The sequence below is a fragment of the Mytilus edulis genome, chromosome 13, assembly GCF_963676685.1.
Source record: "Mytilus edulis chromosome 13, xbMytEdul2.2, whole genome shotgun sequence".
Taxonomy (NCBI): domain Eukaryota; kingdom Metazoa; phylum Mollusca; class Bivalvia; order Mytilida; family Mytilidae; genus Mytilus; species Mytilus edulis.
In genome coordinates, this window is record NC_092356.1 from 33,641,524 (window position 1) to 33,770,420 (window position 128,897).

Here is a 128,897-nt window from a genome sequence, read left to right on the forward strand (position 1 = left end):
TCAGGTCATTAAAGATTGCATATTTTGGCTTTAACATTGATTCACTGATAGGGTCTTTGCATCGGAACTAAACACATTTATTTCTAAAAAAACAGTTGTTGGCATGACACGGGTTATGTTCTTCTCATATATTTTATGATAGTATGATACTAAACCCCTAACGGGAGGGATTGTACCTGATATTCATATGATGAAGACATAATCTTTCAATCAGTTTAATTGAGGTCTGGAGCTGGCATGTCAGTTAACTGCTAGTAGTCTGTTGTTATTTATGTATTATTGTCATTTTATTTATTTTCTTTTGTTACATCTTTTGACATCAGACTCGGACTTCTCTTGAACTGAATTTTAATATGCGTATTGTTATTGTTTTACTTTTCTACATTGGCTAGAGGTATAGGGGGAGGGTTGAGATCTCATAAACATGTTTAACCCCGCCGCAATTTTGCGCCTGTCCCAAGTCAGGAGCCTCTGGCCTTTGTTAGTCTTGTATGATTTTAAATTTTAGTTTCTTGTGTATAATTCGGAGTTTAGTATGACGTCCATTATCACTGTACTATTATGCATATTTTAGGGGCCAGCTGAAGGACACCTACGGGTGCGGGAATTCTCGCTACATTGAAGACCCATTGGTTGCCTTCGGCTGTTGTTTGCTCTATGGTCGGGTGGTTGTCGCTTTGACATATTCACCATTTCCTTTCTCAATTTTATTCTGATGTTGAAGATAAGTTGCCAATTGAAAGGAAACAATAAGTAACCAGACACTGTCAAGTGTAACTGGATAAAAAAGAACAATGACTGCAATGTATTTGTTTTCTGTGGTGATATATCTGAAGATCTCCATGATACATCGACATTTTCAAATCAACAAAAATAGGACATGACTGTGCACTTTTACTACAAGACATATTCCCCTAGCCAAAGTAAGACCTGGAGATGTCAAATCACTAGTATCATGCTTGATGATTGATGAAACTTGACAACATAGGAAATGGGCAGAATAAAAGACACAGAAAGAAAGCCAGGAATCTTTTACCCTTGGAATTGTGCTTTCCTAAATAATGAAATACATTGATGGCACACGGTCTGGAAAAGTATTGTACCAATCTCCAAGCTTGCAGATCACGCCAAATTGTACAGTAAACGCCTGGAAGATCTTAGAGTTATCATGGAAGGAAGAACTAAAACAACGAAGTTAACAAAATTTGAATGTAGCTGCCATAGGATATCTATAAGCATAAAAGCAAGATAAATTAGTGCTCTTGATTTTCAACAAATGTAATTGTGAAGCTCTGAAACAGACCTAATAAATAAAGGGTAAAAATGAAGGCATCACCATAGCAATAGCAGGCAAAATATATATACTTGATACTAAGAACAACTTTCCAGGGACACTCAATAACAGCTGTTGACACGAATCAGGTTAACAGACATACGTTTCCTTACTAAGAGTGATACAGGATAGCCAAACATCAAGACACAGTCAAGAAATATCGTTGAGTGGTAGACAAGACTTACTATTTCTCAGCTATAATAGTTCAATTGTGCAAATCATTGTTGAAAGGATACTACTGCAACTTTTCAGTCCTCGGATAGAGAGTAAGATGTATCAAAGATTTTGGAACTGATTCATTTGGAAAGCCTACATTGAATTTCCCTATAAACCTTTTTATAGTAACAAGCTTAACTCTTCAAACTATTCTAGTTACTTTGACTATGAAGAGGCCTTCATCATCACGACTAAAAGACATGGCCTGTTTCAGAACTTCCCCATCATATTCGTTGAGAATCCGGAGAAAGACGTAACCTTTCATGTATGCTTGCATATCATCTATGTCAGCTAGAATTCCATTTTTTAGAAGTGTTGTATTAATCATTCCTTCCATGACAACTCATATTTACTAAGAACGTTTACTGTACAATTTACCAATATCATCAATTTCAAATATTAAAACAATATATGTTTCAGAGTGTGTGCGTTAGCCATCGCTGTTTTCTATCAATTAGTCGAGCCCCATTCCATGGATAACAGATTCCTAAAAAAAAATTTGTGTCACGAATTCTGTCTAATTGCCCTGTCGCGCAGTTTTAACAAACATTTAGCATGATATCTGCTCCTGAAATATTAATCTCCAGCACTGAGTCTTGCTAAAAGAACAATGGTTAGTAGTTCAAGTGACAGTCACATACTCTATTGTCGATCATAATTGTCGAGGCTTCATGATAGTCAGATACCTCATCACAATGAAAGGAAAAAATCCCTGTAATCTTTTTGTTCCTGTTAATTCATCACAACCGTGGCTGGTTATTTTACTGGTATTTTCAATCCGTGACTCATCTTAGACTTTTTTCGTTTTTCCTAACAAAATATATTTTGATCTTAAGTTTTGCTTTGACAGGATAAGATCTTTTTGCCCTGTAATTCTCCCATTACATGGCCTTCATCAACTTGGAACAGTTGTATGCGTACAAAAAATGACTGATTACAATCTCAAATGTCTATGTCTGCTCTTTTTGTATTTGATTGGCATTGTAAATCCTCATGTGACCTCTCTTGGCGTTACGGAATTCTTTCCAGTCTATTTATTATTTTTTCAGCTCCATTGACGTAAGACCTATTTATTATTCCTTTTCAACATACAGTGGTCTTAACTTATAGTGTATATACACATTTTTTGGTGGTAAAAAAGTAACTAAGCCCTACATGCTAAACTGCAATTAAAAGAATTTACGCGTATTTTAAAAAAAAAACATTTATTTGTTAACATATCCATACCTTATTTGAGCACTTGGTGAATATAACCTATATGAAAAGCAACAGTCATATGAATAATGATAAGAAAAACTAGTTGTAAATGCATATAAAACTTAGTATTAATTCAAAAAACAATTTTTGAAAATTTCCAAAATGGCCACCATTCAAGATGGCCACCTAATACTTAAATAGTCCTCAGTTGATACTATTTGTCATAAGATATACGAAAGTTTATCAAAATTGGTAAAGTAATTTATTTTTCTTATTTTTTTAATAATTTTTATTAATTTTTTGGACATGATTTCAAAATGGCCGCCCAGAGCCGCCATTTTGATTTTCTGAATTGGGTCCATAGCTATAAATGTTAGTTATGACCTCAACTAACACTCTGCAAAATTTTATGCTTTTACCACAATCTGAGCAATTGTTTCACAAATCGACTGGACTATAGTTCTCTTTTGGTGTTTTTGTAATTATCATTTAATGTCTTTTGTCAGTTACTTGTATCTTTGTCTTCTTACTATTGAACATTGAGCTGTTCTTGCATTGTTATATTCTAAACGGTTGTTTCTTATTATTTATCCATAAAAATGTACAGACTACTGATTTTATTTGAACATGATAATTTGTACGAAAGACCAAATAAGGAGATTGATACACAATCGTAAAGTGTCGTAAAAAGACACACTGTTAATTGTATTTAGTTTACACAAATCTCATACCGTATTTCATGACGACACATTCGATTTCGGATGAGTATACCCTCTGATAAGTCGAATACTTTAGTCCGGTCCCTTCGATTTCGACACAACGAGGCTTTTCTACCTCGGGAATTGTTTACCTTATATAATTAGCTGTATTTGGTAAAACATTTAGACGTTTTTGGTCCTCAATGCTCTTCAAATTCGTAGTTTATTATTCATTTAGACTGTTTTCACTTTTTTTATTCGACCGTCACTTTTGTAGACGAAATGCGCGTCTGGCGCAAATACAAAATTTCAAACCCTAGTATATATGATGAGTTCATTTACAACCACTAGGTCGATGCAACTGTTGGTGATGGTATCACCAGCCCAGTAGTCAGCACTTCTATGTTGACAAGAAATTAGCATGGATATGGTTATGATTATAAATCAACTGTTAGCACTTTTGTAACAATAAGGCTTTTCTACTTCAGGAATATATTATGTTAGCTGTATTTGGCAACCTTTTTCAGGAATTTATGATTCTGAAGGATCTTTAACGTCGTGATTTTTTTGCCGTTTTAACTTTTGTTGTTGGAGCGTCACTGATGTGTCTTTTGTAGACGAAACACGCATATTGCGTGAATACAAAATTTCAATTCTGGTATCTATGTTGAGTTTACTTAAACCAGGTTATATAATTAGCAGAAACTTTCACTTGTCTGACAGCTTACGGCATGGTTACTTGTTGGTAACGATGACTATGGTTAATCTGGATTTTGAAAATGTGAAAACAACAATAAAGAAAGTGTTACAATGCAAACCTCAAATAACGATAAGGTATATTAGTGGTGTAGTTAAATTATATTCGAAAAAAAAAACATTGAATAAAGTAATCAATTCCCTCTATGATACTTCTAAATTACATATATATCAATAATTATTTATCTGTATTTTTCTTAAGGCGTTTTACCTAACAATTCATATAAATATATAACTTTCAGTTTTTAAGTGGCAATATTCACATTTTCGGCCGACAAACACTTATTTAGAGTATATGTTGCCAGAAATACTTGACAAATTGTACAGCTCTGCTAGGCTGCATTACAATTTTAATACACAAGTAAACATTACATGAGCGGTTTAACTACATACTTTAGTAAATATATGGATTATGTAATGGCTTGTTTGTTTTAACAACTTGAAGCTAAATTTTCTGAATATTTGATGCATCAAACATGTCTATATTTATCGAGTGATTTAATACATGAAATCATTTGGCCTTAACAGAGTAAAACATCCAAAATACTCCGAGGAAAATTCAAAACAAAAAGGCAAAATCAAAAGATCAAACAAATCAAACAACTGTCAAATGTTTGACTACCATGTTGTCCTGACGCAAAGATAGAAGGTAAAAAAAATATTAAAAGAAAGAAAATTATAATTAACTCTTCTGGTTAAATTAAAGTTTTTTGCCTATGATTTTACATGAACTGAGTGAATTGCAAACTCGTCAACTTGTATTGGTAATTTATGATAACAAATTAAACAGATGGTGTATTTCAGAAGTAAACACTTGAAACCCTTAGACCTTTAGAGTTTTTAGAATATAGACGCTATGAAAAAAGTATTTAATAGTCTCTGCGTGTCCTTTTATTTTTTTTTCACAAATCTTTTTTCTAAAGGAAAAAAATATATACAAATGTGATGCAAATTTTCTATATTTCGATTTCGTGTTTCATATATCGATATATTTTATTTGGATTTCCCTATAACAGTTATTGTTTTCTTTTCTTAAAAAAATTCGTTGATACTATAAGTGTTGGCATTGGATTCTTATGTATTTGAGAGAGGATTTTCATCATCGTGTTTACAAAATGTAGGCATTATTCACGAATTAAAAGTAACTTCGTTTCCCTATCTGTTCTACTGCTATGAATAACATTTTAACTAACACCAGTTTTCAGTAGTAGTTTCAGATCCCTGACTAATCTTTTCAATCAGCCGTAATCATCTTCAGTTTACATTGTAGATGTAACATAAATAAACTTTGATTTGATATAAATTATTACAACTACAGAAATCATTTACGGTTTTTTGAGTCTAGATAAAGAAATAAGTATACATACGTGTAACCTGTGGCGACATGTCACGTGCCAATTGTGCAAAAAGATGATATATGGATCATGTAATTCTAAATGTGTTCAATAAATTCATTAATTTTCTTTTCCATATCTTTATCGATGAATAATGAAATTCGCTTTGATATTCTATAAACACTCTGCTTGATATAGATTTATTTTTATGTTAACATTTTAGCAGTAAGGTAGTAAACTAAAATGTATAAGAGATTCTTTTGAGATTATAGACTATTGCCTATATAGAATTCATGCTCTCTCAATATTGCAATGGAATAGTTCAAACAAACATTTGTAGAAATTTTTCTCTTCTACTTTATCCCATAGATTATTTTCTCGACTTGTTATTAGTTCCTTTTCACCTTTTAAGTTAAGACTGTCTTGGACGTCTGCAGACGTGGCTCCATTGTTGGAGCCATAACTTCTTACTTCTTTTGTTGTGGTCTTCTTCCAACCACTACATTACAACCTTTGCAAACTGGGGCATCTGTTTAGCTGTAAATACGAAGCAAATTCCATAGACATCAAGGACGACCCCTTATAAAGGACCTAACTACTAATATTGTATGTAATGTTAATTAGTTTTCATCTAGAACATACATAAGTATTTGCCACTGGATGTTAGGCAAACAATCTATCAATCAATCAATCAATCAATCAATATTAACTGACGCTGTATTCTTTACTTGCAGGCAGATCTCGTATATCAATGTATGCCTCGAGATTGGATGAATTTTCTAATTTGCTGTATTTCTCTATTTTTTCGATGTTTTTATTACTTTCGAGATATGATTTTAAACGAGAAAGAGCGGAGTATAGACGTAATAATTTCCAAAATACTCCGACTTTATCAAACAAAATGTAGTATTTTCTAAAAATTATCTACCCTGAATATTGTTGTTAAGATATGATATCATGTGACGAATTTACTTCCTGTTTTGGGATACCCTGTAGAACTGAGAATACTTCAAGTTTCCTTTGCATTGTAAGTATGAAATGATAATAATAATTTCGTGTGTATATAAAAACAAAGATAATAGAAAATACAAATCAACTCTTAGTCGAATAAGGAAAAGAAAGAAAACACATTTTCAAACAGACAAAAATGACAAATAAAAGACCATAAATCATTGTTAGTCAGGTCAAGATTAATTAGTAAAACAACATACATACACTCACACATAAAACATAAGTGACCTCACACTCCGTCAAAACTGTTTAATAAGCTTGGTATTGTTTTGGGCAAAATAAATATCAACAAAGTATTTATTTATAGATAATGAAAGTAGAAGATAAATGTGTGAGGATCTGAATGAGGTTTACAGAATAAGAATATTGAATAAAAAGTGTAGAATAAAAAAGCCCAAACCATTAAGAATAAGGACAATTTGGTAGAGAATAATGGGCTGCTGAAGTAAACTAAAACAGAGAATAATGGTCAAAAAAAATAAAGGTTATGATAGCAAACTGACAGTCTCAGCAGACAGTAGTTATATATTTAGCATTAGGTAAAACTATAACGAGAAATAAGTTTATCTATATAAGAATTTCATATCATTATTTTTCAACTACAATCTACTGTTTTTGCATTAATATTAAGTAATTACTTGGTTAATTTTTCAGTTCTCAAAAGATGTATTTGTGATCTACCCATAAACGTTTACTATCCTTTAATTCACACAGCTTGTCATAATGGATCACAAGTTATGTTCCGTCTGTAACAAACGTCATATCTCAAAACCCAGTAAAGAATGGTGTTCTGAATGTAATCAAGACTTTTGTACAGAATGTAAGGAATACCATAGCTTAATGAGTCTATCTGAGAACCATATGACCATACCAATTGATAGGTACGTTGAACTCCGGACATCGATTTTATCTTTTGATAACATATGTGAGAACCATAAAGAGAAGTACGAACTGTTCTGTCAAACTCATGACAAGCTTCTTTGTCTCACGTGCATTGAAGAGCATTCCGAATGCAAAGATATCAAATCAGTAAATAAGATCGCGAAAAACATCAAGAACTCCGAATTTTTCAATGAAGTACGCATGTCTTTAGAAGATATGGACACAAACATTAACAAAATGATATCAGAAATTAAATTTAATAAGAACAGTACAGAAGACTGCCGTGGTATCATTATACAACGCATGTGCGAGGTTCGGGAAAAAGTCAACAAACATCTGGATACTCTAGAGGTACGTCTGAAAGAGGAACTTTCTACGCTTGAAACAAAAGTCGAAAATGACATACAGCTCACACTCAAACATCTAGAAGAGAAGAAGTTACAAAATGCCACAAAGCAGAAACAATTGAAAGATTTAACGACGTACACGTCTAATCTTCAAACGTTTTTAGGTCTGAGACATTTATCTTCTGGAGTTATCACAGATGAAGCTTTCCTACGGTCTTTAGTAGAAAATAGAAGTTTGGATGAAGTTAAAATTGAATTTGAAGTGGATGAAAATATAATTAGTTTGTGTAATAATATCAACAAATTTGGATCGGTTAAGCTGCGGAACACTGCGAGTAATCTCCGTCTTGAAAGTCAAAAAGGTAAGCAGGCACAGACTATAGAAAAAAGAAATTCTATTGAAAACACTGTCGTCAAATTTGTTAATACTTTTCAAGTCAATACAACAGCAGATTCAATCTATGGATGTGATGTCTTACCAGATGGAAAAATGGTTTTTTGTAACTACTCATCAGAATCAAATAAAGATTTTATAGCTGTATTTTCTTCGAATAGCAGGCATTTATACAATATATCACTAGAACAGAATTATGCATTTGATGTAGTAAGTTTGGATGATAACACTGTTGTCGTTACATCTCCAAAACCCGGTAAGTGTTGTTTAATGTCTGTAGATCTATATAGAACGAACTTTACAACAACTAAAACGCAATTCAGATGTTTTAATATAACATTAAGTGAGGGAAAACTTATATCTAATGCTCATGGAAGGGGCTTAATATCAATCGATGCAACAAGTGGAAATTTTTTGTCCACAATCAAACGAAATGTACCTAGTGATGTATCACTTACATCATTTGAATCTAAAATTTATTTTTGTGACCCCGGAAAAAAAACTATAACCTGCTGTGATATGGAAGGTAAATCAATTTGGACTTTTAAAGATGACACTGTGATACGGAATCCTAGTGGTATAACTGTTGATGGAAATGGAAATGTGTATGTTTCAAACCAAGGTCTCAATAATGTAATAGTGATTTCTGCCGATGGAACTAGAAGTAAGCAGCTGCTCTCTGAATCAGATGGTTTGAAAAAACCAAAGGCAATACAATACGACAGAAAACGAAATCGTCTTTTAGTAGCAAATTTGAAAGAGAAAGCTTTCTTATTTGACATTTCAAACTAAAACAAAGGCAAACTTTGGGTTGGAATACTAGTTTATTTTGAGTTTTTCTCATTTGACGAAATTTTTTATTATGTTGATTTATTGATTTAATAAAGTAAATAGTTAACCTGAATAAGTAAATAGCAACAAAAGTAATTCTTGCTTAGTGCTAATTCACGGAAATGTTCTAAAGACGAAAATGTGTCCACGATTTCAACAAACATCCATAGCAAGTGTACTCCATGCTGGTAAAAATATTGAAAATGTTCATGTATACCAACAGGGCATTCAAACCCATAGTTTGAAGAATGACACTCAAAACCTAAGTCAAAAGATAAAAAAACTAGGCAAACAAAGAGAGATAAAAAAAAATCTATATTTCATGCTTGGTTACTGCTTGTTTGTTCATGAAACGATGCCTATAATTGAATATTTTTTCTAGAAATATTTTTCCGAACCTTGAAAGTTGTCTATAAATGCTACTGAATTTTAATGTGCGTATTGTTATGCGTTTACTTTTCTATATTGGCTAGAGGTATAGGGGGAGGGTTGATATCTCACAAAAATGTTTAACCCCGCCGCATTTTTGCGCCTGTCCCAAGTCAGGAGCCTCTGGCCTTTGTTAGTCTTGTATTATTTTAATTTTAGTTTCTTGTGTACAATTTGGAAATTAGTATGGCGTTCATTATCACTGAACAAGTATATATTTGTTTAGGGGCCTGTTGAAGGACGCCTCCGGGTGCGGGAATTTCTCGCTACATTGAAGACCTGTTGATGACCTTCTGCTGGTTTTTTTTCTATGGTCGGGTTGTTGTCTCTTTGGCACATTTCCCATTTCTATTCTCAATTTTATTAAAATTGCAGTGTGGTTTGACTACCCTTCAGTTTTACTGTTGTATACGTTTAAAAACATACGCAAACGATCTTGAAATCTGACAAATAAACACTTATTTACAATTACCCTGTGTGATAAGTACATTGTATCAACAATTGTTAACTTGCACTTTTGTTATTGTTCACTACAATTGCAAAATAGCACGACAGAGCCATCTTAAAAAAAACATAGACAGTAATACTGATACTTCCAACTACCAACACACAACTGACCCGATCAAATAGAATAAAGACAACAAACAACGAACACTTCACATAGTCTATGTAGCTTGTTGGTTGATCTGACAACGTTAAACGATGATGATTTGTTCTTAAACTCTTGACTGTTAATTATACTGTGTCTAGTGTATTTACTATCATCAAAACTTCAGTTTATAAATACATTAAAAAAAGAAAGGCATATATTTTAAATAACTATAAGTAAAAAAAAATGTTTTGTGCATTTTTCCTTTGATCTTTTTTTTGTAATTCAAAGTGTTAAAATCAGTTTAAAATTCAAATCAAACATAAATCAACTTTGCTTCCATATGTATTTGAACAAATGCAGAAATCGTAAAAAGCTTTGTTAAATTGATAAAGAAACATTTTCTAGATTAATTCTGTAAGATAATTTATTTTTCCTCTTCATTGTAAGTTTTATTTAATTTTCAATAAAAATTCTAAGATATTCTTTTTTTGTTAACTGGAAAGTGTCTATTTATCTTTTACATTTCTACAAAAGGAACACTAAATATACGGTTAACAGTAATAGTCCTTCATATTATAATTAAAAAGTAAAATCACAAATATATTGAATTCCGAGGAAAATTCAAAACGAAAAGTCCCTAATCAAATGGCAAAATCAAAAGCTCAAATACATCAAACGAATGGATAACAACTGTCATATTCCTGACTTGGTACAGGCATTTTCTTTCTTTTCTCAGGATTGAACCTGGTTTTAAAACTAGCTTAACCTCTCACCTGTATGACAGTCGAATCAAATTCCACATATAAACCACAGAAGATATCCACAGACAATGTAGAAAATTGGTTACTTCGAACATTATTTTTTTGTTGAAATAGCCTTGTGATGAGGCTTTCTTTTTTGGATATCTGAATAATTAGGGTCCGTTGTCAAATGAGTGTGTTGACTTGTGATTCTTCTTTCGTTTCTGAATGTCTGTAATGTTATGAGGACTGCTGTTAGTATTATCCTCCTTTTTCATTTTGGATATTTTCTTGTCAAGTATTTTTTCTCAATAAAAAAATTTCATTACCCTTTTGGTACCTGTCATCTCGTTCGTTTCAACATCATGAACACCAACTAAATTGGTAAAACAACCCAAAGATAACAATCGGTAAGTTTGTCATAGTTAGGGTGCATATTCAAGCCAATGTACGTATGTGCAGAACTCTTGCAAGTTCTATTTTCGTTTAATTAAAACAAATATAGCAGCAACGTGACAATCTTCAGGGTGAAATCAACACATCGGCAGTCTAATATAAAAAAAAACAAAAGTCAATATAACTTACGCCTATAATATGTAGGTGTACGCGATGGGTGTCATAAGAGAGAACACTTAGTGCTAAATAAAATTTTCTTTAATACATTAGTTCAACCCCAAGTACCCAAAGGTTTGCTGAGGTTCGTGTTGATGAGCTGTTAGTTTTTTTAGGCAAAAAAGGAAGAATGCATTTTACTAACCTTTTAACATGTGAGGCAAACATACCTTTTTCTTTCATTTTTATCAAAATATATATAAGATATCTATAACTGAATGATGGTTAAGGCAAACCCGTGTCCGTACTAAAAAATATCGATTTGGTTTTTTGTGCAGATAAATAAAAACCATGATATAGTCTACTAAGTGTCTTTTATCACAAGATTTTTTTTTAAATTTCAAGATAATTTGAACATAAACACAATTCAGTAAACATGTGTTGGGATGCTTTGTTCAATGTTAGATGTTTTCAGACTTCGTCAGGCGTCTACATTCAATTTGTGTGTTGTGTACCGATTGATACTTTAGAAGGGGAGAACATATTCCATTTACTGGATGTAGTTGGCTTTGAACTAGCTTTTAGTTAATGCATTTATATCGGACCCTGGTGTCTATTAATTTGATAATAGTAAGTTTTGTGTCTCGATCTACCTCTCAATACCGGTATATTGCCAAAAGCAGTCCTCTATGACGAGTTTGTATGCATTCTCTGATATCGTGTATCGGTATTTCAATATCAATTATTACTTAGACAGGTACTTTTTTTATGTGAAAAAGCATTAAAATAACATAGTTCTTAACGCGGAGTTCTAAATCGATCGCCGATAACCTTATGCCACAATATCTAACATTTCTATTACCTACCTTGAAGTGTAGTTAGGATATTGTGTTATGTGAGGATTTAATTCCCTGTTGTATGAGACAGTTTTTTTTTTACGCCCCTCTATTTTGAATAAGGTTGCTAAATACTTCAAATTCCTAGTGCATTGTAAGTATGTGACAATCATTGCAAATGTGTATTTTATACAATTAAGTGATTATATTTAAAAAAAACAAATCATAAGTCGAAAAGGAAAAGAAGTACAACGACGTTTTCAAAAGAAAAAATACAAACAAACAAAAACACAACACAATATATTGAGCAACAGGAATGAATACAAATTAGCTAGTAAAGTGAGACACAGCTAAACCCGTAAACAATCCATTCTCGTATTGTGTATATTCGAGCTAATATCAATAATTAACTTATTAATAGATTTCGAAAGTAGGTACTTCACATTATCTACATGTATTCGAATAGAAATGCGATCTTTTATGTTTTATCAACTACATATTATATTCTCAGAGAAAATACATTTTCTTGGTTAATATCTTTAAAGAGATGAACCTCTATTCCTAGTTTGAGTCCTCCAATATAAAAACGGAGGATCATATCTGTACAAAACAAAACATAACATGTAGAGAAAATTAACAAACAAAATGAGTCATCTGAAAAATGTATACTGATGTTCATAAACCAATTTGGCTACCTTAAATCCCGGTATACGAGTAAATGAGCGATCAATCTAAAAAGGGATGTCTAGATTACTGTTAGTTGAATATGGTAGATGTGCAAAACTGAACTTGTAAACATAGCTAAATTCTACGTCATATGGTCTCTGGTGGAGATTTGTTTCATTGCTTATCATACCACAACATTTGTCATCATGATCAATGGCTATTTACGCTCACTTTCTTTAACTAAAAATAACTTCTCTTGGCTCACATTAGATTGGTAAAAGCAATTGAAATGACTTCCTTGAGCACAAAATATGTTTCTTAAAGTGCATAAAACTCTAGATACCATTGATTTTGATTATATAGGAATGTTACAATTACAATCCAGGTTTTTTCTTAGTCTAGCAGAGTATATGTACCTTTATGGACACTCGGTGTTTAGTTAGAATCGTGTTGCGCAATCTTTAGTTTTCTACAAAATATTTTCCAAAGGATCGAATTGGTTCGTTGTCCAAAGGATCAAATAGGTCCGTTTTCCAATGACCTTCTCTTCTAAAACTAAAACTTGCAAGAAATGTCTCAAATTAGGTCCTCAAAAAGTGTTGGTATTTGAAGTAGGTGGTGAATTGCAACTGATGAACTTACATTTGGCTCCTACTTGTAAAAAACAGGCGAAGGGAAATTAATCAAAAACCCGTAGACTTTCCCTATAAAAGCACTTACCATCTGTTGCTAGTATGGTTCATTCTGATAAAAAGTCAAGTAATATATTTCATGGAAATATTCGGGTCAAATTTGTTCTATCAACGGAAAAAAGAAACAAACTAAAATGAGCGCAATATTCTTATGAAGAATGTTTCAAAAGTGTTGACACTCTGATGCTAATTGATAAAATGGCAACCAGTTGTGGTTATAGTTGACATTAAAATTCTTAAAGGTATTGGACTTTGCTTAACTTTTCGAGATAAGATGAAGTGAGACGAAAATAGCGCATGCATAAATGTTCATATTCATCAAGTGTTGCCTTTACATTTTTTTCCTGATATCAAATATAGTTTCTATGTACAAAAAAAAATGGTAATTTGGTCTTGTACGGTATCGTTTTCAAATTCATTTTTCTTAAACGGACAAGCAAACCATGCTGAAATCAAACTTTATTTCAGATATGATCCATATGTTATTGATTTTTAGTTCTTGTGAAAATATAAATTCAACCACAGCAACAAGTGTGCGGCATTTTTCTCAGATCGATCAAGAAATGTGAAAATAGCACAGAAATTAGAGAAATCAGTTTCTACTATTATGGTAGTTTCTAAATCTTTATATAGTAATAGGTTTGATGAACCTTAAGTTTTTGATAAACGGCTTTTGCTGGCATGCAGCTTATATCTAGATCAAAATCGTAATTAATCATTTGTTTTACGTGGTAATCTTGTTTATAGGCTCTACAAGGTTGTAAAAAATTACAAAACCTTCAATATAATGAGACTTTTTTTTCCTCAGGTAAAACTGACATGCATGTCTTCGACTGTTCCTTATACATCCTATTCAACATCGTTTGCTCTAAATGTCTCCTTTTTCATTTGTTTTAAAATATGCTTAAAATGTAGTCAAACGTACTTTTGTCATAATTTTAAAAATATGTTTTATCATTTTACTGATAAAATAGTTAAATTATAGTATGTTATCATAGTACAACTCACAGAAGAAAATGATTCGTACTACTGTAATGAGTGATAAGTGCATCTGATGATCTATAATTGAATTACATATCATTATTTGATATATGCAATTCAACCTTGTTGCAATGATATTAAGTAATAACTTTGGTTCGATTACCCCTTTTCAAAAGATATATGCTGAATCTATACATGAGCAACGACAATCCAAGAGCTTTAGAGCCTGTTATAATGGATTCAAATCATAAGGTATGTTCAATTTGTAACAAACGTCATGTTTCAAAATCGAGTATAGAATGGTGTTTAAAGTGTAACCAAGCCTTCTGTACAGAATGCAAGGTTACCATAGTTTGATGAGCACAACTGCGAATCATATGACCATACCAACAGGAAGCTATGATGAGCTCTGGACATCGATTACAAGTGTGAGGACCACAATGAGCCGTACCACCTTTATTGTCAAACTCATGACAAACTTCTTTTTCTCACGTACATTGAAGATCATTCCGAATGTAAGGATATCAAATCAATAATAAGATCACGAAAAATATCAAGACTTCAGAATTATACAATGAAGTACGCATGTATTTGGCAGGTATGGACAGAAACATTGATAAAATGATATTAGAAATTCAAACAAATAAAACCCGTATAAAAGATTACCCGGGATCATTGCACAACAGATGTGCGAGATTGCAGAAAAATTAAACAAACACTTAGTTACTCTGGAAATACAACTCAAAGAGGAAATTTCTAAACATAAAAATGTAGCTGAAAATGACATGCAACTAACACTCAAATATACTCATAATAGATACCAGGATTAAAATTTATATTAACGCCAAACGCGCGTTTCGTCTCTAAAAGACTCATCAGTGGCGCTCGAATCAAAAATGTTTATAGGGCCAAATAAAGGGAAGTTTGGATACAGTTGAAATTGTGTTTGAGTAGGATGAAAATATAACTAGTTTTTGTAATACTATCAACACATTCGGCTCGGTTCAGATGGAAAAAAAATCGAGTAGACTCTGTCTTGAAAATAAAAAAAGATAAACAGGCTCAAACCATCGAAAAACTGAATACTATTGAAGACAGTTCAACTTCAAAAAGCATCATAACGCACACCGAATTACACCAACTCTATATCAAAAACTAATACATCATCAAGAAATTGGTCAGAGGTACTTTATATTATTTACAAAACATTGACAGTAGAACACACGCCATCCTCCCCAGATCATTTGGCATCTTTCAAGACCTTAGTGTATTATCTCATGATTTCATAATGAAAGAAAGAGAAAGAGAGAGAAAAACACCAAAGGAATATTAAATATTTAAACTCTTAGGACGAAAACAAACCGACGATGCCGTGGCAAAAATGAAAAACGACGAACATATAAAGAAAAGTTCACATAACACAACATAAAAAGCTACACTGAGCAACAAAGAGTCAACAAAAAAATGGGAATGATATGATGTGCACCGGAAGAGCAAGCAGGTCTTGCTCTACATGTGACACGCGTTGTGATGCTAACGCAAGCACAATCCTGTGATAAGTCAAGTACTGTAGGTTACATTCGAATAAAAGAGGACAGGAATATGGTTACGACAGTATATCCGTCGTCATCTGTGAAACAGATATTCTACAACAGTGAATCAACTCATACTTGGCTTCCTTAAAATTTTAAACATGATGATTTCAACTTTGGAACTCCTGGTTCAAAAGCTTTCTTGTAAGCAGCAAGAGACCAAGATGACAATCAAAACTCTAAATGATCACAGAATTCTAAAGTGTGAGCAACACAAAATCAAGGGATACTCATGTGATCCAGCAGGATTCGAAGTTTTGTTTCCACTTTACTTCCGTCGTATCTTTCATGTCACGTGTAAATGATATCATAGTCATAGTTAGCCTTTGGTGACAATTCACTCTTTGCGAAAGGTTTTAACCAGAAACCAGAACAAAGTTAAAATGTTTAAAACATCATAATATTAAAAAAACAAGGAATAATTTCATTATAATTTTTGAGTTTAAAAAAAAATACGACTACTTAAAACATTTGTGTCAATCCTGTATGGATAACAGTATTTTTTTCGTTTAAGAAAAAAATGTCAATGTTTTGAATTTAAATAGGTAAAATTATGTATAGAAAGATAATATCATGTAAAAACACGCTACGTGTCAACAGCGTAAAGATGAATAGATTCGTCGTAGATTTTGTCTACACGTGTGACCATCTCTATCATAATGACCCCGATGACATTTATTAATGTATACTTAAATCTAATGACATTTCAATTGATTCTAAATAGCATTTAACTTCAATAATATATCTTTATTTTTCGAATAGAATTCACTTTAATAGCAGTAGAAAAAGACTGACGTGGTAAATTAACTTGAAATATGCCCTTGAAATGACCCGCCGTTTTGAAATTGATTTGACTGTTCGATCTTTTATGATCTGACTGTTTTTTTGGTCTTTTATGATTTAACTGTTTTGTGTATTGTTAGTTGACTGTTCGGTCTTTCATGATTTTACTGTTCAATCTTTTATTGTGTGACTGTTCTGCTCTGCATTATTTGACTGTTCTGTCTTTTATGATTTTACTGTTCAATCTTTTATTGTTTGACTGTTCTGCTCTGCATTATTTGACTGTTCTGTCTTTTATGATTTTACTGTTCAATCTTTTATTGTTTGACTGTTCTGCTCTGCATTATTTGACTGTTCTGTCTTTTATAATTTGACTGTTCAGTCATTTACGATTTTATTGTTCTGTCTTATGGTTTCACTGTTTAGTCTTTTATATTTTACTGTTTGGTCTTTAATAATGACTGTTCGGTCTTTTATGATTTGACTGTTCTGTCTTTTATGGTTTGACTGTTCGGTCATTTATGATTTGACTTTGAAAAAAAAGTTAAATGATAAATTATTTGCTTCTATATTCCTAATACACTTCCGTATTGTACAGATGCACAGTTTATTGTGTAGTTTTTTTCGATGTTATAACTTGAAAGTACTGAAATGTACCTAGCTAATTTTCCTTTATGTAGTTGTTGTACAAATGATTTTAGTACCATATTACAATACTAGATTTGATCTAATAATTCTCATTACCGGTTTTGTTATACAACTGTATTGTACTTTCAAGGTATAATTTTCCATACACATATGCAGAGATGTCTCATTGGCACTCAAAGTCATACCACATCTTTTTATATCTATATAATGATGTTTAAATATATCAACTGAGTGAAAGAAATGTACTTGTAAATTTAAGTATTTGTTTCCAAATATTAACTACAAATTGGAGAAAAAATGGAATTAGACAGCAGGTACGGGGCGCCGAATTGTAATCAAAATCATTTTGTGTACACAAAAATTCAATTCTGTCGTAACAAAATCAATTAAATTTAAATTTGTAGTATGCTACAAACATTGTTGATCAAAACTCACTTTTGTCCGTATAAAATTGAATTTCGAGTACAAACCCACAGGAGTCCCCTTCGGCGCCCCGTAGCAGTCAACCTATGTAATTTCTAGAAATATGTGATCCTGGGTCGTGTTCAATATCGTAGCAGCTACGTACAATGTAGCTGGTCGCGTTCAATATCGTAGCTGCTACGTAGTGTTATGTAGATTTTGACTATTGAGACGTTACGCACGATATTGCGTCTCAAATGGTAACCTCAAATTTTTAAGTTTTACGGCGATGGATGATTATTGGGAATATTTTTTTTATTTCGCTTGCAATTTCTGTTTTGAACATCAATATGGATACTTCTTAATGTTTGGTTGTACTAAATATGCATGAAATATTTCCCACTGAAAGTAATGTAAGCAACAAACAACAAAATATATTGTATTAATTATTTTGATAATGCATAAATCTATATGAAATAAGAAGATATATATATATATATATATATATATATATATATACAACTCGTCTAAACATCAACCCAACAATGTTAGATCTGTAAATTTGCTTTCGCAAATTTTTGGTTCTTCCCTCGCCGGGATTCGAACATATATATATATATATATATATATATATATATGTATACAACTCGTCTAAACATCAACCCAACAATGTAAGATCTGTAAATTTGCTTTCGCAAATTTTTGGTTCTTCCCTCGCCGGGATTCTATGCTACTGTGATATCGTGATACCAAATCGCCTGCACTGCAGCCGTCCCGCTAGACCACACGACCACCTGGGCTCTACAAAATAATAGAGCTTTCGCTGGCCGTGTGTTCCTCGTCAGTTTTAATCTAGCGGCGTACTACAGTACATGATATTTGGTGTCACGATATCACAGTAGCATGGGTTCGAATCCCGGCGAGGGAAGAACCAAAAATTTGTGAAAGCAAATTTACAGATCTAACATTGTTGGGTTGATGTTTAAACGAGTTGTATATACATGATGTACATAGCCATGTATCACCACCATTGATGGCGATCCGATGGATGCATCTGTTGTAGAGTTGTCACTGACTCAGACGTACTTATATTTATACGGTATGATGGGTGTCAATGATACAACCCTCTACCAGAGACCAATTGACATAAAACGTAAAACAATGCAATGTTTCCCCATGTAGATCCGAACAAGAAGAAGACATATATTGTGCTATAATTAAAAAAGTTTGTCGGGAATTACAAGTTAAACGGGTCTTGCTTATAAAATTCACCTTACTTTCTTTAATAACGGAACAATTATATTAAGAAATGAAACGATTGTCAGAGAAAAAAAGATAATTAAAATGTATATTCATCTGATATGTTTACAAGCTTTGTATGATATGGTGAGGTTTATAGCCAAGCTTCAGGCCCAATTTTATTTTCACTTTCATGTTCTATACATATAAATCATATTGCAGAGAAATAGTTAAAAAAAAATCTCAGTTTTACACTTTCAAAATTTGCGAAAATTTGAAAAAGACGATATTTTTTATCCTCTAGTAATACACAACTTTTTGACAACTTAAGAACCTCATCTAAACGACCAAACCCAGTCATCGGATTATTTTCATGCTTTGTGGTCTTGTTGATAGCATCTGACAATCAAGAAAATTCTACATGAGGAAATATATACAGATGTTCTACCATAAGTAGCATCCCGAATCGACAACGTTGAAAACGTATGAAAATCGCCCAGTGGACAAACTTGCAAGACATTTCATTTCTTTGAAAACGAATCCGTTTTGACTACACCAATTATCAAAAAGTCTGTAGCTGTTTTGTTGATTTAAAGTACAATTACGGAAAAGCACTATTTAGTTTGTTACAAATCTAAATTTTCAATAAATAACGTCGCAAATGACAGTTTATTTGTAAAAGCGGCGAAATCAGACATTAGACATCTTACAAGACATTTGCTAAAAGCCGTTTCATTTTTATATATGGTGTAAGTGCTGCAAAAATTCTATTTTGATATGGTCTTTCTATGTTCTTTTGTGAGCATAATTTACTGAAACGAAATTTCATATTATCTTATTTATATTAAAACCTTTGAATTTTGATAACTTAACATTTTCCTCAATCTGATCATAATGAACACTTTTTGTTTCTGCCAAAAAATAGCGTTGGTCGTTACAGAAACGCATATTTAGTAATATTGTAATACTTTATATATAAAGCATAACATGCATTCGAATTTTCGCGGATATAACACTGTTTTGAAAACACAAAAACCCCTGCAAAAGTTATAATGCGTATAGTCTGACACGCATATTTTTTACGTTTTGTCATTATGCTGTCCTTATTTTAGACTATTGTAAAATATAATTAAACAATTTGTTGTCTTTTCGGAATAGTATTTACCTGTCTAGTCTATGGATATAAATTTCATATAACTGAACTGTTATGATTGTATAGCAAAAGCTGTTTATTAGTGTGGACTGGTTGATTACACGATATTGACTCAATAACGTGCGTAACGTCTGAACGTGTAGCTATAGACTAGCTGCTACGTGGATATTGATAGCAGCTACGTAGCCGCTACGATATTGAACTCAACCCTTCTATCAATATATATGTAGAAACTAGGCTAGCTACACGTTCAATGGTCATAAAATCTACGTAGCAATACGTAGCCGCTACGATATTGAACGCAACCCTGGACAAGCGTTGATACCGTGTAGTACACTTCAAGTTATGGAATCGTATAAGTTGTGTACTATAAGGTTATAGGGATAATCTACAGCATCGATATTTTTATCGATATGTTGATGATGACTGCGTTATTGTGTAGAAATTCACCAAAAATAAACTTTAAAAAGTCTCATCCTTCCTCGCGTCGTTGAAAAGAAAAGAGAATCCATTAAATGCTATTTCATTGTGTTGTTATTACAAAGAATGTTATTTAATAAGAAGAAGTGTAAGAAAAGTACAGTAGTTCAAAATTTAAAAGAACCATATTATGTTCAACAAAAACGACGGCCGTGTGTTCCTCGTCAGTTTTAATCTAGCGGCGTACTACAGTACATGATATTTGGTGTCACGATATCACAGTAGCATGGGTTCGAATCCCGGCGAGGGAAGAACCAAAAATTTGTGAAAGCAAATTTACAGATCTAACATTGTTGGGTTGATGTTTAAACGAGTTGTATATACATGATGTACATAGCCATGTATCACCACCATTGATGGCGATCCGATGGATGCATCTGTTGTAGAGTTGTCACTGACTCAGACGTACTTATATTTATACGGTATGATGGGTGCCAATGATACAACCCTCTACCAGAGACCAATTGACATAAAACGTAAAACAATGCAATGTTTCCCCATGTAGATCCGAACAAGAAGAAGACATATATTGTGCTTTAATTAAAAAAGTTTGTCGGGAATTACAAGTTAACCGGGTCTTGCTTATAAAATTCACCTTACTTTCTTTAATAACGGAACAATTATATTAAGAAATGAAACGATTGTCAGAGAAAAAAAGATAATTAAAATGTATATTCATCTGATATGTTTACAAGCTTTGTATGATATGGTGAGGTTTATAGCCAAGCTTCAGGCCCAATTTTATTTTCACTTTCATGTTCTATACATATGAATCATATTGCAGAGAAATAGTTAAAAAAAAATCTCAGTTTTACACTTTCAAAATTTGCGAAAATTTGAAAAAGACGATATTTTTTATCCTCTAGTAATACACAACTTTTTGACAACTTAAGAACCTCATCTAAACGACCAAACCCAGTCATCGGATTATTTTCATGCTTTGTGGTCTTGTTGATAGCATCTGACAATCAAGAAAATTCTACATGAGGAAATATATACAGATGTTCCACCATAAGTAGCATCCCGAATCGACAACGTTGAAAACGTATGAAAATCGCCCAGTGGACAAACTTGCAAGACATTTCATTTCTTTGAAAACGAATCCGTTTTGACTACACAAATTATCAAAAAGTCTGTAGCTGTTTTGTTGAGTTAAAGTACAATTACGGAAAAGCACTATTTAGTTTGTTACAAATCTAAATTTTCAATAAATAACGTCGCAAATGACAGTTTATTTGTAAAAGCGGCGAAATCAGACATTAGACATCTTACAAGACATTTGCTAAAAGCCGTTTCATTTTTATATATGGTGTAAGTGCTGCAAAAATTCTATTTTGATATGGTCTTTCTATGTTCTTTTGTGAGCATAATTTACTGAAACGAAATTTTATATTATCTTATTTATATTAAAACCTTTGAATTTTGATAACTTAACATTTTCCTAAATCTGACCATAATGAACACTTTTTGTTTCTGCCAAAAAATTGCGTTGGTCGTTACAGAAACGCATATTTAGTAATATTGTAATACTTTATATATAAAGCATAACATGCATTCGAATTTTCGCGGATATAACACTGTTTTGAAAACACAAAAACCCCTGCAAGTTATAATGCGTATAGTCTGTCACGTCTGACACGCATATTTTTTACGTTTTGTCAATATGCTGTCCTTATTTTAGACTATTGTAAAATATAATTAAACAATTTGTTGTCTTTTCGGAATAGTATTTACCTGTCTAGTCTATGGATATAAATTTCATATAACTGAACTGTTATGATTGTATAGCAAAAGCTGTTTATTAGTGTGGACTGGTTGATTACACGATATTGACTCAATAACGTGCGTAACGTCTGAACGTGTAGCTATAGACTAGCTGCTACGTGGATATTGATAGCAGCTACGTAGCCGCTACGATATTGAACTCAACCCTTCTATCAATATATATGTAGAAACTAGGCTAGCTACACGTTCAATGGTCATAAAATCTACGTAGCAATACGTAGCCGCTACGATATTGAACGCAACCCTGGACAAGCGTTGATACCGTGTAGTACACTTCAAGTTATGGAATCGTATAAGTTGTGTACTATAGGGTTATAGGGATAATCTACAGCATCGATATTTTTATCGATATGTTGATGATGACTGCGTTATTGTGTAGAAATTCACCAAAGATAAACTTTAAAAAGTCTCATCCTTCCTCACGTCGTTGAAAAGAAAAGAGAATCCATTAAATGCTATTTCATTGTGTTGTTATTACAAAGAATGTTATTTAATAAGAAGAAGTGTAAGAAAAGTACAGTAGTTCAAAATTTTAAAGAACCATATTATGTTCAACAAAAACGACGGGACAAAACTTTACGTAAAAATTTTAAAAATTGTAGTCAGTGCATTTGTTTTTGTGGGTAGGATACTGAATGACACAGAGACACTATCTATTTAATTCGAAATTAAAGAAGACCCACCTTCATTCATTAAAGTAAAGTAGAAATCGATATGTTGGGAAAATTTGTATTCAAATTTTTGGATTGTAACGGTAACCGCATATACAAAGGGGAGCATACTTTATTGATATATCGTGAAATAATATACAGTTACAAGTTCTGTTAAAAAGACGTTTTCAATCCTAAGGTTTTATAATTAATCAGATAATATTGTTATTGTTTTATAGGCTACACCTATTGACTGTAATTGTATTAGAAGAAACCTTGTCATGACCATGATCAAACAAATTTTAAATAGACAGCAGACGACAATGACGTAGCGTGACACTGTGGTACGACGGTGCATTCGATTGATAATCTTTTGTTTTTGATCTTTCTACTTTGACACCTTAGAATATAGAATATCTATGAATCTTCATACCTCTATTCAAAAATGGAATTTTCCCACGTTGTCACTTTTTGAAGCATTTAAAAACTTGAATGATAATTCTGATCATCAAACCAAGATAATTTAAAAGATAGAATAGATATTTAACAGTTAATTCAAGTCAATAACTGAAATTGATCAGTTAGCATGTGTTGTATGGACACTTATTAAATTTTGGGTTGATATGAACTTGGAAGACGTTTTATAGATGATGTTACATTTCTGTATCAGTTGATAGCCTTTATAGAATGTTAACATAAAATGATAATTTGTCAAGATACTAAAGTAAGCATTTATAGAAGATTATGTATAGCATGTATCATCAATTGGACTTAATAGACATCGCTTTAAACATGTTTAGATCGGAGGTCCTTCATTCCTTAATTTTTTTCATACTATTTTCCTCTTTCATTTGTCTATTTTGATCATTATACTCAATTCTTTATATTTTAGCATCCAATAATTTTCTATTCTTACATATAATATTTTGACCTTTTTTTCCATTTTAGTTATTTTGCTCTTTATTTTGAACTTTTTGTCCATTATTCTCTAATCTGTAAACCCCATTTAAAACCTCGGATTTAACATGTATGGCCGTGGACCGCATAAGGAGATTTGACGGGGGGAAATGTTTCAAAATCATAATTGCCCTAGCTTTAGCACGATTTGAAGCAAGAAAAAAACCTGGTTTACTTCCGTCGGTTATCAACTGTTAAATGTTAATGCTTCAACATTTTATATGTAGGAATATACAAAGAGAGATAACTGAGATATTATTTTTTGTACAAATTTTTAACGATTAAATGGTGAAAGAGTATTTAAAAATGTCCTACATCTCCTTAATTTCCAAATCGAATATACGTAATTAAAGCTTATGATCATCTTTACTCGTATCTCATCGTTACAAAAAATAAAGATGACAAAGAATAGAAAAATAGTCTATACATTGGAATAAAAAATTCAGGTAAATTTCATACTTTGTAAACAACAATAAAAGATGGGCCGGCCATTTTTTTGAAATGGAAAACAACACTTTACATTTCATGTGTATTTTCTTGATTTACCTTAACCAGGAACGTTCACGGCCTTAACTTAATTTGAAAGCAATTGATATATAAAAATAACCTGAAACAGTACAATGAGCAGTATCACCAAAACAGCACCTGAAATAAATAGCTATAAAAAATTCTAAAGTCAACTATTGCCGTAGGAAAAAGTAAAATCACAAAAATACTGAACTTAGAGGAAAATCTATTCGGAAAGTCCATAATCACATGGCAAAATCAAATAACAAAAGTTTTTTTTAAATAGTTTATAATTTATCAATTAATAAAAAGTAAAATCACAAAAATACTGAACTCCGAGGAAAATTCACAACGAAAAGTCTCTTATCAAATGGCAAAATAAAATGATAAAACACATCAAAGAAATGGACACTTTGAGGAAGATTTGTTATAAATGTTTTCAGTACCGAAAGTTACTAAATACTAAGCAAATACTATCCTCTAGCTTTGATGGTCAACCAGCAGCGATATCGACCCAATGTATTTCATCAATGAAATATCATCAAGTAATCGAGAGAGAAGAAAACTATTATTTATTTTTGCACAAAACGTTTGTTGTGAAGCTAATTAAAAGAAATACAATAAAATCTGTTACGCAAAAACTTTTATTGAGAGGTGACTGACATACAGTAATTGTTAGGTTTTTTTTTATTTCAACGGCCATTGACAAACACGATTACGTTCGAATACCAACGTCTCTTTTCAAGAAAAATATTTAGATTAAAAATACTCTTAAAACTAGCACATATTTCAGTATAACTCACGATCAAATTTAATCGTGAAAGTGTCTCTACATCCACGCTGTTATGAATTCAATTCCTAATTGAAATTCTTGTTTTATGATCTATTTGAAATTGACTTTTTATTTTTTTTTCTTTTTGTTCCTGAATTTATCATTGACCACTAAAATGTAAAATTTCTATGTGGACACAAGCATTTATTTCAACAGTGTTCATAAATTATACAAGAGCTAACACAAATGTTGTGAAACTGCTATATATGATACGTTGTGATGTGTTATTTGTGTTGTCAAAAGTATCAGTTGTTTAGGTATTTGGAAAATATTGCGGTTTTTGTTGCTACGTGTACAATCGCAGTAATATAAAATCTGTATTTGACGGAACATTTAATGACAGTATACATTAAGAAAAAATTAAAAAAAAACACCTTATGTTCCAGTTTAACAAAACTGCGTGTTTTCGTAAACCTAAAGATTCTTTGTTCTTTTTCGTTTGTTTAATTCGTGTCGAAATATCATAATATATTAAAGATATATACACACCGAGATAACTGGGATATTATTTTACAATTTTTCAACGGTTATATGATGATAAATTTTTTACAATTGTCATCTCCTTAATTAATTTTCAAATCAAATACACTTAAAATAAGATATATTATTATCTTTGTGTGTATCTCATCAATCACAAAAAAGGATAAAAAGTAGAAAAATATTCAATGCTTTGGAATAATAATACATGTCAATACCATCTATAATACTAAAATTACGAGGTCCAATTTGTCAGCCGTCATCACGTAAAAACGACGAATCACAGAATTCAACTTTATATATAACTAATATAGTACAACGGTGTAGATTAAAAATTACACCACTCCAGGCCCTTTTGTTTTCCACGTAATTAATATTGCCAATAATTAAGAAGTTCCGGGTCGAGTCCGCTACCGATACCAATAGTATATTCACCTGTTGTAAACCTATTACCTTATCTGTACGTTCCGCATCTGACAGGCGCACCACCAAACGTTGTATTCAGGATTAATATGCTATATACACGGGTCATAACCACAGGGTTGACACAACTAAATTGTCAAATTGTTACCTATTGTAGTATTTTAATCGGTAAGACTTTCTAAGATAACAATACGAATACTAAAAATCTGGACTAAAAATAAGGCGTATAGGTACAGTTTTCAATTTGTTAGTGGGCATGACGTAAAACAGCGAAGCAAAGAATTCAACTTTATTTATAACTTATATAGGACAATGCAGTTGATTAAAAAATACTCCATTCCAGGACCTTTTGTTTTCCAAATAATTAATATTATTGTTTCAGTTCGACGGGTTCAAGCAGAAAGACTTGAAAGCAGAGAAAAACTGTGTATCTTATAATCGGCATGACTTTATCAGATGACAATACTAATACTAAAATAAGGCTTGCGCATAGTTATATACTTTAATTCAGTCACGGACCTGTGATATCACGGGTGTGTTCTAGTACTATTTTAAAAAAACTATAAAAGATTTGTCGGCCATCTTTTCAAAAATGGAAAACAACACTTTATAACTTTCATACATATTTTCTATATTTAGCTTGACAAGGAATGTTCAAAGCCTTAAATTTGAAAGCCAATGATGTACAAGAACCGAAACAGTTAAAGAGCAATATCACCGAAAATGCACCTAAAATTAGTAGCTAATTACATGACGTAGGGAGTTTCTAAATCAATTTAAGGAATAAACGGACACTTTGAGAAAGGTTTGTTATAAATCATGATAGTTAATTCCGAAGTGCTGACTACTTAGCTGATGATATCGTCTTGATTTGAAAATACATCAGCAGTGGTATCGACCCAATGTTGTTCTTAAACAGAAACGAAAAAAACACTTTTAAAATATCCTGCGTCCCAAGCATTGTTTGTGCTTTCATTGGGAACGCTCAAAGCCGAATTCTTGAGGGTCACGGTTTCATAAATTGATCACCGTAGATAATGTATGGTGAGCAATTATAATGAAAATAAGATGGATATTCACACTTTAAAATGTTCAAAAACAACTACAATCAATTTGTGTTTTCCAATCTTTTATTGAGAGTCGAAAGTTTGTGGAAATTGAATATCATTTTTGACCATTTGAATGTAAAACTCGAGTACTTATTTACGCTCTTCATTTTGAGCAATAAAAACATTTGAAAATTTGATAATGGTCTCTGTACCCGAAACGAATGTAATCTTAATTGACCAAAATAGCCAGCTTTCCCGCCGAATGTATGTTGTTCTGACCGGGCTTTCTGACTTCCTCCACCAATAAATTCTGGTCGGTTAAACATAGATTATCAATTGATCAATCATAATGAAAATAATATGTGCATATCACAACTTTATATAAACACGATATGTTTGCAGTGAATGTTTTTTTCTTCAGAAAAGGGTACACTTTTTGTGCTGACATGAATTATCATTGATATGGTTATATTTATAAATTAACTGTTTACAAAATTTAATAGAATTTTTGAAATACTAAGGCTTTTCTACCTCAAGAATAGATTATATTAGCTGTATTTGGCAAAACCTTTAGGAATTTTGGTCCTTAATGCTCTTCAACTTCGTACTTTATTTGGCCTTTTTTCACTTTTTGGGATTCGAGCGTCACTGATGAGTCTTTTGTAGACGAAACGCGCGTCTGGCGTATATACAAAATTTAGTCCTGATATCTATGATGAGTTTATTTCAAACTCTCATAAAATATGGTTTTGTTATAGAATGTATTGAGGAATCGATGACATTTTAATGTATTTATTGGAAGTCAGATTTAAAATATATAATATTTAAATCAAAATCTCATTCTTATGTGACACTAAAATAATCTTAAGAGAACAATGTTTAAAGAAAAATGCGGTAATTTTAATGAAAGTTACCTCCCACCATGGTATTATGGTCACAAATGTCAATATATTACTTACATGCTCCCACCAAACTTGGAGTTGTATGTCCGTAGAGATGTATTCTCATTGTATAGACTTCGCTGTTTTGTAAATCAAAAGAAACAGTTTAAGGAAGTTCGCTTGCCCTGTTTTTGAGATTTTTGTCAGATTTTCGGAATCCTCTGGTTTTATCCATTTGAATGCCTTAAAAAATGTTGCCCATTGACCCCCTATTTTCTTTTTATATATCTTTTACATGTGTAATAATAAGCTTTTTAATAGTTTTTGAGAACTTAAACTTGTCAATGATAAAGGAGGGTTTGGATGGGGTTAAATGATTAGAGAATAATGCCCTTAAAAAATGAAGATTAGAGAATAACGGACCAAAAAAATAAAGATTAGAGAAATGCGTGGCCTAAAAATATAATGATTATTGAATAATTAATAACAGAAAACGCTAAAAATTAAGTGTTTACAGAATTTTCCCTTCTTGAAATTTAAAGAAAATTATCAAAATTATTGTAAAAATATAAAAGTGAAAACAAACTTGGTAAACCTTTTTTGGTTTCGTGATAACAGACTATAGGATTCAGTCAATGTGAACTGGTTTCCGATACTTCTACTCGGATTTCGGATCTTTTCGGTTCATACTTCTACTCGGGTTATTTCGAATGTTATCGTCTATCTTTAAAGATGTCAGAGGTCATAGCAGACGAATTTGATGAAAATTCTGTTGTTCCATGTGTGTTTAGCTTTTATTCAAATGAAAAATCTGTGAAGGAGAGATTCCGCACTAGAATACCAATATGCTTCAAGAAGCACACCACTTTGAATGGATTTAAACAAAATTTAATAGACTTTGCTGGCATCAAAGAACACGCAGCCTCCATACTGTATTGTTAGTTTTCTCGCTTGAATTGTTTTACATTTGTCATTTGGGAGCCTTTTTATAGCTGACTATGCGGTATTGGCTTCGCTCATGGTTGAATGCCGTACAGTGACCTATAGTTGTTAATTTCTGTGTCATTTGGTCTCTTTTAAAGAGTTGTCTCATTGACAATTACACCACATCTTCTTTTTTATATGTAGTCAAAATCACTGGAAATAACTGATGAGAACTTGGACTTGTTACTTCAAGGAACTAGCATTTAAATCATGCAGAACAATACACATCAACAAGTCATTGTTGAGAAACAAATGAAAACCTTGCTGTTGTTTGGAAATCACCGTTCTCATTCATTTAAAAGAATGTTTTTTACTCTTTTTTTTAAAGATTAAAGAAAACTGGGGAAAAAATTAGAGAATAATGCGTAAAAAATCACTTTTAAAGAATATACTTATTTTTTGAAGATTAGAGAAAAAAGGGGTGAAAATTAAATGTTTACAGAATAACAGACCCCCCCCCCCCCCCATCCAGACCCTCATAAAGCTATGAAACGTCAAGAGAAAACATTTTCCCGCAAAAATTGCTAATATCTCGAAAACAAGCACATTGACCAATATATTTTTTTGTTCTTTTGATTCCTTTATTAATCCCAAGCACATTGACCAATATATTTTTTGTTTGCTCTTTTGATTCCTTTATTAATCCCCTATCAATATAAACTAGTGTTTCGAAAAGCTAATAATTTTGCAACTGAGAAGCGAACTCCCTTAAAGCTGGGGTCACACATTCACGATTTTTACTGCCGTCCTTGACAGGACCATTCCCGATTAAAATTTGTCAAAAGTCTGATTAAGATCCTGTGAATCGTGGATGGAAATTCGATTTGTATCTTTCGCCAGGTAAAATTCGACCGAGTCTGTCACGACTGCGTCCCGATTCTACCGAATGTAATCCGACAGAGATCAGATAGTGACAAGACAGTGAACCGACGCTGACGGAAGTTATCCGTTCAAAAACTGTCGGCATAATCGGGATGATCAGGTACTGTCGGAACGTAATCCTATCACGGTCCGCTCTATCGCATTGCAAACGGCTTTGTCTGGTCTCAGTCGTATTGTATTCTGTTATTGTCGGGACTTCTCCAGATCATTCCCGTTCCACGGGACACCGTCCCGAATACACAGAACATTGTTAGGAATTCGATCCGATACAGCAGAATCTGTCACGACATAGGCACGATTGTAATCCGACTAGACAAAATCGGCTGAGTTTCCCCGAATGTTACGGGACGCACCTAACTGTCGGGGTGCTTTGCCGAACTATTCGGACCATTCCCGATTAGTAGGAATCTGTTACGAACTAAAACGACTGCGTTCAGACAATAATAGGACATTCCAGATAATTGAGGATACTAATCCGACTTTTTCACTTTTCGTGTCGTATCGCTGTCTGATCTCAAACGGGAGCAATAATCGGCAATGTGTGAACCCCGCATTAGTTTCCATCAATGTAATAATGAGGAATAGGTAGATCGATATACCGGTATGTTTATTATGATTACATTCTAAAATCTAGGATGTTTAATAGAAAAGAAATCAAAACAGCGCACTCATAAACACTACATAAGTTAAGATAAGATATTTCATTGGATTAAAATCAAAAACTATTGGATTGTTACCAAGACTATAAACATTGGCTATACATACATATTATATATAATATTATCTGTCCTCGTTTATAGTCATTATATATGTATATCCCTTCTATTTTAATTCCAACATGTTGAAAGAAAACATTATTACAATAAAATCTGTATCTAATCTCAAAGAGGAGGTTGTACCAGATGTGATCGTGTGTGTCAATGACTGCCGAGAACAAAGACTTCATGTAAAAACAGAATGTCAGGGACCTTTCAAATCAAAACTCATTATTACCTTATTTACACATTTCAGAGGTGATAACATCAAGTAATTAAGAACAAAAAATGTTTATTATTGTATTGCTTTTTGCACAAGACTTTTGTTATGTGGCTAATGAAAAAAAAATACGATAAAATATATTACGCAAAAACTTTTACTGAGAGGTCACTTACATACTGTAGTTGGTAAAATCTGTGTCGTAGGCAGCCAGAGACACACACGATTACGTTGAAATATATATGTATATATATATACAAGCGGCTCCCACAAGAGGGGGGGGGGAGCAAAAAATATTGAAGGTTATTGAGCTCCTTTTTGAGATATTTATTTTTTCTTAAATGACGGGAAAAGGCTGCCTCACACTTTTACCTTATATTTGATTGTATTCTTTGGGTCTCAAATGGAAAGATAAAAAATAAAAATCTGCTAAAATTTAGGTATAATACTTCTTATGAGCTATTGTAGTCTTATATGAAAAGAAAAAATGATGTTATGGGGGAAAACATTTTTACCCTGTAACGTAGGGATTTCCAAGGAGTCCGAACATCTGACAAAAATTCCTCAACCTGACCCAAGTACATCCTTAAATTATACAAAATACAGTATAACTGACGATGAATTTTCAGGTTTCTACATCGAATCTGTTATAAATTCTAATCCTTATCAAAAGTATTATCTTATGATCAATTTGAAATTGACTTGTCTTGATTTTTAACATTTGTGTCTGTATTCTTTATTGTGGCCACTAAAATCAAAATTTATTTGTGGATACAAAGATTTATTTCAAGGTTATGCATGAAAATTACTAGTCTAAGAGCAAAATAAGAAATTTTGAAACTACTATATATAAGGTAAGATTTGGTGTTTGAATATCAATTGTTTCGGTATTAGGAAAACAAAGTGGTTTGTGCTGCAACATTTCCAATCGCAACTATTATGTTTGGTAATATAAATAGTATTTCATCGAATATTGAAAAACGGTATACAGTCCGTGGAATGTGAAAAATGTATATTACAGTTTAACAAAACTGGGTTTTTTTCAAACACCCTTCGGAAATAAGAAACATTGACAGATTGTTGTTTATCAAAAGGGTACAAAATTATTCAAGAAAAAAGGCACCGTTATCGAAAAATCGAATCTCATTGACATTTCTAAGGTTTTGATTCCAAAATGTTGGTATATATATATATATTATAATATGAGAATATATATTCAACCGTGCTTTTCATATAATTATTTCTGTGACTCCATCCTACATGTATTGGTAAGATCCTCTACGATATCCTTTGTTCAACTTTGAAGTTCCAAATTTTGTCGTATTACAGAATGTAATGAAGACCAGAAACCCATTAAAAAAAAAGAATGAAGTCAGGTTTTGCAGATGGTAACACAATTCCTGGTGTGAACAAATACCTAGTATAGCCTACTATACGTTATGGGTTTTGCTCGTATGCCGTACGGTAACCTAACTTCTACGTCATTGAAATGGTCTCTATAAATTAAGATACAATCATAACTTTTCATATTTATATAAAACGTAATCGCATTTTGGAAAAGAATTGAACTAATCCTAGCTTATGAGATGAATATAAAAAGTTTGTTAATTTAGTATTAATTTCTGTACATATGCTTGCTTAGCTAACTCAGTATATATATATTATTGTATAAGATGATATATTCATACGAACTAATAATATAATTATTTCTGTGATTGCATTCTGCATTAATTTGTAAGATCCTCTACGATAGATAATTCGACTGATCTGTAATAGTCCATCTTCATGTCTTATATAGCATGTACTGTGTTACTACGCTAGATAAAATCTGACGAGGAAAGGTAACACCCGGCCACCTAGTTGATTTTTGTCGAGCCTAGGTCGTCGAGTGGTATCGCGCCGGGCATAGTACAAGGCGATTTGCTGCCACAATTTCTTAGTAGCATGAGTTCGAATCCCGACTAGGGAAGAACAAAAATTTGCTTCCGCAAATTTACAGATCTAACATTGTTGAGTTGTTAAATAGACGAATTATATATATAAAGAATGTGTTTTCAGCTTTGCATTACCATCACTGGTGATTCGATGGATAAAATCTGTTGTAGATTTGTCACTGGTTCAAACGTACTTATAATATAATTATTTCTGTGACTGCATCCTACATTAATTTGTAAGATCGTCTACGATAGATAATTCAGCCTATCTGTAATATTCCATCTTCATGCCTAATGCGGGGTTCCCACATTGCCGATTATTGCTCCCGTTTGAGATCAGACAGCGATACGACACGAAAAGTGAAAAAGTCGGATTAGTATCCTCAATTATCTGGAATGTCCTATTATTGTCTGAACGCAGTCGTTTTAGTTCGTAACAGATTCCTACTGGTCGGGAAGGGTCCGAATAGTTCGGCAAAGCACACCGACAGTTAGGTGCTTCCCGTAACATTCGGAGAAACTCAGCCGATTTTGTCTAGTCGGATTACAATCGTGCCTATGTCGTGACAGATTCTGCTGTATCGGATCGAATTCCTAACAATGTTCTGTGAATTCGGGACGGTGTCCTGTGGAACGGGAATGATTTGGAGAAATTTTTCATTGCTGTTTTTCTGCCGATTGAGTCCAGATTGCATCCAGATCTTGTCGATTGCGAACCGTTTTTGCCGAAACCGTTCCGAAACAGTCCCGTTATTAATTCTAAATTCGTCAATGATACCCACGTCAGAATCCCGACAATTACAGAATACAATACGACTGAGACCAGACAAAGCCGTTTGCAATGCGATAGAGCGGACCGTGATAGGATTACGTTCCGACAGTACCTGATCATCCCGAGTATGCCGACAGTTTTCGAACGGATAACTTCCGTCAGCGTCGGTTCTCTGTCTTGTCACTATCTGATCTCTGTCGGTTTACATTCGGTAGAATCGGGAAGCAGTCGTGACAGATTCGGTCGACTTTTACCTGGCGAAAGATACAAATCGGATTAGAAGCGGATTTAGAACGGGATTGTCGGGATAAATTCGCTTGGAAACGGTTGAATATCGACGCTTCCTGAACAATATCTGATTGTTGTCGTGATTAAATTTTTTTTTTTTACAAATTTTAATTAAAGTTTGAATTTCCATCCACGATTCATATGATCTTGATCAGACTTTTAATAAATTTTAATCGGGAATGGTCCTGTCAAGGACGGCTGTAAAAATCGTAAAATTCGACCGAGTCTGTCACGACTGCGTCCCGATTCTACCGAATGTAATCCGACAGAGATCAGATAGTCGACAAGACAGTGAACCGACGCTGACGGAAGTTATCCGTTCGAAAACTGTCGGCATACTCGGGATGATCAGGTACTGTCGGAACGTAATCCTATCACGGTCCGCTCTATCGCATTGCAAACGGCTTTTTCTGGTCACAGTCGTATTGTATTCTGTAATTGTCGGGACTCTGACGTGGGTATCATTGACGAATTTAAAATTAATAACGGGACTGTTTCGGAACGGTTTCGGCAAAAACGGTTCGCAATCGACAAGATCTGGATGCAATCTTGACTCAATCGGCAGAAAAACAGCAATGAAAATTTTCTCCAGATCATTCCCGTTCCACAGGACACCGTCCCGAATACACAGAACATTGTTAGGAATCCGATACAGCAGAATCTGTCACGACATAGGCACGATTGTAATCCGACTAGACAAAATCGGCTGAGTTTCTCCGAATGTTACGGGACGTACCTAACTGTCGGGGTGCTTTGCCGAACTATTCGGACCCTTCCCGACCAGTAGGAATCTGTTACGAACTAAAACGACTGCGTTCAGACAATAATAGGACAATCCAGATAATTGAGGATATTAATCCGACTTTTTCACTTCACGTGTCGTATCGCTGTCTGATCTCAAACGGGAGCAATAATCGGCAATGTGGGAACCCCGCATAAGCTACCGCTAGTTTCCCCCGAAACTAAGGAATATGACAGAGGTGACCAACAACCTGGTCATACTTCTATGGTATTACAAATTTCAACAGGGTTGTGCGTAATATTAAGCAAATCGTGAGTTAAGCTATAGGCTAGGTACATCAATTTTAATAAATTTCAAGAATAATTAGTATTTGGTACGTGCAAGGCATAGGTAAAAAGAAGTTAATATCTGAAACACAAAAAAATGTTGATTTCTCACATGTATTCATATTAAATCAAATCCTTGGTATCATTACTAAATACCAATACTTAGGTATACGGTATTTCAAATTTCAACAGGGTTGAATTAATATAAAGAAAATCGTGATTTTTTTTAACTATAATAGGGTAGACCAATCAATTTTAATAAATCTGAGGAAGTATTAATTATATTTGATACGTGCTAAAGGCATAACTAGGCAAAAGGAATGTAAAATCTGAAAAACAAAAACAAAATATTAATTTCCCCAAATATTCATAGGAGTTCAAGTCCTTGGTACCATAATTAAATACCAATTTTAGAAAATCACGTCAGATCACCAAAACTAGTTCGGAGTTGTTAGTTATCGGCTATTAAATCTTTCAGAAAAAAAAGAATTTTCCTACATGTGTTATCCATAGGGCCAGGCTGTAATATTTCGCTAATAAGAAACACTGTGTGAAACATTTGTTGTTATTATACTTCACGTTAAAATGCCATATTTTGATTGGCCAATACGAGGTTGTTAATTTACTTTTTATGCACTGTTTAATATCTATTTTAAATACAAATGCCCTGACAGATATTTAAACTAAAAGTTATGATAAATGGATTAATACTTGGTTATACATATATTACTTTTAATTCGATTGAAGAGGAAATTCATTTTCTGATGGAATGTTCAGCATTCGAACAAAAACGACAAGATTTGATAAATTTTGCCGTTTGGAAACATGTTATAATGACAAAAATCTAGACACGGAAAACGTATCTAATTTGGCTTCTTTCATGTGAACATGAAGAAATAATGAAACACTTTGGCTTTTATTTGGATACATGTCTTACAATAAGAAAACAACTTACTACTACATAAAATGTACAATGCCACAAACAAGTGGTCGCAAATCAAAGTAAAAGTATAAATAAACCTTTGTAAAATACATTTTAAAAATAGTGTTTAGATTCTAAGCACAATTCTAAACACAACGTTCGTGCATTGTGTTTGAGCTAAACACGACTCAGTTCTAATCATGTTTAGGTTGACAATATGTTAGGGTTGTGTTGAGCTTATAAACTAGTGTTTTATTCCTTAAAACTTAAATTCTTAAGCACATTTAAAAGTGTTTATATTCAAAACATGTCTACATTTAATGTTCTTACGGAGAAATGTGTTTGTAAACATGTTTAGAACTAAACATGTAATACAAGTGTTTATTGTTTAATCACAATTTTTACAGTGTAGTGTTTCTAGCCTGCAATTAAAGAAGTTGAGACGAAAATTAGGTAAAATACTAGAAATAACTGATTCATTATATAAAAGTTAAATAAAATTTTATTGCTGTTCTTGATCTTAAAACATAAGTTACAACCTTATTCTATGAAGCGTTCTATAATGTGTCATTAAGGCTATTAATCAAACCTTAATCACGTACTTTCAGGATGTACTTGGTTCTTGCAGTTACAAATTTGATTCATACTTTTGCGACGTAAATTTCGAAAGTATTCAATTCGGAAAAGGTATATAAATGGATTTATCATCGAATTTATCCCTGCAAACAAAAAGCACACATTCCTCACAATTCTAGACGATGACATACCGGTAGAAAATCCATCAAATAAATACACTACGGTTAAAGGTGTATTTACAGTAAAGAATAAAATAGCTATCATACCGATTGTCATGCACAATTTTATGTCGGATTTTGTTATTTTGCGAACATCTAACATATCCATTTTCTTTTGATGTTGAATAAAATATACTAATAAAGTTGTCATAGCAACCACAACACCGATTTGAGTAACGGCAAAAATTATTCCGAATGTTCCATATGCTGTATTTTTTTGTTCTTGAAACAGACTATCAAAGGAGCACGTGCGGTCGTCATGGTAACTTCTGACAGTAACCGCCGACATGATGCCACTAAGTAGTATAGCAAGTCCCCATGCCATTATAATAGTGAAAATTGAAACTTGTTTTTTCTGTTCGCTCACAATTTTTAACTGTAAACAAATTATCAAATTTCGTTCAATGCAAATTCCTAACACTTGAAACATGGACGCCATAAACGTTACACAAATTAAGTAACATCTGGAAACACAGTTAGCGAAAGATAGCTTTGTTCCTCCAAGTGTGCTCGTTATTAACAACCAAGAAACTCCAAGTACAGCGTCCGTTATACTCAAACTGAGCGTATGTATGTATTTCATTTTCAGTTTTCTTAAGAACGTCAATATCACCAACACTAATGATGGAACATTAAAAACAACCGTTAAAGATCCCAAAACATATAAAACTAAAACGAACAATATAGAACTTTCATCGTTACAATTAATTCCGCAATACGTATCATTTTCAAATATTGTAAAGTTCTCTGTTATGTTCATTATACTGAAACCAGGAACATTTATATTAGATATACTGTTCCCAGCTGAAACTGACCACTGGCAATCGTATTATCATGACTTAATCACGTATATATAGGGATTTACGGATTATTGCATTAACTGTCAACAGGTGATCAATAATGAAAAGTCACACAAAGAGACCTGACCATTATTGGCAAAATTTTAATTATTAAAACCATTATTATTGAATTTCTGTCGTAATATTTATGGATGAGTTATATATAAGCAATCGGATCTAACACACCTGTTTATGAACTGCTACAAACCGAAATGATGAAGAAGAAACTTGTTAAGGGTTTTCAGGAACCAGAAATTTGAACATGGTCACTCACAAAGAGTATATCTTTTCGACACAATTACACAATTTAAAAAGGAAATTTAGGAAATTATGACAGCAGAATTCATTGGGTGTGTAGGTAAAGGTTGAATTTTTGGTTAGATTGCTTGTTAGCTGAACCGTGAAGTCATTATTAGGTTAGGTAAACAACCCGTCTTTCGGAGTAGTCTAGTCCTACAGAAAGATATTTTGTTTATCTGTCGAACTAGTCTACTAGTAAAAGTGGGTAGTTTACCTAATCTAAACATTATTATGCAAAGACTGCAAATTGATCAGATCTTTTGACTCGGTGTGAACAGTTCCAAATAAGACAGTGGTCGCTGAAAACCCCACAGTTTAAACAGTTTAGTAAAACACTAAGAATGGTGTATATCATTAAAAGAGCCTGAGTGCACACACTGAAATGTCTCGGTTGGGTCAAAGTCAGATGATCAATGCCAGACAGACATGTACACCTTACAACCAGTCTATGCATTAAAAATAGTTGACATATTACTTGCAGTATCTAAGAAACAAATTTGACCATGAAAACTTAACATTGACCAATGAACCATGAAAATGAGTTCAAGGTCAGATGATACATACCAGACAGACATATAAATCTCACAATTCTTCCATACAACAAATACAGTTGACCTATTGCTTATAGTTTAAGAAAAGCAGACCAAAAACTTAACACTGAGCAATGAATCGTGAGAATGAGGTCAAGGTCAAACACAACCTGTGAGACGGACCTGTACATCATAAAATGTTTGCATACACCAAATACAGTTGACCTATTGCATATAGTATTAGAAAAAAAGACCAAATCACAAAAATTTAACTTTGACCACTATAACATGAAAATGAGGTCAAGGTCAGATGAAATCTGCCAGTTAGACATATACGCCTTAGTACTCTACCATACACCAAATATAGAAGACCTTTTGCTAACAGTATCTGATATATGGACTTGACAATGAAAACTTAACCTTGTTCACTGATCCATAAAATGAGGTCGAGGTCAAATGAAAACTGTCTGATGGACATGAGGACCTTGCAAGATAACCACATACTAAATATCTTTAACTCATAATACAAATGAAATTAACATTTTATAAAATCTTAAATTTTTTCGAATAGTCATACGACAGACGGGAACTTCATATTGTTTGGCATCTATTGCAAAGTATGAAGCATCAAGGTCTTCCACCTCCTAAAGTAATAAAGCTTTCAAAAAGTTAATTAACGCGATGCCGCCGCCGGATCACTATCCGTAAACAAATGTCGCAGACTCGACAAAAAAGAAGTCGGTGCCTTTGGTTCGAAAACATATGTTACTCAAAGTACAAGACGTTTGACTGAAATTATGGTGATGGACGTGGAACTCTTCAATTACGAGTAAAGGAACGGGATCCATGTGGTATGCTTGCCAATGAGACAACTATCCACAAGAGTTCACTTGAACAGAACATAATAGTTGTCTCTCTGCCGCAACTTGGAAAATGAACAAAATTAGATTTTGAGACTTTTCGGACATTATATAATAAAATCAGAATTTTTCATGTATTTGCAATATTTCTTAAAAAATTTGTTAATTATCATTGTAGAAGATTCAATTTGTTTTCAACGGGGATTATTATATTATATGTGATAATTTTCAATTAGCGATTCGATAAATACGTCTGTTGATTTTAATTTTCTGTCTACTTTGTGTACCCGTTAATTGCAATTGTCACTCATTTATACGTATATTTATAAATGAATGATCTTTATAAAACCAAAAACATAGTTACAAAGACGATAATATTGTTGCACTCTATCTATTATCGCTTTTACATGACCGTCCGTGCAAAACCCTAATGGGTAGTCAAGGTCGTTAAAAAACCAGCTCGTCAATCGTTTTTGCAACTAAGATATCATAAAATGATTATTCAGGGAAGGAGCCAGTTGACAATTGTGGTCAAGTTGAGATATTCGTAGATCGTGCCTAGCAACTTTGATATTTACAATGTTTCTCTTTCTATTATGGTTTCTTCCAAAAACAAATGCATACAATTGATAGAAAAAATCAAGGGCAATAACTTCTAAAGGGTTCAGTTTACGACTTTGGTCATATTAGCTTATTTGTTGATAATATTTTGCTGAATTATTTTGTTTTACAGTTCCTCTATTTATCTATTATCAGTTTAGCAACAAAATAGTGGACTGTCCCTCCGGAATCTAGAGCTTTTGTCCCTCTTTTATCGGAAAATGATCATTCATGGGCGATACCTCACACAAGGAGTCAAGTTGGCGTAATTGTAGATATTGTGCTTAGAATATTTGGTATTAACATTTTGTCTCTTAAATGGTTTCTGTTAAGCCCCAGTCCCACTAGACCACGATCGCAACACGCTCACCGCGATCCAAATTAAATTCAGATCGTGGTGAGGTCGCGGTATGAGCGACATGAAAATGTAAATTTTCGTTGCTTTCACGATGCTACTACGTCCTCATTACGCTTCTACAACGATCCCGCTACGATTATAACACGTTCTCGCTTATTCTGCGACCTTACTACGCTTCTCAAGATCTTTCTATGCTCATCACGTTCTCACTTCAACCATACCACGAGTTATCCGATTGCAACACGATCTTGCCACGCTTCTACTGCGATTATAGCACGTGCTAAACACGATAACACTACGTTCAAACCGCGATCTTACTACGCTCTCAGCAATAACGTCAACATCGTGTTCCATATCAATACAGTATCATTCCTTCAGTTTTATTTCTGATTGATACGTAGATTTCTCGAAAAAAATACAGTCATGCCACCAAAATCTACTAGAACACGTGGGCGTGGTGTTAGGGTTGATGTATAGGCAAATGGAGCTCTGATAGTAACGAATCTTGATCAAGTAGAGATGTCGGACTGACCAATCCGACCTAAATTACAACCTATTGCTGGTCCGTAAAGCTGAAATGACGATATTTTAGTGAACGATAGCAGATATGAAACAGATGTGTCAATAGATATAGGAAGATGTGGTATGAGTGCCAATGAGACAACTCTCAATCCAAGTAACAATTTTTGAAAGTAACAATTATAGGCCAAGATATGGCCTTCAACACGGAGCCTTGGCTTACACCGAACAGCAAGATATAAAAGGCCCCCAAAATTACTAGTGTAAAACCATTCAAACGGGAAAACCAACGGTCTAATCTATATGAAAACAAGAAGCATGGTTGAGCCGTTAGAGAAAATGGACAAGAAGTCCCAGTTACATACAGACAAACAAAACCTTGAGAGAATTAATATATTTTATGGGAAAATGACAATCAGAATAATGGTCGTAGTATGAACGTAGTCAGGTCGTAAGAAAAGCGTGATGAGGACGGCAAGGGCGTGCTAGAATCATACAGCGTGGTATAGTCGTAGTGGAAGCGTAGTTTGGTCGCGGTGAAAACGTGATGGTCGTAGTGAGGTCGTAATAACGTCGCAATGAGATCGTAGCGCAGTTTCTCCGAATAGAATCACGCTTTCGCTACACTCTCAGTACGATCTTAGTGCGCTCTCACTACGCTTCTACTACGACCTGATTTCGCCACGACCGCACCACGATTGTTTTGAACATGTTCAAAGTTGGCCACGCTCATCACGATCTTGAAGACCTCACCACGACCGTGATACGACCTTACTGCGATCTACACGATCGTACTACGATCATTAAAATTTGGATTTTTTTCACAGATCGTAGTGCGATCGTGGCCTAGTGGGACTGGGGTATTAAAAAATGCATCAAATCGATAAAAACGTTTCAATTAGTAATAACTTATTTAAGTGGTCAATATATATATATGACACTTCGACACGTTGACCTATTCTGAAGAACATGTTTAACTATTCAGTTTCTCTATCTAAGGTCAACAACTCCTTGTAGGCTTTTATTAATGAATTCGGCCGTGTTCGTGAATTTAATTTTCTTGCCGGATTAATTTTGTTTGCACAATTTCTTTCTGTAAATTTTCTGCAAAAAAATGTTAAAATTCGTCTTTTAAGGGCAATAACATTAAATCATGTAAGGGGTCATTGACAATTTCGTTCATGTGGACGGACTTATTTGTTGATTACATTTTGCTGAACATTTTTACTATATTTGAAGATTTCAAAAAAGGGTAAATACATCAACAACTCTAACAAATGATCAATTGATGATGTATAGATCTTATTGTTCTGGTCAGTTTTACATGTTAACATGTGTCTCTATCTTTTACAGTTTTCAATATGATAACCAAAAACTACGTTTTCTAAAAAAAAGACATTTCAGGGGCAATAACTCCAAAATTAATTCTTTGAAGATTAAATAGGATAAGCATTGACCTTCCGATTAGTTTTTACTCAAGTCAGATTTGCTCTGATCAGAATGTTGATGTTTTGAGATATGTACATAAATTACTATGAAATTGTCTTTATCTTGACATTGCAGGGGCAATAACTCCAAAATATGTTGTTCAATTTATCTGAAAATTCCAAAGGAGATCTATAGCTCTGTCATTTCATATAAATCTTAAATAAAACATTTATTAATTTTTGAAAATAGAAATAAAAGGTTATTCAGAGTTTATATCTGAAAGTAAAACTCTTAAAACAAAACTAACATAAATTGTGCCAACCGCGTACGAGACCCTCATGGGAAGTTAATGCATGTCGTCAAACGCCTCCGTAGTAGCAAGGATTTGTATAGTTTACTATAGTTTACGATACAAATCCTTGGTAGTAGTAATAAGGAGACGTTAATAAATTGCCTCGTGAGATTTTAAAAAGCAGTTAATCAATTATAATACGTCATAAAGCTGATATATGCATCTGAAGATGAAGATTTCAACGTTGATTGCTCGTAAAATATTTATCAAATTTCAATCATACGTGTATGTCAAATGATATAAGTATTAAAATTGTGAAATGTCAATCTATTTTATATAATATTAGCAATTTTCTTTAAGATAGTTATCAATTATATACTTTTAACGAGGTCAATACGTTATAATATGGACCTGTTTAGAATATATTGACCGAAGATGAACAGGTCCATATTTAAAGTATAAAATGGATGGAAGCGCTTAATTTATATATTCCCGTAAATATTGTAATTTTGAAAAAGAGATAATGACTCGATGCTTCTTTTATGCCCATCCTAGTGGCCTTTTGTTTTTCGGTCTGTGCGTCCGTTCGTTTGTCCACGCATCCATTCGTTCGTTCATTCGTTCGTTCGTCCGTTCATCCGTTTGTGTTCGTTCGTTCGGTTGTTCGGTCGTACGTTCGTCTGTCTGTCCCGATTCAGGTGAAAGTTTTGGTTATAGTTTGTGTCAAGGTAGACTTAATGAGGTTGAAGTCCAGTCAACATGGTCAACTTGAAACATAGTACACGTGCTCCCTATGATATGATCTTTCTAATTTTTAATGCCAAATTAGTGTTTTACTCTAATTTTACGGTCCCCTAAACATAGAAAATGATAGTGTGCTATGGACACATTCTTGTTAGGAAATGATATTGACTCGATGATAATCTTTTAAGTAACATGTAGTCGACGCCATCATTTTAATGGTTTTACACTAGTAATTTTTTAGGGCCCTTTATAGCTTGCTGTTTGGTGTGAGCCAATGCTTCGGGTTGCACGAAGACCGTACTTTGACCTATAATGGTTTACTTTTATAAATTGTGACTTGGATGGAGAGTTGTCTCATTGTCTCGCATATCACATATTTTTCCATTCACGATAATCAAATGAAATATGAGAAAGATCGGCCTTCAAGTGACATGAAGAGACATTTTTTTATGTTCAGTAGTTGTCGTTTGTTGATGTGGTTCATAAGTGTTTCTTGTTTGCCCGTTATAGCTTGCTGTTCGGTGTGAGCCAACTTGAAGGCTCCTTGTTAAAGACCGTACTTTGAGCTATAATATAATTAACAATGGAAATGGGGAATGTGTCAAAGAGACAGCAACCCGACCATAGGGCAGACAACAGCCGAAGGCCACCAATGGGTCTTCAACTCCCGCACCCGGAGGAGTCCTTCAGCTGGCCCCTAAACAAATATGTTACTATTCCAGTGATAATGGACGTCATATTAAACTCCGAATTATACACAAGAAACTAAACTAAAAATAATACAAGACTAACAAAGGTCAGAGCAGAGGCTCCTGACTTAGGACAGGCGCAAAAATGCGGCGAGGGTTAACATGTTTTTGAGATCTCAACCCTCCCACTATACCTCTAGCAAATGTAGAAAAAACAAACGCACAAAAATACGCATAGTAAAACTCAGTTTAAGAAAATTCCGAGTCCGATGTCAGAATAGGTAACAAAAGAAACTAAACAAAATGACAATAATACATAAATTAACAAAGGACTACAAGCAGTTACTGACATGCCAGCTCCACACCTCAATTAAACTGATTGAAAGATTATGTCTTCATCTTATGAATATCAAGCACAATCCCTCCCGTTAGGTGTTTAGAATTATACCATCATAAAATATACAAGCTTCTCGTTAATAATATAGATATCAAGATCGAGGAAAGGGCGGCGGTCATTGTTAGTATAAGCTTTATTTAAAGTTAGTTCAACAGGGTAAATGTCTTTAGTATACATACTCAATGGTGTTAAACTGATACCGTAACTGGAATTACGACGATCCCAATATGGCGACGGCAGAAATAGGTAAAATCTTTTCGGTCATTTTTCTCAAACGTAGCATGTTTTTGTCAATAAATAGTCACCTGCAAGGTTTTTCTATACCATTGCATCATATTTGAATCGTAACGATGCTCTGTAATTGTCTAAGCGCATCGAAAATTGCCGTTGAAAAATTCGGGATGATAATCGTAACTCTATGGTATTTTTCTTGTTTGATAATCGTAATTTCTTTATCGGATAATAGTAACTGAAAAATAACAAATGTGTCTTCTAGCATATCGATGGTATTTTGTGTGTAAAAACGTAAATGTCGAGTTAAACAATGACATTAACGCAAAATAAAAATAAATGATTCAGAAGCAACTTACAACCTACTTTGTAAAGGATCACTCTGATTCAAACAAAAAGTTCTCTGAAACTGACATTATCAAGATGCTTGATTTATTGATTGACAACATAGTTGTTACGTTCGGAGGACGTGTTTTTCAACAGACTATCAGCATTCCAATGGGAACGAATTGTGCCCCTCTTCTTGCCGACTTGTTTCTTTATTATTATGAGGCTGACTTCATACAGGAACTTCTTATGAAGAAAGATAAGAAGTTAGCAATATCCTTTAACTCTACTTTCCGCTATATAGATGATGTTCTTTCACTAAATAATTCAAAATTTGGTGACTATGTCGAACGCATCTATCCCATTGAACTAGAGATAAAGGATACAACAGATACAGTTAAGTCGGCCTCATATCTTGACTTACATCTAGAAATTGACAATGAGGGTCGATTGAAAACAAAACTTTACGACAAAAGAGATGATTTCAGCTTTTCAATTGTGAACTTTCCATTTCTAAGTAGCAACATTCCGGCAGCACCTGCATACGGTGTATATATCTCCGAATTGATACGATATTCCCGTGCTTGCATTTCCTATCATGATTTTCTTGATAGAGGGTTGTTGCTTACAAGGAAGCTATTAAATCAAGAGTTCCAAATGGTGAAGTTGCAATCATCTCTTCGTAAATTTTACGGACGCCATCACGAGTTGGTTGACCGTTATGGAATAACCGTTTCACAAATGATATCGGATATGTCCCTTACGTCGAAACTACAATCCCATTCCCTTTCATAAATGTGACCTACCGAATTAGGTTATTTACCGGATTTTTTATCTCATAAGCAACACGACGGGTGCTACATGTGGAGCAGGATCTGCTTACCCTTCCGGAGCACCTGAGATCACCCCTAGTTTTTGGTGGGGTTCGTGTTGTTTATTCTTTAGTTTCTATGTTGTGTCATGTCTACTATTGTTTGTCTGTTTGTCCTTTTAATTTTTAGCCATGGCGTTGTCAGTTTATTTTCGATTTATGAGTTTGACTGTCTCTCTGGTATCTTTCGTCCCTCTTGTACAGGTTAATATCTAAGACAAATTTTACTTATATATATCTCGATTTATGACTGACAACAATATGCATAACCTTTATATATATTATACATGTACTTAAAATGAAGCAGCTGTCGAGTCAGTTATTGTGGTAAGTAGATATTTTAATTTCTTTCAAAGTTTCAATGTTGTGTGCGCGTTTAAGTTTTTTGGGGAGAAATAAAGGGGGGTATAAGCAGTATCCCATATCCCAAAAGTGCAATCCTTTCAATTCAATGCTCCAAATAGAAGTTCCATTAATAACTCTATAACTGCATTATCGGATTTAACAGTTGATACTTTTATCGGTGTGTATGTGTGTTCATATTGGCTTTTTCTGTATATTTCAATAAAAATGCATATAGTTTAATTTTGGGATGAAATGTATATCCCGGTTGAAATAGACGTTTATATTTTTTTCCAGTGGATTCACTTTTTTTTCTGTTTTACACTGATATAAATATATAATTTTAAAAATTAAATTCAAATGTTTTGCTATTGATTAAATAACTATGTATTTTAGGACGTTTCTTTAAACAGTGCTGATGGTAAAGGATCTAGAATAGTTACCAGTATTGTTACTATTAATTATTGTTACTATTGTTATATTGTAACTTTTGTTTATTGTTACTTTTGTTTATTGTTACTTTTGTTCATTGTTACTATTGTTTATTGTTATTTTTGTTTATTGCTACTATTGTTTATTATTACTTTCGTTTATTATTACTTTTGTTTATTAATACTTTTGTTTATTGTTACTTGTGTTTATGGTTTTTATTAGCCTCACCGTAATGACGCGTATAGTCTTACGAAGCATTTGACGGACTGAAAAAAAAATACAAATATATCTTATATATATATATATATATGTGTATTGATAAATTACCTCAGAAAGCATAACATGTTGATCATCACAGTCGGAACTAGTTTAATTGCAAAGCTTTTTATAGATTATAAAACAAAAATTTTGTGCTTCAGAAAAATGCATGACAATAATTAAGTAAGGCTTATTTTTGTTTCCATTTATTAGAAAAGTACTAAGTATATGGTTATTTCAAGTACAAACATGTTCCTTGTTTAATACCTTCAATATTTTTTCTCTACCATCACTTCCATGCATATGTATGCAGCATAATTTTCATATACCAAGTATTTATGATTTTTTTATTAGTTTGTTTCTGATATGGCGGAATACATGTATGCGCTATTATTTCTTAACGTTGCAGTCATTCTTTGAATAAATATATCGTGTAAGAAAATTGAAGGCCACATCAATTTGATTTCTTGATTTTCGGACTTTTGGCCAAACTGTTAAAGAACACAAATCTATGTTTGCCAAATAACTCCATGCTAAAATGTGCACATTTCTTGAAGCTTATTCCCCCTTCCAATTTTAATATGATATACTAGTATGTAGCTGTTTTCCTGTAAGAATCAGTTATGCTACCTTTAGCTGTCCAATATTTTTAAGAAATAGGACGGCTATTCTTAAACATATTGGACAGTTAGAGGTAACATAATGGTTTCTTATAGGTAAATGATAGTCCAATCACTGAAATAAAGAACGAGTAAAACAATAGAATGACGTCACAACAATGTTTTAATCGCGGAGCGACATCTGTTGACAGCTTTTCCTGAAATTATCTCTACTTAATTCTCTTGTCGCATATCCGGCGTTTTAACGGAAACATCAGATAATTGCGTTCCGGCTGTAAGGTATTATACTTAAAAGGCGATGAAATTATTTTCAACTAGCGTGATGTAGATGTAATTATAGCTAAAGAAGGTTAGTAAGCTTGGTTTGTTCTATATGTTGCTGGCGAAGAGATACTATTTATATGTTTTCTTCTATTATGTAGCTTTTGTAAAATCAACTGTGCAAAGAGGTACATAGTCTTGCATTTTTATAACGTTGATTTGTAATAACCAGAATGAATTCTTCTTGTATACTTAACTTCGTGATAGAATTTGGCAGACAGTGTCGAAATACTAGTTAGCTATATAAGTTATGTTTGATAAACAGTGAACATACTTTGTTAAATGAAGATGAGTCATTTTAATTTATTTTAAAAGTTTTAATGGAATTTCCATTTTATCATTGACCTTGTATATTTGTTAGAATGTTCATCAACTAACTGGTCAATTATAACGAGACTTAAAAATTTTGTTCGGCAGTATTTTAAGATAAAACAAGGCAAGCTGGCTGTGAATCATTTTTGCAAAATAAGATGCTAAATTCTCAACCTAGACCATCAAACCTATGATACATCTTACGAGCCAAGAGCAAGAACAATTTTCTCTTTGATGAAGCAAACATGTCTTTAATATGTTATATTCTTAGTGAAATGACGAAAAGTACATTGATGTAAAGGTTTTAAAGTTTAGAACCATATTACATCGTTTGATACAAAAGGTTTCGAATAATCATCTATTAAACTAGTCCGAGATTACTCTGATGTCGAACGGCTGTTTTGCCAGACAAGCCGTTGACCGTGGGACGTCAGAGCTCGTCCCATATCAACAAGTGGATATCTCCCCGTCCAAAATGGTTGCGCTGATTCGTTACTTCTGGGTCCGACTGACGACCTTGGATCAATATAAATCGGGCCTCAATTTGTTTATTTTTCATTTTCTCTTTATTTATGTAGGTTTCATCTTTGGAACATGATGGGACTGTCATACAAGTTAGAGGTTTAGCGCTATAAAAACAGGTTTAATCAACCATTTTCTACATTTGAAAATGCCTATACCAAGTCAAGAAGAATATGACAGTTGTTGTCCATTCGTTTGATGTGTTTTATCATTTGATTTTGCCATTTGATTATGGACTTTCCGTTTTGAATTTTCCTCGGAGTTAAGTATTTTTGTGATTTTACTTTCTACCTTCCACCTTTTATTTTCTCACACTTAGACAGTCTTCACAGTGACGAGCTTTGACGTCCCACGGCCCCAGCTTGTGTGGAAAAAAAGCCGTTGGATGTCAGAGAAATCTCGGACTACTACTAAACATGGTATGAACTATACATGAATAAAAAAAAGCAATCAAATTCAACCTCAGGTACAATATGATAGAGGAAAAAAAGGTTGTTATTTCAGATGTCTCAATAACACACAATGTAATCTAACGATTCAGTATCATGTCTTTCTTAAAGTAACCAGACAACATACCATATAATCAAAGGATCGGTAATCAAGTGTATCTCAATGACACCAAACAACTTCCCATATAATAAAACTACTGAGATCTTTCTCAAAGGCACCACAACACTTACAATATGATCCAATGATGTATTATCATGTCTGTCTGAAAGAAACCATACAACATATTCTAGAATCAACTTTGTAATTATGTTGTCATTTCCAATGACACCAGACAAAGTACAATATAATCAAACGATTGAGTATAATGTGCACTCAAAGACACCAGGCAACATACAATATTATCAAACGAGTGTTTGTTCGAATGACAACTGGAAACATACAATGTAATGAAACGATTGCTTATCATATCTGTCCCAATGACACCAGGCCAAATACAATATCATTCAACGATTGTTTATCATGTCTGTCTCAATGACACCAGGCAACATACAATATCATTCAACGATTGTTTATCATGTCTGTCGTAATGACACCAGGCAACATACAATGTTATGAAACATTTGGTTATCATATGGGTCATTTTCAAAAAATGTCGAATTTTCAGTACACCCATGCTAAAAGTTTTATTTCTGATGGAATTTTCAGTTGTAATGGTTTAAATGAAAGCTTGTCGAATTTGTGATTCAGAACATTAATAATAAACAAACCTTACATCTATTTTGATAAGATTAAACTGCATTTAAGGCCGATTTTGGGGGGTATTTGTGTGCGTACATTGTCAGAAAAACACATTTCAAATGATTTTTTTCCGATTTTCTGATCGCCTTGATATCTGCAAAAGAGACTTTTTTTAAGAACGTTAATTATAATTCTAACGAAAAATCGTAGCTTCTTTATCATTGTATGTAACAGATTATCTACAAATTAAATTCAATCAGCGTACAGGAGGTTCATGTCTATCCTGTTACCGCTACTTAAATCAGTCGTTAAATTATTCTCCCTATGAATATTGAATCAGTCAGTGTTGATTTCAAAAATGCAAAGTAATCTTTACATTTAAAACGCCTCGTTTCTTGAACGACAGTGTAGAGAAAAGAAATTTCAAGACATTTAGTGAAAAAAATAGAGCGTACTTTTTTTCATGTCTATGCTGTTACCGACCATTTTGATCAATTACACTAACAGTATGGTTGTAAAAAGTGCAATAACGTGTTGGAAACCAAATTCACAATAGAAAACCATAATCACTTCACCAAAGGGAGTAGTTATTTCACAACAGCAATCAAAAACGAAGAAATTTGTCTATCCTGTTATGTCTATCCTGTTACTATGGTTGCTATGGTTACAGTAACAGGATAGACAATTATAGACAAACACGTCGTTAATTTTTTTTATCTTAACATGTAGGTGGAAAACGAATGAATTATTTCATTGTTTGAACTCATCTTAAGGTTATAACTTCTTAATCTTCCCAATTAAGCATTTGCAGGTGCAATACTGATATCGGTAACAGGATAGACAAAAAGGTAACAGGATAGACTTTTATATAGTGATATATCAGAAACGTACGTTCCTGTTACCAACGAAATAAAGAGAAAAGTAAATTAACTTATGAGGGATTTACTTGATGTTGGGTTTATTCGAAAGGGTGGAAAAAGGCCGAACAATATAAATTGCTATCTTAGACTTGCATTACTGGTGGTAATTTTTACAACCTTTGAAAACCAATTTTTAGAGCCATTTTTCAGTACAACCTAGAAAATTGGCAAATAATCTATTATTTTACAGAATGAATATATATAGAAGTTTATTCTCTTGAAAACCATCTAATTGGTAACGTTAAACAAGCTTAACATTTTATCTAAACCCTTTCTTAATAACCCAAAATTTCTTTTGAAAATGGTAACAGGATAGACAAAATATTGTACCACCGATCAAAAAATGTTTCAAGATATTCTTGTATGACATCATTAAGATTGCATCTTTTAATATGTTGTTCTTAAAGTACTGTTTGTTTTGATTTGCTTATGTAGAGGGTTGTTTGAATAAGTAACTTTTAATAAATTTTTCAATTTCAAAATTCGACATTTTTTGAAAATGACCCATATCTGTCCCAATGAAACCAGGACACATACAATATAATCAGAAGTGAGAATCTTTTGTTTGTTTGAATGACAACTGGAAACATACAATGTAATGAAATGATTGCTTTTCATGTATGTCAAATGACACCAGATAATATCCATCTATGTCATCTATTGATTATACTGTCCCTCCCTTTGACACTGAACAACTTAAAATAGAATCCACTGATTGATAATCACTTTTGTCTCAATGACGTCACACACCATACAACATAATTCACCAATTAATTATGTTGTCTGTCTCAATGACGTCAGACAACATACAATATAACACATAAATTGAATATGCTGTTTAACTCAATGACACCAGACAACATATAATAAAGAAAATCCATCGATTGATTATTTTGTCTGTCTCAATGTCAACAGACAACATATAATAAAATCCATCGATTAGTTATGTTGTCTGTCTCAATGTCAACAGACTACATGTAGAACAATGATTTTTGATAACTAGAGAGAGGACAACAATGCATATATTCTGTTTAACAGTCTAATAAATCAAAATTGTACTGAAACAAGAAAAAAACAAGAATAAAACTGAAATAATGCTGTTAAAAGTAAAGATTTAAATACGTGTAAATGAATGGCATACAAAATTCCATGAACAAAGGAAATTAATGGATTCAACACCCTTGTTTCATAAGTTCTCGAAAAAAGTTGTGTATAGAGATGTAGCATCTGGTGATTTTTATTTTCATATTACCCCTTTATATACTAGATATTCACTACACTTATAATAAAATGTATTGAAAAGTACAATATATAAGGTTAAAATCAACTAATGTATAGAATTTAACATTTACTTAAAACCTACAGATGATATCAAGTGTAAATTTTCAGCCTCCTCCACCAGTAATTTAGTCATACAGATTCCACAACTGCAACAAGTGTATTACGACATTTCTCCACTCGAGACAGTTAAATTTTAATATGTAAAGCGCAAGGCTTGCCGAGCTTTTTAAATAATAAAAATCTAACTGTTAAGAGTCGAGAAATATCGTTATACACCAGTTACAGTGGTGGAATCTGTTTCTCTAATGATTTTTATCCTTCCTTTTTTAAAGATTTAAGGAAAGTTGTGTACTTTTGATGTGACGTCATCAGGCATGGTCGCCTTTTTTCATGACGTGACAATACGAAAATTAAGAAGAAAACAAGAAAGTTTAACGTCACAATTAAATATCAACCAATTATTTGCCGAGAACAGATTTTTCACTAGTGAGCCAGAGGAGAAATGTTTTTCTCACACCGATCTGGAAATGTGAAAATAGCACAAAAATAAGAGAAAATGTATTCTACACTCAAAATTGAAAGCATTGAATAATACAATGAATAAGGTCAAACCAAGCTGACAAAATGATGTTTCCACTTGTAATCTACGGAAGTTGCAAGTTCAAATCGTTAATATTTACCCTCTCCATCTTCCTGTTATGATTTGTCTATATTCAACTTATATTTGTAGTACTGATCTTGTTTATACATATTTTCAAGGTCGAACTAAATGAACAAACAATAACAGACATGTACTGTCTGACTAACCACATATATTACCCGATTGTGGTATTTTTATTGAAGAGACTGGTCGTGTTCAAAATCGTTTTGTTTTCCTGGTGAGATATTTCAGATTGCTAGTGTCTGATGCATTCTGTAGAACTCTGTTGTATACAATTCAGTTGAATAAAAAAAAAAATCGGTATCATTACATGATCATGACAACTAGGCACAAAAACGTTTAAGACATCCCCCCCTCCCCCCCCCCCCCCCCCCCCCCCCAAAAAAAAAACAAAAGAAATAATTATTTTTGCAGTGAAATCTGGAAGACACACACCTGCAAAAATTACAATACAATACTGTAAGAGGTGGTACCAAATTAATTTGAAAAATTATATACGTATTGACCAGTTCTACGGCAAGGTTCTTTTACATAAGAATTAATTGTCATATTGTATATTTGATGATGATGATGTAAACTTGCATATGAAGGATTGCTCGTTCTGACTAGTATTACTACTGAAAACCGGTGTCAGTTGCGTGTTGGTAACTATAGGAGATAGCTGTTTGGTATTTTATTTTCGACGGCATTAATTGGTGATTTGATGGGCTCAAATTAAGTTTACTGGTGACATGTAAGTGGAGTATCAATTCACCAATTGATGCCGTCGGCGCTTAACACATAATATTGTTAACTACATTCTTATGAAAATGACGGAAACAACTTAAAACCACACATTTAAAACCTGCCATACGTCGTCTGAGCTTTGACGTACGTTTCAATAGCATCAACTGTTAATTGATGCCATGAAAATTTGTGACGTTATCCAATCAAAATGAACGTTACCCACAATGTGGCATTATAATCTGTTATATACATTCATTTGTTATGTCTTCCTAACATTTTATTCCTATATACAAACCTGCACAAATTGCCGTCTAAACGGTAAATATTTTGTTTTGAATTACAATTCAGATCATAATAGCTCATGACTGCATTGGGAAACAACCAAGGACAAACCCAGCAAATGTTGAAAATGTCACATTTCTACTTTTAACTGAAGATGTCAAGTTCAAATCGTTTATATTTACAATCTATATCTTCCTGTTTTGATGAGTCAACATTCAAGTTATACTTGTTATCACGGTGTGCATGTAGTACTTATATAATTACAAAACAATGTTGTAGGCTAATGTGACGCAACTTAACGAAAGTAAACTCATACATACAAGGATTAAAATTTTGTACGCCAGACAATCGGGTCGTCTCGAAAAGAATTACTAGTGACGCTCGAATTGAACAAGGTTGTTATGGATTAAGATATTTGTAACAGGCATGATTAGTGATATATTTCAGATACGAAAACTTTAAGAATGTATCTTAACAATACATTTAAATAACTGTGAATTGGGGGGGGGGGGGGGATTTGTTTTTGATTGTAAGACAATTCTTATTCATGGTATCCATCATGTATCTGACCGACATTTTAAATAGAACAAACGCAAAATAACCATCTTATTGTTTTTACTGAGATGGTGCTCTTCTTGCTTAGAAGTATTTAACTTGTACCCTGAGCATGAATTACCTTCACTATAAGTACTTTAAAATGCAAAACACAGAGACATTTTGAAATTTTTTACAATTATGTAATGTTAAAATAATTGTCATTATGATGTTATTTTGGGGTTACGAAGTTTAGAAACGTATATTCATCATTGGAAAAGATTAAGATTACCTTAGCTGTATTTGGCAAAACTTTTAGGAATTTAAGTCATCAATGCTCTTCATTCTCGTACTTTATTATGCCCGCGTCACACTTTCCCGATTTTTACGCCGATAGCAACACGATTATGGAAATTTTCAAAATCGGGACTGATCGTATCCAGATCGGGCTATTCGTAGTGCCATCTTTAACCATCGTAGAACCATCGACCACTTTTTCTAGCCTTCGGGGACAACTTCGGGAAGGGTTCTAAATTTTTTAACATGTTAAAAAATCCCCGAAGGTGCGTCCGATGTTGAGGGTTCGTATTGAGTTCGTATCACCATCCTCACCATCGTAATGTCACCGGGAATGCATCTTTGAACATCGTATTGCATTCGTGTTTCCATCGTTTCCATCGGGCAGTTTTGACGTTACGATGTCTACACGAATGAATCACAAAGCTACCCGAAGGTCTTACAATGGCAACACGACTTCGTAAAGACCTCGTGTTGCCATCGTGTTGCCATCGAATAAAGTACGAAGACGACAAGATGGAACTACGACGGCAATAAATCCAGTTAAATGTAAGTTAATTTTCGCGCTAAAATACATTTAAAGTGCCATGCGCCATTTGCACTGGTCAGTCTAATACGACAGTTAAGAAAGACGTTCACAAAACATGGATCTCATATCATATGATTCTATGAGAACAAGAAAGGCGACAGCGCTGTTTCTATTAATTCAAATGGAACAAGAAGAGCAGCTATTACAGGCTTAGGATTTACTTAAACAAGTAAAATATTATTTTTGTCAATTTAAGATAGATCAGTAAACATGGGCATAATTATGGGTGATTATTCAGACTAGTGCACACATTTTACAGTTCAAACAAGGCAATGCCGAGCGTGGCATCCCCTCGTATGTAACATATTGGGGACAAATATGGACACTATATTTGTATATGACACATGCAGAAAATGGTAAATATTAATTTACCATTTTCTGCATATTTGATACATAAACTATTTTTTTAGAAATCAACCAAAACATTCAGTAACTGGAAATACCTTTAATATTGTCTTTAGAACCAGCAGGTAAAAAAATGAGCAACCAATTTGCAGTGTATTATGCTATTTCAAGGAGAAAAAACAAGGCAATCTGCATGACCTTAACCTTTGGCCTTGAACGTAAAAAATGTCAGATCATTACAAGGAGGAACAATATACCAAATGTGGTTAAAATCTTTTGAAGCATATTGGTTTAAGAGTGTCCACAAGGGTGATATTGCCTTGTATTACAACTGCCACTGTGACCTTGACCTTTGAACTTTAAGTCAATAGCGCTTAAGATATTCTTAACGAGTAACACCATACCAAGTTTTGAGAGTCAAGTTTTACCCTTCAAGCCCACGGTCTCCCGTCTTATGATTAAACCAGAAATTAAATGTACAATATAATATATATATTCAATAGTGATCAAACAATTTAAAACGCGTGATGCCTTCGGCATATGATTTAAATGCATCGTAAGCTGTACACGACGTCTTTTAGACATCGTATGGCTATCGCGCCATCATCGTAATCCATCGTGTAGCCTTCGTAATCCATCGTGTAGCCTTCGTGATCCATCGTGTAGGCTTCGGCTAAGATATGAAGCTTAAATACCCGTCTTCGGTTAACCTTCGTATGTCCATCTTTTGCTATCGTATATAATTTCGGCACCATCGTATAGACTTCGTTATTCATCGTACTTACTTCGGTCACTTTTTGGTATTTTAACGAGATCGGGACCAACTTCGTACGAACTTACAATTTTCCCATTCGGGTGTCCATCGTATATAAAAATCGGGACGGTGTGACGCGGGCATTACTGATTGAAAGATTTATGTGAACTGTATTATTATACTCATTATATGAGTCTCATTCAACAAATTTCGAACATCTTGGTGACGTACACCTCGAACTGCTTGCAATTGGTGATACATCATTATTGTAACCAATAGATAAGATAAGACAAGATTGGAATATGTCGTCCCTCCACTATAATTAAAAAGATTATTTCAGGAAAGCGGAATCAATTTTTACAGTGTTGTCATAGTTTATAGGTTGCACTTTGTAAATATAGTTGTTTCTCAAACCACGACTCTTATGGGGAGATACATAATATTCATAGACAATTAACTGTGTTGCCGTACTGATTCCCAGTAACGATATCTATTTTTTATCTTGTAAAAACATATGTTTGAAATGTTACCAGTAGTTATACATATGCATATTGGTCATACTAAAATCTGTGAAAATCCTAAAGTCAAGTTAGGAGTAATTCCGAATTTTAGTGTAAGTTTAAACTCTTAGACATTCAGCATAAAAATGTTGAAAATATGCCGATCAGCCCTATATTTTGACCTTTGATAAAAATAGTAGTGCATATGAACTTTCCATTGTCATTAGTTACTAGCGATATATTTTAGTATTGTTAAGATTTGTGTTGTCGTATCATCTGCAATTTTTACCGATTATGATATGTTGTGGACTCAAAAGCCGATTGATGCATGCATTTCAGTTTCCCATTTGTATTTTTCTCATGATAATATCTTTGGTTTATGTTGTGTTTAGTAGTAGTTTCAATCTTTCCATTTGTTATGCAAGAGGATCCATCAAATATAAAGACACAGTTTATATATTATTATTTTTTCTTCGATTTTTTTTATAGTAAATATGGAACATATTCCATTATTACATTTACCAGTTATGGAGGAGGAACCAGTTTCAAAACAGACGAACAGAGAAGATAATGATCTAGAGTCTAAGGCGAAGGAGGTTTTGTGATTCAATTTTTCATTTTTCACAGGAGCATTGTTACATAAAAAGCATTTACAAACAAATTTACGTATAAAAAGTAATATAATAAAACCTGATAACGGAACATTTTTGTATTGAATTTAGGAACACATGCAAATAGATATAGGAAGATGTGGTGTGAGTGCCAATGAGACAACTCTCCATCCAAATAACAATTTATACAAGTAAACCATTATAGGTCAATGTACGGCCTTCAACACGTAGCCTTGGCTCACAACGAACAAAAAGCTATAAAGGGCTCCAAAATTACTAGTGTAAAACCATTCAAACGGGAAAACCAACGGTCTAATCTATATAAGAAACGAGAAACGAGAAACACTTATAAATTACATAAACAAACGACAACTACTGTACATCAGATTCCTGACTTAGGACAGGTGCAAACATTTGCAGCGGGATTTAACGTTTTAATGGTACCAAACCTTCTCCCTTTTTCTAAAACAATAGCATAACATTACAACATAGAAAACCACACGATAAAATATCAATTGGAAGGCTTAACTCAATCAAAAAACGTAAATTAACACTCTATGAACGAATAAATTTGATCTGCGATACCTGAATGCAAATGCACAGTTAATAAAATATTACGGACAAATATTCAAGGCCAAAAAGCAAACAAACAAGTCCAAACAACGCCATGGCAAGACACCACCGCGAAATATATAGCCCTTCGTAAATGTTCATTGTGAGCAAAGGTTCCGTGTTATGTTTGATGTAAGCCAAGTCTCCGTGTAATGTTCGATGTCCGCCAAGTCTCAATGTAATGTTCGATGTCAGCCAACTCTCTGTGTAATCGAATTTTTATGATTATACTTTTTAGCTGCAAAAGGAGTTCATATGGGGAATTGCATTGTCTATATTTACAGAATTGCAACCTCATCATATTCTTTATTTAAAAATACCCCTTTCCGAAGTCTGGCTAAGTAAAACAAGTAAGATAAATAAAAAAAAAACATGATGATGAAAACAAAAGTAAAGCCAACACGTAAATGTTCATTGTGAGCAAAGGTTCCGTGTAATGTTCGATGTCAGCCAAGTCTCCGTGTAATGTTCAATGTCCGCCAAGTCTCCGTGTAATGCTCGATGTCAGCCAAGTCTGTGTAATGTTCGATGTCAGCCAAGTCTCCGTGTAATGGTCGATGTCAGCTAAGTCTCCGTGTAATGTTCGATGTCAGCCAAGTCTCCGTGTAATCTTCGATGTCAGCCAAGTCTCTGTGTAATGTTCGATGTCAGCCAAGTCTCCGTGTAATGTTCGATGTCAGACAAGTCTCCTTGTAATGCTCGATGTCTGCCAAGTCTCCGTGTAATGTTCGATGTCCGCCAAGTCTCCGTGTAATGTTCGATGTCAGCCAAGTCTCCTTGTAATGTTCGATGTCAGCCAAGTCTCCGTGTAATGTTCGATGTCAGCCAAGTCTCCGTGTAATCTTCGATGTCAGCCAAGTCTCCGTGTAATCTTCGATGTCAACCAAGTCTCCGTGTAATGTTCGATGTCAGCCAAGTCTCCGTGTAATGTTCGATGTCAGCCAAGTCTCCTTGTAATGTTCGATGTCAGCCAAGTCTCCGTGTAATCTTCGATTTCAGCCAAGTCTCCATGTAATGTTCGATGTCAACCAAGTCTCCGTGTAATGTTCGATGATAGCCAAGTCTCCGTGTAATGTTCGATGTCAGCCAAGTCTCTGTGTATAGTTCGATGTCAACCAAGTCTCTGTGTAATGTTCGATGTCCGCCAAGTCTCCGTGTAATGTTCGATGTCCGCCAAGTCTCCGTGTAATGTTCGATGTCAGCCAACTCTCTGTGTAATGTTCCATGTAAACGAAGTCTCCGTGTAATGTTCGATGTCAGCCAAGTCTCCGTGTAATGTTCGATGTCAGCCAAGTCTGTGTAATGTTCGATATCAGCCAAGTCTCCGTGTAATGTTCGATGTCAACCAAGTCTCCGTGTAATGTTCGATGTCAGCCAAGTCTCCGTGTAATGTTCGATGTCAGCCAAGTCTCTGTGTAATGTTCGATGTCAGCCAAGTCTCTGTTTAATGTTCGCTGTCCGCCAAGTCTCCGTGTAATGTTCGATGTCAGCCAAGTCTTCCTGTAATGTGTGATGTCAGCCAAGTCTCCGTGTTGAAGACCGTACTTTGACCTATATTGGTTTACTTTTTATTAGATGTGAGTGGGATGGAAAGCATCATTTGCACTCAAAATACATCTTGTACTGCCGACGTGCAACATTTCGATTGTAACCCGAAATAGGATTAAAACGTTATCATTTGTAAATCATGTAGTCTATAGTGTTTTCGAGACAAGTTGTGCAAAAGATTCAAAGGAAATATTAGCCAAATGAAAAACGAAAAGTGACGAAAAAACAAACGCGTTTTCAAACATCATATTTCCTTAACAGAAACTTTAGAAAGGTATGCACGTTGATTAATATGAAATATATACTGTAAGTTTGATATACTTTTTTTTTCTTCCAGCCTGAAGATAAAAAAGACAATAAAATTGCGAAGGTAAAAACAAGATTCGGGATTATTCATATAATCAATGCAGTTACGGTGATCGGTTTAACACCAGTGCTTATACTTATTTAGTATAATGAAATTGATGCGACAGTCATACAAGTGAGAGATTTAGCTAGCTCCAAAACAAGGTTTAATCCTCCATTTGCCACACGACAAAAATGTCTAAACCAAGTCAGGAGTATGACAGTTGTTATTAATTCGTTTGTTGTGCTCGAGCTTCTGATTGTTTCATTAGATAATGGACTTTCCTTTTTGAATTTTCCTCGGAGTTCAGTATTTTTGAGATTTTACTTTTTGTAAACATACGTTATCAATGGCATAACTCACCGGAATGCACGAAGCAAATATAATATACACAATGTACCAATAAAAGAATGCTCGGAATTATTAAAATAAGATCAAAGTCATTAACAACTTATAAAACAATCAATTCTCGACGACGAAAAGGTCAATTAATACACAACCAATAGATAAAGTGTGCAAGCGCCATGAGCAGTCTGAGGGAAGGATAAACTTGTGAAAATAATGAGTTTCATACATTTGTTTTAGTGACACATTTACTGACTCCAATTTTACCTTGATAGATGGAAGACAAATGAACCTAGCGTTTTACTAGCTATATGGTAATATTTGAAATACATTTTAAACAGAGGTAAGAAGATGTGGTATGAGTGCTAATGCGATTTCGCTCCATTCAAGTCACAAATATGTTTACAAACTAAGTTATCAACATTACATGGTTACGCAATTTACATTTTAATTTGTGTAATTGAATTGATGGTTGTACTGATTATTCCACACTCAAATGGATGTATATCATATGTTAAGTCTTGCTATTTAAAGGCTCTTATATGTGTAAAATTCTTGACAGGAAATTCAAGGCGATCTAATTTCTCAAGATGGATCATTTGAATATAGGAAATTCAATGGATACAGAGTTCTGAATGCGTATTATGGAGGTATATTACGTATAGATTACAGGATATACATAACAAACCGTAAAACAGAAAGTAGTGCATTCGGTATTGTATGCCCCATTTATGGGCATTATGTTTTCTGGTCTGTGCGTCCGTTCGTCCGTCTGTCCCGCTTCAGGTTAAAGTTTTTTGTCGATGTAGTTTTTGATGAAGTTGAAGTCCAATCAACTTGAAACTTAGTAAACATGTTCCCTATGATATGATCTTTCTAATTTTAATACCAAATTAGAGATTTTATCCCATTTTCACGGTCCACTGAACATAGAAAATTATAGTACGGATAGGGCATTCGTGTACTTGGGACACATTCTTGTTATACTTCTTTTGATGATAATATTGGTTATACGTGCTCTAACACGTTAAGATTTTTTCTGTTTTCACAGTGCTTATGGTACATGTAACAATTATTATACACAGATTTTGAAAACTCAATTTAATTCCAATCATTCTTATTTAAGTTATAGAATATGTATTTTTGCGGAAAATACGTGAATACAAATATTGCTATGGTAAGAAACATGTTTATCATATTCAAATTTTCAAACTATATTTATTAGTTATACAATTTCTGTAAAAAAATAACAATTTTAATACACATTAAACAACAATGATCGATTATGATAATGACATCAGATAATGGCTTGGATGTCATATACAAAAGTCATATGCATTTTTTCTGTGTTAGTAATTGGATATAGCAAATGCTTTTGCAGTTCTCATTTCTTGGAAATGTTAAGGTTTCGAGTGTTTAATGTACTGGCAAACTTAACAGTATATATAAATGACTCGTCGGTTTATTTGTGCAGTTAAGACAGTCAATTTAACTCACGGGACATATTCATGACACATTTGGGAACTTTTCAATCGATAAATTTAGAAATTGAAAGTTTCAATTGAAGATGAATTGTACATTTTTTATGTCCTTTCGTACATCCTTCATTGTCAATGTTGTACATGGCTCTCACATTTATAGATTTAAATCAAATTAGAAAACGCAACAGTGGTACTGCATTAATTGAAATTAAAAAAAAAATGCAATTTGGGCGATAGCACTGCTGAAATACTGTAAAATCTAGTAGATATAAGAAGATGTGGTATTAGTGACCCAAAGACTCTCCATCCACGTCAGAATTTACAAAGAGTTAAACATTATAGGTCAAAGTACAGCCTTCTACACGGAGCCTTTGCTCACACCAAAACAGCAAGCTGTAAAGGGGGGAAAAGGAATAGGTTAAAAGCATTCAAACAAAACAATGAAACCAACGGTCTAATCTACATAAACAACGATTAAACGTGAACCACATTAACAAACTTAAACCCCTGAACAATAGTTTTCTGACTTAGAACAGGTGCAAACAAATGAAGTGGCTTTACTGTTTAAACAGGCACCACACTTCACCCTAACCTGATGTGTGCATACACGTTTTGTTTCAGAAAAAGTTAAAACAGACCTTCGGGTCATAAGGGAAAAAGGTGATAAGAATAAGGCAAGTGAAGATGAAAGTCTTGGAACCATAGTCGATGTAGATTATAAAGCAGGTGAAGTTAAAGTACAGTGGGACAAAAATGTCCATGAATCGCCGGACACTTTTCGTACAGATAAACATAACCAGTATGAATTGTTATTATTTGATAATGCACAATCAGGTAAGATATAATAAATGCTATGTAAATTACAATCCTAAAACACGATTCCTGATTTCTGAAATAGAACACAAGGCTGAGTTTTAATCTTGCTATCGTCAAGAAATAAAGTTTATCCTGAGTTAGAATTATAAGTTTACAGAACCAATATAAAAAAATGACAACTGAATGAGTTGGAAAAACATTTCCAGTGATGAAAATGTAGTAATCAATTTTATTTGTTTACAGATTTCTATTTTACGAACGTATTTCTATACGTACAGTTGGGTGCAAAATGGAAATTTCTAATGTGTACCCGAGGAAACGGGCGTTTACTCTCTGTCCGTTTAGTCAGAAGTAAACAGCCATTTAATTCAGATTTCACAAGTTTATTTTTACGTGTACTTAAAAGTAAACGGGTGTTTACTACAGATTTCACAAGTATATTTTTACGTGAACTTGAAAGTAAACGGCCGTTTACTTTTCGCGTTAACTGATTGTATAAATTAAGAATTAAATTTCGTGTTCATTTGCATTGTACATTTATTTCGTTAAAACGACTTTATCCCAATATTTTACTTATATATGTTTCAAACAAGGAAAATTCAAAATCACTTTTAATTCAAAATATTAAGTTTTATTAATAAAAAAATATAAGTTCCAATAGCTTTAATGAGTAGCAGATTTTTCTAGAGTTCTTTTCAAAAGTTACATAAACGGAGGGATCTACGTACATACGTACATACATATACAAATATCAATCGAAGGTTATCCAACACATCGGAATTGTATTTTTGTATGATGGGATATAAACATCATGGTTTACGTTGCATCGTTTCCCCTTTTTTAACAGTCTCTTCCTAAATATAACGCTTTGCATTTAATACAGGGATTTTTAATCGCAATTCACCTTGTTTGGCTTGAATTTACATGATTTAAGATTCTGTTTTGCGAAATGTTTAAACATGCTTCTTTTAAACTGAGTCTTACTTTATGTATTGCTGCGTGTAATGAAACAATAAAAAAACACTGAAAATCAGACAGCAACAAAAAGAAACACTGTACTATACTATTACAAGATAATGATTCAGAACAATAACCTACGGGATGGAGCGATGTAAATCATGTTTGAAAAATCAGTTAAAAACGGCTTAACACAGCAGATTAAAAAGAAAACAAAATTAAAGGTCTTTCTTCATCAATTTTCTAAATTATTGATGAGAAGCTACTTCCGGTTTTGTCAAAGTAACTATTTGCGTCCAAACATAGGTTTCTTCATACTGATTAAGAAAAATGTTGCTTTATATAACTGAAATAAAAGAGATAATTTTTGACCAACCATTTTGCACTAGTTCTTTTAGAAATATCTTAAAAAGTGACAGTGAAGTTCATATAACATTGAAAGTAAATAACTAAAATACTTTGGTATGACCTTGACATTTGACCTTGACTTAAATTTCCTTCAAATGAACCAAGGACCTCAAACCAATATACCTAAGGTCGCTATCACTTACAATTCAATACATGCTATACATTTTTATGTTCCTTATGTCAAATACAGAAGGGGCAATAACTCTCATATGACAATTGTGATCCATTCCTTTCGATTTTTTTAAGCTTTGATTTTGCAATTTGATAAGAGACTTTCCGTTTTGAATTTTCCTGGGAGTTCATTTTTTTGTTATTTTACTTTTTTCGTATCGCTTCGTTTAAAATTGGAAAAAATATCCTGAGGATAAAACGAGCAATTTGGTAAAAATAAATGTGTCGCTTTCTTTTACGTTTATGAAGAAGATACACCCACAAGGGAATCAGTTTGTGGGGAGATAACTCCTACAAAGAAAAGAATTCGGATAAGTAGGATCAATTTCAAAGGCGCATATTTTTTTTAATGTCATATACCTAACATCGAAGCGACATCTTGCAAAACAAAATTGATACCCAAGAAATAAAAATGTAGGAAGAAGAAAAAAAAAAAATTAAAACCTGTTGCAAAAGATCTTATGGCTTTATTATTTACCAATCTGAAGAAGCAATAAATTACCTTAAAATAAAACATTTCAGGGACAATAACTCCTAAAAGATGTCACTGGATTGTTTCAGACCCAATGTGTCTTATCTTCATCTCAATAAAACAAACATATTTTAATAGTTCTTGTTATATAACATTAAACATGGAGAAAATACAAAAGCAAGCAAAAGACAACATTCAAAACATGACTTTGACCTTTAACCTTGACCTCATTTTCTAAGATAGGACCCAAACTTCAAATAACAAGACTCTATGTTTATACGGCTTACGGTTTATAAGTAACAACAACTTTACGACAAACTTATTTGATAAAAGTAAATAACTTCTTTAAGATTTCACCGGATTGCTTCGATCCAAATCAGTCCAAAATTATTTAGGATGTTACGAATAAATATGAAAAAGTATTTTGTCGTTATCTCTTTTTTTGGTTATGGAGGAGATACACTAACAAGAAAACTGTTTGGGGAGATAACTTTTACAATAAAAAGTCCTCGCCTTAACAAGATGTGCATGATGAGTTTAAAAGGACAATATCTGTTCAATATAATATCCAAAAAAAGCGACATCTTGCGAAACAACTTTATACTGCAAAAAAGGGTTTGGCGGAAGATATAAATCAGAACAAATACCTATGGTCTTTCCACAGAAAAGTGGAAAGACCTAATAAAAATAATAATAATCAGAAGAAAATCAAAAGGTCTTTCAACGGAAAGGTGGAAAGACCTAATAATAATAATAACCAGAAGAAAATCAATAGAGCTATCCACTGGAAAGTGGGAAGACCTAATAAAATAAAAGAAAATAACTTGTAACTAGCTTTAGTTCAAAGCCAGATATATCTATTGTAAACACATGCTCATCCAACATATTTTCATCGGTGTGTTAAGGTAAGGATTCCTCATAATGTTCATATTTGTAGTGAAGTTCAATGGAATTGGAAAGAAAATAGCAACATATGGTATATGCTTTATTCTAATAGGTGTCAAGCATGAACATTTTTCTTGCGACGACTGTAAGCAGAACCCTTTACTTGGAATTAGATGGAAATGTTTGATATGTGCAGACTATAACCTATGTACCAAGTGTTACATTACCGACCGTCATGACACTGAACATATATTTTACAGACTCATCTGCCCAAATTCAAAAAGGTAACAATTCGAACAAAAGAATAATGCTAATAAGTTTAAAACAGCAAACAATGTACAAATAATAACAGTTTTAGAACTACAAGTCTGTGCATTCTTCTGCCATATCATATCTTTCTTTGTCTAGTTTATTACAATTCCAATGAATAAGGACGAACACGTTAAATGTGTGTATACATTAATCGTATAAAGTTGTTGTCTACAGCACATACCAATCTTACCGGCTCAAAAGGGTTTGATCTAATATATATCTTTTTTTTTGTTTGCTGAATGTAGAATTTTCCATACGTATTATATTCGACTAAAATTTTATGTACTTTTTAATCAAGTCACATAACAAATTTTATCTACTTCCATAAATACCAAAAAGACAATGTTACTAAATCTGACGTCAGTAGATCATCGATGTTCATTTCTCGCAAACCGGTTAGGAATATATATGTAAGACTCTAAAGTGCGATGGTACTCTAAAGTACGATGGTCACGCTTAAGTGCGATGGTCTACGCTAATGTACGATGGTGTCTCACGCTAAAGTGCGATGGTTGGTTGTTCGCTAAAGTACGATGGTCTATCAAGCTAAAGTGCAATGAAACAAACGAGAAAGATTCCAGGGCACTAATGTTAAAAACAAGTCTTTTTTGCAAAATCTATAGTTTACTATGATATAACATATAATGCGATAGGCTTTTACTTTACCGGTAGTCTTATGTGACTGTTTCTAAATTTTGAAGACTGACCACGTAATAATCGCTACGTTGCTAAAAAGGTTATTTAGGTGTCACAAAATACTATATTACCTTTAAATAATTTTTTAACAATTCGGGCTTATTGGATTGATTGTTGGTTGCTCAACGTCCAGTGGCAAATATTTCACGCATGTTCAGGACGATGGGACGGTATTGAATAATTGATGTAGCTTGCCATTTACACTAGTCCAGTCGATTTGTGCAGATTATTGACAAAATTGCTCAGATTGTGGTAAAAGCATGAAATTTGGCATAGTAGTAGTATATGTCATGGACAACATTTTAAGCTATGGACCCAATCTAAAAATGGAAATTGACGGAAAAGGCGGCCATTTTAAAATGGCGGCCGTTTGATCACAATAGATAAATAATAGAAAATCATGAAAATGATATTAGAGAAGATTTTGACATGAAATCTGGTTGACAGAATAACAGTGCTGAATCCAATTGTCTTGTAGAACAAACATTTTGGAAATATTACCCATATTGAATGGCGGCCATCTTGAAAAATCTTTTTTTTTAAGCAAAAATATGTTGTCATTATTCGATATAATAAAACAAAATGCAATGTGAAAGGTACATACATACAAATGTATTTGTTTGAGCTATATAAACAGGACAAAAAAGCTAGCCTATCCCCCTCCCCCGAGTTATTCTTCTGTTTTGTAGCGGGTACAAAAGCATTAAAACGCGGACACGAAGAGGATCATAAAATGAACTATTACTCTGAACGCAATATTTGTGCAACCGCTTGTTCAACATAGAATAACAGAAGAATTTTATTTTATACGTAGAAATAAAGCTAGAAAATATTTGTACACCTGTCGTTTATAATAGTTGGCTGATTACTGGATAATTCGTTTTGTTGATATTGTTCATTTTAAACAACTTTCAAAAACTTTAATTGCAGACTAATGAATTTTATATCATACAAGTAATGTTATAAGAACATCAGCTGCTCAAATGTTCTCAATTGACGTTAAAAATATCTAACAATAAATGAAATGCACATGTTTTGTCAAACCACACTATGTTTATCATATTTTATCACATTGTCCTCCACATTAACATAGATTAGTACAACTTAATACTGCCTTTACACATTCAGTGCATTTCCTTAGTAACCGTGTTCACTTTGACTTATAAGTTAAGCGCTTGCTGCAGGATATTCATATGATATATTCATCACAATTGACAAGGACTGTCATCTGAGGACTTCATATATATTGATTTTTTGGTAGCCATCTTGAATGATGACCATTTTGAAAACATGAATTTCCAATACATCATTATTCGCTAATCTTATTAATTCACTGTTTGCATTCATACTTTTTTACTAATTTATATTGGATATTCACAAAGAGGTCAGATAAGGCATGCACAGGTTTACAAAATTAAGATATCAGTATCAAAATTTCTGTTACCTACACTTTTGCCTAAGTAACTTTTTAAAACAGAAATTACGTAGTATATATAGTTTCTGACCGAAAGATTTTTTTTGGAAAAGATCAAAACTGTAGATTTCGAAAACACTGGAACTAGATATAAGAAAAACATAATGGGCAATTAGATTGGAAGGAATGTGTGAAACGGCAAGAGAGAACATGTAAGGGTTTGCAATGCCAAGCAGATACAAACTGAACAGTCATAGACATTTGAGCTGGCAATCACTCTTTGATGCAAGCATACGAAGATGTTGAGTCTTGAATTGGTTTTCATTTCGCTCAATTCGAAACAGTTGAATGAGGGCTATGGAACTGCAGAGGCACTCCAGAATCACAAAGCAAAATGGCACAAATCATGTCAAACAAATTTTCAGACCTCAAAATATTTCATCAGCAAAAGGGAAAACATACTTCTGATGTTGAAGATAAGTTGCCAATTGAAAGGAAACAATAAGTAACCAGACACTGTAAAGTGTAACTGGATAAAAAAGAACAATGACTGCAATGTATTTTTTTTCTGTGGTGATATATCTGAAGATCTCCATGATACATCGACATTTTCAAATCAACAAAAATAGGACATGACTGTGCACTTTTACTACAAGACATATTCCCCTAGCCAAAGTAAGACCTGGAGATGTCAAATCACTAGTATCATGCTTGATGATTGATGAAACTTGACAACATAGGAAATGGGCAGAATAAAAGACACAGAAAGAAAGCCAGGAATCTTTTACCCTTGGAATTGTGCTTTCCTAAATAATGAAATACATTGATGGCACACGGTCTGGAAAAGTATTGTACCAATCTCCAAGCTTGCAAATCACGCCAAATTGTACAGTAAACGCCTGGAAGATCTTAGAGTTATCATGGAAGGAAGAACTAAAACAACGAAGTTAACAAAATTTGAATGTAGCTGCCATAGGATATCTATAAGCATAAAAGCAAGATAAATTAGTGCTCTTGATTTTCAACAAATGTAATTATGAAGCTCTGAAACAGACCTAATAAATAAAGGGTAAAAATGAAGGCATCACCATAGCAATAGCAGGCAAAATATATATACTTGATACTAAGAATAACTTTCCAGGGACACTCAATAACAGCTGTTGACACGAATCAGGTTAACAGACATACGTTTCCTTACTAAGAGTGATACAGGATAGCCAAACATCAAGACACAGTCCAGAAATATCGTTGAGTGGTAGACAAGACTTACTATTTCTCAGCTATAATAGTTCAATTGTGCAAATCATTGTTGAAAGGATACTACTGCAACTTTTCAGTCCTCGGATAGAGAGTAAGATGTATCAAAGATTGTGGAACTGATTCATTTGGAAAGCCTACATTGAATTTCCCTATAAACCTTTTTATAGTAACAAGCTTAACTCTTCAAACTATTCTAGTTACTTTGACTATGAAGAGGCCTTCATCATCACGACTAAAAGACATGGCCTGTTTCAGAACTTCCCCATCATATTCGTTGAGAATCCGGAGAAAGACGTAACCTTTCATGTATGCTTGCATATCATCTATGTCAGCTAGAATTCCATTTTTTAGAAGTGTTGTATTAATCATTCCTTCCATGACAACTCATATTTACTAAGAACGTTTACTGTACAATTTACCAATATCATCAATTTCAAATATTAAAACAATATATGTTTCAGAGTGTGTGCGTTAGCCATCGCTGTTTTCTATCAATTAGGCGAGCCCCATTCCATGGATAACAGATTCCTAAAAAAAAATTTGTGTCACGAATTCTGTCTAATTGCCCTGTCGCGCAGTTTTAACAAACATTTAGCATGATATCTGCTCCTGAAATATTAATCTCCAGTACTGAGTCTTGCTAAAAGAACAATGGTTAGTAGTTCAAGTGACAGTCACATACTCTATTGTCGATCATAATTGTCGAGGCTTCATGATAGTCAGATACCTCATCACAATGAAAGGAAAAAATCCCTGTAATCTTTTTGTTCCTGTTAATTCATCACAACCGTGGCTGGTTATTTTACTGGTATTTTCAATCCGTGACTCATCTTAGACTTTTTTCGTTTTTCCTAACAAAATATATTTTGATCTTAAGTTTTGCTTTGACAGGATAAGATCTTTTTGCCCTGTAATTCTCCCATTACATGGCCTTCATCAACTTGGAACAGTTGTATGCGTACAAAAAATGACTGATTACAATCTCAAATGTCTATGTCTGCTCTTTTTGTATTTGATTGGCATTGTAAATCCTCATGTGACCTCTCTTGGCGTTACGGAATTCTTTCCAGTCTATTTATTATTTTTTCAGCTCCATTGACGTAAGACCTATGTATTATTCCTTTTCAACATACAGTGGTCTTAACTTATAGTGTATATACACATTTTTTGGTGGTAAAAAACTAACTAAGCCCTACATGCTAAACTGCAATTAAAAGAATTTACGCGTATTTTTAAAAAAAAACATTTATTTGTTAACATATCCATACCTTATTTGAGCACTTGGTGAATATAACCTATATGAAAAGCAACAGTCATATGAATAATGATAAGAAAAACTAGTTGTAAATGCATATAAAACTTAGTATTAATTCAAAAAACAATTTTTGAAAATTTCCAAAATGGCCACCATTCAAGATGGCCACCTAATACTTAAATAGTCCTCAGTTGATACTATTTGTCATAAGATATACGAAAGTTTATCAAAATTGGTAAAGTAATTTATTTTTCTTATTTTTTTAATAATTTTTATTAATTTTTTGGACATGATTTCAAAATGGCCGCCCAGAGCCGCCATTTTGATTTTCTGAATTGGGTCCATAGCTATAAATGTTAGTTATGACCTCAACTAACACTCTGCAAAATTTTATGCTTTTACCACAATCTGAGCAATTGTTTCACAAATCGACTGGACTACACAGCCTATTAATGTAAATACATCCCCTTAAAGTTGTCAGTTGCAAATACAAAAATCGGTCATTATCGGAATGAATAAAATTTATTTGTACAAGCTTTAACATAAATGCGAGAGAAAGGGGTTGTTGTTCGAGCTTTTCTCTTTTTCGTAGCGAGTATTAATACACGTTATATTTTACTACAATGTACACACTGATGTTTTAATGGACAATTTATGATTTACGCTTGAAAACGTGTACTTTTATTTTACCGACGTTTTTACTCTTCAATAAAATCGACTATATTTTAAAGTAAACGTAAACATTAATATGCATCTGTTCGCTTCCATTATTTATTTCATCTTCCGGCATGTTCATTTTTGGTTTGTGTAAACGACTGTTAACGGTATAATCCAACTACGTTTCGGACGTCTATACTTTTGCGAACCATCGCACTTTAGCGTATGGATCGAGGCATCGGACTTTAGCGTAGACAATCGGACTTTAGCGTGACCATCGTACTTTAGCGTCCCGATCACACTTTAGAGTCCTACATATAGAATCAAGGTGATAAACAAATACTGAGTGTATTTCATGAACCATAATAGAAACAAAGCCTGGTGTGTCGAAACGGCAAGCATCGCATGGTATGAACTTATCACTCATACAGGGAATATGTCACACACAAAAAAAGTATAATCACAAAAAACTGACCGAGGAAAATCAAAATCGGAGAATCCATAATCTAAAGGCAAAGAAGAAGCTCAAACACATCACACGTATGGATAACAGATGTCATATTCCTGAATTGGTACTGGCATTGTTTATGTAGAAAATGGTAGATTTAACCTGGTTATATACATTGTATATAGCTAGCTAAACCTCAAACGACAGAATACTAGCAATATACCTGCAAGTGAAAATATTCTATCAGAAGATTCTGCATTGGTATTGCTTCATATGAGGACAAAAACAAGTCGGTCGTCAGTGAACATTATTTATAATCAGCAAAATATAATTCTTTGCTCAAATATCAATCTATCAATCCTACAAACATAACAAATTTGTTGCAGATCGATCGATCCTCCATTCTGACAATATCATATCTGATGAATTAGTAGCGGGAATCAGTTTGTTTGATCACAAATAATATTTGTCATGACCTTAAACTAATAGTTCTATATATATATATATATATATATGTTCCTCGTTATCGTTGTAAAAGCTCCATAAAAAACAATGTAGTGAATTCGTCATTGAGCATGCGAAAAAAGTGTTTAGCTGTATAAGTCAATGGTTTTGACATTTTTGAAAAAAGTAAATATTCTGACTGAATAATATTGATTTTCAGAATCGACATCTGAATGACACTGGTTAAACATAATACACTATTTCGTATTTACTATAGAATGAGTAGTGATAAGAATCTTATCAAATTTTAAGTCAAGCACCTCAACCGACCGGTTATATTTTGTTCTTGATAAAGATCGTTATGCAGTTTGGGTATCAAGTATGAAGATGGACTGTTTTTATCTTCCTTTATTATGTCTACATCAGTCCAAAATATTTTTGTTTTATCTCACATATTTTCAACATAGCCATATAAGGTGAGATGTTTTTTTTAAATCCCATTTGTGTGCGAAAAAAAATATCTAGTTTTGTGTTGTAGCATGAATTTAAGTCACATATATATATATATGTGTAATTTTTTAAAGTGTACAAATGCCTCCACGACCAGACAAAGTAGAATGTGCAAAAGCTGAGAGCGCTGGTATCTTGACATTCTCAACAGTTCAACTCAGAAGTATATCTACAGGTAAATTTCATAGTCATGTTGTTTCATAATGAATGGTATGGTAATTTACAACGAACAATCTTAATATCATTGCTCACTTTTAGAGGTAGGTTTCGTTCCTCTGAAATCGAATGAAGGTACAAACACGTCTATCAATTATTTCCAATAAAATTAAAAAAGGAAAACTACTTCTAAAATAATTCACGAACAGGCTTCTTGTAACATAGTGTGTGATTCCGATGCATAGGTTATCCTGTAAATGAAAAAAAAATGTTTTCCGAAACTCAGACATCGATAGATGTACGGCAGTTGTTAGAATAGGGATATTGATTCAAATCTATTGAAATTACTTTTTAAAGCAATTATATAATTTGGTTTATATAAACGTGTGTAGAAAACGATTATGGAAATACGAACACGGAGTTCATACTGGTGTTTGAAAAAAAACCTAACTAAAAAGCCGATTTCTTTTTAAAAAGGTCAAACTATTCATAAAGGCGTTCATAAAACGTTCGAAAAAATGGGTTCAATTTTACCACTTTGGAATCCTATGTTCAATAATAACATAAACGGTACCAATTTTCCTGCATCAGATGCGCATTTCGACAATACTTGTCTCTTCAATAGTTTCCTAATATTCAGAAAGTGCTATTTTTTAAGGATATAGAAGTTCTCGAATATCATTTCAAGCGAGATATAGCTTCTCCATATGCAAACTCTGCTGAAACGTTTCAATATGAAAATAGAAAGTTCACTATTCGAAACTTTATCTTCCCTTTTGTTGATAAGTTATCACCTGTAAATGTTTTTCTTTGTTTTTCAAGCTCGATTGGATAGATGCATTTAACATAGACATAAAGACAAGACAATTTATTAACAGTAATAAAAAAAAAACACGTTTTAAATTTCATGCGTTCGAAACGATATTTTGAAAAAAAATTCAACTATAATACCCAAAGCTGAATTTTTGAGAGCCAGTTTAATTCCTTGGTAAAACAGATCCTGATATACAAACCAAATGATTTAACATTCCAATTCCAGAAGCAACACTTATTTAACTTGATCTAGTTACAAAACATAGCTATTTCTATTTCAGATTCCAAAAAGAATGGCATCGTAAAATACTACACAAATAATCGGAGTACGGTAGGTGTTCAGTGGAAAGATAAGTTTGAGGGAAACCAACATGATGAGATAAAAATAACAGACTTGGTGTTAAAAGATGGAGGAAAATTTCGATATTATCCTGACCATTTGCCGATATTAGTACAATGTAAGAATTCATTAATATTCTTAACAAATACAAGATTAAAGATATGTGATTGAGTGAATTTTGGCGCCAATTGATGAGTTTAGTTATAATTTATAACTAAATGACTACATATGAAACACAGTAATTAATTGATTCTCAAAGATTAATTACATTGAAATGACAAAATAATGTAAAAGTGTTTGGCTGATTACAAAACATGAATAAAAGTTAGGAAACAAAATCATTTCGATACAAAGAAACATGAGTGTAATTTGCATTTATCTTGTTCTTGTTCAGCAATTTTGCGGATTTTTTTTATCGTAAAATTGATCCTTTCTTCGAAAATCATACTGACGTCATCATGTTTTACTTGACCGTTGTAAGATACATTTTAACAGATGATTACAGATCTGTTTCGATTGTTGCAACTACAGTTTCGTCCTCTTTTCGTTGACGAAACGTCTTTCCTTCATTCAAGAAAAGGAATATATGATTTTTTGTAAATTTAAAATCACTGTAAAATCATTTATATCAAATCCAAACACTTATTTTATGCTGCCTTATAAAATGTCTACATAGCTTACTTATTCAACCATGGGGTTTCAAACTTAATGATTTATTTAATTAGTAAATTTGGTCATGTGGTTGTTGAATTCCTATCAGACATCCAGGCATCACGGCTCAAATTCTGAAATTTATCTTAATTTTTTCCCCCTATTTATTACGGGTCTGGTCTGTAGGTTTCCACAACATAAAACCATACCATACAGCTGAGACATGCGTCCGGGTGTGGGATTTTCCCGCAGGATTAAAGACCCAGTATTGGCCTTCAGCTGTTTACTGCTCATTGGTTGGGTTGTTGTCCCTTAGACATATTCTTCATGTCCATTTTGAAATATACTTGTAATATATTTGGTATAATGTTCTAACCTGATTTAATTATCTTTATTCTTTAAAAATCTAAATATGTATATTTCATGTATTTATATCAAATTTAAAAAATCTAATATTAGGCGTTTAATTTCTTTTATTATAGCCGCAGATGATTATTTTGAAGTTGACGTTCACGATTGCAAACCACATGAAAAGGTATATGGCCGTGTCATTTGTTAAACCTATTATAACCACAAAAATCGGCAAAGGATTGTTTTCAAACAACCGTCAGTAGCATTAAATAGCATATTTAATTTACCTGACGATATCGGGATATCGGTATTTAGTCGGATCTTAACATGTACTTGTGATTTGTTACAAACCGGTATTTTTGAAAATAAACAAACAAATGTCGAAATGTTCAGGACTTAATTAAATCTGTATTTGGGTAAGATGATGCAAGCATACGATTTTTATTGCGTCTTATACTTTGAGAAGCAAATAATATTTTACTACTTTATTAAAATATTGTGTAAAAACGTTAATTATGAGCTATGAAAGTCAAGTGGCTCGAGCATTTTTCTGAGGAAGTTCAAAGAAATATTTTTTTCAGTGGGTTAGCTTTCATAAGTCTTCATTCTCCTATAGATTAACAACTTTTGGTTATATTTATAATTTAGAATCTTAATTGAAGGTGGAGCACGAATGCACAGTTGATTAATTATTTTGATGTGCCATTTGTATTCAAGAGTGACATTCCTATGTATTATGTGCCGATTCGAAAAAAAATTATGCGAGTATTGTCTCCCTTTAATAGGTTCATTATTTTATAATTAAGTAAAGGTTTCTGGTATAATTTTGAATAATTACGAAATGTATCAATTCAATATATTTCAGTTTTTGTTATAAGTGTATCAAAAACATTGCTGTACGAATATGATTTTATAAATTTGAAAGATTTAAAATGATTACATACAAATATAAAGAACCGTTCATCATTTTTGAAGAAGACTATAATGGAAGTCGAATTATTTAAAACCTCTCCATGATAGATTGATTGGGAAATTATCCAGAGTTATCTTATATTAATCACAGAGAGGGACTAGCAAGCAATTTTTAATTGTAGCTTATTTAACGTTAAACTAAATTTCCACTATAAAAGAATGTTACTTTATACAAATATAAGGACTTTGTTAGCTAAATCTACAAATTTTATTAGATATTATGAATTTTGATTACAATAGATTAATATGCTACATTAAAGGCGATAACAGTATGAATGAAAATCATAAAACTTTAAGTTAGTTTCATAAATAATACTGTTCATTTCATGTTGTTTTTTTAATTAAAAAAAAGGATTTAACTAATTTAAAAATAACTGTATAGAATTCTTTGTAGATTGAAGTGCGTATATGGCATAACGTACAGAACATGCAGAAGAAAAAGAAACGGACATTTAAACCTACCTTGTATCTTATATTTGCTAATCCATGGAATGACGACAATGTTAAAAATCTGGAATTAATGGGAGAAATAATAGATTTTGCAAGTCAGTATAAAAGCAAGGTCGTTCAAACTAATAAGACATGTATCAGAAAGGTTTTTGTAAGACGTGAATATTTATAATCTAATGTTGGCATGTACCTATATCAATTATAACTTGAGCTCTGATGAGATATGTAATTTTTTTTATCATAACGATAATGAAATTTCTTGAAATGCAAGATTAAGGTAGCGTATAACGAAATTATATTAAACATCGGACAAGTCGACATCATAACCCTCTCCTACTATGAATGTATCAATTACCATGAATATTTACGCTTAATCCAAATGACATGATCTTTGATAATAGGCGTTCGATGTAATCTCAGCTTACACTATCTGATGTAACTTATTGCAAGTTTCAAAAACAATATATCTATTCAACTTTGCACAAAGAAGTTGGATCCTTTAAAGAGATTACTATGAACTTTAACCTGTAAACTGTTTTAAGATAGCAGGGACTGTTTAAATCGGAGCATATTCCATATTGAAAACATAAAACATCCAACCTGGACTAAAGGCTTGTTTCTGTCTATAGGTGGATATCGTAAATGATCTATTTTAAAGTATTTGAAACATTTAAGTTGATGTTGTTTTTCTATTAAAACGATGCTATGTTCTAAATTTCTTGCATTTAATTGCGGTTAATCGGACTGTCATGATTGAAACTAATCAAAGCCACTTACTATTTGTACAGGAATCTGTCTTAAACATTTATTTCAAATTAAACTATAAAAAAATACGCTCATGCTTTTTCAGAAACGACCAAATTGCCATGTCATATCATAGGACAAAGAGTCTTGTTTCACAGTGGTTCAACAACGACAGTTTGTATTCACTACAAAACACACAAAGATACTATAAATGTATGTTGAGATACTTTAGTATTGTATCAATTAAAAGCTTAAAAATCGAAATATTTCAATATACAAATCAAATGCTGATAGAATATTTACAATGTTCTTTCATGCAAACAATAAAGTACCAAACTTGGCTGGTATTACCCTAATCGACATCAAACAAGTAGTAAATCTGTTTAGTTTAATTATATATTATTGTTGATCATTTGAAACTGTCTGCACACATTTGACGATGCCATCGTCATATTATTTTGAAGTGTATACATGATATTCTAAATTGAAATATTTTCCAGGAACTTATAGTACGGGGATTCAAGCCATTTCAAAGAGGTGACATCATTGTGGATGAGAATGAGAAAGACGAAATAGATTACTTCAAAAAAATGGCAAGCTGTACGTCATAAAATTACATATTTCTAAATTAAAAATCCATATATTGACATCGTTTATAATCAAATACATGTTGCTGATAACATCTTGTGACGTTGCGTCTCAGATCTGTGATACTAGAATTACATGGCGCCTGACTCTGTTGATAAAGGTGTATTGAAAAACAATAATCATAAATATTCATGCGGTTTTTATCTATCTAACTTTTTTCAAATACCTAAAAATAGATTATTTCAGGCTGCTTCTATAAAACTGACAGTATTTTACTTAAATAAAAGAAATGTTTAATTCGAACTTACAACCGTATTGATTATGCCAGCTAGCTAAATTACGATTTCGTTTTAAGATATAATTGCTGACCAACATTATTCATAAAAAAATATGTTTAGGTGCTAATATACTGTATTTCTTTTATATGTAATACTTTGATAAACTTCTATAATGTCAATAGCAATATAAGTATTATTGAAAATGGTTTTCATCTACTTCTCTTTCAAATTTTGATTTCATTGAATCTTAATTTTTCTTAATTTTATTTAAGTGATGATAAATTATATTTTCTTCTCACTAATCAATAGATTCCATTGGAGAAGACGTTTTACCGGTAATCATATCAATGTCAAATGGTGTAATACAAACTGAAGTTCGAGATTTACAAATACCCATCATTCGTTTGATGGTAAGTTATTCATTGTCTGTAATCAAAGAGTCATAATTATGAATTACACTAAATGTGTGATTTATTCATTCAATAAAAGAATGCCTGTCCTCTTTTATTGTAATGACAGAGTTCTTCTAGATATCTTCGTTAGTTGAACAAATGTATAATTTATTTTAACAAAGTTATTTAAATGTCATCATGTGATCTCAATATATATTTGTAAGGCAAAAGAAACAAACGAAAGTGAACCATCAAAGCTCTTGATAAAATGGATACTTGTTGGAATAAGCAAATTTCATGCAAATCAGAAAAATATTCCCTTGCAAGTATAGAATGACTTATGACTTTGAATACCATATTATTGTTAAAAAAATATTTTCAACATTGTATTAACATCAGAAAAACACTCAAGATGTAAGCTTGATATGGCCCAGAGAAGGTGCTTACGAGACAAAGAGAGAACACAAAACAGATACTAGAAAGCCATGGCGTATAAAGACAACACAAGACATTAAAACGCAAGATATCAAATCGGAAGATGAAATTATTCTTATCACCGATATTCGTTATGACAATGTTGAGGCTCTCGTTTGCTATTTGATAATTGCAGGTATTTTTCTTTTATTACCAAAAAAAAACCCGCTTTACTAAATTTATAAAAAAAAAATGATATAGCAAAGGTGTTATCTTATCATTGCAAAAGGTGTTTAAAAATACAACTGAAAATATAACAAATTTAAAAGAATAAGAAATATTTATTTGTGATAGTCAGATTTCAAAGAATTTTGCGTTACTAAGTAAACATAGTATATTATTTGATTGTCAATGCGAAATATATATATATATATTATGTTGAAATTAAGTGGATTTAAGTAGAAACGCGCGTCTGGCGTATAAAATTATAATCCTGGTACTTTTGATAACTATAAGCACGTATTAGCATCGTACGTGTCGATTGTTTGTACGGCTTGTTGGTTTTCAGTTTATGACCTGCTAATATAATATTGTGATGATCAATAACTATTTTTTAATCAAAAAGTCAGTATGTGTGTTTATCTATAAAATGAGTAATTAGATTTTAGAGGTTATATTATATATTTGTAGGATATTTGAAAGAAACCCAATTGCCGGAAAAGAATGTCATTATAGTAAGTCATTTTGTCAGCTATATAAACAGAAGTGTATGCAAGTACCTTAGTTTGACAATTAAGATCAAGTCATTTACACTTTCATCTATGTTTCAAAATATTCATTGCTTATTGTGTCTATTTGTTTTGTTGACACATTGTTGCCACTATGATGGAATTTTATACAAATGTCGTACAAGTGAGAGGTTTGGTTAGCTAAAATAAAAGGGTTATTCCATAATTTCCACAAGGAAATGCCTATACCAAGTCAGGAATTCGTTTGAAATGTCTTAGCTTTTGATTTAGCCTTTTGATAAGGGACTTTTAGTTTTGAATTTTAAACTTCGGTATCAGTAATTCTTTCTGTTATTGCTTTCCTCATTAATTTGTAAGATTCTCTAAGATAGATAATTCAGATGATCTGTAATATACAAGTTCTTGCCTTATATATCATGTACCGTGTTACGACGCTAGATAAAACTGACCTGGACAGTTTGATGTTTATCGATCCTAGGTTGTGGAGTGGTCTTGCGCACCGGGCATAGTGTAAGGCGATTATATCCTAGCAGAATGAGTTCGAATCCTGGCCATTATACAAAAAGCAGCATCTTCATTTATTTCATGACAACAGCTTCATATCATGTTCAATACATTGTGTTTTGAAGTTCCATTGTAAATGTTTTTGATATACTTATAACTAATTTAAGATACTAAGTCATACGATAACCAATACCATTTAAGGGACCTGATTATCTTACTGCCTTGTCGATATACCTTCTCAAGAAACAGATATGGAAAATTCCTAAAAAGTACATCGGAAAGACATTTGATCAGACATCTTTGGAATACATTCATGAGCAGGTATAATTTATTTTGAGATTTGTCTTTAATTAATGATACGAATTTTAAAACAAGTCGATGCTATATTAATAAAGGGAGGTTACATGACATTATTCATTTGAGCATATCAATAGAAAATTAATTAACCCTATTGTATCCACCGTTACAAACTATATTTACTTAGTGACATTTTGTTTTGAATTCTAGCAATACAACGAATGTATATAAACTAGTACATGTACTTGATTGGGTTTTTTTTTTGGTTTTTTTTTAAGGGTTCAAAGCATTGACTGAAAGTTATCAATCAATGTAAATCAAAATAAACCAAAAACACAAAAAAATAACAAATAATATGTATTAATTGTCACCATATCATATACTTTAATTTTTTTGGAAAGGTGATGACAGCCGATTTTATAGAGAAATTATGGAGCAATCAGAATTCTTTCCTAAACATAAAATACAAGCCTCCTAAATACGATTTTGAAAGTAAGTAATGACTGATATTATAGATATTCCGAAACACATTGTTACAACTACTTTATTTGACATATATTGCTGACCAACACAACGTTAAAATCAACGCTTTGACATACCATAGTAGAACATCATTGAATATGTATCTTGATTCTATATGACTGCTGCCTAAATATTTTAAATTGGCGTATACGGGGAACAAAAGAGAAAAAAACATGCATTGCTCTTCCTATTTTCATATGAATCAGAGTTCCTTCAGACACTTGTAAAAAATAAGAAGATCGAAGAATTCGGGTTAGTTAATTTCACATTCTGATATATTGATGATGTTCTTCCCATTACTATCCGACCTTTTCTGATTGGGTTTGTCTTTTTGTGTTCCTTATACATATAACGTGGCTCTGTACTTATACATCCCGTCATTGTGTTATTGTTTTATTGTAAATATTTGTATTTTGTCTTTCATTTTTGTTTTGTTTATATGCCTTTTAGTAATTATTTGTTAAGAATTTGTTTGTTTTTATAGTAATTAAGATTATAACACAATGTTGTAACCTTATTTTTGATATTTCTACCTATTATGTCTGTTTGTTTTGATGGTATATCGGTGTCAGTATAATGAAATATGATGCGACTGTCAACCAAGTGAAAGGTTTAGCTAGCTATAAAACTAGGTTAAATCCACCATTTTCTACAAAGTATCTGTACTAAGTCAGGAATATGACAGTTGTTCTCCATTCGTTTGATGTGTTTTATATTTTGATTTTACCATTTGATTAGGGACTTTCCGTCTTGAATTTTTCACAGAGCTCAGAATTTATGTGATTTTACTTTTTGATAGATGTTACAAAAAAAGACAGCAGTACTAATCTGAAGTTCAAATCTCATAAATCAATTAAAACACAAATCACAGTAAAATTGAGAATCGAAATGTACATTGTAGCAAACCAAAAACTAGGAGAAGAAAATGAATTAAAAAATCTTTAAAATAGTTACTGTAAATGGGATCAAAACTAAAATACAGTCATTTTAAAAAAGTAAGTGTATACAAGACGTTAAGAGAGTTCCAAAAACCTCACTCATTTATTTTTCTAGAACTATTTCCCTAGGCCTTTAAGGTAATACAGGTGGAGTATATGTCGGCCTTGTACACAAAAGTGTGCATGCTTATCACGATTCCGTCAATGCAAACCAACGGAAATTGAACCATTAACTGATCTAACCATATTTGGAACCAAACTAATACATGATCTAAGTTTCATGACTTAAATTGAAGACTTGGTTCAAGTAGAACTTAGAAATAATAAAATTCGTATTTTTATACATTGACTGATTCTAAAACTGAATTGGAACTTTCAGAGACCGATTCAGAAGATTACCACGCAACACGTCACTGTTGTTTTTCCAGACAGAAAAACAAGGGAAAAAAAGGTATTTTCTTGTTATGTCTTGACTAGAGGCGAAAGACACCAAAGGATTATTTAAACTCACCAGTCGAAAACATCCGAGAAAAATAGTTTTATAAGTCTACTTCGCATATTTTCTTTTAGCTAGAAAAATGGTATATACAAAGAAATTTTCGAAATCATCAGCTGAAGACAGACTGACAATAATATAGAAAAGCGCAAAACGTCATACTACAGTCTACAAAACAAAATATATTGAACTTAACTATGGTTAACTTGTTGATAAGAGGGTGAACTAAGTCTAATAGCGATTCAACTTTACTGTTTGTACACACTCATCATTTTGGACAGCCTTGTATATTATTTGTTTTGAAATTCTATCAATATATAATGTTTACAGAACGTAGAATAGATATAACAAAATGGGATTATGAATGTTACGGTCTTGTATTTTTTGCCTTGCTGCAAAAACAGTACTGGTCAGGTGCAACGCAGTTGATAGAAAAAGGATATGTAAGTTGAAAACCAATATTGAAATACAGACATGATCAGAGAGCTGAATAACATCATATTCAAAATGTTAAATATATTATTTTAAATGTTCAAATAGATCATAACATGTCATTTTTCATATCAATACCTCGGGCCTTCGGTTCTTGGGCTGATAATACATCTGATATGAAAAATGCCATGTAATAACCTGATAACATTGTATAAAAGCGCATTCCCGAAACTGCAGCATACATCAAATAAGTAGCCTTTGAAAGCATCAAAATATCACATTTTATTCAATCACACACATAAAAGCAGTAACCATGCTAACACACACACACACATATATATGTAACCAGTCTAAAAGGTACAACATTACCAAAAAATAACAATAAAATGAACAAATGTAACTATAGATATTTCGGATAACAGATATCCTTCATCAGTATGACCACGATGCAAAATGAATCATGTCAATCTATTCTAATTATAACACTATCACAATCTTGAAATTTATACAAACAAAAATCAAACAGTTTAATAGAACGTCAGAGACGCTGGTACAATTTTAAAATGTCCAAACACGACGCAAAGACTGCACAGATATGCCAAATAAAAATAGTTATTTGCGATATGAACTGGCACAACTATAAAATTCCAAAGATGAAGACAGTTAAGATATTACAACAACTGCGTGGAAAAACAGTCCCAATAAACAGCCCTGACCGATCTAATTTGGTGTAATATTTCAAATTTGACCAAGGTAGAGCAATTACAACAGAGACTGCGTATTTTAACATCGCAAATAAATATCAGTTTAATAATGATTAAAAACATGAGTATTTTGACTAAGGTTAAATAATCGAACGTGACTGTGACCTGATACATTCCTTCATCGTCATATATATATATATAACGTCTGAATAATAGTCAACGATTTTCCCCATGAGGGCGCTGGATCATTACGAGTAACGATACATGTACACAATAAATAAATTATATAAACGCCTAAAAAGTGTACACAACAACACCAATAACAAAAAAAGGAAACTATAAATGTAATTATTTATAAATATTTCGGATAACATATATCCTTCATCAGTATGATTGTGATGTTAAATTAATCATATATCAGTCTACTTAGATTAAACCACACAACGTATAAAAATCTTGAAATTTATACAATAAAAAGTCAAAACAAACATCAGTTAAGACGCTTGCACCATTATAAAAAATTGTTAAACATGACATACTAGTAGGTTATATGGCTAATTACCATTTCTGTAACTATGTATTTAATTTATGAGAATAAAGATCACAAGAGAGAGTTCAGATATATGCTTTAAATAAAAATAATAATGTCCGATATGAACTAGCACAATTCTAAAATTTTAACGGTGACGACAGTTATAATGTTACAAGAACGATTTCGTCAATAAAATTTCCAAATAAACAGCACTGAACGATTTAAATTTTGAATATTTCAAATATGACAACGGTAGAGTAGTTACAACAGAGTCTGCGTAATTTAAACATCGCAAACAAACGGCCGTTAAAATATAATAACACATTTTGACTAAGGTAACTAGTTGAACGTGGCTTGGTACATCCATCAAAAGATTAAGCAATTTAAATTAGTATATTCAGCAAATTTATTTTAGAGATTAGTAAGGTTAAGAAAAAAGAAACAGAGACTGTATTAATAAGTAATATAACCCAAATGTGAAGCACTACACGGAGACGAACTACATCTTTTCATTTATCCCATTTGGTGCCAAAGTTGTTAATGTTCTTATCCAAAATCTTTCCCGAGTGAGTCTATCCTCCCTAGACCAAGCAGAGTTGCGGTCAATTGTTGTAATGTATATATATATGGTCTAGCGCTTCGGGCACAGTGCAACGCGATTTGGTGCCACGATATCTCAGTAGCATAAATTCGAATCCCGGTGAGGGAAGAACCAAAAATTTGCAAAAGCAAATTTACAGATCTTCATTGTAACATTTTGGGCTGATGTTTAGGCGTTATATCTATCTATATATAGTTTCATGTAATAACTAGTAAGAGAAGTACACAAGTTAACAGTTCAATCGATTTCATCCTTCCATTGGGACTCTTCAGGATAACTGAATTAGCGTCGTTATAGGCGACGTCGTTTAAGAAGCTTGTGTATTACGGCATAGTTCGTACTTAAAAGTTGCCGGGATTTCAAAAGTTTTCGGGATTTCACTTGATCAGAGCGTTGTTATGATGTTACGTTCCATCTCCTTTAGATAGTCTTCATTCCATCTACATTTAAAAAAAGACATTATTTTAAATTGGTTTTTACCACAAATGTCAAAATGGGCACTAGCTAGTTTCTGAATTTCAGGTGTTTTATATGTATTTTTACGAACGCGCACCCGTTTACAGATGCTATTCCCGATCTTTCCAATGCAATGTTCGTGGCAACCAGGACACGGATGCAGTAAAAAGGGAGTGTTGTCTTGCAAGTCACATTGGTGTTCACATTGAATTTTCTGAACATATGTTTAATACTATTGTGACGGAATTAGAACATGGGGTAGAAATGTAGTCAGCCGTAAGCGGTTGAGAGCTAAGGAAGTACTTATTTAACTCAGTCGATTAACGCGCGTCCTTGTAACACAGAGGTCCCGGGTTCGAGTCCCGGTGGAGACAATCAATTTTGTAATGGACTTCATGCTTTCCGGTTACCGTTCAACTAAAAAAACACGGTTGTCAGAGAGAAATTCTAGCTAGAATATGTGGTGTGAGAGTCACATTGGTATGATGACATTTGAGGTGGGGGAAGTGTGACGAGATTGCTTCCCTTAGAACATGTGGTAGAAACTAATTAGTCAGCTGTAAGCGCTTGAGCTAAGGGAGTATTTTTTTAGGTCAGTCTGTTAACGCGCTTACTTGTAACACAAAAGGTTCCGGGTTCTACTACCGGTGGAAACAAGCAATTTTGTAATGAAATTCATGCCCTCCTGTTACTTTATTAAATCGAACCTTCCGATTCAACATGAAAGTGAGACAATGAATCAGTTGGTACGTGAATTGTGTGCGGTCAAGATTTCAAAAGGGCAAAATAAAACATTTAAAGATGGAGGGTAATTCTGCGTTTGAATTATAACGTCAGTATCATTGTACAAATGTTTAGACTTGTACATGTTTTATACCTTTTCTTTGTGTGTAGCATCGTCATTTCCATACGATTCAGTAATTAAAAAAATCTCTGGTTGGCTATCTTACTGAGAGAGTCATGTAAGAAAAGCAGTGTAGAATGTTATGTTCAAAAACTCTATATTTTCCAATCATGACTAATGGAAATATAATTTGAGTTGAAACCGATCATCACAAAATTGTCGGAATAAAACATGAAATAAGAAAATTGTGTATGTTTTCCAATATAAACACTGTATATCAGTCTGGGTATTATTCATTGGGGGAAGAGGGAGGGGGAGGGGCAATATTCGACATAAGAACATACATTACCATCAAAATCAGTTGAAAAAGGCTTGACTTAGTATTTTTACACAGAAAGAAACACAAAAAACAACACATTATGGACAACTACTTACCAATCTGAGAGTACCATTTGTTTTATAGTTGCTAGTTTTAAGCCAATACAAAATAATAAAATAATACATATATACAAGACAAAACATCAACCAGTACATATGAAATGGACTTAGTGTTTACAGTTAAGGTAAACTTGCTAATGACCTTGTGAAATGTCATGCGTATTGATATAAATTTAATAACGTAGATTTTAATACCGTTGAAGACTTCAAAATCAATATCGGCATTGTTTCCTTCATCAACTATGTATGCAATAGAATTATTTAATTAAAAACATGTTAAATTTACGTCACGTGTATTACTAAACTTACAATGCCGTGCATTATGTGTTAATATCTCAGACATTTATTCGTATAGATTCGCATTCATCATATTCTTTTCGGATGTGTTCTATTAGAAGATGAGGCTAACAGTTGGAAAACATCGAAAATAATGAAGGAAAAGCTACAACACCTAAAAAGGTAATAGTCCAATATGACAAAAATATGACAGCTTCTTTATTTTGATGAAGTACTTAATGCGTATTGCATCGTAAATTCTACTGCAATTATTAGTTTCAGTATTGGTTTTCCGAAATCTGAAAGTACTGATTAATAATCGAATCGGACCACTACCGATATTTTTTTTATAACGTGCATCGTTATTGTCCCCATTAAATGACATTCAGATTGTGTATGAACTGAATATGATAATAATCTTACATCATAATAAATATGAAATACTGAAATATTCCCATTGGTAAGTCATTTGATTCTTTTGATATTCAGATAACACTTGTTTCTGTGCATCTTCATAATGTTTGATTCCTCAAATCGTTGCTAAAAGCCACATGCATTGTCTTGTTTGCTAATATTGTAAAACGTTTTCTTTTTAGTGCTTTTACTGAGAGTGCTATTATCATAACGAGCTGCATTTACGAAGCAGATGTGAAAGCAGCAAAGGAATATTCTGACGGGAAAAAAATCGGGAGTAAGGAGGAACGGACTTCATGGAACAAAGTTGACATAGAATTTGGGGACTGCATTAATCATTCTGGAAGGCTGTTGATAAATCATGGATTAACAACGGATGCTATAGTGACAGAAAATAATACTTTCCTTGAAAACGAAACTGTGCAGAAAATCTTAAATAAAACGTGGTATGGATCAGAAAGAGTAAACTGTCAGGCGGTAAGTCGATATTATTATGTACACAAATACACTTTCATTTAAGTTTGTTGCAAAAGTCTAAGCTTAATGTTTCTGTATGAGTAGATAAAGGAGAAGGAAAAGTGGTGATTGTTTAATTCGACAAACAATGATTAAATGAAAAAGATGGTAAAAACGCATGCACCACTGATTCAACGATTAATCTACTGCTTCAAATTATTTTAATAAAAGATTAATTACATAGCAACGTTCTAGAATCGTAGTCAATGATAATATAATAATTGACATTCATGGGACCTTATCTTTAAAAAAGAAGAGTAAAACATCTACGGACATAAAAAATTAAAAGCCACATTTTAAAAAAGAATATTGCAGTAAAATACTTTAAGAGTACGATGCACATATAGCCAGATGAATTACTCAATCAAAACACTTTAAAATTATTTTTGAACTCAATGTGAATTCAGTAATGTGTTATATGATCCAGTGATTTATAAACACATGGCTGAATTACTTTTTTTTACCAGTATGAGCAACTCTGAAACAAACCAAAAGATACAGTTTAAATTCGTGCAGTACATACAGACAACTTAGCTCATAATCGATTATTAAATAATCGAAAGGACATTTTGGCTATTTTATGATTAGTTCTAACATGTATCAAAATTAGACGTTTAAAATAAAAATGAATACGCTTAGAAAAATGTGAATTAAGATTGTACTTTTGATTTTGTTTTGTATTTTTTAAATTTTAATTAGAATGTTCGGTGTTATTTTTTCTTTAGATTTTCATCTTTACTATTCTTGCTGCGGTCCACCTTTTTGTGTTGCCTCTATTAATGTTGAACATGGAAGCTTGGCCTTTACTTTGGTAAGGTTACTTAATTTCAATACAAATATTTGAAGAAAAAAAGGTAAAATGCAACTTTAAACAGCTACTACCTATTTTTATATTTACATATTTGGCAGCATGTCATGTTAAAAAAAATTGGTTAAATTGTGTTTTAAAATGATTTGTTGAAGTAGTAGATATGCTGTCTGCTCTTTTGTTGTATCTTTGATAGATTCGTCATTTGCATTCATTGAGACAATATGTCAATCAATGACATTTTCCTGTTAGACTGTTTTGACTCATCACTGAATACTTATCACGACAAGTATAATTTGTGCAACTGAAAGCTTTAACACTTGTTGGTGTTTTTGCTAATGCATATTTTTTTACTATGTTTGGACCGTTTTTCTGTCTTTTCTTAGAGTTGTCATGGTGTTGTTTTTCTCTTGAAGATTTAATTTTACAAATGACCAAAACAACTTAGCAGCGTACGAAATGAATGAACTCATAACATATGAAAATATACGATGCGTTTTGACATGTACAACATATATATATTAAAACTAGATTAAAACTGACGAGGAAAGGTAACACACGGCCAGCGAAAGCTCTATTATTGTAGAGCCCAGGTGGTCGTGTGGTCTAGCGGGACGGCTGCAGTGCAGGCGATTTGGTGTCACGATATCACAGTAGCATGGGTTCGAATCCCGGCGAGGGAAGAACCAAAAATTTGCGAAAGCAAATTTACAGATCTAACATTGTTGGGTTGATGTTTAGACGAGTTGTATATACATTATGTACACAGCCATGTATCACCATCATTGATGGCGATCCGATGGATACATCTGTTGTAGAGTTGTCACTGACTCAGACGTACTTATAAATATAATTATTTTCTGTGACTGTATATTACATTAATTTGTAGGATCCTTTACTATAGATAATTTAGCTGATCTGTAACAATAACATCTTCATGCCTTATATATCATGTTCTGTAGTACGCCGCTAGATTAAAACTGACGAGGAAAGGTAACACACGGCCAGCGAAAGCTCTATTATTGTAGAGCCCAGGTGGTCGTGTGGTCTAGCGGGACGGCTGCAGTGCAGGCGATTTGGTGTCACGATATCACAGTATCATGGGTTCGAATCCCGGCGAGGGAAGAACCAAAAATTTGCGAAAGCAAATTTACAGATCTAACATTGTTGGGTTGATGTTTAGACGAGTTATAGAAATGCATATAAGGGATAAAAGTTATTAATATCATCTACTTGGAATTCCTTTCCTTTGTTACATGGTATTTTAATTGAATTTTTATTTTTTATTATTGCCATTTAAATTTCGAAAATACGGTCAATAAGAGTATCTCGCTCGGAAGCTAATACAATATTCAAAGGACATCTGTTAATCTACGCAGATAGGTTGTCAATCTGATAACTTTTGTAAAATTAATAAAAACGAGGACAAACGAAACACAAACAAAATTCAATAACAAATACTCATCAAGATAACTACAGTTTGATCCCCCATCCCTGGAAAAAGATGTACTCAGGTGTACATAAAGAGTAAGGCAATTCAGCTGTAACACTTCATTATAACCTCGATATGATATCTTAAGTTAGAATTAAAAAGCTTGTTCTTATAATGTAAACTGTATTAGACAATCGCTTGCCTCTACAGTTGCAACAACAGCGTACCGAAAGGTCATTATGAATAATACCAGTTTTATTTGAGTTTTAGAGTCCATCATCTAGCTTCAAACAATAAGTTAAAGAATATAAATATGTAACTTAAGACTTCTTAAAATAACTCTAATCTTGTCAATAAATGTTTATCTGAATAGAAAGAATAATAAACTTGTCAATGATAACACCTTTCATTAAAAAAATAAAAAAGACAACTCATGTTTCGCAATAATTTCAGGTTTTACAAGAAATACAAATTACCCTTCATGAAAGTACTTATACATATGGTATGTTTTCTCATAGATAAGTTTCTTTTTCTTTGAAAGGTGATCAAATGTTGAATATATACATTATCAGAATTACTGTTTGTATTGTCCTTTTTATGTAACATTATATGGATTGTACTAATTGTTATTGCACAGATATTTCACATTTTTTTTTATTAAACGTAAAATCACAAAATTAATGAACTCCGAGGAAAATTCAAGAAGGAAAGTCCATACTCAAATGGCAAAATCAAATGCTCAAACACACCAAATGAATGCATGGATACCAACTGTCATATTCCTGACTTGGTACAGGCATGTTCGACTATAGAAAATGGTGGATTAAATCTGGTTTTATGGCTAGCTAAACCTCTCAATAGTATGACAGTCGCATCTTATTCCATTATATTGACAACAATAATCGATCCAATATGTTCAGGACGTTAAAGTAATATCAATAATTCGTATACGCAAATATAAAACAGTAGCATGAGTAACAAGTGTGTTCTTTTCGTGTTTATTTATGTTACAGCTTGGGTTCTTAGTTCTTCTTAATGCATATGCATACATGCTGCTATTCGACTACGGTGATGATGGAATAACCAACAGTGACTGTTTTATCATTGCATTGATTGCCAGCTTTGCAGTAGATGAAATAAAGCAGGTGAATATGTTAAAGTATATCTGTCAGAAATGTTATTATTAAAAAAAAATTGGTTTTGAATGAGGCGCTTTTTAATAAAATATCAAATATCTTTTATATATAAACAAGTGTAAATTGAAAACAACGTTCAAACCTACTAGTATGATAGCGATGGATAAAAAACGTGTGCATGTAACAAATTTCGTTGTATAGAGGTCTAATTACATCACAACCACTCCTTTCCAAAAGACCAAAAAGAGTGAAAATATATATTTTAACAAAACTCATTTGACTAACTGGTCGAACAACTGATGTGCTTAAACCCTGCTGACTGCAATTGACGATTGCCAAATAAATAGATCACAAGGTGTAACGAAGGGATATCTAGATTAATTCAATACCAAGTAGAAAACAAAACAATAACCTTGCGGCAAAGATTGTAAACCACAACATGAGGTGCTAAATTTTTTACACTATATCCGGATTTCGACAATGTACATGTATGTCTCTTCAGTGATGTTAGGGATCAAAAAGTATTTAGAAGGCCATAATTTACCTCAATTTAGGATATACTCTTGAATTTTTAAGAGTCAAAATAGGATGAACGGATTATATAAACCGGAGGGAAAATATAATATCAGCCCAAACGAAATAAATATAAACAAGTCTAGTTTTCGAAGAAAAAGGTTGATTTACACCTGTTTTTTTACAAATGTAGCTGGTCCTCATTTTCTGGTTTAATGACAGTTCTTTCACTTTAGTAAATCAAATCATAATTAATCGGCACGAAAGAAATTTGTTTTTTTCTACTTTGCTCAGTTTAGGGATTCAAGTTCTGACTTTGAACGTGTTCATCCAGGTGAATAGTTTTAGTTAATGTACTAACTTTCTTTTCAAATCTTATGTACATATATATATGATATATAAAAGCAATATGCTGAAAATGAATGAAGGTTGGGTAGATGTCAAAAAGTTCATATCATGCATTTGATTTGGTACCTTATCATGTTCGCTATGCCAATGTCTGTATTGGCGTGTTAAATTTTAATAGTTTTAGATATAGGAAGATCTGGTATGAGTACCAGTGAGACAACTCTCCATCCAAGTTACAATTTATAGGACCCTATGGAAAATACATACATATGTCTTCTTTTAGAGAACCACTGAATGGAATGAAACCAAACATGGCATGAATGTTTCTGGCCAAGTGTTGTTACTTTGCAGTTGGTCCATTATCCACGATGGCCGCCAGCAGGGGACTTAGTTTAACATAGGACCCTAAGGGAAATACATACACATGTCTTCTTTTAGAAAAACACTGAATGGAATGAAATCAAACATAGCATAAATTTTCCTTATGAAGTGCTGACCAAGTGTTGTTCTTTTGAAGTTGATTCATTATCCATAATGGCCGTCAGCAGGGGACTAAGTTTGATATAGGAACCTATGGGAAATACATGTACACACAAATGTCTTCAAAGAACCCCCGAATGGAATGATTTACTGTTCAAGATGGGTACCAGGATATTTTATCAAATAACGGGACCAATATTAAACCAAATTTGGCCTATTTGGGGATCTGTTCTGATTTTTCTATATTTGAACATGACTTCCCAAACCAGAGTACAGTCATGTGAGCGACACAGGCTCTTTAGAGCCTCTTGTTTTTGTTCTTACAATTTTTTTTACTGCATCTGTTGATTTCTCATTACAGACGAAATATCAAATCCCAATTTTGACGGTGACATTTTTTTTTATCAAGCTCGGAAATTCAAAAACGAACCAAGTAAACTAATTGATACTTAAAATTAACGTGCTTTGAAAGGTTATCAATTGAATACAGTTGTAAAATCTTTATATATTGTTTTTATCGGTACTAACTTTGATTTTGTTTTTGAATAAAATTTCATGATTGAACATATTATTAAGATTTACATTAAAAACGGGGTATGTGTCAAAGACACACCAACCCGACCACAGATCAATAAACATCATAAGGTCACCAATGATTCTTCCATGCTGTATATATGATCCTACATTGTTCGTGCTGTATATATGATCCTACATTGTTCGTGCTGTATATATGATCCTACATTGTTCGTGCTGTATATATGATCCTACAGGGTTGAGTTGCTTAGTCTTTAGTTTTCTATGTTGTGTCTTGTGTACTGTTATTTGTGTTTGTCTTTTGAATTTTTAGCCATGGCGTTGTCAGTTCGATCTTTAACTGTTCCTCTGGTATCTTTCGTCCCTCCTTTTCAGATACTGTTTATTTAAATACTGGCATTGCACGATGCCTAGTGTTTCTCAAACTGTTTAAATCAAATCCGTTGGATATGCATTGACTGATAATTTAGTCATGGAAAACAAACAAGAGACAGATACATATAAGTTCTTTTACATTTTTGTTTTAAGAAAAAAAATATTCCGAAAATATACACGGATCCTTGACGGACGCTGTCGGTGATATAATGGACTTATATGATAAATACCATTGGAATGAAAGGATTCATTGCTGAGATATTAGAATATGTGCATTTACCCCTTGTTATTATTACATGACAATATTTTTCAGGTCACTGTTGCTATTCTAAGGGGCAAAATAAAAAGATATACAACAGATATGTGGAATGTATCAGATTGGTTGTTCATTATGGGATATGCGACTGGAATGATACTCAGAGCTGGCGAAGGAATCGGCTTTCAAACTGCATCAAAATGTTTATTAGTTGTAGCATTTATGTTACTTTGCATACGAATACTAAATTTGTGTTGCATGACCGAGTTTCTAGGACCAAAATTAGTCATAATTAAAAAAATGGTATGCAAGACTAAACTTAATATCATGACAGAACTAACCAACCGTAGAATAATAATGTAATATGTATTGTGCTATTTCGATTATTGTTTAATTATAACGTAAGAAAAAACGAAAACAAATTATTACAGTAGAAACTGATTTTTTATGTTATACAAATGTCACAGGAATCATATCGTTACTAGTATATTTTTTTAGTATGCTTTAAAGGTGAGGTAAAAATAACACACTCATATCATTAGTTAGAAAAATGAAGTTTCTGCTGTAACTACAGAAGGGGACATTTGATTCAGTAGTTTATTTACAACGATTATTAGTCTGTTTAAACCCTATTTTTGGATGGTGCCAATCATATCTAAATTGAACATGCTTGCCATTTAAGGCGGTTTTTCTCTCCGGGGATCCCTACCTCCTTTTACCAATAAAAGATGCCCGTTACGATTTTAGAAATGATGTTTTAACAACCATGAATCAATCATGCAATCCAATTAACTGCTAAAGTAAAAATAATTGAAGTTCATAAATAACCGAATATCAAATAGAACAAGAAGAATATGAAAAAGAAAGAATACGAATATCGGGATTTGAACATTGAAAAAAATAAGATGTTGAGGTGAAATGAATCAAGGTTTTCTCTTTTGCTTTACACGATGATAAAACAATAATATTAAAAAAATACTATATGTAGAACATCGATGAACAAGAAGCTAATTATGCATGGCCATTTCTTATATTTCAGATTAAGGATACAATCGCCTTCATGATTATTATGGCAGTTATAACGGTGTGGTTCAGCGTATCTAACTACGCACTTTTATATCCGAACTCTCAGTTTAGCTTGGCAATGATAGAAACGATTCTATCTAATGGTGTTTGGATGTTATTTGGAGAATTAAACTTAGATGCTGATTCATGTAAGAAGTAACTACAGAAAATGATAAAAAGAAACTTCCCGACAATGTTGTATATGAAATATTCTTAACATTAAAATGAGAGAGTGATACGTATGTATTGCAACAAATTTCTGATAACAATATCATCCACCTCTTGCTTCATTTATTACTTTCAGCGATATCAAATAATATGAATTACCTTCAATAGCTAACATAATAGAACACAATGTTATGATATCATTTACAAAAAACCCAACAAGTACACTAATATTCGTCGTGTAGCTCATACAAGAACAAACCAAGTGATAAGTTTTATTCTGTAGGTCACATTTGTAATGGTTGATCCCTTACAGTACTTTTGATACATTATACAAATGTTTCTTTTAGAATATTGCCTATGCTCTTTCTTACAATTTAAAGGAAAATATGTACGTTTAATTCATATGTCTAAACAGGGTAGATGAATAGTAGTCTTTTCCAATTAGAAAGGGATGTCAGATATAGTCTATTGAACATCGGTGTGTCATCATGAGATGACTTTTGTTCCTATTATACCTCTCTCCCTCAAAATTTTATCTTGTTACTACATCTGTTTAGAATTTATTAGTTGTAACTGAGCTAACCCTTGTATCAGAGAGGGATACACCATGGTTCTATTTAAGTGAATAATTTGTGTTTTGTGCGTTTATAGATAATTTCATTTACTTTTAACTAGATCTTAATTTTATATTAACAACTGAAAAGGGTTTCTTTTATTACTAAACATAGAAAATAAGGTGAAAGGGTCAGACAAAATCTCTTCAACACTACAAATGGCTTCGCCTACTAAATACTTTTACAGTTCATGCATATATACCCCTATCACAAGGCAATTTTCTCCTTGAGTGTTTCTTGCGACATAATCATCTCTAAATAATCTTTCTTTTTTCTTTGCAATATTACGGTGAAATAGCACATACAAAGTACATACGATCCCTATACAAAAGTTCGCTTTATATAGACTATTTTACTGCCTTGAAAATTTACTTAATAAATTTTAAACAGATGTAGTAACAATCGATTGAGACAATAGATATCATATGATAAATATTCTTGAACAAAAATATTATTTTCATTCAAATGTATTTTAGTGACGGTACCACATTGCTCATTCAATAGAACAATATATGAAAGTGAAGCTCTACCGCGATGTCCTACCCAACTTGGTTTACGCCTTACACCTTACTTAAAAGCCTTCTACTGTTTAATAGCTGTTATTCTACTGTTAAATCTTCTGATAGCTATATATAGGTATGTAACAGTAAATAATGTTTTTTCAATTTATAAGATTAATACCAATTTGATTAGTCAATCATTATTAACATTTGATTTGTTCGTTTCTACAGATTTGCTTAAGTTCTTGAATATATCAAACCTTTGTAATCCTTTTTTAACCCACGGCACATAGGAAAATTAGTACTAACTAAACTGGTGTCAATTCAAAATAAAAGATTGAAAAATAAATAAATACATTGATATTAGATACGACGATAATTTAGTTTGTATTTGTACTTGTTTTTAAGGTATTTGTATCATTTTTTTGCATACTGTTAATGAAATGATAGGTCAATTGAATCTGTTTAGTATCATTTAGACATCAGCTAGTTTTATATTACTTTTGAAAAGAGTGTTGATTAACTAAGAGATTCAGACTTCGTGCAGTTAGGAAAACCTACAAACCTTCAAAATTCATCTTAAAGCAAATTGAAAGAATCGATTAAACTAATTTGAATTAAAAAATCTTACAATTTTCAGTGATTCGTATAATTCAGTTCAACAAAAATCAGGATTTTATTGGAGGCAGATTCAGAATAATTTTCTCGAGGAATATTGCATTAAAACAATATTTCCAATACATCTCCAGTTACTTGCATTACCGGGAACAATTATATCGCTTTGCTATTATTACCAGCAAGGACCACTTTCCTCGGAGGAAAAACTTAACAATCGTCCAATGGTTGTCAGAGGTATGAGTTGTAACTGTTAGTAACGAATTATAGACAAATTACTCATTTTGTGGTCGCCCTTTATAGTCATTTTTTAATTCACCCCAAGGGTATTACCAGCCCAGTAGTCAGCACTTCGGTGTTGACATGAATATTAATTATATTGTCATTTTTATAAATTTCCTGTTACAAACCTTTGAATTTTTCGAAAAATTAAGGATTTTCTTATCCCAGGAGTAGATTACCTTGGCCGTATTTTGCACAACTTCTTGGAATTGTGGGTCCTTAATGCTCTTCAACTTTGTACTGGTTTGACTTTATAACTATTTTGATCTGAGCTTCACTGATGAGTCTTATGTAGACGAAACAAGCGTCTGGCGTATTAAATTGTAATCCTGGTACCTTTGATAACTATTTAACAATATTCATAAATTTTGTAAATTTTTGTAAATAATTACAATTTGTTTTCCTCTGTAACTACTTGGGCAAGTTCATTATAGAAAGAGATATTTGGAAGCAGCAAGAATGTTCAGTAAAATAATATCTACAAACACATCACCATCACCAAAACACAATTTTGTCATGAATCCATCTGTGTCCTTTGTTTAATACGCACATAGACCAAGGTGAGCGATACAGGCTCTTCAGAACCGCTAGTTTTATTTTGAAAGGAAAGTAACTCCTTACTAACCGGAAATGGTTACTAACCGTATATTTTAACTTACTGTGTATTTTTTGCGACACCCTATATCAAATATTTATAGTCACAATGTGTATTCCTTTATGCAATAATCCATATAAATCTAAATTTACAGATCTAACATTTTTGGGTTGATGTTTAGACGAATTACATTAAATATACAGAATGAATTTTCAGGCTTGTATCACCATCACTGCTGGTGATCCGATGGATAAAATCTGTTGTTTAGTCGTCACTGTTTCGGACATACTTATATATGTATATGAATATATATTCTAAGCACTTTATATATATATATTTATTTATCATCATATGCCAGACGTCGGTAGCATGTCAAATGGTCTAATTTACTTTTTAAATTGTTATTTGGATGGAGAGTTGTCTCATTGGCACTCACACCACATCTTCCTATATCTATTTACACATCACTCTCATATTTTCGATTTCAGAATTGTATTAAAAATGACATTCAATTGATATAAAATGACAATACTGTTGATTTCTTTCAGTTTTTCTGTATAATACAAATTATGATTTGAGGCTCAATACAACAAAAGTTGCGGAAGAGAATGGAACAATGCATGCAAAAGGGTAAATGTTTTCATACGTTTATTGATGTGTACAGTTAGTGTTTGTGTTGTGATTTTCTCTTTTCAATATGACAATTATTATCTATTCGTTTGATGTGTTGAGCTTTTGATTTTGCCATTTGATTAGGGACTTTCCGTTTTGATTTTTTTTCACGGAGTTCAGTATTTTTGTGATTTTGCTTTTTGCATTACTGTCCTATGATGGTGAGGATTTGGGCGCCCGTCAAACCTTGGTAACACATTCCCATTCTGTATGGGCCTGTCGCAAATCTAGAGCCTGCAATTCAGTGGTTGTCGGTTTTGTTGTAACCAAAATGTATCAAATCTGTATATCGTTCATTAATTTTCACACAACTTAGGCCATTAGCTTTCCCTTTTGAACTATTTAACATTTGTTATTTTGGAGCCTTTTAAAACTGATTGTTCGGTATGAGACTTGTATATTGTTGAAGGCCGTAATGTGACTTAAAGTTGTTCAGTTCAATGTTATGTTGCCTCTGGTGAAAAGTGGTCTCATTGACAATTATATCAAATCTTCGTATTTGTTTTATCATCACTGCATTCTTGTTTATTATCAGTCCCCTTGCAATATAGATCAGTGTTTAGGAAAGATCTATAAATCACACGTTCCTTACAATCTTAATAAAACCTCAGATATTTGTAGAACCTTTCAAAAATGAACATTTTTTTTAAATCCAAATGCAATAGTTAAGTTGATCGCTAACAAACATTTTTAAAACCGCCATATTTTTTTGTGTCTGTCCCAAGTCAGGAGCCAGTAATTCAGTGTTTGTTCCTGTCTGTCATGTATGTTTTATATCAAAATAATTGCAAGAAATAGTTTTGTCGTGTCTCAAAGTGTTAAAATGTGAAACAACATTATTACATTTTACAATAATACATATTGCAATTATAAGAAAGGGTATAACAGTTAAATTTGTCAGTTAGTTGAATATTAAATAGAAAGTAAGTAGGGTAATTATATTCATTTCGATAATGGGTCAATTTGAGATATTTCTAGTTTGTATCAAATTAAGAACAACCTTCATGTGTAAAGAAAGTTTGTCTTACCAGCTGCCACTCATTTGAGATACTTTTATTGATACATCGCAGTCCTTTCTTTTCTTGCTAATTTATAATGTATAACGATAAACGGTTTTTCTTTTTCAGAAAAATAGACCCAAAAGAATATGACGCCATTACGGTAGTATTTGATTCAATCACTTTCTGAAGAGTGCAATTGTCTTTGTCTTTCAATTAAATATGTTAATATGTTATTTTCGAAATCGATAAAAAAAGGCAACGGATAAGAAATAAAAAAGAGATAAAATACGGTACCACAAGCTTGGTAGTCATTTCTGTTTAAGCGCCCTCTTTGGAATTAATAGTTATTACATTATTGAATATTTAATGTTCTAACTTTCTCTTGTCGTGTCCGTCATGTTGTCTGTGTTATTACAAACACAGTAAAATTTGGAAGGTCTCATTCGTAAAAACCGAACGGGATTGAAGTTAGGAACATATCATCTGTGAAGCAGATATTCCCTAACGGTCAACCAACTCATGATGACGTCCGTAAAATCTAAGAAGAAATGATTTCAACTTCACCAATTGAAACTCTTGGTTTCATAGCTTTCTTGTGAGCAGCAACCCTCTTTTCATTAAGAAAATCATGATAGTATATACAAAACCGGGCATAACGTATCAACTTGGAGATAAATACTCTAATGCAGGCGCTGCTGGAATGTTGCTACATAGAAATGGAAATATCACAATTGTGAAGCTTAAATCATCTATTTTGTAGTAAAGTTTTGTTTCCAACCGACGCTCATTGTCAATTGATAGATATGTGTCAAGATATGAGACCAACTGAACTGTATATGTTATATCTTTAACTTCAGATTCGCCATGATATAGGTGTTCATCATAGTCACCATTTTAAAAATAATTTATTGAGATAACATCATCTATATAGCAGAAAAAATGAAGGATTTTCTTACTTCCTACCATGTTCCTGTATGAAGTCAGCCTTATAAGAATAAAGGAACAAGACGGCAAGAAGATGGGTACAGTTGGTTCCCTTGATAATGTTTGTTAAAAAAACACGTCCTCTAAACGTAACAAATATGCTGTCAATCAAGGAATCAAGCATCTTAATAATGTCAGCTTCAATTTTTTTTTTTTGAATCACAGTGATTTTTTACAAACAAGAATTTATCCCTCCAATAGACAAAAATCGGAACCTGTTTAAAACGAACCTCGCGCAATATGAGGTGAATTGATGAATGCCGCCTGATCCAACCTTATCAGTTGCAATGAAAATTTGATCATTGACTTATTTTTTCAGGAATATAAACATATTTTGAATGTTTTCTCCCAATTCATTGCGGCGGATATCGCCATTTCTATTTCACGTCTGCAAGAAAGATAAATCTATGGATAAGAAATACTTAAACAATTGGACCCGATCCTTTCCATGGGCGATTTTGGAATTGTAATAATTCCTAACCTCGTTTAAAAGTTGACTTCTCGTAAGTGGTAACTTTTGATAATTCACAAGAGTGGCTGCTACAGGTTTTAACGTTTATATCTATCCTATTTTATTATAATCAATTTGTCACTTCTGTGACCTAAACTGGTCATTAGAAAATCTGTGAAACTTTGTTACTTCAATTTTGTGTGTATTATTGTTTTACATAATAATAGTTAACAAGTCGGAAAGCAGAAAGGCATAGGTGGTCCGATGACATGCTGATATTCTGTTGTCAACTAATGTTGTCTGTAATTGAATACGTCACTTTGATGATACCAAAGTTGGCGACTTTTTTCTCCAATTTTTTACCAGTTTTCTGTTCGTTGGTGGGGTTATTGTCTGTTTGACACAATTCCCGTTTCCTTTCTCAATTTTATCTGTCTGTTCTATTCACAAGCTAGTTGTATATACATTTTTTTAATTCTGTTAAGTGAAACAAAAAAAGACGAATTATTTCATAAAATGATGACTCTTGTGTAAGAATAAAAAAGTCAATGTATTTAAAACTGTTGTACGAAGAGAGTTTATAAGATTGTTTGATTACGTATATTTATCAAATGTTTTTAGTATCCACCTTAATACATTGGTGTCCAAATGAATTTTCACTGACTACAAACATATGCAAATAGGCTAATTTATCAATCTACTAGAGGGAAATGGACAACAAACTTCTTTGGTACAGCTAAAAAAATGTATATATTTTGTAAAATTGGAATGATATTCGGAGGTCACTGGTGAAATAAGAGAAGTATTCTACCAGTTTATCATGGAAACAGACAGTGAATGAAACAATTTAACTAATGAAGAAGTTTGGTATAAAGAAATCTTTAGGAGTTTCATAAAAATTTAAAGTAACTGAGGACTACGTATATTCATGTACTGATATTAATGATTTATTAGATTTCCTATTGTAAAATACGAACGTAATAATTTCTCCATTTTGAATAGCACCAACATATCTCTTACAATTTCTATAAGAATGACTGGAAACCTGATTCCTAAGTTGCATGTTCAGATGTGCAAATATCATTTTGGGCTTGCGATGGTAAAACAGGGACTAAGCTATTTATGGGTGCCGTATATATATGTCTCCTTCCTGAGGAACACTCCCATCATTTAGTTTAAATTCAAAAATGTTAGCGGGGTTTTATTAATGAAAAAAATGCGATTTGTTGACTATTGCAATAATAAGAAGTCACATTAAGATAGTTAAAACATAGATCATTATTGATATTTATCTCTGAAATCACAATAATTTAACTGGCATTCATGTCCCTTTTTCATAAATCGCAATAGTAAATGCACGCAATAATAAGATGCCTGCCTGACATTACATTGACAGCAAATTATTCCTACACATAAAAAATGCCGCCCTTTAGAGTATCGCATTTTCTTGTTTACAAAAAGTTTTTTTTTTTATATTACCGTACAACCACAGATATCGTATTATTGCATTGTTAAACAACATAGAAACCATGTTTTTTTGCTTATTTGTTTCAAAATCGACAGTTTGAAACACAGTTCCTATTATAATGTCTACAATAAGCACACACAATATAGGAAAATATGTAAATGATGTGTAATCACCTTTATACTAGTAAAATAGAAAATAAAATATATTCATACTACATATATTTGATTAATTTACATTTTGACTGTGACGTAGACAAGCCACAAATAAGGTGAACAAAAATGTATATTCAAGAATGGAAAGCTTGGAAAGTTTAGATTAAAAGTACTAAAGACGGCTATAATTACTTCTGTTCGTTCATGTTTTAAACATATTGTTTACTAAAGGAGTCTAAATTAATCAAGTATAAGCAATCAGTATACCTGAATATTTAAAATATATATTGAATTCTTGATTCAGAGAGAACTTGACAGTAATAATACAGACCAAGAAACAACGACCGAAAAAGATGACAAGCGAATTTCAGATGTATGTTAAAATTATAGTATCTCAAACTAGCAACTAAGTAGTTTATGTGAATCACTTCTCTTTTAAAAAATAATTGCAGGAATTAATATGTTAGTACAATAAACATTCAAAACATTTGTGAAAATAAAACATGTACGTGATAAAAAAAAAATAGGGAATAAACATTTAAGTTTTTTTTTTCTTTTCATCTATTCCTTCTACGTCGAATATTTTGCTGTTTCATTGCATTGCCTTATACGGATAACGATTCGTGCTATATGTATAAATAAAATAAATTACATTTCATTATCAAATCTAACGTCATGATGTATTTTATTATTTCCAGATAATGAATAAACTGGACAAGATAGATGATATCTCAAAAGAGTTAAAAGAAATTAAATCAATGGTTTGTAATCCGTTTCACTTTATATCTATTTTTTCGGTATCAAAAGATTAATCGTATTAACCAGTTAATCTTTGAAAACGTTTGAGTGGTTTTAGTATGAATCTAAAACGTCGCTCTCTTACACATGTTACATTCGACAGGAACTGTCAAATTGATTACTCTTGCTCCAAATTTATTCTTATAGATAAGGGTATTTACATGCTACCAAATAATAAAAAAACTCTGGCTTACTAATACAGACAACCTTAGTTCATCACCGGTTTGTGTCACTTATGAAGTCCCTAATTGTTTTCTTTGGTTTCTTTTGCTTTCGACTAAATAGTGTGATTATCCCTTTGGTATTTGTTACCTCTCATTTAGAAGTGTTTGTTTATCTAATTCGTAGAGACAAGTTGGCAGTTCAGATTTCTTTCTTGTCTCAAATTATAAATATTAGTGATCGAGAATTTAAATGCATTGGTTCATTGTTTTTATGAGTTTCTGAATGTAGTTAATCTTTATATCACATTGTATCAAACGTTGTAAACTAAAACATGAACTGTTATTGGAAAAATGCTTTAACAAATTTTAATTGCGATAAAACTTTTTCCTTTAGTATAGTTCTACTGAACTAAGTCTACATTATTCATAACTTATATCAAAGGTTATAAAGGATTGCTAAGCATTCAAAGTTGTTTATTTCAAAAGCTTTAAATACAGTACAAGTTGTCAGGAAATATGGTTTAGCATAAAGCAGATGTTAATAATAAGACACCATTTACTTCGGTAATGAATATGTAATCGTTGATTAAATGAATTTTTTTTTGCTATTTGTTGTTATCAATTTAATGGATGATAACATGCAATCGAAAATTTTGCCGATTACAGATTGTGTTGATTTCTTGAAAACGGAAATTTATTTCAATCGAATATGATTTCTGAAGCCATATAAAATTCATTCATGAGGATTTTTGACAATTGGATTGATTTATGTAGAATGATACTCGATGCATTACACACATTTAATTTCTTCTAACAGTCAAATTACAAATGCGTCATTTAACGTTTTAATATCAAACACTTGTTAAATATCTATTTCATATTTACAACATATACATGTAAAGCATACACGTTTTTGCACTTTCAGTTAGAAACAAAAGCAAAATATTTGGATGAGACAATTAAAAGTGCATCACAAGGATTGGAAACGAATATGCATTGATTTTTATCTTCAGGTAAGTAACCACTTGACGTGTTATATTCATTATCTATCGAAAGTAACCATTAATTCAAAAAACTATGAAACATATCATTGTTCCATATTTCGTCTTGTCGAGGATTTTTAGGAGTTTATCAAACGTTTTTATTTTGCTCATTGTTAAGTTTTCGATGTGTTTCTTATATTATTACCTTTTGGGTTTCTTGTTGAAGTTTTCTGATCGGTAATCATACCACATCTCCTTATCTATATGAAGATGACATCGCATTTGCTAAATGTAAGAAGATTTTCCCGCTTTTGATTTGCAACCTAATGTGTTTTTCGAACGTAATAAAATACTCGTGTATACTTTTTTCAAATTACTTATACTTCTTTTCAGTCTGTCATTACCCCTGCTTGTATTTTGCTGGTAAAAGGTCTTTAGATTTCTTTTTAAATTTTAACTATTTCTGTTCAATGAACGAAATATGCCACTACACATGCTGTCCCAATATGATACCATATGATATGAGTTCGATTCTACGGTATTTTATATGAGTTCTAAATGTAAATATCAACTCTGAAGATAAAAATCAAGTTTGAAAAAAAATCAAATTGAACTAAAGAATGCGATACTATGGACATTTCAACGGCTTATGCTATGCAAGCATCACATGCGGTGCAAAACAAAACACGTCAAACGTTTTTCACTCATAATTAAGTCCTTAGTCAAGACAATAGCAAGAAAGCCGTGAGAAGAAAGAGCTCTATTGTAAATTTCGAAAGTATTTAGTTAACTGCAAATACAATAATCGTGTCGATTCCTTTTGACGATATGAATATATACAGTGATGAAATTAAAACGAAGTATTTTTCCATTTGACCGTTTACAGCGTGATATAGGAAAGGTAAATTTACTAGTCAAGGTAATCTTGAATTTTGTTCCCGATACAGTCACATTTGTATTAAAAACTTGTTTGAGTCTATTGAAAGTCTTTTCATGTTGGTCACAGAAAATACAAGTTTTTTTTTCTATTTGTAGAGGATCCAGAATGTGAAATAAAGACATTAACTTGCAGTGATAGGTTACAAACAAGCAGTGAAACAGGTTTTTTTTTCATTGATATTACTAAGGATAATTACCCTACCCAACAATTTAGAGTACTTGTACTTAATCCAATAGCTTATTTTGTTTCAAAAATTGTTTTGCAGTTTTTAAGACAGGTTAAGACGATTTCTTTAATAATAAAAAAAAAAAAAACAATATAAAAACTGATGAAGAAATGATCTTAAAAGATTTTTTAATCCTCGAATGAAGTTAAAATACATAAAATTTCCATGAAAGTAGAGGTTTTGTGTTTGTAAAATGTAATTTGTGATTTTATTGATTTTTTTTATACCTTTTGCATTGCTGTTCTTAACTAAAGTTTAAATTCTTTCTTATGTATCATAATTGCTCTTGATTGAAACTAATGCTTATTTAATGAAATGTATCATTTTGATTCACATTTTCTGAAACGTTATTTAGTGAATTTGTTTTGTACAGAAATATATATATATATATATATGCTACTGCTGCATCTTTGTTTACAGTTCTTACAGATGATAACTACAGCAAGGGTTCATAGTTTCTATAAAAAAAAAATTGTTTTAATTTTATTTTCAAGCAATGTTATTGTTCATATGGTCAAAAACCGGAAAAAAGGTCAGGGTAATTAGAACTCCTGTTCAAATTATTTAAACAGGTGTCAACAAATGGGTTGCATCATTGAGAAAGTATTGGTAACAATGTAACAAATATATGATCAATAGTTTATTTATAGGTTAGACAATACTTGGTCATGTTTTATGAAGATTTAAGCCCAAGGCGAAGCCGAGGGCTTAAATCTTCATAAAACATGACCAAGTATTGTCTGACCAATTTAGAACATATTCACACTTTCGAGTGACCTTACAAAATTATCTTTTCCCATTGTAATATTCAAACCTAAATAAGAGTTCACTTTTTATAATGAACTAAATGTAAAACATAGGTAATCATCATTTCAATGGATGGAATGCAATAGCTCTGACATAGTTTTTGAGAACCAAATGGATAAATTGTTTTTCTTCTGCTTCAGGTAAAATTTACTACTTTAAGTATTGAGATTTTGTTATTTTGAAAAGCAGCACAATGTTATATTAATCCCCTTTTTGAAATTTGATTTTTTTTTTAAATACAAAACTCTCTGTATAAATATTTAAATTCAGACCATTCAACATAAAATGCTTACTTTTTATTGATAAATTTACATGTATTGTGTTTCTCCGAAAAAAAATTCCTTTGCTTGAAATATCAGCAGTCTAGCTGGCATGTTTTTTTTTAAGAAAAAAAATCCTCAAATGTCAGGTATATGAATTAAGTAAATATTATTTTACTATTTTATCTATATCCTTACCTCAATTGTTTTTGTTTATTCTATATATGTGTACCATTAGAAAATGTATGAATTTGCAAAATTCAAAATGTTTTGTTTTAATCTTTGCTCCTTCATCTTTGATCAGTAGGCTCTTTTCCCATGGAAAATGCCTTAGGGGATTGTACACTTAGTTAGTGCAGTTATTAAGAGTTTACTTTTATAATTAACTGACAATGAAAAGTCATTCAAGTATAGCATTTCATAGTGCATGGAAAACCATGTACTATGAAAATAAGAGGGGTAAACACTGACTTTTCATTGGACGAGAAGGGGTGAGTATGTTCTAAGAAACGTTGATAAATTCATCTGGTATATTATATTTAACACATGACATTGGTATATTATATATAAATTGATATTATTTCGTTACATATGGCTTATTAAACAAATATATTAACGGCAGAACTTTCGTTGCTTCCAAAATTTACGTTTGTAATATACGTAGCTGTATATGTTATCTTTATAAACATGATAAATGGTAACGTGTCTCCCATTTTAATCTTTTTTTGTTTAGACGACACTACCGTTTGGACAATAGTTGTACATTCAGGAATTGTAATTCTTTTCTTCATATTTGATTTATAACCTTACTGCAATTTTGTTTTTAATTGAAATAAATAATATTGCTACTTCAATTCTTTGTTTTACTTTTTGTGGTTGTTGCAATATATGTAATCAATTTGCCTTGCAGCTGGAAACTAGCATTACTACATTAATACTGCATATATGGCATACGCCAATGAGACAACAGCCTAATGAATAAAATAACCACTGGAAATGCAGATCACATTGTTTCTTATCTGTACCATAACCTATTATATATGCCTCCATATCACACTTTTATTTATATATCTGTATCATATGTGCCTGCAGGGCACATCACTATTGATTTGCACTATATGTATAATAGGAAGATGGGGTATGATTGCCAATGAGACAACTCTCCACAATAGACCCAATGGCACAGAAATTAACAACTATATGTCCCTTAACGGCCTTTAACAAAAAGCAAAACCCATACTACATAGTCAGCTATATTAACGGCCTTAAGTACAAAATAATTAACGAAAAAACAAATATGTAACACAACAACAAATGACAACCACTGAATTACCTGTTCCTGACATGGGACAGGCATATACAGAATGTTGCGGGGTTAAACTACTTGAAGGCGCCAACCTTAAACTTGTTCTTTTATTTCTAAACACTTTTATTTTTAAAATATAATTAAAAGTGTTTATATTCAAAACATGTCTACATTTAATGTTCTTACTGAGAAATGTGTTTGTAATTATGTTTAGAACTAAACATGTCATACAAGTGTTTTTTTCTTAATCACAAGTTTTACAGTGTACTGTAGTTCTAGTCAATCAAAGTACTTGAGGCGAAATTGAATTAAAATAACAGAAACAACTCATTCAGTACATAAAATTTAAATAAAATTTCATTGCTGTTTTTTATTTTAAAACATAAATTACAACCTTATTCTTTGAAGTGTTCCATACTGTGTCATTAAGGCTATTAATCAAACCCAGATCACGTACTTTCAGGATGAACTTGGTTCTTGCAGTTACAAATTTGATTGATACTTTTGCGTCGTAAATTTCGAAAGTATTCGATTCGGAAAAGGTATAAGAATGGATTTATCATCGAGTTTATCCCTGCAAACAAAAAGCACACATTCCTTAAAACTCTAGACGATGACATACCGGTAGAAAACCCATCAAATAAATACACTACGGTTAGAGGTGTGTTTACAGTAAAGAATAAAATAGCTATAATACCAATTGTCATGCACAGTTTCATGTCGGATTTTGTTATTTTGCGAACATTTAACATATCCATTTTCTTTTGATGTTGAATAAGATATACTAATAAAGTTGTCATAGCAACCACAACTCCGATTTGAGTAACGGCAAAAATAATTCCGAATGTTCCATATGCTGTATTTTTTTGTTCTTGGAACAGACTATCAAAGGAGCACGTGCGGTCGTCATAGTAACTTCTGACAGTAACCGCCGACACGATGCCACTAAGTAGTATAGCAAGTCCCCATGCCATTATAATAATTGAAATTGAAACTTGTTTTTTCTGTTCGCTCACAATTTTTAACTGTAAACAAATTATCAAATTCCGTTCAACGCAAATTCCTAACACTTGAAACATGGACGCCATAAACGTTACACAAATTAAGTAGCATCTGGAAGCACAGTTAGCGAAAGATAGCTTTGTTCCTCCAAGCGTGCTCGTAATCAATAACCAAGAAACTCCAAGTACAGCGTCCGTTATACTCAAACTGAGCGTATGTATGTACTTCATTTTCAGTTTTCTTAAGAACGTCAATATCACCAACATTAACGATGGAACATTAAAAACAACCGTTAAAGATCCAAAAACATATAAAACTAAAACGAACAATATAGAACTTTCATCGTTACAATTAATTCCGCAATACGTATTATTTTCAAATATTGTAAAGTTCTGTGTTATGTTCATTTTACTGAAACCAGGAACATTTATATTAGATATACTGTTCCCAGCTGAAACTGACCACTGGCAATCATATAATAATGACTTTATCACGTATATATAGGGATTTACGGATTATTGCATCAACTGTCAGCAGGTGATCAATAATGAAAAGCATCATTAGACCTTTTCAGCATCTCTCGACACCGACTAATGACACCTACAGTTTACAGGTAAAATGGATTGGTCGTCTCAAAGACAAAAACCTTCATGATTATCAATACGTTACATATTGGATTGGCGCCCACCGCCGTTATATACTGTCTTGACTATATAGGATCATATAGCTTCAGAATAAAAATCAACCAAATAGATAAATAAATATATGTATCAGTCATATAGTTTTCTTATTTTGTATGTATTTACACGACATTACATGTTGAATTGATTAAAACAAATACAGCTACCATTCTGCATCCTGGTCCGCTTCTCTTCAATTTTATGATTATGTGATTCTTTTACCAAATATTTGCCGTAAGTAAATAACAATTAATTTGTTGGTGTAAAAGCTTTGATGAAATTTTCCAAAATTTATAAAAAAAAAAGTAAATACTGGACTGTCCGTATGTCCGTACAACAATTGTGAACACGACCAAATTGGTATTTTTCAACCGGTCTTCACCTTAGTTGATGTACATATTCAATTTCATATAGATTTTGAAGGTCTAAGGAAAATATCACATCTATTTTGATTTTTTTATCAACGGCGGACTTCTCCGTCTCAAGATATTTTATTAGAGTTAATGTTTTCATGATGAATTTTGAAGAAGAAAAAAAATAATTGACTTCTCGTTTTAATGTTACAACATTTAAGCAGTACATATTTTTTTATACATACATGCGTATGGAATTATATTTCAAGTTGTTAGTTGACACTATAGAGCTCGTTGACATTGCAAAATCAATATGGTTAGTGCTAAGCAGGGGCTTGGAGACCAACGGCTGATGTCCCGAAAACAACATACCTTAATTTTACTTTATTAAACATAAACATAAACAAACAAAAAACAGATGACACTCAACGACTTCACAGGTAATCGGGAAAGCGGCGGGCGTCCTAATAAACATTGAATATTGATGTGTACCATATATTACTTTGAAACTTTGCCCCCAGTTTATCCAAATCTCGCACATTCTCGCATGAATTTTAATTAAACGCTTGACCCACTCAGAATTCTAGGACGCGAACAAGCTTTCCCTGAACTAGAGTATAATATATAAGCAATCGGATTTGACACACCTGTATGAACTGCTACAAACTGAAATGATGAAGAAGATGATTGTTTAAGCGTTTTTTATGACTGACCAGAAATTTGAAGCTTGTATCTCACAAAGAGTATATATCTTTTCGACACAATTTCACAATTTAAAAAGGAAATCGAGGAAATGATTACAACACAATTCATTGGAAAATAGATAAAGGTGGAATCTTTGGTTAGCTTGCTTGTTAGCTACCCTCCTTTGAAGTTTCGGAGTAGTCTAGCCCTACAGAAAGATATTTTGTTGATCTGTCGGACTAGTCTACTAGTAAAGTTGGGTATTTTACCTAAACTAAACATGTTTATGCAATGACTGCGAATTGATCAGATCTTTTGACTCGGTGTGAACAGTTCCAAATAAGACAGTGGTCGCTGAAAATTTCACAGTTTAAACAGTTTAGTAAAACACTTAGAATGATGTATATCATTAAAAAAGAGTGCACACACTGAAAAGTCTCGGTTGGGTCAAGGTCAGATGATCAATACCAGACAGACATGTACAACTTACAATCAGTATATGCATTTAAAAATAGTTGACATATTGCTTACAGTATCTAAGAAACAAATTTAACCTTGAAAACTTAACATTAACCAGTGAACCATGGAAATGAGTTCAAGGTCAGATGATGCATACACAAATACAGTTGACCTATTGCTCATAGTTTAAGAAAAACAGACCAAAAACTTAACACTGAGCAATGAATCGTGAGAATGATGACAAGGTCAATTACCTGTGAGACGGACCTGTACATCATAAAATATTTGCATACACCAATATAGTTGACCTATTGCATATAGTATTAGAAAAAAAGGCCAAATCACAAAAACTTAACTTTGACCACTAAACCATGAAAATGAGGTCAAGGTCAGATGACATCTGCAAGTTTGACATGTACGCCTTGGAACTCTACCATGACACCAAATATAGTAGACCTTTTGCTAATAGTATCTGATATATGGACTTGACCATGAAAACTTAACCTTGTTCACTGATCCATAAAATGAGGTCGAGGTCAAATGAAAACTGTCTGATTGGCATGAGGACCTTGCAAGATACCCACATACTAAATAGCTTTAACTCATAATACAAATGAAATTAACATTTTATAGAATCTTAATTTTTTTTCGAATAGTCATACAACAGACGGGAACTTCCTATTGTTTGGCATCTATATGCAAAGTATGAAGCATCCAGGTCTTCCACCTCCTAAAATAATAAAGCTTTCAAAAAGTTAATTAACGCGACGCCGCCGCCGGATCACTATCCGTATACAGAAGTCGCAGACTCGACAAAAAAGAAGTCGGTGCCTTTGGTTCGAAAACATATTTTACTAAAAGTACAAACGTTTGACTGAAATTATGGATTAAGGTGATGGACGTGGAACTCTTCAATAACGAGTAAAGGAATGGAATCCATGTGGTACAATTGACAATGAGACAACTATCCACCAGAGTTCACTTGAACAGAACAGAGCAGTTGTCTCTCTGCCGCAACTTGGAAAATGAACAAAATTAAATTTTGAGACTTTTCGGACATTATATAAAAGAATTTCGAAAAATCATAATTTTTTATGTATAAATGCAATTTTTCTTAAGAATTTTGTTAATTATCATTGTAGAAGATTATGCATACGTTTCAATTTGTTTTCAACCGGGATTATTATATTATATGTGATAATTTTCAATTACCGATTGTTAAATATGTGTCTTTCAAGTTATTCTATATTGATTGTAATTTGCTGTCTACTTTATTTTATGTACCGGTTAATTGCAATTATCACTCACTTATAAATACGTATATTTATGATTGAATGATCTTTATAAAACCAAAAAAATAGTTACAGAGAAGATAATATTGTTGCACTCTATCTATTATCGCTTTTACATGACCGTCCGTGCAAGACCCTAATGGGTATAGTCAGAGTAGTTAAAAAAACCGTCTCCGCAATCGTTTTCACAACTAAGAAATCATAAAATGATTATTCAGGGACAATAACACACAAAGGAGCCAGTTGACAATTGTGGTCAAGTTGAGATATTCGTAGATCGTGCCTAGCAACTTTGATCTTTACTATGTTACTCTATCTATTATGGTTTCTGCCAAAAACAAAATGTATATAATGAGGGGGCGGATGGGTTATTTCCGTTCTTCGTGATCGGCGCATTTTCGCTATCGTGATCCGTTTTTCTACAGATTTATTTTTCGTGATTCGTGATGAAACCATTGTTCGTGAATCGTTTTCATTGGAATTTTATGTTCGTTCTTCGTGATTGAGACATATATTTCGTTCTCGTGATTTTTTTTTTTCATTACGGAAATAAAGAGTTCTATTGAGTTGTCTTTCTTGGCTTAAAAAATTGAAGTGCAGCCCCCAAGGTTATTACAGACATGAAAGGTTCTGTCAGGTTTTTGACACATTTGAAATTGCTGTATCAAGCTTTTGGGGTACATTTCAAACATCAAAATGTCGAAAGGGTTAATCTTGAGGAAGCAAAAGACATTGTTCGACGGTTATCGGACTATCTCCATGAAACTGTACGAAGCGTTCAAGTTATTCTAGACAACTTAATGGGCCAGATGGAACCATATCATCCAAAACTTTGAAGTCCGTAGACATGATCCATAGTGAACTGAGTTATTTGCAAAGTCAAATAACGTCAATTAACTCGTCAATTCCCATTTAAAACATGTTGTCTTGTTACACTGTATGCGTTGAAAACTTACATGCTCTTGGACATTTCAAATGTCAATTACCAACTATGTTGGAACATGCCCGGAACTTAAGCAATACGGTGTATGAGGGAATAAAAAGGAGTGTCATGTGGGCTGCCTACTACTTTACGCATCCCTCCTCTTATTACCCTATTCCTGAAAATGACATGCCATTGTCGTCCCTGAGTGCTATGGAGCACTTGAAACCAAAAGCCCTGCTGTCAAAGGACCAGGAACGAGAAATGCGTGAGTGGGCCCATGCAGGACTTCGGAAAGTGTGTTCAGTACGACAGCAAACGACAATGTACAACACTGGCACATTATAATTACCACTTAGTCACGGCACTTAATATGTACAAAAATGCAACTTACAGTACCACAAGTGAAAAAAATCACATTTCCTTCAATAGCTGAAGAAGGTAACACGGACTACGATCAAGTTTCTGAATATGATTCAGAATCAGATGTGGACTACACTGAAGAAACGGACAATGTTATTGACACCCCAGAATGTCTTAGTTTTCTTCAAGGGACAACCAGCAGGAGTGGGAGAACAATCAGGCTCAGCAGTAAATTTTATTGACAAAATAAATATATATACTTTATAATCTCTTAGGGAGCTACCATTTGATTTTTATGGGGGGGGGGGGCTAGGATAAAAAAAAAAGGCAGGATGAGACACTTGCAAAAAAAAAAGTCAGGACGACAATTTAGGTAAAAAAAAGTCAGGATAAACTAAATAAAAAAAGGCAGGACCGAACAGAGTGAAAAATAAAAAGGCAGGACAGAGATTACAGCAAAAAAAAATTTTCATCCTAGCCCCCCCCCCCCCCCCCCCCCCCATAAAAATCAAATGGTAGCTCCCTTAGTTTAGCCTCAAGATAAAACACAGATGTGGTTCCGTGGTATTTACGCCAGTAAAACATTTCTATGAGATATTATTATTATACAATAAAAGAAGTCAGAATGTGACTGTTTTTAACGATTTAATTTAGAACCTTGGAGAATTCAACATGTAAACAAGTAATGAGCTAGTAATGTATTTGATTGTAGCTTAATTGCACCAATCTACAACACAAACAACCAGCTTCTGAATCTCTATTATCGAGATTGATTAGTGATACTCTTTTTATATTTTCGTGATCCGTGATCATGGAAATTTATTTTCTGTGACTCGTGATTGACAAAAAAATCAACTCGTGAATCGTGATGAGACCCCCCATCAGGCCCCTCTATAATTGATAGAAAAAATCTTTCAAGGGCAATAATTCAAGATGGCATCATTTGACGATTTCGATCATGTTAGCTTAATTGTTGATATTATTTTGCTGAATATTTTTGTTTTACAGTTCTTCTATATCTGTTATCAGTTTAGCAACAAAAAAGTTGACTGTCCCTCTCGTATCTTTCGTCCCTCTTTTATCGGAAAATGATCATTCATGGGCGATAACTCATACAAGGAGTCAATTGAAGTTGGCGCAATTGTAGATCTTATTGTGCTTAGCTTCTTTGGTATCAATCTTAAATTGTTTCGGCAAAAAAGCATAAAATTGATAAAACCATCTTAAAAAGTAATAACTTTTTCAACTTGCTAATATGACAATTAGACACCGTTGACCTATTCTGATGAAAATGTTTAGCTACTCACAGTTTCTATCTATTACAGTTTCTGCAAAAATTGTAGAAAATCACTATATATATATATATATATATAAACAGTTTCTCTATGTCTATTATGGTTTCTGCACGAATTTGCTAAACTCATCGCTTAAGGTCAACAAATCCTTGTAGGCTTCTATTAACGAATTCGGTCGTGTTCGTGAATTTCTTTTCTTGATAAATATGGTATGCACATTTTATCTTTGTAAAATTTTCTGCAAAAAGAAATCTTAAAACTCGTCTTTTAAGGGCAATAACATTAAATCATGAAAGGGGCCATTGACGATTTCGTTCATGTGGACTTATAATCAGATAACATTTTTACATTATGCAAATTCAAAAAAGGGTAAATACACCAACAACTCTAACAAATGGTCAATTGATCATGTCTACCATATTGTCTTAATTATGTATAGATCTTATTGTTCTGGTCAGTTTTACTGTTAAAATGTGTCTCTATCTTTTACAGTTTTCAATATAATAACCAAAAAAACATGTTATTTGTTAAAAAGACATTTCAGGGGCAATAACTCCAAGATCAATTCTCTGAAGATTACATAGGATTAACATTGACCTTCAGAGCAATTTTGCTCAAGTCAGATTTGCTCTGATTAGAATGTTGATGTTTTGAGATATGTATATAACATACTGTGAAATTTTCTTTAACTTGAATTTTCAGGGGCAATAACTCCAAAAGGTGTTGTTCAATTTATCTTAAAATTCCAAAGGAGATCTATAGCTCTGTCATTTCATATAAATCGTTAATAAAACATTTATTAATTTATGAAATAAAAAAAAGTGTCATTCAGAGTTTATATCTGAAAGTAAAACTCTTAAAACAAAACTAACATAAATTGTGGACAACCGCGTACGAGACCGTCATGGGTAGTTAATGCATGTCGTCAAACGCCTCCGTAGTAGCAAGGATTTGTATAGTTTACTATTAGTTTACAATACAAATCCTTGGTAGTATTAATAAGGTGACGTTAATAAATTGCCTCACGAAATTTTAAAAAGCAGTTAAACAATTATATTACGACATGTAGCTGATATTTGCATCTGAAGATGTAGATTTCAAAGTTGATAGCTCTTAAAATATTTAACAAATTTCATTCATACGTGTATGACAAACGATATAAGTATTAAAATTGTTATATATCAACCTATTTTATATAATATTAACAATTTTCTTTATTTTAAGATATTTATCAATTATATACTTTTGGCGAGGTCAATAAGTTATAATATGGACCTGTTTATAATATACTGACCGAAGACGAACAGGTCCATAATTAAAGTAAAAATGGGTGGAAGCGCTTAATTCATATATTCCCGTAAATATTGTAATTTTGAAAAAGAGATAATGACTCGATGCTTCTTATATGCCCATCCTAATGGTCTTTTGTTTTTCGGTCTGTGCATCCGTTCGTTTGTCCACGCGTCCATTCGTTCGTTCTTTCGTTCGTTTGTCCGTATGCGTTCGTTCGTTCGGTTGTTCGGTCGTACATTCGTCTGTCTGTCCCGCTTCAGGTTAAAGTGTTGGTTATAGTTTTTGTGTCAGGGTAGACTTAATGAAATTGAAGGTCAGTCAACATGGTCAACTTGAAACTTAGTATACACGTTCCCTATGATATCATATTTCTAATTTTTAATGCCAAATTAGTGTTTTTCATCTAATTTTACGGTCCCCTGAACATAGCAAATGATAGTGTGCTATGGACACATTCTTGTTAGGAACTGATATTGACTCGATGTTAATCTTTAAGTCACATGTATTCGACGTAATCATTTTCATGTTATGAGAAGATCAGCCTTCAGTGAAATGAAGAGATATTTTTTATGTTTAGTAGTTGTCGTTTGTTTAAGTGGTTCATACGTGTTTCTCGTTTGCCCGTTATGAATTGCTGTTCTGTGTGAGCCAACTTGTTGAAGACTATACATTGAGCTGTAATGAAATTGAGAATGGAAATGGGGAATGTGTCAAAGAGACAACAACCCGACCATAGAGCAATCAACAGCCGAAAATACACCAATAGGTCTTCAATGCAGCGAGATTCTCCCGCAACCGGAGGAGGTCCTTCAGCTGGCCCCTAAACAAATATGTTACTAGTTCAGTGATAATGGAAGTCATATTAAACTCCGAATTTAGACAAGAAACTAAAATTAAAAAGCATACAAGAGCTTCCGGTAACATGGCGATTGCATGAAGTGGTGTTTTTCTACTCTCCGCTGTTTTTATTGAAAACACAGTTAATAAGTTATGTGAGTTATGAGCTAGGTCTTAAAATAAAAACAATAGATGATCCAGAAACAACTCTGTCGGTTTTAATGACATTTATCTGATAAAAACTCTTTAATTGCCACAAACATTATAGTTATAAGATCATTCGAGTGGACCGAATTCCAGTACTCGTGTAAACAGAGGTCACTGGTCGGAATAGAAACCAATACCTGAAATACATTTTGACGGTATTATACTGAAACAGCTGATACAATGTACCCCAGGGAACAAGAAAGGTATGAGACATTAAAACAAATGTACGAATCAAAGTCTGTGTCTGAATGCTTTGCAGGTTTGCACCTTAAATTAGAGGGGGATGTTGAAACTCTGAGAACGGAGGTCAAGGTACTAAGGGACAATGTAGAAAACCTTGAATCTCACGCTAAACTCATGGAGGATAGTATAAAAGATGTCCATAACACACTCCTCCCTGATATTGAGGAAAAAATATCAACAGAAGAAAAGGAACGTCTAAAGCTGGAGTATTGGGGCCGAAAATGGAACCTTGTTATAAGTGGCGTGAGGGGATCCCCTTTGACCGAGATGCCTAAAGCGACTGATGTTTATGTCCGGTCCTTCTTTGAAAAAAATCTAGAGATACCAAAGGAGCGCATAGAAAAAATGCTATTCCAGGCCGTGCATAGGCTACCAGGAAAAGAGAGCGACAAGGAGAAGAGAAAGATCATTGTACGGTTTAATAGCCTAATAGATCGAGACGACGTTCTGGCTGCTGGAATGAAATTAAAACGTGGAAGTGGTTACAGTGTCGTGCCCGATGTGCCGCCGTCTGTTGCAAAACTAAGATTTAACCTTCTGAATGAAAGACGTGCACTGCCTTCATCTGAACAGAGGAATGTCCATCTAGTGTACATTAAAGATTATCCGTTTGTTATGCTGAAAAAAAAGAGATCATCATAGACTTTTTAGCAGACCTTCTCGTAAAAAAAAACCAATGACAACTTTTAACTGAATTAAACAAAGAATTATAAAAAAAAACTCATTTGAAAACTCATAGTATATCTTTTTAGTATTATTGTATGTTATAACTTTGTTTTTTTGTGTTTTTTTGCCATTGTGTATTTTGAAACTCTCTCTAAATTCGGTTTTTTTTTCTATGTTGTTAATTGAGTGTCCCGGTTAATCTGCACATGGCTAATTTGCATATTAGGCATCCCAGGTAGACATGCGCAAACAAAACCGGATGTTTTGACTCGTTCAAGCTAATCAGACATAAACACTGATAGATTCATTACAGTAATACTGCCTACTCTAAACTAAATAAATACACAATATGTGCCTTTCGAGAGTATGTATGCAATATGTAATCCAGTTACGTAACCTGTTTGAACTTGTCCAATTGGTGACAATAGTTTTATAAGTTTTAAACGTGGACACCGGCGGTAGATCATAAAACCCACATTTCAAGATACATATCACCACATGTTGCACTTTTTCCCTTTTTAAAAGAGCCCTACATATAAATAACATGTCACTAAAGAGTATTTATAAACTCTAGTATCTTTAAAAAAACATGTCAACCTGAGAGACAAGTCACAAGCAAATAGTTATCTGCTTTCCACAAAAAGGGGGCACCCCTGTCAAAAATAACCAATACTTAATTCAAACTTCCGAACCTTAATCAAACACTATTAAAATTAACTGGGAAATAGATTTTACACCATATTTAATGTTAAAAAACCTGTTCTTTAGAGGCATGAAGAAAACAGACAAAAAAAAAAAAAAAAAAAGATTTAGACAAAACTATATTTTGTTTACATAAATGGCTGGGGCAGAAGGAAACCCACTGTATCTTAGTTACTTAATTTATTTGATTTAAATTGTATTTTCTGCAATACCATGAAACGGGAGAATTTTGGTAGTTATTGTTTAAATGGTTGGAAAAAAGCATTTTTATGTCACTTTCATTTCTCTCTATTTATTTGTACTTTATTTTTTTGTATTGCTCTGAATATGTTTATTGATAATAAATTTATAATTTTAGATCATTCATCCTTCACAATTGTAAGTGATATAAAATATGGGTAGTTTGAAAATTGGTTGCATAAATTGTAGAGGCCTGTCTTCTGATAAAATAAAAAGAAGAGATATATTTAGTAAATGTAGAGAAAATTATGATATGGTGTTCTTGGTAGATACTCACTGTAAAAAAGAACTTGAAAAGTATTGGCAAGCAGAATGGGGGTATAAAATAATATTTGGGTCGCATACCACGAGCAGTAGGGGCGTGGCTATCTTATTTAGAAGCACTTTTTCTTTTGAAATTTTTGGACAGAAAGTGGATCAAGACGGGAACTATGCAATTCTAGATATAAAAATTTTCAATCATAGAATGACAATAGCAGTGGTATATGGACCCAATGAGGACAAACCAGTTTTTTATGAAATACTCCAAAGAGATATTGAAAATTTTGGGAATACTTCAGTAATAGTGGGGGGTGATTGGAATTTACCACAAAATTATGATATGGATACTTTAAACTATTTGCATAAAAATAATCCTAAAGCCCAAAAAAAGGTTAATGAAATGATGTCAGAAATAGATCTGGTTGATGTTTATAGGGAATTATACCCAGAGAAAAAGAGGTTTTCCTGGAGAGGACCTAACAAGAAGCAGGCAAGACTGGACTACTTCCTTGTCTCATCTGATTTTCAACCACTGATAACCTCGTGTGATATTGGTGTTGCATATAGGTCTGATCACTCACCTGTATCTCTGACCATTCAATTTAATACAAATGAAAAAGGCAAAGGGACGTGGAAATTTAACAATGCTTTATTATACGACAAAGAATTTATTGCTAATACTAAAACTTGTATTGCTGATTGTATTGATCAAAATAAAATAGTTGATTCTGAAAATAGGGAAGAAATAGAAATTTCCATTTCAGACCAACTGTTTTGGGAAACATTAAAACTGATGATACGAGGAAAAACAATATCTTATTCATCTTTTAAAAAGAAAGAACGCAGTAGGGAAGAAGAAGAACTAGAAAGTCAATTGAACAATTTGAACAATAATGAAAATATCAATGATAAAAGGGAAGAAATTACACGTATTGAACTTCAGTTAAGGTCTTTAAGAGAATCTAGAATAAAAGGGGCAATAATGAGAGCAAAAGCAAAATGGCAAATTGAAGGAGAGAGAAGTACAAAATATTTCTGTAATCTAGAGAAAAGAAATTATATTAACAAAGTAATTCAAAAATTAACTTTAGATAATGGTGAAACTATCACTGATCAAGCAAAAATTCGTGCGGAACAAAAGTTATATTATGAGAATCTATATTCATCCAAGAAAACACTTATAAATAATACACACAGAGCTAATTTCTTTTCTCTGGAAAACCCATTTATCAAAATTCTTTCTGATGAACAAAATATTAATTTAGAGGGGGAACTAAAAAGCTCAGAAATTCATAATGCATTAAAAAATATGAAAAATGGAAAATCTCCCGGTCTGGATGGTTTTACAACTGAGTTTTATAAATTATTTTGGCACGACATTAATCCTTTCCTTCTGCGTTCTTTCAAAGAAGCATTTCAAGAAGGTAAATTATCAATTTCACAAACACAAGGTGTTATCACCTGTCTACCCAAAGATGGTAAACCAAAACATTTTCTAAAAAATTGGCGACCTATTTCACTACTTAATGTAGACTATAAAATAGTATCAACATGTATTGCAAATAGAATTAAAAAAGTCCTTGATCACCTGATTAGTGTGTTACGGCCAGAAATCGCCTTTAAATTGTAGCCAACAAAAGACACAAATAAATTATAAAAATTAACAAGATTTATTATGCAAATGTTTACAAAAGGTATTACACAAATATTACTGTTAACTTAACTGTCAAAATATGAGTCCAATCTGTTATCTTTATCTGTATCCGGAAATCTTTCGGAATCCAATTTGAATATTACGTTCACTACTAATGTCACAATCCAGTATGATGTTGTTTGTAGAATAAAAGTGTCAATCCAAATGCTGTGAATACTAATGTCTATCAATGTCTATGTCCAAGTTTAATTATGAGAGTTTAACTTTAGTGTCTGTATATATAGTGTTGTCATGGAAAATTCTGGAACACTCTATAATGGAACATTGTGGAAAATCCTGGAAAGTTACAACGGAAGTTTCTGGAATAACGTAGAAGTTTAAATTACGCATCTTTTATAAGGATCATTCTAGAAAGTTCCAATCATTCTGTGATTGTTCCAGTGATTCCTAAACTGCACAGTTATAAGATTATTTGGTAAACAACTATCAGGCCATACAACACAAATTAGGCCAACATAAATAAACATAATAATTACAATATCATAACACCTCCCCCCTTAAAAGAAGTTTTAGTGTAACAAAAACTTATCATGAATAATATGAACAAAAATACATTATATATACAAAGTGATTTAATAAGCTCTAGATAAAGCATCAGCTATTACATTATCTTTACCCTTAATATGTTTTACAATTACATCATATTCCTGTAACAATAAACTCCACCTAGTCAACCTCTGATTCTTGTTTCTCATTTTATGCATGAAGGTGAGAGGATTATGATCAGTATAAACAAGAATAGGATATACAGTGGGATTCAAATATACATCAAAATGTTGAAGTGCTGACAACATTGCAAAACACTCTTTTTCAATAGTTGAATAATTTTTCTGATGTTTATCTAATTTCTTAGAAAAATATGATATAGGTTTTTCAACATTATCATCTGTCTCTTGATATAAAACAGCTCCTATTCCTACATCGCTTGCATCAACGGCAAGTTTAAATTGTTTTTCAAAGTCTGGAGTAATCAGAACTGGACTATTAATTAAAAGTGATTTGCTATTTTCAAAAGCGTTTTGACAATTTTCACTCCAGATAAATTTAGAATCTTTTCGTAAAAGATGAGTCAGTGGTTGAACCACAGTAGCAAAATTTGAACAAAATTTTCTGTAAAATCCAATCATGCCTAAATATCTCATAAGTTGTTTTCTATTTGTAGGAGGAGGAAATTTGGAAATGGCTTCTACTTTAGCCATAATAGGTTTTACTTGACCTTGGCCAACTGTATGCCCTAAATAATCAACAGTGGCCTGACAAAATTCACTTTTACCAAGATTAACAGTCAAATTTGAATATGACAATCTATCAAAAGTATCATACAAATGTGTTAAATGCTGTTCCAAGCTATCACTACATACAATAAGATCATCAATATAAGCATAACAACAGTCTAAATCTTTTATAACATTATTGATCATTCTTTGAAATGTAGCTGGAGCACTTTTCATGCCAAATGGCATTACAGTATATTGAAATAAGCCATCTGGTGTAACAAAAGCTGATATTTCACGAGCTCTCTGTGTCAATGGAACTTGCCAATAACCTTTCAACAAATCAAATTTGCTCACAAATTTTGCTTGACCAATGTTGTCAATACAATCGTCTATCCTTGGAATCGGATAGGAATCAGATTTTGAGACTGAATTTACTTTTCTGAAATCAGTCACGAAACGAAAGGTTTTATCTGGTTTTGGCACAAGGAGACAAGGAGAGCTCCATTCACTGTTACTCGGCTCAATAATATCATTGTCAAGCATATATTTAATTTCTTTTCTCATAGCTTCAAGTTTGAGTGGATTGAGCCTGTAAGGATGTTGCTTAATTGGAGAAGCATCTCCTACATCAACATCATGACAAACAGCAGTGGTTTTGTTTGGCACATCTGGAAAAAGATTTTTAAAAGAAAATACCAAAGTTTTTATTTCTTCTCTACGATCAAAAGACAGATGTGCAAGTTTTGAATCTAAATTTGACAAAATTTCTGAATTTTTCAATCTAACTGTCTCTTCCATAGTTTTACAACTAAAAGTTGGTTCAATTACATCTGGTTTGTCATGGTTGTTCTCAAATTTAACCATGCCTAAAGTGGCAACTGGTTTACTATCACATTCATTAGTACGCTCAAAATATGGTTTTAACATATTAATATGACACACTCTGTTTTGTTTACGCCGACCTGGAGTTTTTACAATATAATTCAAATCATTAATTTTACTCTCTATTGTATAAGGACCACAATATTTAGCTTGTAAAGGATGTCCAGGGACTGGCAAAAATACAAGTACCTTATCACCAGGCTCAAAAACTCTATCCCTGGCATCTTTATCATACCAAATTTTCATCTTGCTCTGTACATTTTTTAAGTTTTTCTGAGCAATTTGACAAGCAGTATACAATTTTTCTTTAAATCTAGATACATAGTCTAAAAGATTCAAGTCAGTATGTTCAGTAAGCCACTTTTCCTTAATCAATTTTAACGGTCCCCTTACAGTATGGCCAAATACCAACTCAAAGGGACTAAATCCAAGGGATTCTTGAACAGCCTCTCGAACTGCAAAAAGTAGAAAGTGAACTCCATCATCCCAGTCTCTGTCAAATTGAAGACAAAAAGTTCTAATCATGTTCTTCAATGTTTGATGAAAACGTTCTAAGGCACCTTGAGATTCTGGATGGTACGCACTTGATCTATACTGAGCAATCCCTAACTGGTACACGACTTGCTGAAATAGACCTGACATGAAATTTGATCCCTGGTCAGACTGTATAGACTTAGGAAGTCCTACCAACGTAAAAAATTTGATAAGAGCTTTGACAATAGTAGGTGTCTTGATATTTCTTAGCGGAATAGCCTCAGGAAAGCGTGTGGATGTACACATGATTGTCAATAAATACGCATTTCCAGTTTTGGTCTTTGGTAAAGGTCCAACGCAGTCAATCAGAACTCTGCTGAAGGGTTCGTCAAAGGCTGGAATAGGCAGAAGTGGTGCTGGTGGTATTTTCTGGTTAGGTTTACCAACAACCTGGCATATATGACATGATTTGCAGTATTCTGCAACATCATTTCTAAGTTTAGGCCAGTAAAAATGCTGCAAGATCTTAAGGCAAGTCTTCCTTATACCTAAGTGTCCAGCCAAGGGGGTGTCATGGGCAAGACCAATAATTTCTTGTCTATAAACTTTAGGCACCACCACTTGGTATAGCACTCTCCATTCCTCCTCTGGGGTAGCATCAGGAGGCCTCCACTTCCTCATTAAAATACTGTCCTGATGGTAATAGCATTCGGCCACTTTGTCTGCTTCCTCCTGTGGTTGAGCCCTCTGGCTGAGCTGAAGAACCTCAGGGTCTTTATGTTGTTCTTCGAGTAAATTATTTCGGTCTAATGAATGGCTGTTTACATCTGGCCATGGCATAATAACATTTTTGTTAACACTAGGTGGTTTTATAATAGCCTTTTCTGAGTTACCAGGATCTTCAATATCAGCTATAAAAGTGTCAGAAAGGTCCATGTAATCAAACTTGTCTTCTTGCAAATTCTCATTTTGTTGTTTTCTAGCCATCGCCCTAGTAACAACACAAGCTGGATACAATTCAGCATCATCTTCAGGTGATTTAACATCCACCACCGGTTCACTGGTAACAATTGGTTCAGCAACCACTTTGTTCCTAGCTAGATAATTTCCTAGCAATAAGGTAACACCCTCAACAGGGAGATTAGGACGAACACCTACAACAACTGGTCCAGTTATCAAATCTGACTTCAGATAAATACGATGGAGAGGAACATCTATACAACCTAACTCTACACCTTGTAACAAAACGGAGGCACCAACAGAAGTATTCTCGGACAAAGGCAACACACCTTCTAACAATAAAGTCTGAGAAGCTCCAGTGTCCCGTAAAATCTTAATAGGCTGAAGAGTGGTATCATCAACAATAGAAACAAACCCATCAGACATAAAGGGTTTGTATTCCTCCATGTAATCACAAAAACTGGACTTAAAAGCCTGACGCGCAGGGCATTCCAATGTACTGGTAATATAAGGTGTCGTACAAGCACTGGTCTTCGGCTTATTATCTCGTTCATTCTTCTTCTGGAGTCTAAAACAATCAGCCATCAGGTGACCAATCTTCTTACAATAAGCACAAGTCAGTGACTTCTTCTCAAAAGTATCAAATTTTGGACTAGACATATTATAACTGGACTGACTCTTATTCTGTGGAACAGGCTTACTATCAGTACGCTCAGTGCTTTGGTTTTTGTAATTTCCACTTGGAGTATTAACATTATGACCCTTGAAACTTCTTTTATGTGAAAGGGTATAATTATCTGAAATTACAGCTGCATCATGTATTGTCCCAACAGTTTTGTCGTCTAAATGTGTTTTTAAGTCTAAATGAACACATTGTTTGAACTCTTCTAATAACATCAATTGTCTTAGGTTATCAAAATTGTTATCTGTTTTCTTTGAAGTAAGCCATTTATCAAATAGATCTTCTTTTTCCCGAGCAAATTCCACATAGGTTTGCGAATCAAACTTTTTATAAGATCTAAATTTCTGTCTATATGCTTCTGGTACTAGCTCATAAGCTTTCAAAACTTCCTGTTTCACCGTGTCATAATCAGAACTTTTTTCTGATGGAAGTGCGGAGTATATTTCAGCGGCCTTGCCCTCCAAAACACTTTGTAGCATTGTAGTCCAATATGGCTTTGGCCAATTCAAATTATGAGCAATTTTCTCAAACTGTGGAAAATATTTATCGACTGTTTTTTCACAAAATCTGGGAACCAAACGTATATTTTTTGCTGCATCAAAATATTCTGATTTTGACTGGACTTTAGTGTTGCTTTCTTCTTTGACCATTTCAAGTTTTAGTTTCTCCATCTCTAGTCTTTCCCTCATTTCAAGTTCTGCCTGTTTTAACTTTAATTCATCTTGTTTTAATTTAAGTTCATCTTCTTTTAATTTAAGTTCATCTTCTTTTCTTATCTCAAGTTCTTTTAATTTGAGTTCATGTTCTAATTCAAGCTGTTTAAATTTAAAGGCGTCAATATTTTCAACCTTAAGTTCAAGAGCCTCTTCACCTAAAATTTCTGCGTCAACTAATTTGTCTATAACCAAATTTTTTATAATTTGTTTTCTCATAGATACTTTAAAATCTAATTTCAGATGTTTAGCAAGCAACACTAATTCCTCTTTCTTTAAATTATCAAACCCCTCCAGGTCAGGCGTTTTCAAAAATTTACCGGCATCAAATGCCATTTTGTAGAATTTTGTTGGCTAGTTATAATAAAAATTACTAAACAAATTTTGAATAATATAATTCAGTCTCCCGGACGAGCCCCCAATTTCTGTTACGGCCAGAAATCGCCTTTAAATTGTAGCCAACAAAAGACACAAATAAATTATAAAAATTAACAAGATTTATTATGCAAATGTTTACAAAAGGTATTACACAAATATTACTGTTAACTTAACTGTCAAAATATGAGTCCAATCTGTTATCTTTATCTGTATCCGGAAATCTTTCGGAATCCAATTTGAATATTACGTTCACTACTAATGTCACAATCCAGTATGATGTTGTTTGTAGAATAAAAGTGTCAATCCAAATGCTGTGAATACTAATGTCTATCAATGTCTATGTCCAAGTTTAATTATGAGAGTTTAACTTTAGTGTCTGTATATATAGTGTTGTCATGGAAAATTCTGGAACACTCTATAATGGAACATTGTGGAAAATCCTGGAAAGTTACAACGGAAGTTTCTGGAATAACGTAGAAGTTTAAATTACGCATCTTTTATAAGGATCATTCTAGAAAGTTCCAATCATTCTGTGATTGTTCCAGTGATTCCTAAACTGCACAGTTATAAGATTATTTGGTAAACAACTATCAGGCCATACAACACAAATTAGGCCAACATAAATAAACATAATAATTACAATATCATAACAAGTGAAACTCAAACTGGCTTTATGAAAGGCAGATATATTGGTGAGTGTACAAGACTTATATATGACCTCTTGAAAAAAGTAGATGAGGAAGATATTCCTGGCTTGCTTGTTTTGTTGGACTTTGAAAAAGCTTTCGACTCTCTTGAGTGGAATTTTATATGCGAAACCTTGAAATTTCTAGGTTTTGGTGACACAATAGTGAAATGGTTCACAACTCTTTACTACAATTCAAAAAGTTGCATTCAAAATAATGGCTATCTATCTGATTTTTTTGTAATAGAGAGGGGGTACGACAAGGGGATCCACTGTCTCCCTATCTTTTTATTTTATGTTTGGAACTGCTTAGTGCATCAATAAAATATGACAACAACATTAATGGTATAAAGATTAAAAATTCTGAATTTTTACTCAGTCAGTATGCTGATGATTCGACTTTGATCCTGGATGATAGTGAAGAATCTCTCAACAGTGCTCTAAATAAGATAGACTTGTTTTACTCATGCTCTGGTTTGAAGGCTAATTTTGAAAAAACCCAAGTTATATGGATTGGGGCAAAAAGGGGCTGTGGTGAGGAGCTAAACACAAATAAAACAATAATATGGAACCATTCAGGAAATTTCAAACTCCTAGGCATTCAATATTGTTTGTCAAAAGTTGATATATGTGTTGATAATTATTTAGAAAAAATTCAAAAAGCAAAAAATCTTTTAAGTGATTGGTCATTCAGAAATATTACTATATATGGGAAAATTGTAGTTGTGAAAACTCTCGCCCTACCAATTCTAATTCAATGTTTTACTGTTTTACCAGATCCATCCCCAGATATATTAAAGCAGTTACAAGCTATGCTATACAGATTTGTGTGGGATGGTAAAGGGGACAAAATTAAAAGAAATATACTTATCTCAAATTACGAGGATGGTGGTGTAAAAATGCCACATATTGAATCATTTATAAAATCACTTAAGTTATCCTGGGTTAAAAAAGTTTTAGACCCCACAAATTATTCCTCATGGAAAGTTCTATTGGCAGATCACCTTGAAATGAATGGTGGAGAAAATATGTGGCATTTATCAAAATCAGCACTCAATGAAATTAAAAAAGAATTTAACCCTTTTTGACAAAATGTAATTTCATCATGGGCCTCACTGTGTGAACCTCTGACCACAGCCCCAAGTGATATCTTGTCTCAACCATTGTTTTTAAATGAAAATATTATGATTGATGGAAAAACAGCTTTTTATAAAAGTTGGATACAGAATAATGTATTTTTCATAAATGATCTCATTAAGGAAAATGGAGAATTTTACAATTATGATGAATTTATTAGAAATTATAATATAAAAACAACTTTCTTGGAGTTCTATGGACTAATGTTGGCTCTTCCAAAGGAATGGAAGAATATTATTCATTCTCAAGTATTTCTCAAACTAAATACTGTCAGTCACAAAATTGTTACCGCCATAAAAACAGTTGATAAAGTATCAAAACATTTGTATAAAATTTTTCTAGATAAAATAAAGGAAACCCCATCACGCATACAAGAGAAATGGAAAATAAAATTGGGAATAGATATTGTGGCCGAAGAATGGAATTATTTTTTTAGTCTTCCTTTACTTATAACTGAAGATCCCACATTAAGGGCATTTCAATACAGATTACTCCATAGAATTCTAGGAACAAATATTTTACTTATGAAGTGTAAATATAATGAAACAGAACTGTGCACTTTTTGTACAGAAACTAAAGAAACATACATACACCTCTTTTTTGAATGTAGATACGTTCGAACATTCTGGCTTAATTTTTTTCAAAAGTTAGAAGATATATGTAATGTAAGCTTTCTCCCAACCTTATGAAGTATAATCTTGGGTGTTAAATATCACCTATTTAAAGATATTCTTAATACATGTATTCTGATATTGAAGAGATATGTTTATTTATGTAGAGTTAGATTTACAGTCCCATCTGTTGCTGAAGCAATTGAATGGCTTAACTATTATTATAGGGTTGACATGGTCTCTATGAATTTGTGCTCTACCAATAAAGCAAAAAGAATAAAAGAAAAATGGTCAAACATTAATAATATTATTAAAAAATAGAGCTCAATGCAGATGTATTCTGTATTCTGTTATTTGACTTTGTACGATGTATTTTATAATTTATAACAAGTATGGTTAACCATATGTTTAGGATTTATAGCAGAATAATTTGTTTGTACATCTTTATTTGTAGATGAGATTTGAAAATGATATGAAAATAATAAAATATATATTACAAAAAAAAAAAAAGCATACAAGACTAACAAAGGCCAGAGCAGGGCTACTGACTTGGGACAGGCGCAAAAATGAGGCGAGGTTAAACATGTTTTTTGATATCTCAACCCTTCCAATATACCTCTAGCCAATGTAGAAGTACAAACGCACAACAATACGTAGAGTAAA

General features: G+C 32.7%; 2 protein-coding genes across 3 annotated transcripts; both read left to right on the forward strand.

Moving 5' to 3' along the window:
- The first annotated feature begins 7,628 nt into the window (after window positions 1-7,628).
- LOC139500254 (uncharacterized) lies at window positions 7,629-8,960 on the forward strand. Its single transcript, XM_071288994.1, has one exon. The coding sequence runs from the start codon at window positions 7,629-7,631 to the stop codon at window positions 8,958-8,960; it is 1,332 nt and encodes a 443-aa protein (XP_071145095.1).
- A 38,856-nt stretch (window positions 8,961-47,816) lies between these two features.
- LOC139501780 (uncharacterized) lies at window positions 47,817-106,830 on the forward strand. 2 transcript variants are annotated; one of them, XM_071290930.1, is made up of 34 exons: window positions 47,817-47,950; window positions 57,323-57,429; window positions 59,942-59,974; window positions 60,858-60,945; window positions 62,398-62,610; window positions 65,598-65,769; window positions 72,556-72,656; window positions 73,732-73,908; window positions 74,924-74,976; window positions 76,159-76,309; window positions 77,065-77,171; window positions 77,459-77,558; window positions 78,134-78,234; window positions 78,616-78,826; window positions 79,321-79,364; window positions 80,085-80,204; window positions 80,582-80,672; window positions 82,020-82,091; window positions 82,467-82,579; window positions 86,499-86,602; window positions 87,016-87,310; window positions 88,075-88,160; window positions 90,043-90,091; window positions 90,603-90,734; window positions 93,289-93,534; window positions 94,271-94,445; window positions 95,555-95,714; window positions 96,219-96,430; window positions 97,619-97,700; window positions 98,870-98,903; window positions 102,103-102,171; window positions 102,497-102,559; window positions 103,686-103,773; window positions 104,779-106,830. In XM_071290930.1, the coding sequence occupies exons 2-33, from the start codon at window positions 57,328-57,330 to the stop codon at window positions 103,758-103,760; spliced, it is 3,831 nt and encodes a 1,276-aa protein (XP_071147031.1). In that variant the 5' UTR covers window positions 47,817-47,950; window positions 57,323-57,327; the 3' UTR covers window positions 103,761-103,773; window positions 104,779-106,830. The 2 variants fall into 2 exon arrangements, with proteins under 2 accessions (XP_071147031.1, XP_071147030.1); XM_071290929.1 differs by lacking the exon at window positions 47,817-47,950 and adding an exon at window positions 49,059-49,175.
- Window positions 106,831-128,897: the final 22,067 nt, after the last annotated feature.

Excerpts from the sequence above, each read along its gene's own strand:
- LOC139500254 (XM_071288994.1), top strand. The coding sequence starts at position 7,629 with ATGTCTTTAGAAGATATGGACACAAACATTAACAAAATGATATCAGAA.
- LOC139501780 (XM_071290929.1), top strand. The coding sequence starts at position 49,142 with ATGTCAGAGAAATCTCGGACTACTACTAAACATG. Across the intron at positions 94,446-95,554 it reads AAACTTAGATGCTGATTCAT|TGACGGTACCACATTGCTCA; the intron begins GTAAGAAGTAAC and ends AATGTATTTTAG. Across the intron at positions 95,715-96,218 it reads CTTCTGATAGCTATATATAG|TGATTCGTATAATTCAGTTC; the intron begins GTATGTAACAGT and ends TACAATTTTCAG.